The 144,179-nt window shown below is 38.9% G+C and overlaps 1 protein-coding gene and 2 long non-coding RNA genes across 7 annotated transcripts; 1 reads left to right on the top strand and 2 right to left on the bottom strand.

The window, feature by feature from the left end:
* Positions 1-18,084: 18,084 nt before the first annotated feature.
* On the bottom strand, positions 18,085-23,430 carry LOC138843373 (uncharacterized). 2 transcript variants are annotated; one of them, XR_011378013.1, is made up of 3 exons: positions 23,327-23,430; positions 20,243-20,357; positions 18,085-18,221 (listed from the first exon to the last, which is right to left on the bottom strand). It is a non-coding gene; the product is annotated as an uncharacterized lncRNA (long non-coding RNA). The 2 variants fall into 2 exon arrangements; XR_011378014.1 differs by lacking the exon at positions 18,085-18,221 and having other exon boundaries at positions 18,357-20,357.
* A 14,272-nt stretch (positions 23,431-37,702) lies between these two features.
* Positions 37,703-93,909, bottom strand: GASK1B (golgi associated kinase 1B). 4 transcript variants are annotated; one of them, XM_008267275.4, is made up of 5 exons: positions 93,593-93,909; positions 91,328-92,461; positions 70,071-70,285; positions 45,424-45,650; positions 37,703-40,363 (listed from the first exon to the last, which is right to left on the bottom strand). In XM_008267275.4, exons 2-5 carry the CDS (start codon positions 92,226-92,228, stop codon positions 40,156-40,158), a joined length of 1,551 nt encoding a protein of 516 aa, XP_008265497.2. In that variant the 5' UTR covers positions 92,229-92,461; positions 93,593-93,909; the 3' UTR covers positions 37,703-40,155. The 4 variants fall into 4 exon arrangements, with proteins under 4 accessions (XP_008265497.2, XP_069903276.1, XP_069903277.1 ...); XM_070047175.1 differs by having other exon boundaries at positions 91,328-92,517; positions 93,593-93,875; XM_070047176.1 differs by lacking the exon at positions 93,593-93,909 and adding an exon at positions 93,335-93,451.
* On the top strand, positions 91,072-96,633 carry LOC138843372 (uncharacterized). Its single transcript, XR_011378012.1, has 2 exons — positions 91,072-91,899; positions 95,734-96,633. It is a non-coding gene; the product is annotated as an uncharacterized lncRNA (long non-coding RNA).
* The last annotated feature ends 47,546 nt before the right edge of the window (positions 96,634-144,179 follow it).

Genomic DNA, 144,179 nt, shown 5'->3' with positions numbered 1-144,179 from the left:
TTTATCCTTAAATAATTTAAGCAGTCCCTGAATTGAGTAAATAAAATTTTAAGTATGCATATTTGTAATGATAGATATAAAAATAATTTTATAAAATAAATAATGTGAATTAGAGAAGTTAATACCTTTAAATACTTGGTTTAATACTTTGGTTATGTTTCATAAATAAGAATGTTCTGCCAATTTAGCCTCATCTAAACTGTACTATGAATAAAATGAAACAGACAAAATTTCAATGTGAGAAATTATTTTAGAAGTAAAGTAGTACTTCGACAGATGTCGTTGGAAAGCATATTTGTCTATTTGGAGTTTTGCATTGAATAAAATATCAGATCAAAGCCATTGACTTCAGAGACAGATGAGGACAACCATTCACCACTACCACACAACTGCTTCAGAGACGAAGCAGAGGAGTTGAAAAGATCAAGTGTAGTAGATGAAACAAAAATTAAAACCACATCAGGAACTAAATTAAAGAAACAAAACTAAGAAAACTAAAATGGACACTGAATCTTAGGAAAGTATTTACAAAATTTGCATATGCATTGAAATAGGTCATGATGGTACTTGTTTCATTCAAAGTTTTTTTCACTAATGACCAAAAATCATTCACAAACATTTAACACCTGGAAAGTTTCCACGGTGACACAGAAGTCCCAAAATGGAAAATTTGACATATGTTCTTAAACTGCATAATGAATGAAACTATCTAGAGTAGTGGCTACAGATCAGAATATTGCATTCAGACACAATTATATACAAAATTATTTTTATTCATGATAAATGATAAATCACAATATTCTAAAACAATAGACTGTAAGTACTGAAACATTAATGAGCTTTTATACAAGAAAGCAGTTTCATATCTCTTCAGGTGTAACTATATTAATAATAAAATTATTGATTATTTCTATTTCCTAATTTGGTTTAATAAGACCCACTGAGGTTGAATAAAACCAATGCAAGCTGTTGCTATGTTTCATTTATGTATATGGCACACATCGCCTACAAAATAGTTTATTAAACTGAAACCATTTTTTATTTCTATGCTTGACTATACACAAAAGCCATTGCTATATGGTACTGATAAAATGCTATTTGACTGTAGCTACTCTTAACCACTGTTAATTACCACTGTTATCGAGACCTTGTCCTCTTTCATTTAATATGAAGAAAATGGGGGGCTAGTTTGTGCCTGCACAGGGCTCCCTAACTGGAAGAATTACTACAATTACATTACTTTATCTTTGGATTTTCCTGGCCTGTGACCCCTACATTGGAAATCCAATGCAGCGCATTAAGAATGATTGTGTTCCCAGTGGAAAGAACGGGCCATCAAAGAAGGAGGTACCGTTCTTTGAAGGGAGGAGAGAACTTCCACTTTGACTATTACCTTGTCTAAATAAGATCGAAGTCGTTGAACTCAAAAGGCTTCATAGCCTTGGCAACTCATGACAAGAGCCTAGGGTGATTACTGATGCCATAAACAAGAGTGTCAATTTGTTAAGTCAACAACAGGAGTCACTGTGCACTTACTTCTCATGTAGGATATCTGTCCTTAATGTGTTGTACATTGTGAATTAATGCTATAACTAGTACTCAAACAGTATTTTACACTTCGTGTTTCTGTGTGGATACAAACTGTTGAAATCTTTGCTTAATATATGCTAAATTGATCTTCTATATATAAAGATAATTGAAAATGAATCTTGATGTGAATGGAAAGGGAGAGAGAGCAGGAGAGGGGAGGGTTGCAGGTGGAGGGAAGTTATGGGGGGGGGAGACATTGTAATCCATAAGCTGTACTTTGGAAATTTATGTTTATTAAATAAAAGTAAAAAAAAAAAAAGAATGGATTGTGTTGACACACTGGACAGTTCTCCACCATTCCCAATCCAGTTCCAGCATTCCTGTGTAAGTTAAGAGGATTATGATACGTTTTATCTTGCCTTATAGGAGTCCCAGTTATACTACCTGTAATCAGATAGGAATTAGTAGATTGTTTTATTTTTGTTTCATTAGCCATATCTAGTGATAAATGCAAGGACTGAAATTATGAAATGGCTTACTTTTCCCCTGGCATCAGTCCTAGTGATCAATATAATCAGGAGTGTCCCTATTCCTCATTTTTTTATACTAATGAAAAAGGACAGTAAGCTCAATGCTATAACTAATTGTGCTAAGTGTTAGGTTTTTAATATAAAAGCAGATCACATGAAACACATTTAATAGAGTGTGTTGAAAGGTGAAGTATTGTGTTCATCTGTTTTAAGATTTTTTTTCTAACAAAAAATATTTACTGGATTGATTTTAAAATCTGGAACCATTATACAACATTTTACCTTCACTGACAAAGAAATCTAGTGGTAGGTAAACTGTTTCCTAGGGCATTAGGGTAGCAGTATTAGAGTAAGAATAAAAAGAGATGTCAACAGAAGATTCATGAGAGGTAGAATAGGAAAAACAAAACCTCTGAACATGAGAACAAAAGTGCTAGTTGTGAGAGAGTGAGTTGAAAATTACAAAAAGCGCATGTGGAAAATAATGCAACTCAGATGTTTTATTAATACGTAGTAATTGCCAAGCATTTACTTTGTGGCACGTTTTTGGGATTTCCACAGATAAATTACTATTTGCTTATTTACCCATTTGTTTCTGCAAAAATCTTTATTTTTGGACTGACATCTGCCCTACCCCTAAGACATCGCTTTGGACACCAGCAGCCCATATCAGAGTACCTGGGCTCCAGTCCTGGCTCTGCTCCCAATTCTAGCTTCCCACTAATGTGTACCCTGGGAATCAGGAGGTAATGGCACAGGTACTTGGGAGATTGAGTTTTTTTTTTTATTATTATTATTATTTTTTTAAATTTTGTTTCCATTTGGAGGGAGAGGCTCAGGCAGAAGCTCTTCAAAGGCCTGAGCTCTGGAAGTTCCCAGGAGTGCCTGAGGATAAGCCTTTGGGAAAGACCCTCACCCAGCAGGTCTGGGGGCATGCTGCCCACCAGGGCTGGTCAAGTCCTCATCTGTCTTTTGGACCAATTTCACCTCCTCATCTAGGAAGTGGTTCTCCTGGAAGCCACAGAGGTAAAGTCTATGCAGGCAGCTCCCACCCTGATCTAAAAGGGACCTATTCCAGTTCTTCTGTAGGGTCCTGGCAGCTCCCTTGGAGTGCAGGGTTTACCTCCTCCGTCTTGGGTGCTTCTGCACATCGGAGAAGAGGGTTCTAGCTCCACATTGTTTTGCATTTTCAGGAAATGCTACCTAAAATGTCCTGTCTCAGAAGTAGGCCAGGCCTATAGATCCACATCTTCTTGGGTGCAGGATGCCTGGAGATGCAACTTGACCAAGTCTAGCAGCAATTCTGACAAATATGAGTGGCCCTGTTTGGTAGGCATTAAGGGGATAAACAGAAGTCGCCATGTTGGCTGGTCTGGTAGCAAGAGATGACCAAGATGGTGGCCCGGAGATTGCCATGGGAGAGGTGGCAGGCTAGAGGAAAGGATCCACATGAAGTTTCCGTGCATGACTGTTGAAGGAGAGACAGAGCCTCCGGAACACCAACAAAGATCAGCATTCAAACATTTTTATCCTCACAGATTATACTGACTGACATGTAGAAGCCTGTGAAGCCCACTACCAGGTGTCGCTGGTATGTCCATCACTGCCACCACCCTCACCAAAACAGCTTGGTACTGGTACAAAAACAGACAGGTAGACCAATGGAACAGAATAGAAATGCCAGAAATCAATCCAAACATCTACAATCAACTTATATTTGACCAAGGAGCTAAAACCAATCCCTGGAGTAAGGACAGTCTCTACAACAAGTGATACTGGGAAAACTGGATTTCCACATACAGAGTATGAAGCAAGACCTCTACCATACATCTTATACAAAAATCCATTCAAAATTGATTAAAGATATAAATCTATGACCTGATACCATCAAATTATTAGGGAATATTGGGAAAAAACCCTGACGATATTGGCACAAGCAAACAGTTCTTTGAAATAAACCCAGAGACACAGGCAATCAAAACCAAAATTAACAAATGGGATAACATCAAATTGAGAAGCTTCTGTACTGCAAAAGAAACACTCAGGAAAGTAAAGAGGCAACCTACAGAATGGGAGAAATTATTTTCAAACAATGTAACTGATAAAGGATTAATAACCAGAATATATAAAGAGATCAAGAAACTCCACAACAACAAAACAAACAACCCCATGAAGAAATGGGCAAAGGACTTACTAATAATTCTCAAGTAAATAAAAAAATCTTTTAAAAATTAATTAATTGATTAAAAAATGTTTGAGGAGTGAACTAGCAGATGGGAGTGCTCTCTCCTTTTCCAATAATATTAAAATAAATTTTTTTAATTCTCAAATGTACAGGCATAAAGTTTTTCTTAATAGCTCCTTTTAATCCTTCTAATAACTAGGATCTGCAGCGGAGTTCTGTGTCTTATTCCTGAGGCTGATAAAGTCTGTTTTGGTTTTCTTTTTTTGCCAAATCACTATGGCTTGAGTTTCATCAGTTTTATTGGTCTTCTAAGGAAATCTGGTTTGAGGTTTTTTGATTTTCTCTATTTTATTGTTTTCTCTTTCACTGAAATCCACTTGGGTCTTTATTATTTCTTTACTTTAGCTTCCTCTGACCTTAATTTTTTCCTTTATTTATTTCTTAAGGTAGCAGCTGAGGTCACTGCTTTGAAACTTTTCTTCTTTCGCACAGGTGTTCCTGCTGTGGATTTCCCACAAACACTGTTCTGATAGCATCACTCCAATTTCAATATTTGATGTTTTCATTTTCATTCAATTCAAAATATTTTCTAATTTCAACTTTGATTTCCTCTCTGGCCAATGTTTTATTTTCAAGTGTGTTCTTTTGTTTCTCAACTTTTGGGGACTTTGCTTACTTTTTTTCTTTTCTGATTTCTAATTTAATTCCATTGTAATCAAAGAAATACTGTGTTGACCTGAGTCATTTTAATCATCTTGAGACTTTTTTTTGACCAAGAGTATAATTTTTCTTGGTATTTGATGTACAATTAAGTAGAAATCAGATTCTTCTGTTGTTTAGTGGAGTATTTTATACATGTCAAGTGATTCAAATGTGTTGATAGCATTGTCAGGTCTGTTATATCCTGCTGACTTTATCTCTATTTTATCATTTGCTGAAAGAGAAGTACTGCAACTTCTGTGACTGTCATTAAGGATTTTTCCATTTGTCCTTGTGATTGTATTAGTTTGCACTTTATGTATTTTGAAGCTCTGTTATTAGGGGCATACATGGTTAACTTATATCCTTTAGATGATCTGACTCCTATCTGTGGAATTAAAGTTTTCATCAAGTTTCAGGAAATATTTAGCCATTACTTCTTCAGTTACTTGTCTTGCCCCTTCACTTCTCCCCTTTAGAAACTTAGATTACCAGTACATGACACTGCCTAAAGTTTTCTTCCAATCTCTAATTCTTTTAACATTTTTCTTTTTTGTCTCTGTTTTTCATTTTGGATAGTACTATTTTTGTATCTTCAACTTCTGGTTGTTTTCTTGTGCAATGTCTGATATGCTATTAACTCCATCAAATATATATGTCATGTCATACATTTAGTTTTTCACCTCTAAAAATTGGAGCAGAGTATTGTCTATGACCATGCTGATCACATTGAACATACTGTATATGGCTATAAGTATTTTGGGGGCCAGTACTTGGATACAGTGGGATATAAAGTATTCTGAGATCTTTTTTTTTTTTTTTGCTAATTATAATATCTGTAACACTTTGGGGTCAGTTTTGATTTTTTAAATATTTTCTTCATTATGTATCACATCTTCCTACTTTGTATGCCTTGTAATTTTTAGATTGACAGAAAACCTGGTGTTTTTTACCTGCTTTGGTGCTTTACTCCAGAAGAAAGTTACATTACATGGAAATAATGTCAGCCTTTTTTGGTCCTGCATTTATGATTTTTAGAGTATTACTCAGTCTAGAGCTAATAATATTTTATTTCTTAGGGAGTACTTTCCTTGAATTAATGAGTTTTTCCAGTCTGGCTGGTGAAACTAATCCCTAGCTCATAGGAGTGGCAGACAGTTTTCCCTTGAATCCTTTTAAATGGTAGTTTCCTCAGCCTTGGAAAGTGTTTTCATCAAACACATGCTCAGCACTCAAGGGGGCCATCTTCAAATCTCCAAAGATCTCAGTCTATACAGGTCTGTTGTCTTCAGACTCTGCTCTGAGGATTCTGGCCTCCTTGGTTGCCCATACCCTCAACCCCAACTCCTCAAAACAAGAGTCCCATTGGGCTTCCTCTCAGTTCTCCCACCCTGTACTACAAGCTGTGGCTGGAAACAGAACATGATAGAACTCACCTGCCCTGTTTCTTTCAGGGATCACTACCAGGGTTTATGATCACTAATGTCTAATGCCTAGTGTCTCAAAAACAATTTTTATAAATTGAGAAGGAGGGGCCAGCACTGCAGCTCACTAGGCTAATCCTCCTCCTGCAGTGCCAGCACCCCGGGTTGTAGTCCTGGTTGGGGCACCAGATTCTGTCCCGGTTGCTCCTCTTCCAGTCCAGCTCTCTGCTGTGTCCCAGGAAGGCAGTGGAGGATGGCCCAAGTCCTTGGGCCCTGTACCCAGGTGGGAGACCAGGAGGAAGTATCTGGCTCCTGGCTTCGGGTCGGCGCAGTGTGCCGGCCGCAACACGCCAGCTGTAGTGGCCACTTGGGGGGTGAACCAACAGAAAAAAGGAAGACCTTTCTCTCTGTCTCTCTCTCTCTCTCTCTCTCACTAACTCTGCCTGTCAGCAAAAAAAAAAAAAAAAAAAAAAAAAAAAAAAAAAAAAAAAAAAAAGAGAGAGAGAGGAGGGAGTTGTTTGGTTTTATCAGACATTGTAGTTTTTTCAGTGTTTGTTACTATAATATTGGACAGATGTTGTTTTCTCCCATAATTTAAAAACACATCTAAAGGAACAAAGATGAAAGTAAAAAAAGAGCAGAGAGGCCTGAAAATTTTCCTTTTATTACCTTTCTTTGATGATGTGAAATAACTAATAGATTAGCTTTCTGTTGCTGCTGTTACCAATTACCACAAACTTAGTGGCTTAAAATAACATAAACTTTTTTTTAACTTTTATTTAATGAATATAAATATCCAAAGTACAGCTTATGGATTACAATGCCCCCCCCATAACTTCCCTCCTACCCGCAACCCAAAATAACATAAACTTATTATTCATCGTTATCTAGGTCAGAAGTCTGACATAGGTCTCAGGGGGTTAAAATCAAGATGACAACAGGGATGCATTCTTTTCTGGAAGCTTTAGGAGAGTTTATTTCCCGCACTTTCCATCTTCCAAAGGTCACCCACATTTCTTGGCCCATGACCCCCTTGTTCCATCTTCCAAGCCAACAACTGTGCATCTCACCAGTCATTTCTCTTTTGTCACATACTTCGCTGACCATAACAAAGAAATGTTTTTAGCTTTTAAGCACATTTATGATTGCATTGTGTCTGCCTAAAAATTCCAGAATACTCTCCCCATCGGCAAAGTCCTTTTTGCCATGTAAGGTAACATAGTCACAGGATCTGGGGAGTAGGATGTGGATGTCTGTAGGGGTCATCATTCTGCCTACTACAGCTGATATCTGGTGGCTTAGATTTTACTTCTTTTTATTTTTAAGAAATGAGAATGACATTCACAAAAATTCCTTTTGAGAACACTCAAATACAAAGTTTTAAGAAAAGAAATTTGAGTTCTGGCTTTCTTTTCCACCCAGTTGATGGAGAAAATTAACTTAACTCTCTTTGCTCAAGCCACTAGTTTTTTTGTTGTTGGTGTTGTTTTCAGTTACAAGATTAAAATAACAAGTCTAGCATGGGCTGAGTTCTGGATTTTTCAGGGTGAACCCATGTGCTTTTTGATAATTTTACTCCTCAGGGTCTTCTCTAATTGTTTTGTGTCCTGATTGGTGTTGTTTCTCACACGATTTCATAAGCAGTATCAGTAATAGAATAATACTCAACATTTGTTAATCAGTGCCAGCCAAATTTTTCATGTAACACTGTATTTAATGTTTTGTGTCAGCGTGACTGGGCCACAGAGCATCTGGGTAGTCAGCCAAATATTATTCTGAGTGCATTTGAGGCTTGTTTTTGGATAAGATAACATTTATTTTTGTGGATTTCTTAGTAATGAGGATTGTCCTCCATCATGTCAGTGGACCTCATACAATCTGTTAAAGGCTTGAGTAGAACAAAACAACTGAATCTACCCCAAGTAAGAGAATTCTACAGCAAAATACCTTGGGACTTCATGAATTTTCCTGTTTCTGCAACAATTGCTTGATGACCTCATCTGAAACTTCCACCATCAGACCGGAGCAGCTGCAGCAGCTGTCCCTGGGTCTCCCACCTGCCTGCTCATCCTGTGGTGACCCAACCATGTGTAATAAATTTAAAATAATATTTTATATATCTAATAACTATATAAAAATCTTTGGTTTGCTTTGTGACATAGCAGATTAACACATAACTTGGGACTCCCATATATTATATTGGAGTGCCTCATTCAAGTCCCAGCCTCTTCACTTCTGACCTAGCTCACTGCTAATGCATCCTGAGAGGCAGCGAATGATGGCTCCAGTACGTGAGTCCCTGCCACCCAAGTGGAAGACTCAGAGGGAGTTCTGAGCTCCTGGCTTCAGCCTGGCCTAGCCCAGATACTAGGGTCATTTAGGGACTGAACCAGCAGATGGAAGATTTCTCTATCTTTATATCTGCCACCCCCTCTTTCTTTCTCTCTTACTCTCTGTGTATGTGTACATGTGGTCCACTCCATCTTTCAAATTATAAAAACAATCATTAAAAAGGAAAGATGCTGGGACTGGCACTGTGGCATAGTGGGTAAAGCTGCCACCTGTGGTGCTATCATCCCATATGGGTGCCAGTTTGAATCCCTGCTGCTCCACTTCTGATCCAGCTCTCTGCTATGGCCTGAGAAGGCAGTAGAGGATGGCCCAAGTCCTTGGGCCCCTGCACCCATGTCAGAGATCTGCAAGAAGCTCCTGGCTCCTGGCTTCAGATTGGCCCAGCTCTGGCCGTCGTGGCCATTTGGGGAATGAACCAGCAAATGGAAGACTTCTCTTCCTCTCTGTAACTCTGCCTTTCAAATAAATAAATAAATCTTTTTTAAAAATAGGAATGATGCAAGTCAGAGAAAACAGAGTAGCATCTTTTAAAAATAAAAATAAAACTGTATATATAATCTCTTTATATAAAAGAGTGCTCAGGAAGTTAATGGACATGTATATTGTTAGGAAAAAAGGATGGATTTCTACCTTGATTTTTGCACCAAAATAAACTTACCTCTTAATATTATTTTCCACAAACTTTTGGAAGTACTTTCATAAATCTGTGGTATAAGAATATACATATTCTATATTATCCTATATATACACACAATATTTGTCTCTGTCTATCTATGTTTCTCCATTGAACTCTAAAACTAACCTGAATAGTCACTTCCATTGGTATATTAAAGTTACTTTCACGATCTTCATTTTGCTTTAATTGCATTTTAAGTAACAAATTATTATTTTGTACATATATAGGATGGTATAAGACGATTTGATAAAATGTATACCACATAATATGATTAAATCAAGCTGATTAGCGTATTTGTTACCTCAGTTATTTGTTGTTCTGTGGTGAAAGAATTTAAATTTACTCCCTTATCTTACTTTTAAAGATTTATTTAATTTATTTATTTGGAAGTCAGAGTGACAGAGAGAGGGAGAGACAGAACGATTTTTCATCTCCTACTTCATTTTCCAGTGCCCACAATAGCCAGTACTGGGCCATGCTGAAGCCAGGAATCCAGAACTCTGGGTCTCCCACAGGAAAGTGAGATTCAAACTTCTGGGCCAATATCAGTTGCCTTCCCAGATGCATTAGCAGAAAGCTGCTTTGGAAGCAGAGTAGCAGGAGCTTGAATTGGCACTTGGATATAAGATACAGGCAGATAACCCAATGTGGTAGTTTTACCAAGTGCACTAAAATGCTCACCCCTGTTGTAGTGTTTTGTTTGTTTGTTTTTAATATGTGATGCACTGTCATTGTTGACTAGTCACCATTCTGTGCAATAGATCTCAAACTTATTCCTCATGCTATGGTTTGGATATGAAGTTGAATGTCCCACAGAGGCCCCTGTGTTAAAGTGTTAGTCCTCAAAATTTTATGTTAATGGTAGTAAGAGGGTATGACCTTAATCCAAATAGATGTTTAGAAATGGGACCTTTGAGATGTGATCAGACTGGATCAGATTGTAAGGGAGGAGTCCCCATGACCGAGTCATGGTGGCTTTATAAGGAGAAATATAGGCAAGCATGCTCCCTCTTGCCATGTACTGCTTTGGGCTACCTCAGTACACTCACAGAAAAAAACACCAGTGCCAGGGGTCACACCAATGGGTTCCCCTTGATGTTCAGCTGTGAACCTTCAGGACTATGAGCCATAATAAACGTCCTTCCTTCACAACTAGCTTGCCATAATTATTTCACTTTAGTAACAAAAGGCTGACTAATAACCCTCTTGTCTAACTGAATCCTTGTAACTTATCGTCAGTTTATAAACGAAGAAATAAGATATAGAGTAATTTGATCAGTGTTTTTGAGAGAGGATGAGTAAAAATAGGATTAAAGTGAGGGAAATCTGGCTTCAGGTAATACAGTCTTGGTCCCTACTTTATATTGCATGCTAAATTCCTGAAAGACAAGGGCTATGCCTTAATATCGTTTAATCCTTACCACCTTGCACAGTGCCGTTGCAGAGTTACTTCACACCTGGTTGATCAGTTAATATTTATTCCTCTAATGTCTTTATTAAGTTGTTTAGATACATTGCAATGTGCTTTTAATCCATGATGCAAAAATGGCAGCTTAGATTTTTTTTTTATCTGTTACTTTCCTAGCACTGCCATAATAAATGATCACAAACCGGATGGCTTAAAACAACAGGAATTCTCTTTCAGTCCAGAGGCTGAGAGTCTGAAATCAAGTGTCAGAGGGATATATTTCCCTTCCTTCTTGGGGCTCTGAGGGAAAATCTGCTCCATGCTCTCTCCTACTTTGTGGTGATGGCCATCAATCCTTGACATCTTCAGTTTCCAGATACAACACTCCAAGCTCTGATTCTATCTTCTCTTGTGTTTTCCTGTTTATCTGCCTCAGTGACCATATATCCCTCTTTTTATAAGGACATGAATCATACTCTAATGACCTGATTTTAACTTAGTTGAATCTGGGCAGACTTTTTTTTTTTCTAACTAGCACCATGTTTGTAGGTAATGGACATTGAGGTTTTAACATCTTTTTGAAGGGGACACAATTCATCCACCAAGTTACCTGAAAACTGTTGAAGAATTTCCGTTATGCTAAAAATCATTGAAGCCAAAATTACATTTAGGCTTGATTTTCTGGTTACTTTCTGTAATTGTGTGGTTTGGTTTCACTCTGAAAACCATCACCTTTAGTGTGAATACCTGATAGAAACCAAGGAGAATGTACAAGTCAAGAAATGGCCACTAAAATGTGGTATAGAATCCTTTCATCCTCAGTACCACTTCTGTGTTAATCTCCAACCCTGTGAAGCTATGCATGTTTTTCCCTTGTATTGTTTGGTTTTCCCCTAGGCTTCCCTATATCTAATTTATCAGTAACTTAGCAGCTATACTACATCCTCCTATATGCTCAACACTGTATTAGGAGATGTGAGGCTAATAAAAAAGCAATAAATATGGTATTACAAGAGATCAAACCAGTCCAATATTCTCATACTTAGAGGAGGAAACAAAAACCCAGAGAGATGAGTTTTATTTTTCCTCTGAGGAGCCATCTAGTTAGTGAAAGAGCTAGATGACATCAGGTATCAATTGTATCTAACATATTTTCATTTCTCAATCCACTACTGGAATTTTTTTTTTTTTTTTTTGCTCTCCCTCTCTAGGTATAGCCAGTATAGAGAAGGAGGCTCCGAATCTGGTGTCTACAAGTGGAATTCTACCACTTATTATGTCACTCTGAGGGTTCAGAATTACATTATAATATGTTGGGCTCCCAAATATTACCTATTATCACTTTGGAGACATGTTGGCCTGATGCTATCAAGTAAGTAAGCTTTTAAGTAAAAAAAGGAAAGAGGAAATAAAGAATTTTAAATGAAGAAATATGTAAAAATAAAGTGTTATTCTCAAATTAATCTAAGAGATTAATCTAACATAAATATAAATATTAGTGTTTTAGTCCTTTCTGAAAATTTTAAATGATTTAATGCATTTTGAGTAGAAAAAGTGAGAAATGAGACTGTCAGAGATTTTGTGCCCATCCAAGAAGCAAAACACAATTCCTGAACATCTTTCATATCCACAAATAGTGAACCTATTTTTCATGAATTTTTATCAACAAGATATTCTCATTTCCATGAATTTTTTTTTCTTGAGTCATTTGTTTGCAAGTGTTGAGAAACCTGTGTTCTGCTCTTGGCAAATAACCTTGGCATTAGCAACTGAAGGCCCAGGTGCTTGTCCACACTGTTTTCTAAAAGGAATAAAAAACAACACAAGGTCAAAGCTGTCTGAAAAAATACACTAAACCATGGATGAAGAAAATTACAGAAAATGAAGTATGAACAGGGATGGTGAAAACCAATGAATCTGTTGGTAAATTACATTGAATTTAGCAGTGAGCACTGAGCAGGGGAAGGAAGAAAGCAGGTAGCCTCTCTGCAGCATTCATTATGATGAACTTACTATGAGCTCTTCCCCTGGAATGTAAAATTTCATTAGACATCTTTGGAATTAGGTCAAAATCATCACACCACATTCCAGCTTTGTGAAATGTTATAGATGTTCTTCCTACTATTCATTGAGATACTTTTTAAAATATGCTTAAATCCAAACTTCAATCTAAAAAAACAGACTCTTGACCCTGGAGATTAAACAACAGAAGAAATCCATCCAATGTCAAAGAATTGGAAGTAAATGAAACATCCCTCCTATAGAAAGAAATCTTTGAAAGGAATGATAAAGTTTGTTTTGTCTTCACAGAAATATATCAAAGAAAATGCCACAAAAAGTGTACTTTCACATGTTTGTTTATGTATTTCTTCCTTGTACCTGGATTATGGAATGGGTTAAGCATTAGCAGAAGAAAAAAATGAATATAATATTATCAGAGTGTATCCAGAATCAGAGCTATAATCTGCTAAATGGCTAATTTGCTCTAATTTAAAGTAATTCTACAGAAACATTTGGAAATGTAATGGTCTGCAAAAATGATAAATAAATGATTCCTGATCACCTGTTGCATGTGATTGAACAAAATTTCTGTAATGACTAGTGCACATTACTTATGTCAGTTTGGTTATGAATACTCAGGTTAATTTCCATGTTTAAAACCAAAACTCTGTCTAGGAGATGGAGAAGAGTAAGGCATCCAAAGGAACCAATTGGAAAATGTCAATTAGCTTGGAAGGAAGCACACTGTTTATTTCCTGCTAAAAAGGCCAGGCAGATGTTCTGAGAGATTTAAGAGTTCTGGAGCATGGTGGTTCTCATGAGTCTCCCAAGTAAGAAGTTCTAGTTTGCACAGCTGGCCCAGATGTTCTGGAAATTGATGCTGGCGTGATACATTACACCTCCTGCAGCACAAAGGGAGTGAAGGGTGCTCCAGTACATTTGCCTAGGGACAGAGTCAGGAGATGGCTATTGCTTCACCTGTTCATATCCAGACTGAAGGGCAAGCTCATTGTTTTAGATGAATAAAAATCAATGACAATAAATCTTCAATAAGAAGGCATTATTTCATAAATTAAATTTTTAAAGGAAATTTAAGAAATGTTTTAGTTTATATGGATTACATAATTCAAGTAATATCTAGTCCCCAGTTACTTTTATTAGGGAGCCACTTGCTGATTATCACCTCCTGCAAACACTTAAGCAGAAAAGATAGTCTAAAGACCAGGGTGAGAAAGCAGCCAATGATCCTAAGAGTGGCATTAACCAAGAAATGAGAGGGTTTCATAAAGGAGAGGAAAAGAGGGGGGGGAGGGTCTTGACCCTTGTGAAGAAATTTACCTCTTCCCTTGGCCAAATCAACATATCCCTCAATGGAATAAAAATTGGAAAATTCACGTAATGGGGTTATTTGGAAAATTCATGAATCCTTGAGAATCAACCTGAGGTTAGGAAGGCTTATTAGGAAAATTATAAATCTATATTTTAATATCTATGTGGTTAAGTATAACTATCTGTAGTAATAAAAATCTACACCATGGTGATAGATATAATATCTGAAATGTATAATTTTACCTAATGGACCACTGCATAAAACAAGACAGGAAATATGTTCAGAATATTCTTGACTTCCCTACTGGTTTGGTCATACAATTTGCAAAGAAGCCTGCAGTGTGTTCACATTCCTTGTCATGTATAGATCTTTCCCTAGGGATAAGGTAAGGAGAAGTAGAGAGAAAAGTCACAGAGCACTGAAAGCTCTGAAGAATGCTATAAGAAAATTCAATTCCCTTGGTCATGTGAATTTCAAAATTAATTTCTCAATATTTTAAACACTATGTTTCACTGCATAGGAAGGGCCTCCAAAAAGTTCATAGTAAATAGAATAAAATGTGTTTATTTTAGTGCCAAAATTTTTTGAAATCCATGCATAGTTTTCATAATACCAAAAAATTCCGTTAAAATTCTTTTGGAAGTCCTTTCTTATTTGCCATCTCTAATTTCTCTCCCTCTTTTCTGAAACCACTCCAATTGGACTTCCACCTCCTCTACCCTCATGAAACTTTTAAGGTAGTCCATAGTCTGTTTTCAGTCCTCAGACAGTTTCTCACTACCTTCTCTTTCATATGTGAGATTTTTCTTTTCCTAAGATTCAAAAGATTTAAAATAACTTATCTTCCCGAAAATCTTGTTGATCAATCCCTTTCAGACTCCTCCATGCCCAATAAACTCAAACATAAAATGCCCGAAAGAACTTCTGCCCGAACCTACATCCCCACAAGTACCTGTCTAACCCATTGTACTTCCTATCTTGGTCATCATTGCCCCTCCTACTTCTCTCATACCAGCATGCCTGCTGTTTACTACACATCTGAAATGAATCCAGCTCCAAACCACTTTTCTCTGTGTCATAAGCCACTGCTTATATCTTGTTCAAATAGCTGGTCTCCGTCTCCTGAGTCACTAAACTCCTTCCTGATTTGCTTCCTTGCTGCAGCTCTTGTCCACCTAGAGAGTGTAACACATACATCATCAATCAGAATGATCCTGTAAAAAGAGAAGGTAAATCAAGTCACACCTTTGTTCAAAATCTTTCAATCAGAGGAATAGCCATGATTCTTACAATGTCATACAAGTCCCACATGGCACAGCCTAGTGTTATCTCTTGGTTACCATCCTTGGTGATACTCACCCTGAATTCCTTTGTTCCAATCATGCCAGCCACCTTGTTCTTGACCCAGAAATATCTGTCATGTTGGGGTCATTGCAATGAGTTGCTTCACTTTGCAATCCTCTTCTCCCAACTGTATGCCTGTCTCAGTCCCTCACTGCTTCCATGCATTTCCTAAATTTCACCTTCTCACTGAGGTCTCCCCAAACCAGCCAGTTTCAAATTATAATCTTCACCCTTCACACTCCTGACCTCCTCAACACCCCCCATTCCACTCAGGACTTATCAAGATCTTAAGGTCTTATTTGTTTTGTTTTTCATTTGTGATAACTTTCCCCCTGTTAAAAGGTAAGCAGGAGTTTGTAAGCTGTTATTTATAAATTAGGGACTTGATAAAAATTTTCACTAATGAATGGTAAAGGGGCAACAATAACACACTTTTTGACCATAAAAGGCTGGGAAATAGTACCCTAAAATAGCCCTGATCTCTCTCTATATTTGTTCTTTCATTGCCCCCTCCTCAATTTTCCCTTGCCTCAAATTTTCCCTTCTAATCAATGTTTGACATGGCTTGCACCTGCAAGGTTTAGAACTACTGATCTGAAACTTAGACTCGGGTCTGCATCACCCACCTCGAAAGACATTCACCAGTCTCTCCTCACACTTCCTCAGAAGCTGAGAATTTATGTCTAGCTCCTTGTGAGACTCTTCTTTAAATTGGACTGGAATCAGAATCCCTGTAACTTCCAACCGCAGGTTCTGTTTTTGTTTCTGAGGAAAGCTTTGCATAATTCCTTCCCTTAGTCTGTATGAAATCTCTTCAGGTATTTGAATAGAAAAACATTTTCCTTTTTCTTCCACAGTCTTCACTTTTTTTTTTTGCAAAACAGCATCCATTACTCATAATATTTAAATGTTTTAACTTTTTAGAATATAAAGTTTATTCCAGAGTAATTTATGAATAAGACAAAATTGCAAAATTAAATGAAGTGGAATTGAACCAACATGCCACATAAGTAAACCAAAGCCTGCACAAGTCAAAGGTTATGAAAAACTGCTCATGTTGCAATCAGATTCAAAGGAATTGGCTTTCCCTACCCCCACCCCAAAGTGTTCTCTCCATTGAACCATATTTTCTCTCACTTGAGTATTTTAATGAAAATTGTTCAGCTATCACCAATGTAGCTTTTGGATTATAAGAAAGACTTCTATTTTTCCAGAGATATCTAAACCATTCTCTGAGAAGGCCAAGGTAATCCATCCGAAGAAGCAGCATTGCCCTTCCCTTATTTTGAGACATTGCTGAAATTCTTTCCATAAGCAGAGAGCTCAGCTGATTAGAATTCTTTGAGATTTAAAATCCAAACCAAAGTTCTGAGTAAAAGTGTAATTTTTTCACAAAAAAGTGTAATAGTAAATTTCTGAGTTAAATAAATTTTAAGGTTCAGGTTTCAATATTAACACAGACAAAATCTATTTAGATTTTCAGGAAAATTATAAAAGATATTGATTATAAAATTATAAAGAGTCATAAATTATGTTACTGCCTTTAAATGTAAAATCTAAGGCTAGATTACTAATGAAGAAAAGCTTGAAGAATCCAGAGACAAAAAAAATGTATAAGGTAAATAAACAGTAAATAAATAGAAACATATCTAACTAAAGTGCTTACCAAGAGTTTATGCATTCTCAAGACCTTAATGTATCTGAGCAAGAACCAAAACATTTCCCAAATCAAAGAGATTCACCAGAGGGAAGCAATAAAAAGAGAAAATTTGAGACTACAGGAAATTCATGTCTGATGGGAGAAATGCTGTTCCTATTTGTTTTTCAAACGAAACATTGATAGCACGTATTCCATGCCAGGCACTGTGTACTGAGCAATTCAAACTCAGTTCCTCACTTAATCCTCACAGCAATCCAAGCATCCAGGTACTGATATTTTTTTTCCCAGTCCACAGATAAAGAATCTGAAGCTCAGTAGAGTTTAACAACTTGGCCATGGACACAGGACAAGAAAAGTAGCCTGTCTGAGACCCAAATTTAGACGTTGTCTAATCTCAATATTGGATTTTTAACCACCATACTTTGCTGTCAGTTGGTAAGATTACTAAATAAAGCATCTACCTTCCCAGTCATTTCCCTAGGAAACATCCAGCCAGCCCTCAGGAACCAGACCCCCAGGCTGCTCATTAGCAGCATTTGGTACAGAGAAATTGAAGATGAAGCAGAGAAACTGGATTATTTTCTCAAGTAGAAGATTTCCATGCAGACAAGGCAGTGAGAAAAGCGAAATGTAAGTCAGAAGGTTCCCGCTGTAGCAGCTGGGAGGGGGGATCCAAGAGAGAAAGACAAAAGAAACTGTGATGATCCTGTCTTTTAAACACAACTTTGGGGAAAACAAAACAAAACAAAACAAAAAAACAGGACAGCTAACAATCAATCAGAGGTTGGGACAAAACCTGTCAAAAAGCTGAAATCCTAATCCTGTCTAGCTTGATCAGGATAAAACAAAAATGCCATCAGAAGGATATTCTTATGTCTCATAAGCATTACTTATGCATAAGTGTCCAATTCCATTGTTTATTTTCTTAGGTCTTCCTTAATTAATGATAAAACTTGTTTTCAAGTACTTACTTTCTTCTAATTTATTAAGTGGAGGATACTCTTATGTCTCATAAATTATAGTTATGTCTAAGCACTCACAAAAGATGTATCATTCTTGGGTGCTTCTTTAAAGTTGATTTTCTAAAAAAAATAAAAGCAGTGAAATTAACTTTGAAATTCAATGACTTTGAAATTCAATGACTTTAAACAGTCCTTGTCTTTGTTAGGGTCGAGAAACGTCCACCGCCCCATGAACAACTCCAAGAGACCTCTCATGCAATTAGCAAGGGGTTTATTGAACCAGCATGCTGGGACTCTCTGAACACAAAGGAACAGAGCCACCCCAAGAAGTCAAAGGTCAGGGTTTTTATAGGGTTTTCAGAGACATTCCACATGGTACCATTTAGCAAATCACTTCACATTGCGGGGAAATCATTAGCAAATTAACTCACATCACAGGAAACTCAAAACACGTGCGGGGAATTCAAAGGATATCTCAGTAGCGGGAAGGACAGGTGAGGCAAGGGTTACACAGCTTTGGCCCCTCATCCTCACACAGGTGAAAGATAAGGTACCGAAACTATACAAACCCCGCCCCACGGGGTTTCAGCTTTGAAAGGAGGTTTAGGCCTGCAATTTTAATTCTTTCAGTCTTGACTGTTGAGGAACAGATTTTTTGTGTGTGTGTGTGTGTGCAAACTGTTGAGCTCTTTACTTAGTATACAGTTGGTCTTCTGTGTGTACAGTTAATTGAAAATAGATCTTAGTAGAGAATAGGACTGGGAATGGGAGAGGGAGGAGAAAGTAGAGTGAGAGTGTGGTGTGAGGGTGGGTATGGTGTGAAGAATCACTATATCCCTTAAGTTGTACTTATGAAATGCATGAAATTTGTATTCCTTATATAAAATGTTTCTTTGAAAAAAAAGAAGAAGGGTATAATTGGTACCTTCTTTCTATTCTCACGATAAACTAAAAACTCAGAAGAGTGGAATCACTACTTGCTTGTTAGTCTCGTGATGAAAATGGAAACACAGAGGAGCGGGATTGGCATTTTGTCTTACTAAAGTTAGCTTCTGGGGAGAAGAATGCATTTTGCACCTCCTCAAGACATCTCATTTCCTCATTCTGACCTGGACCTGACTTAATTGCCTGCTAGTCCGTCTACCTCCTCACAGTGTGACCTTGAGGAATACCAGTAACATCTCTGCATGCTACTTCCTTCATCTGTAAAATGTGGCAATAACGTCTTAAGCAGTTATTACCCAAAAAAACCCTTAATTGAGTTATTATTTGGGAAGGAAACATAGCCTAGAGGGTAAGAGCACCAGCTCTTGGGTCCAGTGATCTGAGTGTAAACCCTTTCTTCTTTGGTGACACTCAAGGAGTTGTCTATTTCCCTCAGGCTCAGTAACCTGACCTGTATCAGGATAATCATAGTATCTTTGTCACAAGTTCTCATGTAGCTTAAAAGAGAAACTCCTTTTGAAGTATCTGGCATATAGAAATTTCTCAATAAATCTAGCAATTCCTACACTACTTGTAATTAATGTATTACTGAAAATACAGGTTAGTGAACTGATGACAAAATAGGAACATGTAACCTGAAACAGAATGAAATTAACATTATTAGCAGTAAACCAAAAGCAATTATGTGACAATAAAATAAAAATGATTAAAGTTAACTTATTAAAAATAAAGGCTCTCAGACTTAACTACAAAACCAAATTTAGTGTTTACCACCTACAGTCAAATAATATTGAAATATCATAAATTAGAATAGAGCAAAATATGATAAGATCTGTATGCCATAAATAGAAGAGCATAGAAAAATGTTCATATATTTAATTATATTATTAAAGAAATGTGTAACTGAGTGCAATCAGCCACTGGTGAGAAACAAGACAAAACTTTTAAACTTATTGGAAATTTTTCAAATCATTTAAAATTGTATTAGCTGATTTGTACATAATTTTCTAATATTCAGAGAACACATCCATTTCAAATACTCATATAGTGTCAATGAAATATTTTAGCACAAAAGAAGCCATATTATATCATGTTTTCACAAAACTAGAAAATTACTTTTTCCTTTAACAAAATTGCTTATAACTTTAATTTAAAAGGACACTTTAAAATTAAAGACAATGTATGTTTTTGAATACCAAGTGAAAGTTGGAGGCTGAGATTGGGGATCTTTGATTTAATCTGTGGGGTCCCAACATCAAAGCAATAAAACAGGAAGCAGATTTAGCTTTCATTTTCATGTTTGACAGTGCCCTGGAAAAAAAAAAAGACTTAAATAAAGTTTTAAATAACTTTTCTTTTTCTGGTCTTTTTATTTTGGTACTGTAAGTAACAAAACTATGCAGGACCAGTCAGTTGGAGAACCTGTGCTGCTGTGGCTTGGATATGGATTGTCCCCATCTAAACTCATTTTGAAATTTGATTGCCACTGTGGTGGCACAAAGCAAGGTGGCCACTCTGGTCCTTTGTTTTCCCCAAGCACCTGCCAGATGAGTTGCTTTTCTACCATGTTATGACACAATCTCAGGCTTATAACTCCCAGAACTGTGAGCCAAATAAAACTCTTCCTTTTATAAATTATCCAGTCTCAGATATTCTCTTATAGCCATGGAAAACAGATTAAGACATTATAAAAGCCGGCACCGTGGCTCACTAAGCTAATCTTCCGCCTGTGGCACCAGCACCCTGGGGTTGGGGCACCAGGTACTAGTTGCTCCTCTTCCAGTCCAGCTCTCTGCTGTGGCTTGGAAGGGCAGTGGAGGATGGCCCAACTACTTGGGTCCCTGCACCCACATGGGAGACTGGGAGGAAGCAACGGGCTCCTGGCTTCAGATTGGTGCAGTACCGGCTGTGGCGGCCATTGGGGGAGTGAACTAATGGAAGGAGGACCTTTCTCTCTGTCTCTCTCTCACTGTCTATAAATTTACCTTTCAAAAAAAAGACATTATAAAGACAATTTTGGAAAATCAGTCGTTGTCTCTTCAATTGTTGCCATTTTGTCCTGGAACTCTTATAGATAAGTATTTGTCCTATCCCCACATTCTTCCATAAAGAAGTGATTTTTAAGCTGTCTTAAATAGTAGCTATCTATATTTTATCATCTTTATCTTCCAGGCCTTAATCTTCTGTTTAGCAATAGCCTACTGTTTATTTTACATTCTATTTATGATTTCATTTATTATAATTTCCATTTCAAGATATCCATTTTGCTTCTTTTTAATGATCTCTTGTCCATATGTTATAATAATTTCCTTTTATGTTTTTAATTATTTTTCATATCACCATTATAGTCAGCTGCAGGTTTCTTTTGGTTCAAAGATTAGAATAAACATTCTATTTGTTATGTCTTTTGAGTTTATAGCAAATAGTTCTTTACATTTCCATTTTTAATTCTGAACCTCTATTAGAGTGGTTTGCTTTTAGTTAATGTGACTGGTGGTGAGGATGACTCTCCAGAGAAAATTTTCTTTACCTCTTCTATGTATCCTAAGTATGCACAAGGATCAACTTTTATAATAATATTTCAGCAGGGGGGGTTCTGACCTTCTGAAAATTTGGACTCCAAACCAAAATGTGATGTGGTCAAGGCATTTTTCTTGGAGATTTTTTCCTAAGAAGTATAGAAATGGGAGATACCTTGTCAAGTGCTGAATCTGTACACAGATGTTTAATGCTCACGTTTCATGGACCCATCATATTTCTATGGAACGGACTTTATTAAAGGACTTTTTCATAAAAGAGTTATTAAACTCTGCCTTGTGCAGTCCATGCACTGCTGTTAAAATCCAAGCCCATTGTTATTTCCAGGGTATTAACATTTCCACCAGGGCTACGGCACCATTTGCTCCATGATTGTTGACTGAAGTTTCATTCCTTTAAAAAAGATGATTATTATAATAACTGTGGATTTGCTATCTTTCCTATGTTTATAGTATTAAATTTTTAATATGGTTATATGGCATCAAGCAACTCTGACATAGCGTGTGTGCTGGGGGTGTGAGGAGTTCTACATGTATTTGGTACACAATTCTGATGGAACTGAAATTCTTTGAGTGATTTCTTACATTTTCATGGGTTTCAGGTTTCATCTATATTCCAAAAAGCCTCAAATTATATTTCTAACACAGCAATTCTCCATTGGTGCTGGTTTTACCCACCCACTCTCAGGGCATTTTGCATTATTTTGAGATATTCTGGGTTGTTATTACAGGAAGCGAGAAGAGGTTCTGCTGGCTTCTAGGGGATGGAGACCAGAGATGGTGCTAAACATCCTAAAACAGCCAGGGCCACACAACCAATAAAAACTGACCTTTGTTCTACTTTAACAAAAACCAGGAGGAAAAGAAAGCTAGGCATCAGAAGCAATGTAAAGATAGGTGGCAGGCCTATTAAAGACTGCTCTGTACAGTGATCTGCCATCAAGGAGACCCAATAGGCCAGTCCACTGCAGTAGCTTTCAATGTGGTAAGCCCAGCTGGGCTTCAGCAGAGGTCAGCTTATGAAGGGCCCTGGCAGCTCTGCCAGCCAAGAGTTGGATCACTGGATGTGGAACTGCCCTGGAGTCGAAGGACACCCAGATCAGAGCCACAGATCTTGCTGGTTCCAAGCTGAAAAGCCCTTCACTCGGCCCGGCTTCCAAAGTGACCACTGCTGCTCGGGATGGCCAAGTAGGGTCAGTAACATCGCAGGCGGAACTGTAAATTTCCTGTTAGAGATGCCACCTGCCTTTCTGGCTAGCTCTCCTCCCAGGCCAGCGTGGTAATGGAAGTCAACAGGGTGCCTTCCCCAAGGAGGTTCACAGTTCCCTTAGGATGTACCCCATGTGAAGAGATCCATAGGTCTGGGCCTCATAACTGACAAGGCCTTAAAGCCCAACAGATTATTATCAGGCCCCTTCTGTCAGTTTCTATTTGCCTCAATTAGAAAACTTAGTCGTGGCTTAGATAGCACCTTTCTTATGTTCTCTAGTAATAACTCTATCCTTTGTTCTAAACCCTGTCTAGCCCACTTTGGGCCGCATTCCTTTGTAATCATAGCCTCTCTATTCTCACTCTGTCTTTTATACTACAGTGTCTGTTTAAGTGTTTACAGGAGTTTATAATGGAATGAACCAAGGCCTTCAGCAGCCCGGTCCATCAACCAAATGCTGCTACAGGGATATACTCGGCTCCCCATGCGGGAGACAGTGGTTTGAGATATCACCACATGTAGGTGAAGAGTACCTCGTTGCCCCATGCCAGCAGGAAGTAGCTCTGAAGACAGATCATCGTCCCTCTACTCCTCCTGGACTTTTGGGGCTAATGTAATCCCACACGATTCTTGCTTTAAAAAAAAAAAAAAAAGAGGGGGATGTTAGTAAAGTGGTGCAGTCTTATCTATGGTGTGATCTACACCCTGACACCATCCTATGCTCTAGCCCTGCTGCCATTGCCACCAGTGTCAGCTACACCCCCATCCTAATGGAATTCACTGCTCCTACTTCCCTCTCCACCCCCTGGCAAAGTTTTAAAAGGACTTGTTCCTGAACACATCCCTCTCCTCTCTCTCTCTCCCTCTCCCTCTCTCTCTCTCTCTCTCTCTCTCTCCATTTTCTGACCTCTGTCTCTGTCTTGCTCTTACACTCTCCTTTTCTCTTTTTTCCTTCTTCACCCCTTCGTTCCAATCTGTCAGGTTTCCCCTAATAAACTCTTCCCCTTAAAAAAAAAGACTGACCTATTTCATAATGCCAAAAGTACGAAGTTTGAGTGACCCTGTTAACCCCACAACTTCTCATCTGATTTTGAATGCATATTAAGAAGTGTTAAGCAGAATCATGTTTTCAATTTTGTTTACTGAACCCACTTCTGACCTGGTCTTTACCATCTTACTTAATCGTAACACAATGAAATTGATTGCTCTATCAAAATCCTGATCATTCTTCAAATTTTGATTGGCTGGCTTTTCTTGCTAAATATCACCCAATTTTTCATCTCCATTGCCTCCATCATAGTCTTGTATTTCTCACTAAGTTTTCTGAACCATCTTCTAACCCATTTTCCCTCCTTGCAATCTTATTCCCAGTTCATTTTCTACACTGATGCCAGACTGACCTTCTCATTACATATCTAATGAAATTCAAATCCCTTAGCAAGGCCTTGAGGGGAGGCATTCATGACCTAGGCCCTATCAATCTCTTTACCACCTTATTGCCACTGATTAATTCATTGTGTTTTAGAAAATTAAGCCTTCTTGTACTTCCTGGAAGACACTGAACATTTTTCACACCCAGGACCCCTTTGTATGCTATTTTCTCTGCCTCAAATGCTCTTCTTCTACTTCTTATGGCAATTGCTGATGAAACTGCACATTTTAGCATAAATATCCTATTCTGTGGAAGTCCTTATTGACCCCCCCATTCTATATCATATCCTCCCTATTATCTCTCAAAATGCCTTTTGTAATTTTCGGTTTGATTCGACAAGTTCTTCTTTAAATGTAAACTTTGAAAAAAAAAAAGAATTACTTCTTCATTTTTAAAGGGAAGGCAAACACATGTTGTTATGAAATAAAATGTGTCCCATAAAATACTACAATTATTATTAAAGATCATTCATTCATGTATTAATTTAGAGGAGAGAGAGAGAGAACTCCCATCCAATTGTTCCTTCCCCAAATGCCTGTAGTGACCAGTGCTGGGCCACACTAAAACCAGGAGCCAGGAACTCAATACGGATCTCCAGTGTGGATGCCAGGAACTTAGTCATTTGAGTTATCACTGCTGCTTCCTGGGGTTTTACAGGAAATGTGAGTCAGGTGCCAGAACACTTGAATATAAGGTGTGAGCATCTTATCCACTAGGCCAAACATCAACCCTGCTCACTAATTCTTATTGGGCCAAGAATATAACAAGTACCTGATAAATATTTGATGAAGGAATTAGTTAATACACACCTATTAATACCTATTAGTTAATACCATGAATTTAACAGGAGTGATCAGTAGACTAATATAAGCTGAAAAGAGTCTATTGATTTTAAATTTATAAGGTCTTTGAGTTTTAGGTATATATGACTGAATGTATACAACACAATAAGCTATATACAGTTAGTAAATATTATATAATGTGAGATATAGTTACTCACATGTCTATGTATAACACAGACAAGAGTACTTCAGAAAACTTGTAGAAAATGAAATTAAAAGATAATTTTGCAGCCAGCGCCACGGCTCAATAGGCTAATCCTCCGCCTGGGCACTGGCACACCAGGTTCTAGTCCCAGTTGGGGCGCCGGATTCTGTCCCAGTTTCTCCTCTTCCAGGCCAGCTCTCTGCTGTGGCCCGGGAGTGCAGTGGAGGATGGCCCAAGTTCTTGGACCCTGCACCCGCATAGGAGACCAGGAGAAGCACCTGGCTCCTGGCTTTGGATCAGCGCGGTGCGCCAGCTGCGGTGGCCATTGGAGGATGAACCAGACCTTTCTCTCTGTCTCTATCTCTCACTGTCCACTCTGCCTGTCAAAAAAAAAATAATTTTGATGCAAAAACTTTGAGATCTATGCATATGAGAGGTCTTCAAATAGTCCATGAAAAATGTGCATTATGAATATACTATGCGTAGATTCTTAAAAGTTTCTACACTAAAATTATTCTTTTATTCCATTTTCCCATGGAATTGTTGAAGTACCCTCAAATAAAAATGCATATGTATTTATTATATACATATAATATCACCATGTTTTTAACTACAACAAAATTCTTGACACAAACTACTTATGAAAGCAGGAAAGGTTTATTTTGCTCCAATTTTGGAGGCAGAAAGCCCCAATATCACAATGTAGGCCATGGAGAAACCCCCATGGAGGGTGGTAGACATATGCAGGGTAGGAATCACATAGGAGGAACCAGTATTGTGATGTAGTGGGTAAAGCTGCTGGGTACATCACTGGCATCCAATATAGGTGCTGGTTGGTATCCTGGCTGCTGCACTTCTGATCTAGCTCTCTGCAAATGGCCAGGGAAAAGCAGTGGAACATTGCCCAAGTGTTTCAGCCCCTATCAGTTATGTGGGAAACCTGTATAAAGCTCCTGGTTCCTAACTTTGGCCTGGCCCAGCTGTAGCTGTTGCAAACTTCTGGGGGAGTGAACCAGCAGATGAAAGATGCCTCTCTCTCTCTCTCTCTCTCTCTCTGTGACTCTGTGTATGTGTGTGTGTGTAACTCTAACGTTCAAGTAAAATAAACGAATCTTTAAAAAACTAAAAAGAATCACAGAAGAACTGGGCCTAAAGGCAGATTTCTATAATAACTCTTTGTAAGAAATACCTTGTGAGGGTTTAACCCAAAGACCTAAGGAATTCCCTACAGATCCACCCCCTAATGGTTCTACTATCTCTCAAATGCATCACTCTTGAAACCAAAATTTTAATATATAGGCCACTGTGAGACATCTAAACTAATATCCTAATGATAACCTATATAACCTATATAACTTATAGAATGTATTAAGTCCATGTATCAGATTATAAGTTGATTCGAATACTCAAAAGTTTGAGTGGAAATGCTGAAACCTGCATGCAGCTATGATATTGGAACCATCTCTTCTCCTGAGGTCACATGAGTTTTTCTGATTCTGATTGATTTGTTGAATTTTTTTTTGTTTACACTTCATTATGTCCTATATTCAATACTAAATTTCTTCAGAATAATTTTATTATTTCTTAATCTTTTTCTTGCTCACTCTCCAAATTTCAGATTTTAAATGTTAATCATTAGCATTTTTATAGCTTTAGTATTTTATTACTTCTAGATGGAAGCCATGTGCTTCAAGTCTTCTTTGGAATGAGATTGGGAAATACATTAATACAAATAAATCAAATGCTCTACAAGTACATGTCTAGAGAGACAATTTATGAAGCTTTGTTTTCCAACAGTATCCTTCTGTAAAATACCTTTTGTATTTACCAGTTTTTGGGAATGGCTTCTTCCTCTCACTTCTGTGTTGTCAGTGGAATGGATTTGATAGACTATGTTGGTTTTATATGAAGGCTTTCTGAAAAAAGAAATATTTCACTCTCCCAAAGGAAACTTGACTGAAGTAATGAATTTTCTATTGCTTTGTGTGTCACTCTAACACATACCGTTAGCTAACAGCTTTGGTGCTGTTTTGTGCTCATGATGAAACGGCCACATGGATAATCCTAGTATTCTTTAAAAATTGTGCTTTCTTTTAAATGGAAGTTTTACGTTTTTTGCTTCTCAGTGTTCCCCAGTGCTCAATATATAAGTTATAAAACTTTTGAGCCGGCGCCGTGGCTCAATAGGCTAATCCTCCACCTTGCGGCGCCGGCACACCGGGTTCTAGTCCCGGTTGGGGCGCCGGATTCTGTCCCGGTTGCCCCTCTTCCAGGCCAGCTCTCTGCTATGGCCAGGGAGTGCAGTGGAGGATGGCCCAGGTGCTTGGGCCCTGCACCCCATGGGAGACCAGGAAAAGCACCTGGCTCCTGGCTCCTGCCAGGATCAGCGCGGTGCGCCGGCTGCAGCGGCGGCCATTGGAGGGTGAACCAACGGCAAAGGAAGACCTTTCTCTCTCTGTCTCTCTCTCTCACTGTCCACTCTGCCTGTAAAAAAAAAAAAAAAAAAAAAAAAAAAAAAAAAAAAAAAAAAAAAAAAAAAAAAAACTTTATATAAGACAACCAAATAGATATTGGCTTGTTGAATACATTTGGGAGACACAGTGCTATTTTTAAGTATCTTGTCACTCCTACAACTGGCAACAAGAACTCCAAAATAATGTTCCAATCAAAGCAATACTATTAAATTTTATAAAGTATCACATTTTGGTCATTAAAATATATATTGTAATATGACTCTAAGTGACAGTAAGAATTCTTTCCTAGGTTGGAGCTGATTTTATATGAGTTTAAATCTGTTCTTTGTTTTTTCCAATCTCTTGCTTTAGAATCCATCAACTAATCAGTTAGCCAAAGCTCTAGTGGCCATTATACCTTCTTGCAAACTAGCAAATTCAATTTTCAACATAACAACACAAAGTAAAATGAAGTGGAATGCTGTGATTTTAAGGGGGCTTTGCCCTCCTTTGTTCTGTGAACTTTGCCAGCTTTCACACCACAGCAGTCTCATAGCCTTTTGTTCAAATTCACTGCATTGAATGTAAAGAATGGCTTTACATTGTGATTTTCTTACCGGAGGAATCCAAATGCATCAAGAAAAATGCTCATCCAGGCTTGGAACAGAAAGAGGTATTTATTTAACATACGCCCTAGTTTGGTTTACTCAGCATCATGTCTAATGGATTGGAATTGCAATTGAGAGTTAACATTATCTTCGTCTCCCATGAGTCATGAAGCCCAAACACACAGACTGACTTGACAACCCTTTTAATTATTAGATGCTTATCCTGGGGAACACTGAAGGTCATTATCTCATACACCTGAGCAGAGCCAGACATGCAAGAGATGTTGTAGACTCATGTTGTTCACTCTATCAGGCGTCTATTAGTTAATTTTTCCATTTAAACACCTGGTCATGGTTTCTGCATCTTACCTCACTTTTATAAGAAAGATGGATTCTTTCAAGAAAGTCACTATGACAGAATAAAGAGGACACTGGACAGACTTGAGAAGGTTGTGTGTCCTAATTGTTGTAAGTGCTGAAATCAAGCAGATTAAGATCTGGATCTGGATCTGGATCAATTTGGTCACTTCCTGGCAGTTTGACCTTGGGCAAATAGTCAACTTCTCCAAATTTTTATTATTTTTTTTCATTTATAAGATGCACTTAGTTTGAGGTGGATTGATGGGTTTATTGACTTGAGTTAGACGTCATATTATAGTCAAGAATCATAACATCAGTTTGTATCCATAAATATGGACAGTTTTAGTTTTTCAGTGTGTATATATATATATAAAGTAAAATGTATTTTTTCTAGATGAGGCACTCTAATGACATCATGGTATTTATTTTTTTAAAAAATATATTTAAGTTATACAAGTCTCATATTTCATATATACAGGTTTAGGAACATAGTGGGACTGCTCCCCCATCCTCCCTCCCTCCCACGCTTCAACTCTTCTTGAAGTCCATCATAACATGCCTTCCTTACAGTGAAAGACTGAAAAAGCAATTGTAATTATGAAGGTAGGATATCTGCTATATTATTTGATGTCACATATCTCTAGAACTCATACACAATCATTCTCAAAACATACAAGAAAGCTTTATTGAGTTCAAGTAACCAGACCAGGTTTCCAGTTCTGTTCAGGTTTCCAATTATGTCCAAATTTCTGTTATTTACTCCTTGCTTTTTCAGTTGGATAGATGGCGTCCAGATCCTACACAGGAAACTTTTAATGCATTTAAGGCAAGAGATTTGTGGAGGTATTCAGTGAGGGCCAGGGTACCCTTTGGCTGGTGGGAACAGAACTGCAGATCTGCAGGAGAGGGGCATACAGTTGGATAGATGGCATCCAGACCCTCCCACACAGGAGACTTCTAATGCTTTTAATGCATTTAAGTCAAGAGGTTTGTGGAGGTATTCGGTGAGGGCCAGGGTATCCTTTGGCTGGTGGAAACAGAACTGCAGATCTGCAGGAGAGGGGCATACAGTGGGGGAAAGGCACGGAGCAGAGGGAGAAAACAGGGAAGTGTGAGAATAAGAAGTGGAAAAGATGTATCTCTGTGTCCCAGACAGGAGGGCAGAAACCAGCATTAGTGAAAAAGAGAAAGAGGCACCAGAGACTTTAGAAAGATAAAATGGTTAGCCATTGAAGAAAAGTTACTTCAATAAATAATCAGAAACTACACAGAAGAGGTTTCTAGAAAAAAAAATAAAATGGATGTGGCAATTTTGCAAGGCACTTAGAAATGAAGTGTAAGGAAAGAAAAGAGGGCTTCTAGTAATGGAGAAAGAGATCTGGGATGTTCAAGGCCCTTGAAGGGGATTACATCGGAACATGGGAAGCAGGCTCATAGAGGTGACTTCTTGAACTTGGTTTTCTGGTTCCCATTACTCTTCCTCTTCAAAAAATATCATCAATTTCACTCAGGGCAGAACATTTTGCCAAATTTGCTATTTAAATATTGATTTTAGAATATCCCCTTGATTTGAAAGCATACTACCATGACTGGCAAAAACCCAAACGATTGTACTCTGTAGCCATTGTCATGATTTATAAGGCAGTTTTTTTTTCCTGCTAAAGATAAAATGAAAGAAGACAGGAGTGTAAAACTGCACAGAACATACAATTCCTGGCAATAAAATGCACTGGAGAGAGCTATCATGAATATTTGATATTATTGAAGAGATTCTGATCATGTACATAAAGACATCTAAAAGTTAATGCTTCTTTTTTAAATAAAAATGTTTGAAGAATGGAATGGGAAGATTAAAGGAACTACATATACATCAATTTTTCTTATGTAAGAGTAATTTTTGTCTATAACTGCTTTTTCACACTGCATATAGACATTGACTTTTACAGTATAGTGATTAAAGGTTTGAAGAAAGGAAACCACTGCAGATGTACATGCACACTCCTTATTCCTTACAATATCCTATCATGTATAGCAATGCCTGGGGCATCATTGACACTCAATAAATATTTGTTACGTGAATGAGTGAATAAAGCCATACAGAAAGAAAGCTAGCAACTTAAATCTTTAATCATCATCATCTGGGAAGTAGTCTAGCCAGAAAATCCTGAAGTATAAATTAAATTTCATGGCTTAGGGCACCCTGACCTGTGAAAATAAATCAGAATGTGCATAATGAAAAAAGGAAAAGAAAGCAAACTCATTATTTAGTTTGGTTGTTTCATGTGTGTGTGTGTGTTCTTCTGTCTTTTTCATGGGCACCTTCTCAGCTGACCTTCTCTGGTTTACATAAGGCCACTCTAGAGAAGACTACTGATGTGACTGAAAACAACTTATGTTTCACTGTGGAGAATACTTACTTTGTCAGAGACGCACACTCCCCTAGAATAGGACATGGCTGCAGTTCTGTCTCTGCCTATGCAGGCTGGGTGAGGGCACACTCTCCCAACAGAATGTCACAGCAGAAGGCAGCAGGGTGGGTAATCTGTATGGGGAATACAGGTTTCAGAAGCTCAAGATTGTAAATAAGATTCCAGATCCTGGTACTGCATGACAGGGATCAGCTTGCTGTTCCTCATGCCGGATATAGGGTTTAGTATTTCCTGTTCATATGGTGGCTTTGGTTAATGTATTGCTGTGCCTACATGCTTACTAGCTTGTAGCATTGCTTGTACACTCTAATAAAAAGTGCTGGCCAAGAGCTGTCCGTCAGGGTGCACTCTTCCGATGGAGGCTCCTATGTTCCATCTCTGCATTTGAAAAACCCCACATTTTACATGGTGTTTCTAGAATATATTTTATAGTTGTCTCTTTTAGTGGTATTTTTCTTGGAATGCAAATAAATTCTCTTTGAATCTTAAGATATGTAATGGCTAACAGTTATGTGTGAAAAGCACCTGAAAACTAGGCCCATCCTAACCATCCCTTGATTATCTCATGCATAAGTATCTTCCATAATTGCCTCAATTACTTCCCCCATCTCTTCCCTAACCCTTCATACAAGCAGCATTCCAATCATTTCTAACAAATACTTGGAGGGGCAATGCAGGATAGCTTCTGAATTGCTATCTGCAATGTTCAGTGCTAGGTGACAGCACTGACACTGTCTACAGATTTCCAAGGGGAGAAAATAGACTTCAAATTTCATGTCAGCCAGCCTGTTGTTTATGTACATAATCTTAACAACCTGAGCAACACTCAGTAAATGTGGAACACATGAGAATGTCTGTAAAAATGCTTCATGATTAGGCCAGTCAACATTGAGATGAATGAAGAAAATCAGAAACTCTGAAGAATAAAGAAAATTTCATGGATGTTAAGGAGGGAAACCATTTATTTATAGAACCATTCATTTATTTATATACATTTACATATAAATGTATAAATATATACATTTATATAAATTCTGTGACATAACATAATGGGAGCAGAAGGTAAATACTAAGAATATTAACAATGAAAGAATGCTGGTTAATTTGTGAGAGGAAAACATAAGAGGGCAATTTAAGAGAATAGATGTCTATGATATAACAAACTTTCTAAAATTAATCAATTATAAAAAGATGGTATTAGTTACTCCAAATATGAGACAATCAACCTAGATTAATCTAACCTAAAAGGTGAATTATAAAAGGATACTGAGACACTTCATGGAAACCAAGAATTGGGAGAGACCTCCAGAGCAATTCATACAAGGAAATAAAAAGCTGTTATATTTTGCTTTTCATCAGATCCTCTATGGTTAGCTAGGTATCTAACTATATCTATCTCTATCATTTATCTATCTACCTATCTATATCTATCACCAAATCAAAAGCTATAATATTTTTCTTTTCATTAGATCCCTGTGGTTAGCTAGCTTCAGAATCATTTTTTTCTGCCAGGGACAGACACAGAAGCATGCAGGCTACTCCATTAGGTTGGATTTCTAGGTGATTAAAAAGTACAAAACCCTCTTCTGAACCTGTGATTGATGTGTGCCATAAGAAATCCATCTTTGTTGTGTTAAGCCACTAGAATCGACAACAATCTGTTACAGCAGCATTGCTTAACCTACATTGACTGGTATTCCATCTTTCTCTTGCATTTACACTGTGATTCTCCACTGCTCATAGGTTGCTAACTCTATCATCATTGGACAATTCAACTCCAGTGCATTTTCCTCTCCTCTTCCTTTCCACTAGAGAATGACCCTCCACTTCTTTGACCTTTTTTTAAAGAAGGTTCCAACAGTTTTGTTTCGATCCTGATGAGAGTGTGATTTCTTTATATCCCAAACATCTTCTCAAAGAATACTAATAGTTGGCCTTGGGACAAAAGAGTAAAACACAAATTTGCAAACATTGGTACCTGCAACCATAATCACTGAAAGACTGAATTTTTATCTTTTAAATATTTATTAGTTTGTTTCTAAGGCAGAATGATATACAGAGAGGAAGAGACAGAGAGATCGTCCATCCACTGGTTCACTTCCCAAAAGCCCAGAATTGCAAGGGCTGATCAAAGCCAGGAACTCCATCTAGGTCTCCCACATGGCTATAAGGGTCCCAAGGACTTGGGCTATCATCTTCTGACTTCTAGATGCATCAGCAGGAAGCTGGATCAGAAGCAGAGTAGTTAGATCTCATAACCAGGCATTTCAATATGGAATTTGGGCACCCAAAATAGCTTAACCCACTGAACCACAATGCCCATCTGCATCCAGAAATTTTAGAATTGAAACCTAATGTATCATATGCTCCTAGATTTAATCTTCATCAAAATGTTTACTTCAGAGCCTAAAATGTTTCTATTTCATGACTCTTACATGGCTTCTTTCCATGATCCCTTTCTCCAAATCATCAGATCTTTCAGGTTCTTAGTGATATCATACCATGTGGCAGTAAATATAAATACAAGGAAGTAGGTAGAGAAAAATATCCACAAATTAAATGTGAAAGGACTAAAACACAGTAATAAAAGGAAAAGGTTTATCTTTGATAAAACACTCAATGGACTCTACTTGGGGAGGATTTTGCCTCCCAGGAAATAGTTTGCAATGCTTTGAGACTCTTGGTTATCGTATATGGAGAGAGTGTTAACTCTCTGCTTCTAGAGGATAGAGGCCAAGGACGCTGCTAAACACCCAGCAACACACAGAACAATTCCCCATGATAAAGAATTATCTGAACCAAAGTGTTCCTGGTGCTGAGGTTGAGAAAGCATGGGCTAAAGTCAGAGTTTAATTAGGAATCTGTCTCTTTAATTAGAAGTTGCTTCTCTAGATGCTACGGTGTTGTTCCTCTTGAAACACATCATGTTCCCTCTCCTTGAAATAATATTCTTGGCCTTGCAATCAACAAGGGAAATGACACAATAAGAGGGTAAGACAAAGGAAATGACACAGTGTGACTACTAGCAGCAAATCCCTTAGCCACAATAGCTACCACAACTCCTGGGAATGTCCTATATTTTAACTGTCATTTGTTGCCTAATTGAAAAAGAAGATTTACTTCCCTCTAGGAGATGCTATAAATTATTTCCTTGTTCTCTTTTAAAAGTCTTGGATCTTGCAAGCTTTGCCATAATGTATTCTCATAAAGTTAGAAAAAATATCTGGATCATAGTTTATTTGACCTCAAGTTTAATTCTCCTGAGAGCCTGAAGGGAGGAGACAGAATATGATTTCTTGTTGTTCCACATAGAAGTTGAGCCAATAACATAGGGTACTTTATAGACCAAATAATGTCTGCTCTCCTGGAACTGAAGAAACCATTAGCACAACTGGGAAAATCACAGATGTCTCAGTCTCATTTAGTGACTGGTCCCACTCTGTAGCCCAGTTGGCCTTTCTAGAAATAGTCCAGTTAGCTATTCTGCAGCATGTAACTAAAGTCACTGATGAGGGTTTTTTTTTTTTTTTTAATTTTTTTCAGCTGTTGGTCACAAAAGGTTTAGAAATCCTGACAAGTACTGTTAAGAAATACAGATCACTTTTTTTAGGAAAAAAGATGCATAGGTACTTCTTAGTGTGCACATAATTGTGCTCATTTTCATCAACAGAATAAATACTGAAGATAAAAGGGTACTCTTCCAAAATGAAATTTAAAAAGTCACATTAATTTATCCACATGCAGTGCCATTGGAAGAAAGGGTTTCTGTGACTTCATGTGCTTACCATGTGCATTTTTAGGTTGCAAACAGCTTGCCAGAAACTCTCTGAGTCAGACTTTTCTTACAGCAGAGCCTTGTCCCAGAGGACTAAAGAGCTTAAAAATAGGGAAGACGCCGTATTTTGACAGAAGACAGCTGTGTGTGAATAGGAAAAGGGGCAAAAGGTGAAAAGAGTGTAGACACTCTGAGCTCCTCTGTCAGGCCAGAGGAACAGTAAGAAAGGGTTATAGTTCCTTGCCTAAATGTCAAGGAAATAATTCTGTTGGGAAAAATTAACAATAAATTATTTTGTAAAAAGTGATAACATTATAGGAATGTACAGAATGGGACTAAATCAAATTCTTTACTTAATCATATGCATTAATTTAACTTCTCTTATGCTCTAAAACTACTTTAGAAGTTGACTACCTGGAGTTTTTTGTATACCCAAGCAAATAAATCCACGGACAATTTTTAATAAATTAAAAGATTAAATGGAAATCAATTCAAAGAATCTCATTCTAGAGTTACGTAAATGATAGTGAACTTGAGAGTGATGATATGGGCTGAAAATGTCTAAGTATCACTGAAGTACATGGCCCTTCAACTTTCACTGGTGAACAACATATCTAATTAAATAATTTTCTCTAGGAACCAAGTTTTCACCTTTGTATAAAAATAAAACTTACAAAACAGATTAAGTGAAGGTCTTTCAAAAGTACATAATATAATTTCTTGTAATGTTAAATACACTATAAAGTAAGCGCTCTTAACCAGGGGGACACCTGGACCATAGACTGAGTACCTTCTTAGTCCACATAAAGTATCATAAAATTATTACTCCACATGAATGTGCCTGTGTAAGCCCTTTGGCGTTTATAATATTAGAAAATCTTATTTGTCTTGATAATCAATGTAGTCTCTGAATTTCAGATTTCTAAATTTTTCAATCAATTCCTACATTGACAATTCTAGATCAACCATCTATAAAAATTGGGCAAGACACTGCTTCATGAATTCTCAGGATTTTTTTTTTCATCTAGAGCCTGAGCATGTTTGACAATTCCATGGTAATGCAATTATAAAATTATAAAACTCTGTATTTTGAAAGTTTGGTAAAGTAAAATTTTCAAAATTTTATTTTTTAAGTATTTATTCGTTTGTTTGTTTGAAAGGTGGAGTGGCAAAAAGAGAGGTAGAGACAGAGAGATATCTTTCATCTGCTGGTTCACTCCCCTAATGGCTGCAACAGCCAGAGTTAGGCCAGGCCAAAGCCAGGAACCTGGAATTCAGTCTTGGTCTCCCACGCGGGTGGCAGCGTCCCAATCACTTGGACCATCTTCCACTGCTTTCCCAGCTGGATCATAAATGGAGCAGCTAGAACTCAAGCTGGTGCTCATATGGGAAGACAATGTTGCAAGGGTGGCATGAATTCAAGTAACTGAGCCATTGTTTGCTGCTTCCCAGGCTCAATAGCAGGTATCTTTATTGGGATCAAAGGCAAAACTCAATGCCAGGCACTTGGATATATGCCAAGCAGAAGCATAACCTGCTGCACCATAGCACCTGCCCCAAAACTCTAAAATCATGATTCGTAAGTAAATAAAATTCTGTGACTGTATAGTGTGAAGTTTATTAAGGTCAAGTTTTCAAAAAGGTATGATAGATTCTTGTGCAAATATAAAATTAACATATATTGAAGACTGACTTTAAGAAAATAACTAGTGAGAGAAACAGTAAAATGATAAAACCATTTACAAGAATGTTTTTAAAGCTAATTATTTGTATGTAATATTTGAATAAAATTGCTGGACTAGACATAAAACTAGTAATGTCCAATAGGATAATTAGTTGCAACCAATAAGATTATTTTTCCACCAGAAAGAAAAATTTTATATCTTTATGGAACAATTTTACCTGTGGCCTACAACATTATTCCATATAATATAAATTCAGCCTTGCACTCTATAGGCTATTTCCAAGTTTTAGATAACTTCTGATGAGTCAAATTATCTTTCATGAATGAAAATTCTTGATTCTTGTTTATAGTAGTTTTTAGAAAAGGCTCTTTATCATTTGTATTTCAGCTATGTACAATTCCTGTATCAATTTCACACCAATGGGCTAACTGCATTATCTCCTGTTTTGCGGTGAGATAAACATTAGAATTTCAAAAGATGGTAGGTAAATGAATCCACATTTAGGTTTTTATTCACTAGACAAAATGTAAAGTATGTTTAGTGGTACAATTAAATGAACAGATTATTATATCAGTTCAGAGAGTATATGTATTTTGTACATCCAAGTATAAGAAGAAAACCTTAACCTATTAAGTCTCAAGATCCAATAAATAGAACACCTATAAATACTTAAATTGAGCAAAAATATATTTCAATAACTTTGAAATAAACACTACATCTTTAAGATATTCACTGACTTGAAAATTGGGATTTAATGTGTTAAATGTAATTAACATACTCACCCTAAGTTAAGAAAAAGAAACCAAAAATTAAATTTAATTTATATCCATTAACTAATTTGCATAACAACTAAAACAATGCTATAAGAAATTCTCCAAAAATTTCATGGAAAATGTGTATCATGAAAAAACTATGCAGGGATTTCAGAACTTCAGCAAAACAAAGTTATGTTTCAATTCCATATTTTCCATGATCTTCTGAACTACCTTTGTACACACCAAAAGAAAGCTAATGGTCACATGATGATTTCAAATATATCCACACACTCAAATACAATTCTTGACTATTCAGTTGTTTCTTTTCTCATGGATAAAGGTAGCAAATATTCGTCTAAGCTTCTGAGAAGTAACCTATCTACAAAAGAAAGTGAACTCCTTTCTTAAACAAAAAATCACACATATTTAATTTCCAATGTTTTATTATAGATTTTTTTAAGATACAGATTTATTTTCATACCATCAGATTAAAGAAAATAAGTCAAACAAAAATAAGTTTTTTATACATCTGCCAAGGTAAATTAGTCTATTTCATATTTGTTATAAAATTATAAATAAGTCACTTATATACTTATTTGAACCAAAGCATTATATAATCTGAGTGCATTTGAAATGCACAGAGTACTCTCATTATTTCCATAAGAGAAAAGAAGAGCATTAGTTATTAGAATTAGAAGCCTGGCCTTCAACTACCCATTACTGAAAAATAAGACATTATGAATTATTCACTAATTACAAAAAAATTACAAAAAAATTTTAAAAAGTGTTAAATAGTAAAGATGTCTAAAATAGACATGTATGCCTTGACCTTTTATTTAACGCTAATCATTTTATAATAATTGAAGGCAAAATAAGTCAGATACACTTGCAGAAAGACCAGGCTGCCTGAAAGCAGCTTAGCTTGAGGCACAAAATTAAAGTTAGCTTCTAGGGAGCTTGGAATTCCCACTATCAATATCACAAATTTGGATTAACATCACAAGTTCTGTGAAAGTATAAATATGCCACCTTGGTAAACTAAGAGTTATTTCAAATCAGTGGCTCGAAGTAGAATGTGGACCTCCAAACCCTTGTTAGCCCAGTTGTTCACTGATTCACAAAACCAACACAAACAGAACCTTACAAAGTGCAGGGACAGCAAGTGAAGGTAGAGACTCATGAGAACCCATGAGATCAGGAATATGCAGGGCCATTGATGGAAAATCGAAGAGAAGGGTGGTCCAAAGATCAACTTTTCAAGGGCAAGTGTGGCAAATAAAGATGCTAAATGTAATACCTGAATGTGAGTCTAGAGAAGTCAAATAATCCCTTTCTCCTTGGTCCATCCTCTCCTGTATTCATCATGCCATTTTGACACTTTGCTTCATACATTGCCTTAAATAAGAATCAATAGATACATTCTTTTTTATCCTAATTTCACATTTATTATAAAATCTTTCATAGTTCTAATTCACATGAATGCTGAGTTACCCTTGATCAAAGCACAGAAAATGTGCTACACTTCAGTAATAACAGACAGAGCTGAAAAAAGAGAGGCTAGGATGTATTCTAAAATTTCAGGGTAAGAAAAGTCAGTAAATCAGTTTTTCAATAGTCTAAGACTTTGAGGGTGGAAAGAATGATGATTTGAAACTTCTATCTGAGGATGGAAAGATAATGACTTGAAACTTCTATCTGAATTTCTATGATACATGTTGATCTTGAGTATCTTCCAGGGACATGAAGACCTAGAACATGGATATTAAGTGTCTAAATCCTGACAATCTAATTGAAAACTTGATAGAGGGAGTTCAGGTAGAATTGTTTAAGGCTCAATGTTGTAAAAAATCACTGTTTTTGTTCCAATTTGCTGTCATTGAGAATTGATCAGAGTCAGTCTTTAATATATTTTGTTAATATTTCTTATATTGGAAAAAGGCATATGACATATTTCAACAAACTCAATATGGGTAATATTAATTAAGTCAGGTTAAATATAATTATGCAGAACAAATTCTAAGAAATCCATGATTAGTAATAAAATATATACAAATTAGAGCATATCCTTTGTAAAATGCCAAAAAATTAAACATTCATTAAATTAAAGATACTCTGTAAGTATTTTCAAATAGGTAACTTCATACCTCAGAATTACTTAGTTTCTAAGACTCTAGACATAAATTAGATCAAAACTAGAAAAGCAAAAATAGTATAAAAATTGTCGGATGCAGATGATTATTATACTAAAGACAAGATAAATTTCAAAAATAGAATAAAAATGTGATTCTTGCTGATCAGAGGTGGCTGATTTGCTTATAGATGTAAGGAAAAATACAATGTGGGTTTGCTGATAATCTCCCATTTGTATTTAGAATGCATTGCAGGCCCTGATGCCTTTGCAGATTATGTGTCTCAATTATCCAATGCAGAATTGCCCCTGGGGAGTGCGGGGGTGCTGTTTCAATGATCAGTGACAGAACACCAAGTACCATCCCCATTAGTAGTTAGCAGATCCATCAGCATGGCATAAAATATGGTTTATCAGAGAGGTCAGTCCCTCTGATGTACACTGCTCTATTAAATGTTTCAAAAGCTAACTAGAACAATAAGTGCAACTACTCAGTATCAGAAGTTGAGACCCATTTGTCAAAATGACACAGAAAAAGATAAATACTTTCAAGCAGTATGTTTTGTAAAACATTTTTAAGTCCACATATAATTTTCAAGCCCGTCATAACTATGTGAGTAAATTCACTCATTTTATGTATTAATTGACATGGTTTCATTTCAACAACAACAAAAAAATAATGTGCTTTATTTAAAAACAAAACAAAACTGCCTAAGTACATCTAGCCCTCTAGCGAGCAGATAACTTTTATCATTCATTCATAGGTAAGACTTTGGCCCCATGTGCATTGATGTAGGTGATCAGAATTTTGGCTCTCTGTTCTATGACATCAATAAGCTTCTCAATTCCTTGTCTACCTCCTTGACTCTCCCAATAAACCTTATCCAAAAACAAAGACTGAAGGAGTTTCTGCCGTAAGTGCTGGCTCTTCAAAACAGAAACTGCAGATTCGGGAAACCTGAAGAGATAATACAACATTTCATCTTTAGTAATTGCTCAGAAATATTATCCCTTACCCAATTGTTCTTCCTCTCATAGATCTGGCATAAAGCACGCTATAAAATGAGGACCAAAACATTTTTGTCACTGCCAAACTGACACTTCTGTTAATATACAAAAATAATGTGTTTCAAGTGAACTGAATTTTTTTTTTTGACAGGCAGAGTTAGACAATGAGAGAGACAGAGAGAAATATCTTCCTTCCATTGTCAAGTGAACTGAATTTTGTGTACCACACAGAATTGACATACTAACATCTAACTGAAGGTCATTATATGCAGGCAAAGAGAGTCACATAATTAGAAAGGATACTATTAAACCAGAGAATACATTTTCCTCAGTTAAGCTCCATTTCGCCCACAGGAACCCCTTTAATTTGCCAAGTAGAATAGTATTCTTGTAATTATCAAGGTGGTGCAAGAAATATGAGATGCCAAATGCAATTTCATTAAAGTCTTCTTCCTGACTAGAAATTACACTACTGAGTTTAATGCGAAATAATCCACAATATATGTACTAAAATCAGGAAGTAATCATTCAAAAAATCTTTTTTAAAAAGAACTGCCTTTGATTCAAAGTGTACTGCAGGAACTCTGAGGACTTGGGAATATTTCCTAAATCTGGAGTGTTACATCATTTTCAAATAAATTTAGCAAAGCTCAAGTTTTGGAGCCAGGTCATTCCACAATAATTGTCTCTCTGGAAAGCCTAAAGCTGATTTAGGAGAGTCCTTGCTGAAATACCTTAAAACACTGAACTGTCTTCTCTTCATTGTAAATATAAAGCCAGGAGTCTAGCACATACATTATCTGAATTTAGCAAAATTTGTCACTCAAAATCATACTTAGCATTTTGCTAAATCCCCAATTTGGTCTTTCCAAGCCTTCATTTAAAATGAGAATGAGGGGGTGCCAGCACCGTGGCTCACTTGGTTAATCCTCAGGCTGTGGCGAAAGCATCCCATATGAGCGCCGGTTCTAGTCTGGTTGCTCCTCTTCCAGTCCAGCTCTCTGCTGTGGCCCAGGAAGGCAGTGGAGGATGGCCCAAGTACTTGGGCCCTGCACCGGCGTGGGAGACCAGGAGGAGGTACCTGACTCCTGGCTTTGGATTGGTGCAGTGCTGGCCGTGGTGGCCATTGGGGGTGGGGGGGGGTGAACCAGCGGAAGAAAGACCTTTCTCTCTATCCCTCTCTCTCACTATATATATATATATATACCTGTCAAATAAAAAATAAATGAGAATTAGGGGGTCACCATTTGATCTAGCAGTATATATTACAATGCCTAGGTGCAAGCTCCAGATCCTTTCCGGATTCCACCTTCCTGCTAATGCACACCATGTAATCACACGTGATGACTCAAGTAGCTGAGTTACTGCCACTCATAAGGGAGACATTGGTTGAGTTCTGGGCTCCCAGTTTTTCCCTTGCTCGGCCCCAGCTGTGGTGGATTTTGGAGGTGGGAACCAGTGGGTGGTAGTCCCTCTCCTTGCCTCCTTGCTTCTCAAATTAATTAATTAATTATAATGAATAAATAAATGCAATGAGCAAGTAAATATATTGGAATTTAATAGTAATTTTCAAATGAACTCAGTCATACCTTTAAAACTACAGCAAAAAAGTAGACTCTCAGAAACTTTAGAGATTCTAAGCACCTTCTACAAATTTCAGTGCACATAACGGAGACAGCACACAGGGTACATGGGGGCAAGGGATCTAGGTGTTCTCACAGTTATTTTTTAAGAGCTTAAATTTTCTCCATGGGATATTTTACTGATGACTCTAGTTTATTCCCTCTCAAAATACCAACTGAGAGACCAAATAAAGTGAATAATAACCTTGAGATTTTATCGCCTTCCTAATAAACAGAAGATGAAGCTTAGAACTGGATCACTTGGTCAATTTCCTCCTAGTTTGAACTGTTTGCATCTCTTATATTTTTAAATATTTATTTATTTGGGCCGGCGCCGCGGCTCACTAGGCTAATCCTCCGCCTAGCGGCGCCGGCACACCGGGTTCTAGTCCCGGTCGGGGCGCCAGATTCTGTCCCGGTTGCCCCTCTTCCAGGCCAGCCCTCTGCTGTGGCCCGGGAGTGCAGTGGAGGATGGCCCAGGTGCTTGGGCCCTGCACCCCATGGGAGACCAGGAAAAGCACCTGGCTCCTGCCATCGGATCAGCACGGTGCGCCGGCTGCAGCGCGCCGGCCACGGCGGCCATTGGAGGGTGAACCAACGGCAAAAGGAAGACCTTTCTCTCTGTCTCTCTCTCTCACTGTCCACTCTGCCTGTCAAAAAAAAAAATATTTATTTATTTGAGAGGTAGAGTTATAGACAGAGAGAGGGAGAAACAGAGAGAAAGGTCTTCCATCCACTGGTTGGATCACTCCCTACATGGCTGAAACCAAATGGCTGCAATGGCTAGAGCTGGGCTGATGCAAAGCCAGGAGCCAGGAGCTTCCTTCAGGTCTCCCTTGTGGGTGTAGGAGCCCAAGTACTTGGGCCATCTTCCACTTCTTTCTCAGGCGACTGGCTGAGAGCTGGACTGGAACTGCAGCAGCCAGGATTAGAACCAGTGTCCATATGGGATGCTGGCACTGCAGGTAGAGACTTAACCCACGACCCCACAGCGCTGGTCTCCATGTTTCCTCTCTTAATAGCCAACATTCTTACAGGTCTGCAGTTTGGCTCGACACACTCAAGCTTAAGCACAATCTTCTTTGTAGTTCCAGGATTTTCCTGTAAAGTTGGCTTAGTCTGCCCCCATAGCCACTTTACTTCCTATCATAATCTTTGCCCTTCTTGTATTGCATCACTTTGTGGGGCTGGTGCTCGCCACACTTCCTAGAGAAGGTCCAGCGGGTTATAGAAATGTCTGCTATGTTTTCCCAAATGCTGCCAGCACCAAAATCTCCCACAGTTTTGTGCTGCAGACAGACCAATAGCCACAGAGCAAATGCACTCAATGAGCCTGATTGTGGAATTAAATAATGCGTATGAGATGCACCACATTCCCTGAAGACAACACTATATAATTCAGTTGCTAAACTATTAAATAAGCAGTACTTTTGCTCTATAAAGTATTAATAATCCACGATTTGTAAATTTTAAAGCTTCCACTCACTTAACTGTGGCAGAGTGCATGTGATGAAACTTTTAAAACCCTTGATCTCTTCAGTGACTATTCCTTTCTATAAAGAAAACAAAAAAAAAAAATTCATCTGTCTTTACCTTTACAGGGATTAATAGGAACATTCAATGCATAAATCCAAGATTGGCAGTCTTTATTTTTGCCTCCAATGTGTGAATTATATATTCAAAGAAGACTTAACTTCAAGCCCATTACTCCTCATAATGCATTTAAGTGAAATCTTCTTTGAAAAGAATAACTGGATATACTGTATTCTCCAGATGCTCTTCATTCGAAGAGGGAATTCGGCTATTTAAGAAGTCCCTGTGAAATCAACCCAGGAAGTGTTGTATAGGAATGTAAACTCTCCTATACATAAAATCCTCTCATAGAGACTTCAAGGAAAGAATCCACCACATTATCTGCCTTTAATCCACAAGCATTCATGAGGGAGGAACAGTAACAGACATGGCCAAAAAAAATCTCAAGAAATTGGGACTCAAGATATTCTCACAGGATAGTTTTCCTTTTCACGTTAAAGCTACATAAAATCGATAGTACCTAAGTCACAGTGGTTACTAGGAATAATTGAAATATAAGGGACCTCTAAATGGTTTGTGGATAATCCACATCATAGAATAACAATGCATGGATTTCAATTTTGTTGGACCAAAATAAACACATCTTTTAGTTTCATTTTCCATGAACTTTTAGAAATCTCAACTTATACTCCAGAGTATTATTAACAAGAGTAATGGTATTAGAACATTAGACTATAAGTAATTACAGAAAAATATTAGGCTTGAATTTGGAAGACCTGAGTTCTAGCTTCAATTTCAGATTAGCTCATATGCTTTCCAGCAATCACCTTCATGCAGCATGTTCCCTGTTTTGTTAGTGTATACCTCTATTTGTAAGTCTCCAACTGACCCCAATTTCTTGGTCATTCTGATTTCTGACTAAGGTAGGAAGTATATGGAAGTGGCTCTGGCATTAGGTGGAGCTGGAAATCTAGTTTCAATTTCCATAACTGGGGTTGAAAAACTCAAGACTTTGTAGCTAGTTTCCTGCCATTATTACATGACTTAATTTCTTTTATTTCCAAGTAGAAGTACAATCAAGTGTGCCAGGAGTAGTCATGTGTTTTAGCTTCTGCCACGTTGATCTCATTCTGTAGTGGGTACCTCTCCACTCTGCATTCTTTCTAAGTCCTGGCAGGTTTCCTTCAATTTTTGAGGTCTCCCCTAAGGTCTTGATGAACCTTCAATATAAAAATAATTCTTCACTAACTAGATTCCATTGGCCCTCATTTTGAGTTGTCAGATGCCTTCCCCCATAATCTGGATCTACTGGAAGGATTTCCAAATGCTCCAAGAGTCTCCTATCTGATTTAAATACCCAGCTGTCCTCTGATGCTGTGCCTTACTTACCTATTGCCTCTCATTTTTCTCTGCATTCTAAAAGTCACTCTAATTTACTATTAATTTGGACATAGTGCCATGTAGGTAGTTCCCCCAATTCATTGTCCTATCTTATGGCCTAATTACAGAGCCTCTGCCACCAGCCTACCCCTGTTCTTACTCTGTAGCTCCCCACATTCTTCCAACCTAACTAAATGGATTTTCACAATGAGAGCCAACCAGCATTATAAATGTGAAATGTAGTGTGAACTTTGTATGGGGTATAGTTGGGTGATAGAAAAGTCATGACCACTCTCTAATTTCTCTTCTCCTTGAGTTTGTCCCCCTCTCTGGATCACCATTCCCAGATTTCACATTCACAATTGTTTTTAAGGATTAAATGGGTCAGACATAGAGTATGAATTTTCCCAGAATCTTACTATTTATTTAATATAAATGCAATGTCCTACAGATGTTATTACATCATAAAACTTACTCTTTGATGCCTTCTAACAATTTGAAGTTTAAATTATCTTCACTTCTGTCAAAGAAACCTTTATTGTCTATAAAGACCAAATGCCTTGGGTTCTGCTTTCTCTGGACAATGTGTGCCAGAGCTGCAGAATTTTGGTCATCACATCTTGGCTTCAATCCATTCTGTACACAGGCATCTTCCTTGCGAGGTCGGAATCCACAGCAATTTGTATCTAAACGATTATAAATCTGAAAAAAGAAAACAACATCTGAAGTGCTGAGTAGAAGCAAAACTTGGGAAAGTTAGAAATTTCCAAAGAACTAGTGCTTTCTGACTAGTTGACTTGTCAGAATTGAAGACAGCCAGGCTGATTTAATTAAAGGCAACTGTCAGAGTAAGTCCAAGGTTCATATCCTTCTGACTCACATATGGTTAAAAGCAGTTCCAACTTCTGCTAAAAGCTACAAAGTCAGATCATCCAAGTTAGGCGTCTCCACCCTTCATATTCAAAGTTCCCACTGACATCACATGTAGACACATGGCCAGCAGAATCTCTGACTCCTATTCATGAAAGAAACGACACCATTGTACTTTTACATACATGGAAGATTATATCTTCTTTTCTCTGTTAGGTTTGGTTAAATAAAATCTGAGCGGCAGGCATTCAGGCTAACAGTTAAGACACAGTTCACCATGCCTGCATCCTGTATCAGAGTAGGTGAGTTTAATAACCAGTCACAGCTCCTGATTCCAGTTTCCTGCTAAAACAAACCCTGAGAGGTAGCTCAAGTGGCTAGGTTCCGGTCATCTACATGGAATATCTAGATGTTTGTCCCAGCCCATTCCCAGCCATTGCACGCATCTGGGGGAGTGCACTAGTAGAGGAAATAGTAGATAAGAGTTTCTCTCTCTCTCTCTCTCTGTCTCTCTGTCTTTCTCTCTCTCTCAATATAGAATTCCTTTTTTTAAATATTAACAGTTATTTCATTGGCTCTAAAAGGATACTGCATCCCCTGTCTTCACAGGACTTCAATATCTAATATAAAATAACATGGAAGAAATATATTTCAAATCCAAAATTGAGATCCAAAAAATGAATGCAAAAGGCACTATGTACATGGAAACCACAGCTAAATTTTAAATAAATGAATAGAATGAACAGAATCCTTGAGACTTTTGGGATTTGAGAGAACAGGACTACCTCTTTATAGATGATGGTAAACAGATTAATAAAAAAGAGAAGAGGTATATAATTCTAACTCTGAGCAAATAAAGAAAGAGTATTTATTAATCAGGCAAAAATAAAGCCTGGTCTCAGGAATTAGATAAACTTGTAGTCAAATTTCTGTTCTCACACTTGTTGAACTACAACCTTGTGTAGATTCCTTTATATCACTGGCCCAATTTAATAACCTGGATAATGGCAATAACACTCTTTATCTTGTACAGTTGGTAGGAAGATTACTGAAAATGTATGTACACTCTACAAACCTGATTGAAACCTTCAAAAGATACTAAAAAAATAAAACTCTTACTTATTATTTTGGAAACACAGATACATAATATGCAGGGATTTCAGAGAGTTCATAGATATTAGAAATAAATGATAAATTTATTTCAGAAATTTTCAAATCCATGCATAGTTTTATCATAATACCCAATTTTGAAGACACTATATGAAGCAATATACCTCAAATCAAGTTTCTAAGGCAAAGAGTTTCATTTATTCATTTAAAATAGATGCACTTATTTTGGTACCAAAAGTTTTTAAATACATGTTTTTGCATAATATATAGTTTCTGTGAATTTCTGATAACCTCATGTATATGTGGATTTCAAAAATTTTTGCACCAAAATATTTACTTCTTAATTCCATTTCCATGAACTTTTTGAAGTATCCTCATATTGTTTCCACAACAAAACCATGAAAATTAAATACTAATGTTAAATAATAAGTTCTTTACATTTAGGTCCTAATTCCCAGTATTTCTATAAATATTGTACTTTTCTATTTTATAGTGTCTTCTCTATAGTACTTTTCTATTTTTAAACTATATGAAAGCACTAAAAATTAGATAGAAAATATTGGCATCTTTTTATTGCCTTGCTAACATGAGAGTCTTTCCTACAGTGTACTGAAATCCAGTGGTTTGTCTGACCTAACTTTTAATCACTCAACAGTCTGTGATGATTTCACAGCTTGCTTGACACACTACTGTACCATGGACATCTAAAAGCTCAATATTGAAAAACGGGTGTGTGTGTTCACTTCACCTTCTCTTTAGATAACGTGACCACTCATTGTGTTCAGATGAATGCATGGACCTTTTGAGTGTGTTAATAGTTTTCAGTGTGTGTGTGTGTGTGTGTGTGTGTGTCTATCTGTGTGTGTGTGGGTGTGCATATGTGCGTGCCAGCAGATTCAGAATTAGACTGCAAGGCCTCAAATAATCCGAGTTTCATTTTGTTTTCCTTATCATTCAACTACAGTAAATTATATCTTTGTATTATTGCTCTTGTCTAGCAAGGGCTTATGCACCTCTTAAATCACATTCTCTAGCTCCTCTCAGAGTTTGATTTATAGTCTTCCTTTTGAATTCACATTCAATATACCAAAAATAATTTGACCAAAAAAATCCCAGTCTACTCCCTTAACATTAATGCCATTGCATGTTTCTGCTTACTTTTAAGATAGCTCTCCAGTTTTTAAAGCCTAATGAAGCATATCCTAGATAACAATGAATCCATATAACAGTTTTAGTATATGCATTTAGTGCACAAGTTAAGAGACATTTTGAGATTTGATTACTGTTTACAGCCCTTGTCTCAACTGTTGAGGAACAGTGTTTTGGTTTTCTTCTTCATATTATTTGTTGAACTCTTTACTTAGCATAGGGTTAGTCTTATGAGTATAAAATAAACTGAAAATAAATCTTTGTAAAAATTAATAGCGGGAATAGCAGAAGGAGGAAGAAGGGTGGGAGCAGGGGTGAAAGGGAGGGTAGGGTGGAAAATATCATTATGTTCCTGAATCTGTATATATGGCATGAATGAAATTTGTATACCTTAAATAAAATTTTAAAAAATTTAAAATAAAATAAAAAACATGTCATTTAACTTATGCATGATTAAACACTGTATTTTACATGTATGTATCTATGTTCTTCAATAATTATCCTACAAAGAAGGTTATTTGGAAATAAACTTTGTCAGTTAAGCAGCTATGTAAATTATCATTCCTAACTCTTGTTCAAGTTCACTTCTTCTCATTCTTTAAAACAAAGAAGACCTTATATTAAACTGATCTTCTACATCTGAAGATTATTTCCAACTACCATTTTCCACAAAATCACTCTTTCCTTTTTTAGGAAAATACATCTTTTCAATGTTTACCTAACTAAAATTGTACTATGAAAAATCCAGGTGTTCTAGCCAAAACCAAATTTTTTTTGGTGGTGGTAGTGGAATATTTTCAGAGATAATTTCCTTCTTTTATTATTTTGTATTATATTTTCCTTTGGTAGCATTTGCTTTGCCTTTAGGAAAAAACTATCTCATGAATGACTCATGCTGTGGTTCCACCACCTAAACAAGGGTGCTTTTGTGGAATTTCCTGGCTCCCAAGACATACTAGAAATCTGAAGAAACCCAATGACTGTACACTCCTATGCATACCACCAACTCTAGCAATGGTGCTACTTTCTTCCTATCTTCTTTTTCCTGGATATAATCTCATCAAAGCACTAAAGTTATGCCAAAAGAAAGAAGATAAACATACTAAATGTGCCATTTCATTGATCGTGAATAAAATAATAGCAGTCATATATAGAATGTTTAGTATACAAATGTATACGTTTCACATGTATTATTTTCCTTCAATCTTCATAGTAACCTTAAGAGATGGTTGCTACCAACAGTCCCATTTGATAAACGAGGAAAATGAGGTCTCAAAACCCTAGTTGCCTTCCCCCCAAATCTCTCAGCTTGTAAACAACAGAACTTAGGATTCCAACCAGGATATCTCTGACGTTAAGGTCCATGGTCTTGTTCATCCTGATTGTATCCCCCAAGTGTGGTCTCTAGTGTGAGACCACTATATATATAGGTATATTTGGGCAGGTATTAAATGATACTACATTCAGTAAATATTGGCTGTAAGGGTTTAGCAGAAATACAATGAAATTCAGTGTAAGAATTCAAGGAAGAACCCATGAAGGAGAGGGGATTATAGCTGGACTGTAACAGCCAGGCAACATTAGCTGGAAAATATGTAATGACATGGAAATGGGAAATCTAAAAATGTCTCTGGAGAAACAGAGCACACTGGATTGGTGCCTCTCCAAGTAGACTCTTTCCTCATTTAAATAATAATAGTTATTATTATTTATTAGAGAAATGAAATTTTTACACATACAAACAAAATACCAGGCAAATATTCTGCTAGTTAAGAAGACAGAATTACTCTGTCAATTTGTAATTAAAGTTTCTAAAAGCTTTCTTATGCAGCTTGGGAATAAAAGTAGAGGACAAGGGAACAGAACATCAGATGACAAAAAGTACAGAAGCTGAAGGCAACAAGGTAGAGGGTATGTAGAAGCTGAGTAGTGAATAAAATGAGGACGTTCTTCCTAATGTAGATAGGAAGGATCAATTATCTAAGGTATTTTTCATTCAGTTCTTTTAAAATAGATCAGCCTGCATATTTTTCAACCTCTGTTTTCCTATATCTTTGGATGGTCTGAGTTAGTTTATATACACAAGGGTGTATGTAGGGGTGTGTACTTCCAGTTTGGTGAGTGAGTAGCTTCAAAATCTCATCATCTCTTTTCAAATGTTTTTATTTTTATCACTTAAAAACTGCACCTTTAAAAAGAGAACTGCACTGACAAAATACTTAATAAAACATGCAATGAGTCAGATCTAATAATTCAACCAACCTCTAGCATAACAGGTGCTCAATAAATACTTATTAGTGAATGAACTCTGCTGCAGATTGGTAATAACTTTGTATTTGGCTATATATAAAGTTCTTCTAAAGCAATGTCTTATGTTAGGAAAAGTCAACCAAACAAAACATAGTAACATGCTAAGATGTGAATTTTCTGAAGTAGTGTCCAGTGAACGAAGTAAAAGAGAAAGAAAGAAAAATGAGATGAAGAAACAATGGAACTGACTTTTGGTTTTGTACTTGTCATTTACTTTTGGTTAGCTTCCTTTTTTTAAGATTTATTTATTTTATTTGAAAGATAGAGTTACAGAGAGGCAGAGGCAGAGAGAGAGAGAGAGAGAGAGAGAGAGAGAGAGGTCTTCCATCTGCTGGTTCACTCCCCAAATGGCTGCAACAGTCAGAGCTGTGTTGATCTGAGGCCAGGACCCAGGAGGTCCTTCCATGTTTCCCACGTGGGTGCAGAGGCCCAAGGAATTAGGCCATCTTCCACTGCTTTCCTAGGCCATAGCAAAGAGTTGGGTCGGAAGTGGAGCAGCCAGAACTAGAATCAGTGCCCACATGGGATGCTGGCACTGCAGGTGGCAGTGGCTTTATCTGCTGTGCCACAGTGCAGGCCCCTTGGTTAGTTTCTTTATGTGGGTTGCATATCACAAACCATGAAGTCTCCTATCACTTAAAAGAGTCTTCCAGAGTGTGTTGCATGTACTTAAGAACAGGCAGGTGTGCTGAGATCAATAACCAAAGCAAGTTCCTTTCTATAATCAGCTTTTTTTCTGGAAGATTCATTTGAATTCAAACTACCTCATTCACATCTCAATTGATGTTAGAAAATGCATGCAGAGGGACAAGTGTTTGGCTCAGTGGTGAGGATGCCACTTGGGACACTGGCAATGGTATTGGAGTGCCTGATTTAAGTCCCAGGTTCATATTCTATCCAGCTTCCTGCTAATGCACAACATGGGAGGCAGCAGGTAGTGACTGGAGTAGTTGAGTCCCTACTACGAAACAGGCAGACCCAGATTGGCTTCAGCCTGGCCTAGCCGCAGCTGCTGTGGGCATTTGAGGAGTAAACCAGAAGATGGAAATTGCACTCTCTCTCTCTTTCTCTGCCTTTCAAATTAAATTCAAAAACAAAATGCAACAATATATTATTTTTAAAAGACAAGACAATGAGAATGAATATCATTACCAGCACCACCCCATTCAGAGAGCTATGAAAACATGTGGACCAGGGACCAATTGCAGTGCAGCTGATTAAGCCATTGCTTGCCACACTGGCAACTCACAAGAGTGTTAGTTTGAGTCCCTGTTATGCTCCTGTCCATCCACCTTCCTGCCAATCAACCTAGAAGGCGGTGGGTGATGGCCCAGATACCTGGGCCCCTGCCACTTGTGCAGGAGCCCAGGACGGAGGTCCAGGCTCCTGGCTTCAGCCTGGCCCAGACCTGACTATTGTGGGCATCTGGAGAGTGAGCCAACAGATAGAAGAGATTCATTTTCTCTCTCTCTCTTTGTCTCTCTGTCTCATTCATTCTGTCTTTCAAATAAATAAATAAATATTGTTTTTAGAAAACGTGGGTTTATTTATCATCTAATAACTCACACTAGAAATTCCTTCTATGTGAATTTGTGTTGATGTAAACCAGTGTACTGTCTGCCAGGTTACTAATGGAACAAGAGCCGAATCCCTGCAGTCTAACAAGTTTGTAAAAGTTCACCAGGTCACAAGGAGGAGCAACCCCTGACAAATTCCCTGGTCCCCATGGAGCTTGTTAATACAGACAGAGCCTCTTGCTTTGGAAGCTCTGCAGAGCAAAAATCCACAGGGTTCTCCCTCGCTTGCACCTCTATCACCTGGGAACCCTCACCTCCTAAAATAATGGATTTCATTTTTGTTCTGGGTTTCCATGACAACGGGTGCCTGTTAAATTAGGAAGCATGCAAATGTGACTATCAGAGCAGTTGATGAACAATGGGGATAAAAAACAGTCTGCAATATACACAATGTAACAATGGCACGGGCTCCCCTGTGCCTCTGCCTTTGAAAACAGCAATAATTGATCTAGAGTTCCAGGTTTAAAAATAAATATCAGTGTATTCCAATTCAAGGAAAAATCTCCTGTTTCTTTCACATTACTAAATCACATAGTATAATTACCTTACATATAAGTCAATATATTTTTAATGCTATGATACATTTGGGTGAATTTATTTCTATAGATGTAATGTTTAAAATCCACATACTGAGCCGGCGCCGTGGCTCAATAGGCTAATCCACCTTGCGGCGCCGGCACACCGGGTTCTAGTCCCGGTCGGGGCGCCGGATTCTGTCCCGGTTGCCCCTCTTCCAGGCCAGCCCTCTGCTATGGCCAGGGAGTGCAGTGGAGGATGGCCCAGGTGCTTGGGCCCTGCACCCCATGGGAGACCAGGAAAAAGCACCTGGATCCTGGCTCCTGCCATCGGATCAGCGCGGTGCGCCGGCTGCAGCGGCGGCCATTGGAGGGTGAACCAACGGCAAAGGAAGACCTTTCTCTCTCTGTCTCTCTCTCTGTCCACTCTGCCTATCAAAAATGAAAAAATAAAAAAAAATAAAAAAAAAAAAATCCACATACTGCTCCTCTGGATAAGTATTAACATCAAGCACCAATGTGCCACAGAAAGACTGTAGAATCACCAGGCAAGCGACAATCTAATTTGAGAGAACAAAAATTCATGTTCTATAATTTACACAAGCAGAGCTGTGAGTAACTAGCTCCTACCAAAGGCAGACCCAGCTTCCTATAAAGATTTCCTCAGACTCAGAAAAATAATTTTTCATTTTATGAAATTCTGATTTATAGGATGAATGATATTATGCAAATAAATTCCAGATGGGAATGAAACATTCTCACTATGATAAAATTTGCTTAAAATGCTTTCCTTCAATGAAATGTAATGTCATTGTAAACTTATATCATTAAATAAGATTATAAATAGCTAAAATTCATGTTCATTTATATCTGAAGCAATACTATCCTGAAAATACTTGCTTAACTTGGCATGTACTAGTCTTTAGTATTTACATAGAATTTCTATCAATTTGATATAAGTACCCTTATAATTATACATTATATTTAAATAAGATTTATCAAAATAAGCAAAGATAAAAGATTATATTAAAACACAGTTTATGTTATAGTAAATAAAATCTAATATAATAAATCCAATGCTATTGAAAATCTTATTTTCTATAGAAACAATCTCCTTAAAAAATAAATTTCAATTGATTATCTTTTCCAATCATTAAATATAAACTGGGAGGGGGGGATATTGCATAGGGGTTAGTTTGTCCCTTGGAATGCTCACCTTCCATAATGGAATGTCTGAGTTTGAGTTAGCTATAGTTATAATTCCAGTTTCCTACTGATATGCCCTCTGAGAGGCAGCAGGTAATGGCTCATGTACTTGGGTCACTGCCACACACATAGAGGCCCAGACTGAGTTCCTAGTTTCTGGCTTTGATCCGGCCCAGGCCCTTTCATTATGGGCATATGAGGATGGGAGATCTCTCTCTCTCTATTGGCCTCAGTCTCTGTCTCTCTCTCCGTTTCTCTGTAGTTCTGCATTTCAAATGGACAGAAAAATTAAAAAAAATAAAAATACATACATAAATTTTACCTTCCTGAATTAATCTTTCAAAATTATTTTTACATGTACATAGAGAATGTGTTATTCTAAGGTGTATTTGTTTCTGTGTTCCTTGGTTTAGTAAGTAAGTATAAAATAAAATCCTTTATGCAACACAGCTAAAAAATTCAAAATACTAAAAATAAATAAATAAATTAATTCCAAATACTAAAGCAGTAATTCTTTTTACATTGTAAGAATTCTAATCATTAAAACAATCTAAAGTAGCATATTGCATTTCCCCCTCTTATTATAAATGGATAGAGAAATCAGAGAGAGAAAATAACCTGCCCAAGAATATAAAACAAGTGACTGATGCGGAATTCAACATGTCTGCTGACTCACTGCACTGCCTCTGATGGCACAGAAAACAAGGTTTTTGCTTTCATGAAGATTACAACCTAATACCCTTAAGTACAATTCACTGTGCATCTTCCACAAAAACCAGCAACATATTTTGTACTGTGCATATATTAAATAAATATGTTGAAAAAAATGAAAGAATGAATACTGGCTCCCACCTGCTCACCTGTTCTGAATTCATTCACATACCACAGAGAGTCAGGCCTATTGCTTACCCATTGTCTTAACCAAGGCTCAAAATCTTAAAAATGCACAATTTTGAATCACAGAAACGTAATATCATTGAAGTCAGTAGGCACCACATAGAAACAGGAGAGTTTATTTCTGAAAAGTTAAAATGAACAGTTTTCAAACGTTTTGATTTCATGATCCTTTAACACTTTTAAAATTATTGAGGACCCTTACAGAGCACTCATTTATGAAGGATATTTACCATGTGTGCATCTGGCATAGCAGTTATGATTCTACTTGGGATGTCTTCATCGCACATTGGAATTCTGGTGTTCAAGTCCCAGCCCTCCTAAATTCCAGCTTTCTACTCATGAACACCCTGATAAGGCATCGGGTGATGGTGGAAGTACTTGGGTCTCTGTCATCCACATGGATGGAGTTCCTGGCTCCTCGCTTCAGCTTGGCCTCTCCCTAGCTATTAATGCAGGCATTTAGGGAATGAATCAGTAGATAGCAAATATTCTCTCTATTTCTCAAATTAAATGAATAAATAAATATTTTAAAATAAAGAAATGAAAGATGTTTTTAAATAATTGTGTTTAATTCATTTAAAAACAACTTGTTACATGTTAACATAAAATATATTTTGAAGGAAAATATCATGTTTTTCAAAAAAAGTAGAATTCATATTTGAGTTAAAATAACACTTAATGTAAAAATCAGTTAATTCAACTCATAATTCAACAATTTGATAATGGTTTTTCCTTAAGAGAACCACTGCACTGTGGGGTATATTAGTTTTTCTTTATTTCACTTTGTCATGCCAGATATTAAAATGACATGGACTTATAGGTAGAGTAAATGCAATTAGTAGCTCTTATTACTTCATCAAGCACCTTCCTAGGTTAATCTGGTATTTATTCCATGTGTTTTTCCCTGTAAATGCAGTGCAATGAAGAGTTCAACAGCTCCTGGAAGTGGCTGCCTGTCTTGACTCTTGCTAAGGCATCAATGCCTATCTTGACTCATGCTAAGGCATCAACAAATTTGCCCACTACTGTACATATCAACACAGTGAAAAAAGCAAAACATGTCTCAGTGTTATCACAATAGTTTCAACCTCGTGTACTCCCTGAAAGGCTTCACAAAAAACCATTGCTCTACACAATTCCCATTCAATGTGATCACACACCAGCGATAATTCTTTGAAGTTCAATATATCTTACATTCATCTGTGTGCATAACCAACAACATGAATATGACAGGGAAAAGCATGAAATGAACAGAATCCTCATCCTATTGTTGCACTGACTGAACCAGTTCTCATGCACCCTTATTCTTCACTGAGTCTACTTCTTCATTAGCTAGTAAAAGACTATAAATATTGTTAAATGAGTATATACAAAAAATATATATTGAGATTTGTGAATACATGTTTGCCCTCTCAGATGTTCCATAGAAACACTATCATGTTAATTTTTCCAATGTTTTTATATTTGTTTCCTAGTAGACCTGCCCAGAGCGCCAATGCTTATACCTCTAATTTTCCTGGAACATACCAATCAGGTTGGTTTCAGACTATACATGGTTCAATAGTTAAGGACTAGTGAAGAAGCCAATCCCAAAAGATAGTTCAAGCAACATGTTAAATAATCCTTGAATCCCAAATAGTTGCTTATGGAATCACATAGACTCCCTCTAATCCCTTATCTCTCTATTCCAGCTATGTGTGTAACCAGACTTATAACTGAAGCATAGAAACTGTGCACCGATCAGTTGTAGCAGTCAAAAAAAATTCACAGCAAAGGTGTAAACAGGCAAAAAGGACATACAATTTGAAAATATCCACTGAGCTTTTGAATAATAAAATTAGAATTGACCCAGACATTCTAAATTGGCCAGCAATATGAGTTTATGAATATAACATATTTGACATGATTTTCCTCTTTTGGTTCACACTGATACGAGAGCAAAGAATTATGTCAACCAACCTCCTAGTGTATATGTTATGCAGATGTGGCTTAAGAATAATAAATACCAGTAATCTCTGAAAATGAATGCTAGACAATGGATAGGAAGAATATATGAAATTCTAAGATTTTCAAGTTGGAAGCAGACATCTGAGGAATTTGTATGACCCAAAACAGGAAAACCAGGCTTTGAGATAGCAATCAGTCTTAAAAGGAAGTGGGTAGAATACACAGAGGAATCTTCTAGTTGTGGAGGCCAGGTAGGTAAGAAGCTATTCCTCTGGGACAAGTGTTGGGTGAGAGTGGCTAAACTACTCTGTCTTTAATGTGGCCTTCATAAAATATCAAATGAATAGCTTTGTTTCTCTGAACTGAAAGAATGTGGTATCTAAAAGTGAAGCCTCTACCAGAGAAATGATGCAAAACCCCAAAGGGGAGATTCATTAGTCAGAGCCTGTTCATGATCCTGCCATGTCCTTGAAGAGAATTTTAGCACCGGAAATATGTTCTATTTAAGGCCCATAAAAAGAGAAACTGTTTGCCATTGAAGTATAGGCTCATATAATTCTACTGATGGCTACCTAACCTCAAAGAGGTTTTGAGAAGACAGTTTCTCAGGAGGAAGATAGACTGTATCAGATCAATTTCTATGGAACGAGACTTACAGACGTCCTAGATCTTATTCTCTGTGGAAGGGCAGAAACCAACAGAATCACATGAGTGAAAGTGATGTGTTCTACAAATGGTCAAAACAATACTGGATGCATAGATCAATTGTGAGAGCATGTTGGAAGAAACTAGAGAATAATCATCCCCAGTCGTAAGAATGATATTTTGTCAGATAAAAGAGGCAAGGTACAAAATCTCAAATGATGACTGAAGCCTATAGATTTTGATGTGGAATTATATAAATAGGACATAGAAATTCCTCAATTCAAATTTGTTGAATGTAATCAAATCTTAAGCAATTTCCAGCATGTATATACTTCTTGGTTTTGTTTATAAAGTAAAACAAAAAATACTAATTTATGCTAATAGGAAAGATAGAACAAATCATTTTAAAGCCAACTACTTAAATAAAACTCTGGCAAAGCCAAGAAAAGCCTTTTATATGATGTAAAATTGGCCAAAAGCAATAAATAAATGCACTGTGGTATCTCATTAAGACTCTGGTTCTAATCTGGGAAAAATTTCTTGGCTTCTGCACTGGACATATGTTCTTAGGAATAGACCCTCCCTCATATCCACCTCCTACCACACCCTATTTCTGGCATTATAAATCTATAGCCAACTACATCCTGCCCCTCCCCAAATGCTAAAAAAGGCAGAAGTATCAAATTATAGGAAAATACAGATAGTCAACTGCATTAACAGTAGAAATGTTTTAGTGAACATACAGATATCCATGTATATTCATGGATCCATGTATACTCTTATATGTACTGGAATGATCTTTAAATTGACTGGAAAGATGCACACTGATTTCATGAGAGTTATCACCTCTGGGGAGAAAGTGAAGCAAGGAGACATAAGGAAATTTTCAAACAGGATTTCTACTTATTTTTATATTCTGAACTGAAGACTGAAGACAAATATGCACAAAAATACTGACAAGATAATTCTGAAAGAAAAGAATGTGATATTTGCTTTATAAGTCTTTGTGCTTTGGATTTAAATGACACAATTAAGGAAATAGATCTGAAAGAACAGAACCTAAGAAAAAAATCTCAGCCAAATTGTGAAGGCCAACAGCCTTGCAGATAATAACATATCAGGAGGTATTCCCTGTAGTTCCTCTTTCTACACAAAAATGACAGCACCTGTCCTAACCTGACCTGAATGGCAGGTTCATGGAAACTGCCTTTTCCTGACCTTGTGGAGTCTTACAGAACCAGTGCTATAAAGAGCAGATCTCTACTGTAGAAATTCAAAGAAGACTTACATAATTCCTACCACTAAGGCCTTTATTTTCAGTATTTGGAGATTCAGAAAATCATAGCTAAGTGTACATTTAAATACTTATCGTGAATTCAAGTTCCTATATATGAGTGGTTCTGGATGATGATTGTGCTGATCTGTTGAGTACTTTATATACATCACGTACTATGATTAGTACTTCAGGTGCATTATTTTAATTTTCACAATTGTGCAAGGGAGATAAAATCATTTTCCCATTAACATATAGTAAACTAAAACTCAGACACAGGCTTTTGTTCTAGTGGTTAAGCTGCTTTGAGATATGCATATCCTATATCAGAATGCCTCAGTTTGTATTCCAGCTCCTCCCAGGCATGAAGCTTCCTGCTAATATGTATTCCTTTTTTTTTTTTTTTTTTTTTTTTTTTGACAGGCAGAGTGGACAGTGAGAGAGAGAGAGAGAGAGAGAGAGAGAGAAAGGTCTTCCTTTGCCGTTGGTTCATCCCCCAAATGGCCGCCACAGTCGGCGCACTGCGCTGATCCGAAGCCAGGAGCCAGGTGCTTCTCCTGGTCTCCTATGCAGGTGCAGGGTCCAAGAACTTGGGCCATCCTCCACTGCACTCCTGGGCCACTGCAGAGAGCTGGCCTGGAAAAGGAGAAACTGGGACAGAATCCGGCGCCCAGACCGGACTAGAACCCGGTGTGCCGCTGCCCCAGGCGGAGGATTAGCCTGTTGAGCCACAGCACCGGCCAACTAATATATATTCTTATGGGCAACAGATAATGAAGTGGTTGGGTCCTTGATGGAAGACCTGGATTGAGTTCCTGGTTTTCAGCTTACCCTGGCCCAGTCCTAGCCATTGCCGGTGTTTGGGTAGTAAATCAGCAGATAAAAGCTCCTTCTGCCTGCCTCTCTCTCTCTCTCTCTCTCACTGTCTTTGTCTCTGTCTCATTCTTTCAGATAAGTAAATAAAACTTTTAAAAAAATAAATTATAATCAGGAATTTTATGAATTCTCTACTCTTAAATGAACTACAATTTGAACTCAAATCTATTTTACATAAACATTATTATGCCATTTCTCTACTAGCTTAATGTACTAAAAACTTGTAAAATTAATAAGGACTATATTAGCTATTCAGAGCAGAGAGGGAGCTAAATCTAACTTTCAGTCCCAGAAATTTTGCAGAAAGGGGATTTGAGCTTATTTCAAGCTTGAGCAAGCTGCATGTTAGATGAGGAAGTGTAAAACCCATGGAACAATGTGAATGAACCATGAATAAGAGTGTGGGGGCATTTTGATTGACACTGGTGACAGTTCACAGATGAAAATACCACACACACACACACTATATGAGGGAATAAGGGCAGGTGAGAATGAAAGAAAATTAAGTCAACATATCCTGATGTTCCTTAAAAGTAATGTCAATTTTTATAATCTGTACCATTATATAATCAAATAGAAGATGAGGCAAAAATTATCTTTTACAAAGTATTCCAGCTACTAAATGAAGAAGTTATGATACAATTGCATCATCAATATTCAATGCTCCATGAATTGATCAATCAGTATAATCATCAATAGCTGTTAACACTACAAAAAGTATTAACCAGATAGTATAGGCTTCCCGATAAAAGAACACACTGCTATCTCTAAAGAAGTCTTGACAAAATAAACTACATTGAAATGTGATCAGGACTCTAAACTCAACACCAACTCTCATGGAATGTAGACAGCAGAAGACAATCAAAGACAACACAGAAATTTCAACAGCAAAATGCAGAATCAACTCTGTAGAACACATATTCTGGTGTCTTCAACAAGTAGATTGAAAGGGATAAAATGAGGACACAGAGGTGGAGCCTATAAATTAAAAGACATGCCAACCAAACATAAGACGTAGACATTATTTGAATCCAGAGCCAAATAAACTGAAATATATATAACTATATATAGTTTTTACATATTATATTTACATATTATATATAAATTATAAATATATATTATATTTATGCATATATCATATATATAAAATTATCATCGAACAATTAAAAATTTGACTGCAAGATGGATATTTGACTGAAGTCATTGCCGAATTTTATTTCAAGTATGACCATAGTGATGTGCTTATGTGGTTTACCTTCAAGCAATATTTATGCAAAATATTTATAGGTGAAATAATGTGATGTCAGTGACTTGCCTCATATTAAGGCGAACATGGAGAGTGCGAAGGGATAGAAATGAAAAAGGACTGCTAATGAGCTGATCATGGTTGAAGTTGAATGTCATGTACATGGGGATTCATTATAATACACTGTCTATTTTATGTAACTTTAATCCTTCACATTAAGGTATTCAAATTTATCTTCCAATAAAATGGACCTCTTTGAAGATTTTTTTGCAAGAAACAAAAGAAAAGATAAAATCAGTAATGATTTGCACATTCATTAAGTGGCAGTTAAGAAAGACTAAAGACAGGGGCCAGTGCTGCGGCATGGTGGGTAAAGCCGCCACCTGCAATGCCAGCATCCCATATAGGTACCGCTTTGAAAACCGGCTGCTCTACTTCTGACCCAACTTTCTGCTATGACCTAGGAAAGCAGAGGAAGATGGCACAAATGCTTGGGCCCCTGCATCCATGTGGGAAACCTGGAAAAAGCTCCTGGTTCCTGGCTTAGGATCCACCCAGCTCTGGCTGTTGTGGCCATTTGGGGAGTGAACCAGCCGATGGAAGACCTCTCTCTCTCTCTCTCTCTCTCTCTCCCCCTTTGTCTCTCTGTAACTCTGCCTTTCAAATAAGTAAATCAATCATTAAAAAAATGAAAGAAAGACTAAAGATAAGGAAATCATTTGAGTCTCAACATTTTGATCAACATTGATAAAAGATTAATGTAGCATTAATAGGAATGCGAAGCAAAAAGTGACAGCAATGATTTTGAACAGCTATCAAAGTTTTTTTTTTTTTTTTAACTACTTGAATGTGAGTACTAACCAAAAGACTAAAATATCTCAAACCTGGCAGATTTTAAAAATAGTAACTTCATAAATAGAAATAGGTAAATCAAGAGGGTAAATTGGTAGGTGATAAGGTGGCAAATTTGCTTCCAAACATCAAATTTGAGAGGCTGAAGTGACCACTTGCTATTTAATGCAAATTATTATGTAGCTACCCATACATAAAAAATGATATCCTTTGTGCTCTCCACTAAAATGTGATGACTTATTTACAAATAGTCATACATTATACTTAATATAAGAACATAATTGAATAGTTGACAATTTTAAGTTGAATCTCCTCAGAATTAATATTAAAGCAGTCCAAATATTCTTTAATAAAACTATATTCTTGGTATGGTTTCAGCATTTCACTTTTTATCCTTTTCTCAGTGAAAGCCTCCAAGTTCCTTGAAACCATAACTAGATCTGTATAGTTCTTTTATATGATTTTCCCTGTCTCCTGTCACACCTAAAAATATAAAGCATAAATATATTATAAGTAGCTAATAAATAAAGTATTTTGGCCAATTGCTCACCAATTGCAAGTAAAACTCTTTAAATATGATAACATCATTATCTTATGAAGTAGCATTATTTATTATTTTAAGTAGCATCATAAATACTGAAATAATTTCTTCTAGTGACAAACTATGTATAGTAGGAACTGTGTCAAAGTCAGACTTTTGAATTTCATTTACTACAAAGGGTGTACTGGTCAGGTTTACTTTCACTAAAATACCCAAGAGTAGTGACTTAGGAAGGAAGATGTTTTCTTCCATCTTACAGTTTGGAAGCTCACTGGCCAAGATCTGGTGACACAATTAGTCTGGCATCTGGTGGAGGCTGGCAGTGGTGGAACATATGTGGAGGGAAGATAACACGGACAATCAGGAGGCAGAGAGAGAAACAGAAAGCAAGTTCAGCTGGTTAACAACCTCCTCTCAAGAGCTACTTTCCTAGAGAAGCTCCCAGTGACCTTAAGACCTCCCAGTAAAGACTACCTCCCAGATGTCATAATTAAATGAAGTCTTCTTCACTCTGATGCTTTCAATGATTGACGTTAATCCATTAATTGATAAAATGTGACTTTGGTGCTTAAACAAATGCATGAGTTTGGGAAGCCAGATTCTACTCAGATCATAACAAGGGGCGAACTTGATTTTATACAATTAAAATTCTATAATAACCACAATGCATTTCAGTGCTTGGCATGTCCACAGTTGCAAAGTTTGGTATGTGTCACTTTAATGCCTAGGATCACATGCTTCCTATAGCCTTTATTCCTTGTAGTCAAGAGCACTACTCTAATTCTCCTCATAAAAAGAAACTAGGAAGGTGTCTCAACAATGAAAGGCAGAGATATATTGTCCCCTAAACCAAATGACCCTAGGAATCTTTGTTCCTGTGATCCCCATCAATTTCATTATGCTAACCAATATTGCCAAAGCTAATCCTAACTCTATTTGCTTCTTACAGCCAAGACAGTATCAGACTACATGAGCCTGCATTGATTACTACCAAATAAGTAATAAACTATATCATTTACCTGTTTTGTCACCAAAAATCATATGAGTAGAGGTCATTTAGTTTGACAGTGCTATAATTCTGCAAAACAACAAAGCTTACCGAAACTATCTGCAATTTGGGGACCTGAAACAGTACATGTTTCAGTGTTCAGAGCAGCTGCCTGCAAGTATTTTCCTCACTGGCCTCTGAAAGCTGGAAGGGAGAATCCAATTGCTGAACAGTGAGGTAGGAAGAAGGGATGAAAAACATGAGAGAGTCTTATAACATAGTAAAGGGACCATGATTGAATTGTTAATGTGCCTAGCACATAGAATATTCCTGCAGAAACAAGTATGCTTTTAGAGAAAAGTGGTAAGTTCTCACTTGCTTAGATGATGGTTGGAATTTTTAACTTTTATTTTGATACATTATTTACTAGGGAAAAAATAGCCCGCAGAATCAACAGCAGGAGAGATTAATTCAAAGATGAAAACCATATAGTGGTCAGGCGCCGCGGCTCACTAGGCTAATCCTCCGCCTGCAGCACTGGCACCCCGGGTTCTAGTCCCAGTCGGGGTGCCGGATTCTGTCCTGGTCGCTCCTCTTCCTGTCCAGCTCTCTGCTGTGGCCCGGGAGTGCAGTGGAGGATGGCCCAAGTCCTTGAGCCCTGCACCCACATGGGAGACCAGGAGAAGCACCTGGCTCCTGGTTTCAGATCAGCGCAGTGTGCTGGCCGCAGCGCTCCAGCAGCAGCGGCCATTAGGGGGTGAACCAACGGAAAAGAAAGACCCTTCTCTCTGTCTCTCTCTCTCACTGTTCACTCTGCCTGTCAAAACAAACAAACAAACAAACAAACAAAAAACATATAGTGTAATTTATTAGATTCAGGAAATAATTCTTTAGAAGCCAGTAAGAGTTGTGAGGGAAGAATTAACAAAAAAGAGATAATTCTAGGGGTCAAGGCAGATCAATTCATGTTGTTGTTGCTTTTTTAATTTATGAATGTAAATCAATTACTCATAACCATCTGAGGGAAAATTACCAAAAAGGAACAGGAAGCTTCTGTAAGCATTATTGCTCCCACTCAGTAAACTTTTCCATACGTACATCCCTTTGCTATTAAACTCTCTTCCTGTCTCTTATCCTGACCTGCAGACTTGTATATTTTACCAATTAATGCCACATATTCTCTGTCTACAACCTGTAACCTCCAGTTGCACAAAAATTAATAGCACCTTCTTTCTTTCTCTTGGATGTTAAACTTCATACTCTGTGATGATGATCTGTCTCTTCTTCAAAATTGTACAGCTCTTGAGGGCAGAAAGACACTCTCTTTCATTTTTTATCTCAGCAGTAAATCTGCTCAGTGTCTAGAACAGTAAGAGGTCAGTCTGTTAAATTCAAGTGGAAAGAATTACGTGTAATTTTCTTGTTGATGATGGAAGCAAATATTTCCCAGGACACATCTTTGTTCATTCTTCTCTATGTACAACACTCATTAATCCTCATTAAGTAAGCAGGTATTCTTAGAAAAATGTAATTGTATGAAGGACTCAAACTCATGAAGTAAACATATTAAATATTTTCAGTACATTTAATTTTGTTATCTTCTAAACTACTATTTCTTTTCCATTAACAGAATTGATTGTTTGTAGATTACAAGAACACTGTTATTTCTTTTGCTTTTGACATTTTTAATTTGACATGTTAGGTTTAATATAACTGTGTAGTTTTCTTTGATCAAAAAACAATGTCCCGAATAACTGTGACATTCCAAGACACACTGCTACTAATAGAAAGTTTATAAAGTTGAATGAGACAGGGACTTGCCCTAGAGAAATTCATGGTTTATTGAATACAGATTATCAAAATAATTAAAACAATATGCTAAGATCATATAAATTTGAACATGCATAAGAGTATAAAGGAATGAAATTATTTTAAAATAACTAGAAAATTAAAATCCTGTGAAAAAATAATTAAAATGTAAACTTATTTTTGTACAAAAATAGTTTTTTCATAAGGTAAATTTTCTTGAATTTTTGAAGATTCCCCCAAATGTACCAGGCATCACTGTAAATGGTTTATGAGTATAAAATATTTACAGTCAGGCTTTTGGACTGTAGGTTAAGATGCCAGTTAAAATGTCACATCCCACATCATACTACCTAGGTGTGACTCCCAGATTCAGCTCCTGATTTCAGCTTCCTGCTAATACAGACCTTGGGAAGCAGTGGTAATGGTGTAAGTAGTTGAATCCTTGCCACCCACAAAGGAGACTCCGGTTGAGCTCCTGCTCTCAGCTTTGGTAAACCAGCCATTGCATGCATTTGGGGAGTGAACCAGTGAACCAACAGATGGGAGCTTACTTTTTCTGTCTCCCCCTATCTCTTTCTCTTCCTCTCTCAAATACATAAACAAAAATTAATATATTTTTATTTTCATTTTCTATTTATGTTATTCCTATTGCTAACTTGTGAAGTTACTGATAAAGTGCTAGATAGAAAATGTAAATTCGTGAAGAGAAAAATGTCACTGTGTTCTAGAGAAGGCTGAATTTGGGGGGAAATTAATTCTTATATAGAATTATTATAAACTCAATGGTGCAAAAAAAGTATCAATAATATTAGCCTTCTATGCATGCTTCATTGTTATTCTCACTTTGCAGCTGAGGTAACAAAGCCAGAGAGAGGTTTAAGACACTTCTCAAGGTTGAGGAACTACCAGTAACAGAGCTGAGATTCAAATTTAGTAATCTAACTCCTGAGAATCGTGTCCTAACCATAATACTTAAGACTTCTTAAGTCAAAAAGCAATCTTTCTACATTCTCAATTTGTTTCTGTTGTTTTACATAATCTTTTGAGAGAAATTGACCAAATCTTGGAAACTCACATGTTCCTTAGAATACATCTCCTTGTCATCCTGATAGGAGTGAATTTTTCTCTGGGCAGTTTATAACCCAACCTTCAAGAATAATAGACTCCTTGTGCCTCAGTCACATTTTACAGTCCCAGTAATATAGCATAGCCTTTGTGAATGTAGATTTGTTAATCGGGTGAAACAAAAAGAATGCTGTGTACTGAAAATTAACAAGTGGGTTCTGTATTCCCCTGCACTTGCTCTAGTATCATAGAGCAAGTGATTTGGGTATGTTTCAGGAAAAAGTTTTCTAAGATTGTTCACATAATCCACCCAATTCTTGTACATCCCCAAACACCATCTAAAGAAGGCATATATTCTGACTTTAAAATAATACTTTCAGTGTAACTCACAAGAAAGCTTATTGTATGAAAGATAACTATTTATTATGATACTCATGTTAAATGGCCCATTTGCTCAATTATTTATTTATTAATAAAATTCGTCAATAAGCATCTTTGAATAAACAGTGTATGATGCTGAATACAGGAAGTAAAGATCCAATTGAGATATGATCTTATAAAAATATAAAAATTATTATACACAAATTCAAAAGATAAATAATAAGTTAAGAAAAAATTAGGACAAATTTAGAACTGATAAAGTCTAATTTCTATGACATACATAAAATTTTTATCACTCAATAGGATAAGGCAATGACTTGAGAAAGCCATTAGCAGAAAACATAATATAAATAACCAATAAATATACCTCATACATAATTTAACTGAAAACTATACATACAACTTTACCACCCTTTGTAAGACTGGCAAAATTATTACTTTATTTTCCACTTTAGCGGAAAATGACTCATGACACTGTACAATGTTACAACATTTAGAAAAAATGGCTTCTTGTTTGTTGCACAGTGGGAAAAATAAACCATAAACACCAAATGAACAAAACACAAGAGTCCCTTCTTACAGATGACATCTTTGTATATAAAATTCGATATACATTTATAAACATTACTCAAATTAAAAGTTAACAATTGGATTACCTCTGACTTGCAGATTTAGTGCTTTAGTCATAGCCAAATTTAGGAGCTACAGTGTTGGTGTTATAATCCAAGCAAGTCTCAATAAAGTTTTGGAAAGCTATGATCTACACGATTATCAACAAGAAGGAAGACCCTCCCACCCCAGGCTACAAACCTGTAGCTATTAATAGAACCAGTCCCCAGTCCCTGCAGAAGTTGTAGCAGCCTAATTTTCAATGTCTCAAGCCAAAGGATCATACAGTTTCAGTGGACTGAAGGGAATCCTCCAAGTAAGAAATGGCAAGGCTTAAACAAAGACATGAGCACATGCTATGCTTGAAAGAAGATAGAATTGGAGGCCAGCCAGTATTGTGGCATAGCAGGTAAAGCTGCTGCCTGTGAAATTAACATCCAATATGGGCTGTTCTACATCTGATCCAGCTCCCTGCTGGGAAAGCAGTAGAGGATGGACCAAGTGTTGGGTTCTGTACCACCCATTTAGGAGATCTGGAAGAAGCTCCTGACCCCTGGATATTAGCCCAGCCCACCTCTGGCCATTATAGCCACCTTGAGAGTGAACTAGCAGATGGAATCAATCAATCTCTCTCTCTCTTTCTCTCTCTTTCCTGTCCCCAACCCCGTAACTCAATTTTCAAATAAATAAATAAATCTTAAAAAAAAAAAACAAAACAAGGAAGATAGAATTAAGAGACTCAAGGCTTTAGATACCATAGGGATTTGGGGTACCACAGAAGTACCTAGATGATTCTCAACATTCTGAGTTGGAAAACTGGATGGTACTATACAATGAACTCTTGGCAACATTGCTTTGAAGTTTTACTCTTAAGCTAGAACACCTGAGTTTGACTCTAGACTCTATTGCATATTAGTTGTGTGACTCAAAATAATTAACTTCTTGTTGCCTCAATTTCCTCATCTCTAATACAGGAATAATAAAAGTGCCAACTTCATAGGGTGGAGAGAAAGAATAACTTAGTATCTTAGTGGTTGGAATCATAGTGCTCAGAACAGTGTTTGATACGCTTGTTCATTCTCTCTCAGTCATCATTCTCAAAAACATCAACATCAATACTAACCAGTCCTTAAACTTACCCTCAGAGTGAGTAATTGGCTTACTTAACCTGTGGTTCCTTCATTAATTCTCTATTTAATTGCTATTACATTTTACCATATCAACTTGCTTCACAAATTAAATGACAAGTTGGTAGTTATTATACAATAAGGGTTAAAAAATATGGATCCTGGGATGGATGATCTCACTTCCCTACTAATGTGGCACCTGAAAGGCAGCAGGGGATGTCTTAATTAGTTGTATCTCTGTCATCCCTGTGGGAGACCCAGTTTGAATTCCCAACTCACAGACATTTGGGGAGTGAACCAACAGATGGGAGCTCTCTCTGTGATTTCATTCTCTCTTCCTCCTTTTTGGCTAATCAGATAAATAAATAATTTTTCAAAATAGAATCTAGAGTTAGGCAGACTTTCTGATACATCTTTCTGATACAATCTACTAGTTATGAAACACATAAATAAGTGATGTATCTGTTTGACACTTCTGCATATCTTATATCCAGTTTTGTTCTACAGTTATTTTTAAGGAAGTTAGTATAGCAAACAGTTTTGCAAATTGTAGACAGTATCTCCATTTGGTATATTTTTTCCTTGACCATTTTTTCCTTGACCAACTCAAATCAAACGTTGGGCAGGTTGCTAGTAGCCTCTTATAAGACTGGGGTTTTTCTAAGCTTAGGGTTCCTCAGTACTGACACAAATGCAGTATTTGAAGCATTCACTAGTCCAACTCTTTATTGACCTCAAGCAACTTGAGGGGCAAGGAAGCATGAGCCCCATGCTGCCTGATATGGCATTAGTAATAAAGTCATTTGCCTCTGACCCGGGAATCTTATGTCTTCTGCTGGCATCTATTAATCTGTAGCAAACTAACTTGTTATGTTGCAAATAAAGTAAAATCTCAGAGTCTTAATAGTTCCTAGTAATAACCTCTCTAGAACTATCCAACATGGGAAGTGACATACACAGCAGACTCATAGAATGGCAAATGTCCTAAACAGCACTCTGGCCCCAGAATCAGCCCTTAAGGCATTCGGATCTGGCTAAAAAGCCAATAAGAGTTTCTTAGGCATGGAAAGCCAAGACACTATGGCAAAAAAATGACCTAAATGAAAGATCTCTGTGAGTGAGATCCCAGTAGAAAGAACAGGCCATCAAAGAAGGAGGTAACTTTCTCTGAAGGGAGGAGAGAACTTCCACTTTGATTACACCCTTGTCTAAGTAAGGTCAGAGTTTGTGAACTCAAGAGGCTTCTATAACCTTGGCAGCTCATGACAAGAGACTCCAGTGATTACTGACGTCATAAATAAGAGTGTCAATTGTTAAATCAACAACAGGAGTCATTGTGCGCTTAGTCCCCATGTAAGATCTCTATCCTTAATGTGTTGTACTATGAGAATTAATGGTAAAACTAGTCTTCAAACAGTACATTATACTTTATGAGTCTGTGTAGGTGTAAAGTGTTGAAATCTTTACTTAGTATATACTAACTTGATCTTTCATATATAAAGATAATTAAAAATGAATCTTAATGAAGAATGGGATGGGAGAGGGAGTAGGAGATGAGATGAGAAATCTGCAATATGTCCAGAGTCACACAGTTACATAGATGGTCAATATTTATTATTCTCCAATATTAATTTTCAGTGAAAAGTTTACAAAAAAGTATTGGACAGAAAATAGGATAAATGATGGCTCTAAGATCTGGCAAATGATGACTGAAATACAGTGTGCACTAATGAAAACAAACTTCTACCACCAATATGTGCCAGGGAATCTCAGCTCCAACTTGTCCTCATTGCTACAACTTGGCTGAAATATTTAATCTCACCAAATCTCAATCTATTCACTTCCCTAATGGGGTTCAGACCATCCCCCTTTCTTTAATGAATTGCAGCTGTGATGAGTATTATTATTACAGAATAACTAGTAAATTCCTCCTTCAGAAACTAATAAAAAACACTGAGGGATATTTATGATTAATTCCCAAAAGAATATAAAACATTATAATGTTCATATTACATTTATCAAATATATCACTATAGAACTTAAACTCTGCCTTCACAAAAACTCTAGATGCTGAAATCTCCTTTGAGTAGGCTTTTACAACTCAGTGTCAGTCTTCAATAACCACTTACCTGTAACAAAAAGTCAAAAAGTGCCATCTTGGACCACTCGTGGTGATGGATTTCAGTACAGCCCCATTCAGGTTTCGGTACTCGGCCATTCTGCCAGCACTTCTGCTTCAGTAACTGCTGGTAAGATCCCCAGGTGAGCTTAACAGAAGAATGGGTGTCATTACTTGCTGGAGATAAAGAAGAGTCCCAGAGAATGATGGGACATGGGCGGCCATCTAAAGAATCAGAAGAACAAATACACTTTCAGCATGACATGGACTCCAAGGGTTACACTTCAGCAGGCACTTGAATCTTTCAGTCTTACTCTGTCACCTGTCCATGCAAGAGTTTGATTAGAAGATATTTTATGGACCATTTGTCTACTGAGATTTCAATGCATTCATACTTCAATTATGCTTCCAGTCTTATAAAGTGAAAAGTTATTGTTAGGCAATGAAAAAAAAATTAAATGAAATACTTTATAGATGTGGCAGGAATAGGCTACTAACCACTAATAACAACCTCCTCTGGTTAATGTGGTTTTATTCCACATCTAAAAGCAGCCACCACAAAAAAGTAAAGAATCCAGACATTTATAATTGTCTATTGAATGTCTGAGTGGAGTTCTTCTCTATTTGTAATAACAACTGTCTGATTCCAGAGGCCATATTATGATGTCAGGAAGAAAAAGCATTTTTAGAAGGCACAGATTTTTTTTTTTTTTTTTTTTTTTTGTTTTTGTTTTTTTTTTTTTTTAACTTTTATTTAATGAATATACGTTTCCAAAGTACGAATAATGGATTACTATGGCTTCCCCCCCATACCGTCCCTCCCACCCACAACCCTCCCCTTTCCCACTCCCTCTCCCCTTCCATTCACATCAAGATTCATTTTCGATTATCTTAATATACAGAAGATCAGCTTAGTATACATTAAGTAAGGATTTCAACAGTTTGCTCCCACACAGAAACATAAAGTGAAAAATAATAGATGATTTTTTTTAATGATGATGAAATCAGATCAGACCTATTGTCATGTTTAATCCCAGTGAGAGTCAAGTTGGGAGTTGATAGTTTCTATTCTTTTCTTTTTTTTTTGTACCTTTCTCTGAAGGGAGGAGAGAACCTCCATTTTGACTATGACCTTGTCTAAACAAGATAAGAGTCGGAGAACTCAAGGGGCTTCCATAGCCTTGGAAACTCATGACTGGAGCATAGGGAGATTACTGATGCCATAGACAGGAGTGTCAATAGGTAAAGTCAACAACAGGAGTCACTGTGCACTTACTCCTCATGTAGGATCTCTGTCATTAATGTGCTGTGCATTGAGATTTAATGCTATAACGAGTACTCAAATAATATATTTCACTTTGTGTTTCTATGGGGGTGCAAACTGTCGAAATCTTTACTTAATGCATACTAAACTGATCCTCTGTAAAAAAAAAAAAAAAAAAAAAAGAAGGCACAGATTTTAAAGTGAAATTGTATGGTTTGCACAGATCACTGTAATCTCCAAAGAAGGGGAAACAGTAGCAAGTTTTTTTTGGCCTTTTTTGTTTCTTTTCAGATAAAAACCACGCAAGCACAATAGTGCTCTTAGTAATGGACCAGCGTTCTGTTCTTGGTAATGGACCACTCATTTGCACACATCCTCATAAAATAAGTCAACTGCATGTGTATAGTTGATTTCTAAAAAAAAAAATCTGTCACTCAAAATTGTTTCAGTCTCACTCTTGTTAGTTTAGAAATGCAATTTCTTTCATTGCTAAACTGGGTAAAGTATGATGAGCCCCAGTGAAGTCATTATAAACAAGGAAGACCATGATCCAAGCACATTAAACAACACTTCAAGCTGGAAGCCAATAATATGACTCCCAAGCCCCTCTTTCTGCCAAATAAAGTCACAGAGAGATGGTGTTCAACTGCTTTGCTTATGACTTAAAAATCAGAATAATGCTTTTAAAAAAAAAGAAATTGCAAAGATTTGAAAAATCTCACTTAACTCATTCTTAACAGGTCTGAGCAATGGAAGCCTCTAAGTAATGACTGGAATGTGCAGACATGCCACAAAAATTCTTCAAACACCTTTAAATGACTTCAGATGTTCTCAATCGATACCTTTATTCCCAGTTTGTTCACAACATTTATTTTGCCACCTGGCTTGCTGGCCTTTTTGTAGACTTATTTCCATTCTTTCCTACAGCAAACAGTCATCTTCCCTCACCATTCCTGAACTGGGTGTCACACAAGCCACAATAATTTTAATAGCATTCATTTAATCATTGTCATCACTTGTATTTTAGTTTTGTTTGAAAGGAAAATCTCCTCCTTGCAATTTAGACCTGGGCATGTAGAAAATCCTTTGGATTGTGGAAAATATGCCAGGGACATTGACATACAATTCAGAGAGAAGAAGAGAAAGAAACATGAGCCCTAAGTGAAAACCAAGCAAAAGACTTCATTCATAATATTATTTCTTTCCTTTCTATTGCTTTTTACTAAATGATTTGGGGCTGCTGAGAACCCATTATCTTTTAAGCATAAGCCCATTTCAAATGTTCCTAATGCAAATACTCTGCCAATTGAAAAAGGAAAAAAAAAAAACACAAAAGCAGAACCTTGTGAAGAGGCAGACATGTCTGGACCAATGTAACCGAATACAAAGACAAAACAAGCCTGCTTTCAAAGGCATGCACTTGAGCTGTCCAAAGAAAAACACCAAGAAGTTCCATCTATCAGTGCCTTTGGACCAAAGTTAGACACAAATAGCACTTTGCATTCTTAGGACTAGGAAGTATTCAGAGAGTTGAAACCTAATGCTGACCTTTAACAACACAAATCAATGCAGGACAGGGCAGTGAGTCCTCAACAATTCACACAAGGCCCTCCCAGGAGCAAGGGAATGAGCCACAGAAAGAACTGAAACTTTCTGGGCTGTTTTTCAGAAGAAATTTCTTTAGAAACACTTGCTTCTTATTGTGAAAGTAATTAAAAGTAAACCCACTAATTTTAGGAAATGTAGGTAAACATACAAATGTATAGGGAAAACAACAACATAACAAAAATCATATATAATCTCATATCCCAGTAATATGTTCTATTATTTATTTTCTTCCAGAAGTTTTCTATTGCTTTCTTTAAAAAAAAAAGATTTTTTTATTATTATTTTTTTTGACAGGCAGAGTGGACAGTGAGAGAGAGAGAGACAGAGAGAAAGGTCTTCCTTTTACCGTTGGTTCACCCTCCAATGGCTGCTGCGGCCGGCGTGCTGCGACTGTCGCACCACGCTGATCTGAAGCCAGGAGCCAGGTGCTTCTCCTGGTCTCCCATGTGGGTGCAGGGCCCAAGCACGTGGGCCATCCTCCACTGCACTCCTTGGCCACAGCAGAGAGCTGGACTGGAAGAGGGGCAACCGGGACAGAATCTGGCGCCCCGACCGGGACTAGAACCCGGGGTGCCAGTGCTGCAGGCGGAGGATTAGCCTAGTGAGCTGCGACGCTGGCCAAAAAAAAAGATTTATTTATTTATTTGAAAGATAGAGTTACAGAGAGAGGGAGAATGGGAGAGACAGAGAAATCTTCCATTCACTGGTTCATTCCTCAAATGGTCGCAACAGCCAGGGCTGGGCCAGGCTAAAGCCAGGAGCCAGGAGTTTCTTAAAGGTCTCCCATGTGGGTGCAGGGGCTCAAAGACTTGGGCCACCTGCCATTGCTTTCCCAAGCAAATTAACCAGAAGCTGGATAGAAGTGGAGCAGCTGGGACTCAAACTGGCGCAAATATGGGATGCTGGCGTCACAGACAGCAGCTTTACTCATCACTACACCACATGCCAGCCACTCCTTCACTTTCTCTCTCACCTGAATATGTTCACTGATTTTTAGAATTTTTTAATAAGTTGTTATACACTTTTTGAATTCTGGTTACACCACTGCTTAGCTTAGTGATATTAGACAAGTTATATAACCTCCGTTAACCTTGTTTTTCCTTTTTTGTAAAATGAGCGTGATAGTGTGCCTTTCTAAACTGACTGAGTTAGGTTTAAATGTGATTACATATTTAAAGTTCTCAACCTGGAGCAGATGTTAGCAGAGCAGGCAGGATAGCCACATCCCCCATCAGAGTACCTGGGTTCAATTCTCAGCTCCAACTCCTGACTCCAGCTTCTTACCAATGCAGACCTCTGGAGTTAGCAATGATGGCTCAAGTAGTTGGGTTCATGTCACCCATTTGGAAGACCTAGATTATATACATGGTTCTTGGCTCCAGTCTCAGCCCAGCCCCAGCCATTGGAGGCATTTGGGGAGTGAATCAGCAGAACAAAGTACTCGTTCCATCTCTCTAACTCCACCTTTTTTTTTTTTAAAGATTTATTTATTTATTTAAAAGTCAGAGTTATACAGAGAGAGAAGGAGATGCAGAGAGAGAAAGAGGTTTTCCATCCACTGGTTTACTCCCCAGATGGCCGCAAGAGCTGGTGCTACGCCAATCTGAAGCCAGGAGCCAGGAACTTCCTCAGGGTCTCCCACACGGGTGCAGGGGCCCAAGGACGGGCCATCTTCTACTGCCATTCCAGGCCACAGCAGAGAGCTGGATCAGAAGTGGAGCGGCTGGGTCTTGAACTAGCGTCCTCATGGGATGCCGGCACTGCTGCAGTGACCTAACCCGCTACACCACAGTGCCAGCCTCAGTCTAACTCTATCTCTATCCCTCAAATAAATAAATTAAAAAAAGAATGAAAATGAAAATGATTAAAATTATCAACTGGTACCTATTGTGAATGTGTACCCGAGAGATTTTGCTATACATTACTATCAGGGGTAAGGAGCTAAAATTAGGCAAAGAAAACAATAATTGGACATCATTCTCTATACAGTTTTTCATAATTAATTCACCAAATATTATACCATAAGCATTTCTCCTATAATTAAATATTTTAAGAGTGCAACTGTGTGATGCAATAATCTAGCCCAGTGCTCAGCAAATATTGTAAATGGCCAGAAGTACGTATTTTAAACTGGGGGCAGGGACATAGACCTATTCAACTATACAACTGTCAGTTTAGTCACAGCATGAAAGCCTCCACAGACCTATATACATAATTGGTAGTGACTATTCCAATCAAAATTTATTATGACCTGAATTGTGAATTTCACAAGGTTTTCAAGACCCATCATAACAGTATTATTGTTTCTATTTTTTCAGCCATTTGTAATTACAGAAACCATTTTAGTTTACAAAATAAAATCAAGAAGTGAGCCACCTTTGTCCCATGAGCTATAATTATGTCAATCTCTAATCCACACTTTTAGAATACTATATTGCATTTGCCATTTCTATATTTTAGATCATCAAGTATTTTTTGAAAGATAAATTTTCTATTCTGGTCATAAAAATTATTTTCAAACTGTCAAAGGCAGCACTCAATTGGTAGAAATGACAGGTTTTCCATTAATATCCTATGTTATTTTGTATCTCCACCCATGTTCCTGTACCAGAATATTTTGAATGCTAGCAGATGAAGATGTTCTTTCCTGCCCTGGCAGAATAAATTACCTCTGAGAAAGAGTTTTCCAAAGCAAGACAAGGCAGCAAGTGAGCCTTAAGGACCAGGCTGAGTGAGTGGTGGAGGCCGTAATTCCTTCCTGCTGCCTGTGAGTGCATGTGACCCTTGCAGATCTCAAAGCAATGCATTACTACTGTGAGAATTTCACTTTTTATAAAATATGGTTTGGATGGAATTAAATGAACATTGATAGATCTTGAGGGGTGACAGAAAAATAGCCTCTGAAAACAGGAAACTGGTTAAGGCAACTTACCCTGAAATGTTTCAGAGACGAGCAGCATTCATCTCCTTGCATTCAGGACTGTCAAAGTGATGCAGTGCCATGCTCTCTAGAGACATCTTAACAGTGAAGAGATAAAATTCTAACTGTCAGAACGGTGAGAAAGCAAGTTTTAAAAGATACGTGGGTGTTCGTGTGAAATAAAGGGTATATAGCTGTCTGTAAAAAAATGAGACTTGTCACTAAAACTTCTTTTTTCTGAAATCTGAATATCTCTCCTGAATTTTTATGTTTTCCCAAGTCCTTTTTAACTCAAAAAAAGCACAAAGAAGACATTCTTCTGAGAAAATAAACATGAAGTTTCATAAAAAATGAATGTCTTACCCAATCTGTTTTGTCTACATTTATTAAATGTCCTTCACTTTGAACCTTGCCTGACTCATTTTGTTGAACTATAGGTGAATACTAAGAAGGCTGGGTGGAGTATTGAATGTTTGCATGTATTTGTCATTGAGCAAAAATAAGTAAAAATGTCTAGAGATCTGAAATCAAAAGTCCTTTCTAGCCCATGGGCCAAGTTCCAAGACTTCTTGTGAACAAGACAAAAAGGAAGTGACAGTCCTTTTTAGAGCCCTTAATTAAAATGACTACAAAACCCACTGCAGAACACAAGAGCCAGCCAAAACTTGAGGAGCATCTTTGTCAGGAGAAACAACTTCTGTTGGGCTCTATTGCAAGTGACAGCAATACACTGAATGAAAATCTTTAGCTGCATCTTCAATTGAAAGAGGCAATAATTGATGTTGCTGCAACTCCAATAATATTGTAGCAGGTGTTTAGTAGACACAGATCCCTTAAGTACTGTCAGCTCTATTTTTCTACAGTGCTTGACACTAGGATTTTGGCAATGAAAAATATTAGACTAAAGTGAGAAAGCAGGTAAGATTTCCTGAATTGAAGTTAATGAATGTTGGTGACGTTGGTAAATATGAACAAGAACTGAACGGGAAAGTGGGACCTGGGACAGTCTTGCAGGAGGAGAGAGTTTGAAGGGCTAGATGAAATTTTACAATTGTTCAGGAATTCAGGGGCTGTTAATCCACTTGTTCATTAAACAAGTATTTACAAGTGCCTCTTTATTGTCAGGATCTATTTTGTTCCTGAGTTTCAGACAAAAGGAATTTGAACAGGGGTGTACTGAAAATGTAGGCAATCCCAGGCAAGAGCTTAGAGTTTAGCAGAAACAGACAAGCACACACCCTAGGTTTGCCAGTTGCACAAGTGTTTTAAAGGGAAGAAATGAAGAACCTCAATAAAGACTGAGATCCTGGCATAAAATCAAGCGATAACAACCACTGTTTCCCAGGGATAATATTGAAATGCTACAGTTAATATGTGGTGAGTTGCCATGGTTGACAACATAGGGAACTTTTGCTGAAAGGGGACTGAGAGTGCTGTCCTGGTAAAGAGGAGAGTCACCACAAGTTGTTGAGTGGAATTCCCATGTCATTGCTAGTCTCTGTAACACTCAAACTATGTCCTTGAGGCAGCAAAGAACACCTTCCAAATCTGTCCCACAGAGCTATAGGACGATCCAAGGAAAAATTGAAAATATAGCACTGCAAATAATAAAAAAGAAAGAAACCAGTGAAGTTCTTATGAGTTAAAAGCAAGGGTGGGGATGAAAAGACAGGATTCTCTAGGTTCTGTACATACAGATTCTGGTGGCTGACTGAATTCTAGGTATAGGGACAGCTCATAGAAACAGACGTCTGTGCAAATTAGAATCACACTGAGCTATCACTTCACATTTATTAGAATGACTATTATCAAAAAGACAAAAAGTAACAAGTTTTGGTGAAGATATAGAGAAAAGGGTATGCTTCTGCACCATTGGTAGGAATATAAACTAGTATAGCTATTGTGGAAAACAATATGGCACTTTCACAGAAAACTAAAAATGAAATATTTGATGATCCCATTCTTAAGTATGTACTCAAAAGAATTGAAATCAGTGTGCCAAAGTGTTAACTGTACTACCAAGTTCATTGCAGCATCATTCACAATCGCCACACCATGGAAATAACCTGGGTATCCACCATCAGAAGAATGCATAAAGAGAATATGATATAGAGACAAAATGGAGTACTATTCAGCCCTTTAAAAATTAGATATGCTGTAAGTTGTGACCACATAAATAAACCTATAGGATACCATAGTAAGTGAAATAAGTTAGCCACACACACCTACACACAAACAATATACTGCATGATCTCACTTATACATAGACTCTAAAAAGGCTGAACTCACAGAACCTGAAAGTAGAATAATGGTTACTAGAGCATGGAAGAAGGGTGTGGATGGGGACAAGGGAGATGATCAAAGGGTACCAAGATCCAGTTAAACACGAGGAATAAGCTTTAGTGATTCAATGCACAGAATGTTGTCTATAATTAATAAAAATGCATTACACATTTCAAAATTTCTAGAGCAGTGTGTATTTTTAACAAATTTATTTATTTATTTGAAAGGCAGAGTTATAGAGAGGCAGAGGCAGAGACAGTGAGTGATAGGTCTTCCATCCACTGCTTCACTCCCCAGATGGCTGCAACAGCCAGAGCTGGGCCAATCCAAAGTCAGGAACCAGGAGATTTCTCTGGTTCTCCCAAGCAGGTGCAGGGGCCCAAGGACCCAAGCCATCTTCCACTGATTTCCCAGGCCACAGCAGAGAGCCAGAATAGAAGTGGAGCAGCCAAGACTCGAACCAGCCCCAATATGGGATGCTGACACAGCAGTTGGCAGTTTTACCTTCTATGCCACAGCACCGACTCCATAGAACATTATATTTTAAATGTTTTTTCAAGAAAGCCAATAAGTATGTGAAGCAATGGCTCTAATCAGCCTGATCAACTGCTCCATATTAATATGAAGTGAAACATCATATTGTTCTCAATAGTAGTAATCATACAATTATTGCTTGTCATCTATTTTTTTACTGAAAAATAAAATTAAATGATAAAAAGGAATACATTCCTGGAATATTTATAATATATTTTTTCAAACAAAAAAATTGATGTACTTATTTCCACATATCACTGGTTTTCATTTCACAGTTCATTTTCTGTAGGTTGCAATGAGTTAAAATAATTCCCAATTTTTCCCAAGAGTTAGCTCTATGTGACACTCAGGAAGCAGGAGGGAAGAATGTTTTATGACATTCCTCCTCGGGGATTACTTGGATTACTTAATCTAAATCATCAGTTCTACTTTAAAAACGAAGTATGTTTCTTTGTTCTTTTTGAACCTTTGAGTAATGAGCAGAAATTCTACTCACAATCTTCCCTGGACTTCCACTATTCCACTGTATTAATGGAAACTCCTAACCCTTTCCTGTTTCTATATTCCATTAAAAAAAAAAAAAAAAGAATCAAATTTGACTCCATTGGGTGGTGATGATGTGGTTATTGTTCCAGCTTCCACAATCACATTTTGCAAATGAAGTCTTAGTAACATCAGGGTGACCCAGTCCTGGGTAATTTAATGTTTATTAATATAGCTAAAGGAGCCATGAATGTCTTACCTTGTTACAATGCAAAGTCCATTTTACACTCCCCTTTATCACACTCTACAGAGATTCCTCATCATCCACAAGATAGTCCACACTCCTTACATGACATAAAAAGCACATACTCTCCACTCCTCAGTTTTATCTCACTTTGCCCCCCCCCCATTATGATATCCCATTTTTCAGAGCTATTTGTAATTTCCTGAGACTGCTGGCTCCATGCATTTCTCCACCTTTGTACACACACTCATCTCTCTGCCCAAGGTGACATTTTAAAAGTCAATTCTGGCTTTATCTCTTCTTTATAATTTCCCCATCCATCCCCGCTACAGGTATATTCCAGGTTAAAATGTCTTTCTCTGTACCTGCGGATACTACTTAATATCTACATTGAGGTTTTTAACCTTCTTGTATGGTATGTTAATTTAGCTTCACTTCCAAATTATCAGCTTTCAAAGAATAGGGACTATTTTTCATTCATCTTTGGTTCTCCAGCTCCTGATACAATGTCTAGCCCAATGCAAACATTCCGAATCAGTTATTTGGCAAAAGAATAAATAAACTTTTCAGAATACCCCAAGCTCATGTTCAGGTATAGTTAGCTCTCAGGTTCTAAGGAAATGGCAAGCGGGCTAGAAAAAAACTTTAGTTGGTGTTACATCCTAGCAAATTGGGAATTCTGTGTCCTCACTCTAACTAACTTAAAAGGAATAGAAAGAAACTTCAGAAACAGAGCCAGGGATGGGCAGAGGTTTCCATTACCTCAAACTGTTCAGCTTGGGCTCAACCACCCACTCCCAAACATCCAAGATCTGAGACACTGGAACAATGAAACACAACTGCCTGCCTCTTCCTCACCTCAGATTAATGTCAACAGAAGGGGAACAATGAAGGCATCATGACTACATTCAGGAATTAGAGTACAAGGCAGATGGAGAAAGCAGGTTGTAATCTGGATGTATGATGAACTAGGAAAGCCCCAGGCTACAATCACTAGAGTTTAACATGTGATGTGAAAGGGTGGCAGGTGACAGCAAAGCACAGGGTGAAAAACAAAGCTGTGGAGTCCTCTGACACATGTCTGCATCACAGCCCTACTGAGGACAACCTGTGGGCTTTCAGGGGACATGCAATATTCTCTGAGCCTTGGTTTCCTCTCAGAAAATTTCTATAGAAATATCTGACATATAGGGATGTTCTGAAATTTAATGGGATAATGAATGTAAAGTGCCCAACACATCACAAAAAAAAAAAAAAAAAAAGATATTGCTATTACCCACTATAGACCCCAAGGACTTTCCATAGATAAAAATTTTAGATTCCCATTAATTTGGTTCAAGGAAACACCAATCTAGATAAATAAACTAATAAAATCAAAAGAAACATAGCACAGAGGAATAAATCAGCTCATAAATTGAATGACAATGAAAGTATCCTTTTTTAAAAAAAAGGGTTTTTTATTATTTGAAAAGCAGAAATACAGAGATGGAGAGAGAGAGAGAGAGGGAGAGAGAGAGAGAGAGATCTTCCATCTGCTAGTTTACTCCCCAAATGACTACAACAGCTAGAGCTGGGCAGGTCCAAAGCCAGCAACCAGAAGTTTCTTCTGGGTCTCCCATGTTGGTGCAGGGGCCCAAGTACTCGGGCCATCTTCTGCTGCTTTCCTAGGCTCATTAGCAGGGAATTGGATTGGAAGTGGAATAGCTGGGTCTCGAACTGGTGCCCATATGGAATGCCAGCATGGCAGGCAGAGGCTTAACCTTTTTTGCCACAGTGCCGGCCCTAAAAGTAGTATCTATGAGGGCTACTATGTGTTAGGCATTGTTATTTTTCATTCATATCAACTCAATTCTCAAGCCAACTCTAAGGTGAGTACTATTATCATTATTTTTATTTTCAGAAGCCCTATTATACTAATGAAAATAGAATAAGTAACTTATCCCCAGTTCACAGGACAGGTCTTCACACATAAAATTAAATAGCATTTAAATGAATTAATTACAACTGAATTAGACTGAAGTTATAGTGTTTACCCAACAATGGAGGTAGGAAGGGTCTGTCTAGCCCTACTGTACCTGTGTGTCTCTGAGAACAACCCAGAGGCAGCAGCATATTTGGTCCCAATGGAGAACGCAAGGCCTTGAATTCAGGAAGGTGCTGATTGAACCAAGAAACCTGGAACAGAAGGATTTTTTCCAGGCTATCAAACTTGTGCATGACCCCCTAGTGTCAACTCCTCTATGACATGGATTCTTGACTGTTCTCTTCATTGATGCAACTGGAATAACCAGGAGAGTAGATGGGGCATACTTTATGAATAGCCATTAAAGGAAACAGCTAAACCATGATCTTGTAGAAGAGATCTTGCATGGGGCTAAGGGACATGGGTCTTTTATGCAGTGAGTACTGAAGCAGCTATTCATCACCTCATCTATCCCAGCCATGTGTCGGATCAAGGGACAAATTCCAACAGCGCAGCAGGGAAGGTTGCCTGGTCCCCTCAGTTTGCCTGGGAAGGTATGTAGTGAGCAAACAAAAGGATGCTAAAGCACAGCGCTGCTTAGAGCCCAGCTCAGTAAACTTTTGTTCACTGGTGAATGAATGTATTAAGCTGACCAGTTCAATTTGATTGCTAAAGAAATAGCCTCAGGGCCTTTCTAATAAAGAACACAGTATGCTTCCAGTCTGGACTTTAAAAAATAAGACATAATTAGTTGCCCCCAAATAAAAATTTTAAGGAAGTTTGCAGGTACATCAAAGATTGTTTACGATTTAGAAGCAAGAAAGTTTCCAAATTGTAGGGGTATCAAGGTTATTCTCAAAACTCTCAGCACAGCCACTCTGTCACCTCAGAGCCTGACTCAATAGAAAATGCAAAGCTGCTGTCCCTGTGCCTAGGCTACTGTGCCATCCAACAGAACTCACAGCGCTACATGGACTTAAGAAATGGAAAATGCACATGCTATCTCTCCTATTCTATAATAAGAAGAGGCAATGCAAGTTGCAAAACAATGAGCAACTTGAGATCCACAATGAATTTAAATGGAAGTTTGTGGGGTGCCTGCAGTTCGTCATCTAAGCAGCCTTGACACACAGAATTCCTGGAACTAGGCTACCTTAATTCAGTATGACAGCTCTGTGGCAATAAAGCAGCATCCTAAAAAAAAAGCATGCATAATGCATCTTCCATGCTGGGCATGAAAAATAGTACAGTGCTTAAATGCTACCAAAATGGTGCCCCTAAGATCCATTCACAAGGGAAGCTCTGGCAAAACTCCTAAATCAAAGATCATGGAAAGGTACTGCATTTTCTTTTCTTATGCACTTGACTTCTTCATGGATGTAGTGATCTTTGTTTTCTCCTGGATACATACATTAAAATATATTTTTTAATTATTCAAGAGTATCAGTACCATCACACAAGTGTCTGGTGAACTTGGAAAAAAATAAACACCGTGTGCTGTCTATTTTCATATATAAAATGTTTTTAGTAAACAAGAAAATCTGGTTAATCTTGAAGCTTTGAGTTGCATTAAAAAAAAACTGATTGGGAGAACATTTAGCTTGGTGGTTAAAATGCCATTTTTGGATGCATAGGAGTACTGGTTTTAATTCCCAGATCCACTTACAATTCCAGCTTCCTCTTGATGTACACCCTGAGAGGCAGCAGGTAATGGCTCAAATGCATGCATTCCTGCATATGGGAGACCTGGATTGAATTCCTGGCTCCTGGCTTCAGTCCAGTTCAGGTCTGTCTGTTGCAGGCATTTGGAGAGTAAATCAGCAGAAAAGAGTTCCGTCTCCCTCTGCTTCTCTGTCTTTCAAAGAAATAAAATAAATATATTTTAAAAATATAAAACTTCTGTGAGAGGGGTATTTGGCGTAGAGATTAAAGTGTCAGTTAGGATGGTTCTGTCCTACATTCAAGTACCTGGGTTTGATTCCTGACTCAAGTACCAGCCTGCAGCTTCCTGCTAATGCAGACCCTGGGAGGCAGTGGTTATGGTTCAAGTAGCTGGATTCCTGCCACCTGTGTGGGAGGCTCTCAGAATCAGGCTTTAGCTTACCAACTGTTGTGGACTTCTGAGGAGTAAAGCAGTAGATAGACTTGCTATCTCTCTCTGTCTCTCTCTCTCTGTCCCTCTCTCTCTCCTATTTCTGTCTTTCTCTTCTTTCTCTCTCCACCCTTCTTTTTCTCTCTCTCCCTCCTCTCTCTTTGCCTCTCAAATAAATACTTTTATTTTAAAAAATTGCAGCAATACAATGGTTTATCAGTATTTTTCTTGAGTAAAAGTATTATCAAAGTTACATTGTTGAACTAAAAAAATGAAATAAAATGGAAACATTGGCACAATGGTAAAATCAGAAAAATATTATAAAATTTTCACATTTTTGTTACTATCCCATAATCATACCAAGTTATATTTGAGACAAGCAGTATAGATTAACAGAGTCGATATTAGAGGTCATTAGTCTCCAAAAAAATAACTGGCTACAAATTCCAGTTCTGCTAACTAGCTGGGTAACTTACAGCAAATCTCATAACCTCACCAAGCTTCAGGATTACCCTACATTTATAATAGAAAATATGAAACAGATTGTGTAGGGTACATGATACTAAATTCCTTATTGACTCACAGTTGAAGATTTCATTATTACAAAAATGATTTAAAAAATAAGGTCCTTGGGTATTTTATTTCAATTCACTTTTGCACTTCCTACAGATATACATTGGATGAAAATCGGTCCTGGGATCATTGCTGGATGTTGTATTGCACTCTACTATTATCTCCCTACCTATTTGCAACCTTGTCCTTCCTCAAGTACACCCTTCTTGTTTTCTAGGATATCTTTGGAGTAACACCTCTCAAAAAATATCTGGTATGCAGTACAATACCAGTGAGTCCACTTAGTTCACATATATCTTTTTTTAAAAATTTATTTGAAAGTCAGAGTTAAGAGAAGCAAAGGCAGAGAGAGAGAGAGAGAGAGAGAGAGAGAGAAAGAGAGAGAGAGAGAGAAAGAGAGAGAGAGAGAGAGAGAGAGAGAAAGAGAGAGAGAGAGAGAGAGAGATCTTCCATCTGCTGGTTCATTCTCCAGATGGCCATAATGGCCGGAGCTGAGCCGATCCAAAGCCAGGAGCCAGAATCTTCTTCCAGGTCTCTCATGCAGGTACAGGAGCCCAAGGACTTGGGCCATTTTCTACTGCTTTCCCAGGTGTATTAATAGGAATCTGGATTGTAAGTGGAACAGCCGTGACTCAAACCAGTGTCTATATGGGATGCCAGCGCCACAGGCAGCAGCCTTTCCTGTTATGCTACAACAACAGCCCCTTCACACATATCTGTTAGTACTCAAGTAGAATCATCTATATTTCATTAAGCTATACAATCAAGAACTTGTTCTAGACTAAACTGGACTAGTGACTATACTTATTGAATCACCTAAAACACTTTTATCAATTTTGGAAACCATAAAGATGAGCATTACAGACAGTCCCCTGACTTACAATGGTCTGACTTACAACTTTTCCATTTTATGATATTTTAAAATTGATATGCATTCAGGAGAAACCATACTTTGAACACTGAATTCTGAGCTTTTCCTGGGCTAGCAGTAAGCAGTAGGATAGTCTCTTGTCAAGCTGGGTAGCTCCCAGTTAGCCACACAGTCATGAGAGTAACACAATGTATTGTTTAATCAATGATTATTTGGATACAGTTATTCAATAAATTATATGAGGTATTCAAAAATTCAATAAAAAGTACTATAGGCTAACATAAGTGCTCTAAAAATGCTTAAGGTTGGATAGGCTGAATTGTAATGTTTAGTAGTTAAGTGCATTAAAAGCATTTTCAACTTAATGATATTTTCAACTTATGATGAGTTTATTAGGAACTCTTTCTTAGGACTGAATCCGAAGACAGCTTCACCTGAAAATCTGAGGGCAAACTAGTCATTGAAATCATAGCACTTGACTGTCTGTTACATCTCCCTTACTATCTCACACTTCCTTTTCATATCCAGGCAATTTGCATGCCCTTGAGCAAGATACACAGTTACTCTGAGCTTGAATTCTCTGTTAAATGTCTATCATAGCAGTTCCAGGTTCTATAACACCTGGTGTACCTCATGGAATTTTTATAAGGATTTAATGAGATAATGTAAGCACAGTATTTAGAAAAGCAGCTGGTATATACTTGAACTAACATTCAGTAACTCTTAGCTATGGCAAAGGTTATTGTCTCCTTGAGTGAAAAGAGGCTGCCACTGCCTGGTTCTATGTATCATTGTATAAGTCATCTGTTTAACTATATTACATAACTAGTTATAATAGCAGGCTATGGTGATGGATGAAGAGGACATGCCTAGAAGACACTTAAAGGATTTGTTGAGCAAAGTAGATAGATGAAAGGAGAAGAGGCTTGGAAATTAGAATACAAGAGTTTGAATTCTTGCTGGACAAATAGCTCATTATATGGCTGTTAGAATCTTCTTACTTTCCTTATTCTCTAAATTGAGGTAAACAAATTTTGTCTACTCCATAGGATTCTTGGAAAGATTCACTGAGATAACCCAAATAGCAACATTCAACTTGCAAGACAGACTAGATGCTTTATTTAGACTAGACATGAATTTATTCTCACAGACATTAACCAAAAGTCAGAGAATAGAAACAATGGTTAAGGCAAATTACTTGTAAGATTTGCTGACTGTCCTGACGGTTGATGTACAATGTAATACTTTATCCATTTTAGTATTTTTTTTGTTCTAGTACCATTGGTTGAACTCTGTAATTAACACACAATTATTCTTAGGTGTTTAAATTTTAACTGAAAATGATCCCTGTTAGGAATTTGGAAAACATTATGTTGAGTGAAATAAGCCAATCCCAAAGGGACAAATACCACTTGTTCTCCTTGATAGGTGACAACTAACTGAGCACCAAAAAGGAAACCTGTTAAAGTGAAATGAACACTATGAGAAACAGTGACTTGATCAGCCCTCACCCTGACTGTTGATGAGCAGCTTAATATGTTATCCCTCTTAGTATTTTTTTTGTTTGTTCTACTTAATACTTTTGGTTGAATACTGTAATCAATACACAATTCTTCTTAAGTGCTGAAACTTAACTGAAAAGTGATCACTGTTAAATATAAGAGTGGGAATAAGACAGGGAAGAGATGTGCAATTCGGGACATGCTCAAGCTGACTTACCTCAAACAGTAGAGTTAGAAAAATACCAGGGGATTCGAATTCAATCCCATCGAGGTGGCATGTACCAATGCCATCTCACTAGTCCCAGTGATCAATTTCTGTTCACAATTGATCGTAATGGTAGGACTAAGAACCAAAGGGATCATATAAACAAGAATAGTGTCTGAAAATAATAGCTGATAGAATAAAAAAGGGAAAGAACGATCCAACGTGGGAAGTGAGATACACAGCAGACCCATAGAATGGCAAATGTCCTAACAGCACTCTGGCCTCAGAATCAGCCCTTAAGGCATGCGGATCCGACTGAAATGCACATGAGAGTATTTCAGGCATGGAAAGCCAAGACACTCTGGGGGAAAAAAAAAACGAAATGAAAGATCTCCACGAGTGATATCCCAGTGGAAAGAATGGGTCATCAAAGAAGGAGGTACCTTTCTCTGAAGGGAGGAGAGAACTTCCACTTTGACCATGGCCTTGTCTAAAAATGATCAGAGTCAGTGAACCCAGGGGGCTTCCATAGCCTTGGCAGCTCATGACAAGAGCCTAGGGTGATTACTGATGCCATAAACAAGAGTATCAATTTGTTAAGTCAACAACAGGAGTCACTGAGCACTTACTCCTCATGTAGGATCTCTGTCCTTAGTGTGCTGTACATTGAGATTTAATGCTATAACGAGTACTCAAACAGTATTTTTCACTTTATGTTTCTGTGTGGGAGCAAACTGTTGAAATCTTTACTTAATGTATGCTAAACTGATCTTCTGTATATAAAGAGAATCGAAAATGAATCTTGATATGAATGGAAGGGGAGAGGGAGTGGATAAGGGGAGGGTTGTGGGTTGGAGGGACGTTATGGGGGGGAAGTCATTGTAATCAATATTCTGTACTTTGGAAATTTATATTCATTAAATAAAAGTTAAAAAAAAAGATTTGCTGACTACACATTCTCCTCAGTATTAAAGGATATTCTCCTGGATCAAGCCATGTCATCAGAGAAATATATACCTAATCTGAATTTTGTTCTTCCTGCAGAAAACCTAGTATCAAATTATATGGCAGTATAATGCCAAAAGACTATATTGATGGTTCTCATGAAAATAAGTCCTTATCAGTCTTCCTATTGGCATTATAAAGAGACTTCCATGGATAATTTAAACTATCTCCACAATGAACTCTTGATAAGGTCTTTGAGAAGATATTCCAGACTGGATTTAGGACTAAAGATCTTAGTACTTGTCCTGAGTATTGGAAACTGTAGGCAAATGTAGATTTACTATTCAAAGTCAATGGAATAAGACACAAATGCATTCCTGCAGTCATTCAAAGTATTTATTGAGTGCCTACGATGTGCCAGATTCTCCACTAAAACCCACAAGTACAACAATAAAGAAAAGAGGGAATATCTCAGTCTCCACAGACCTAGATACTAGTAGGAAGGAACAGATTATTAAGTAAGCAGTATGATACAAATGCATATTATGTAAAATGCATATTAGGTAGAATGAGCCAGAAATAGTTGCTGGTAACTGTTTAAGATCTAGTAGCACCTTGGGTATATCTAAGAAGCTCAAATAATTCCAAGTTGGACTCTGCAAGAACAAGAAGTCTCTTAGAAGGAATATACACACTTCCAAGGCAATCAGGTAAAGAAACACAGGTCAGAAAAACACTAGAAATACATGGATGGAGAGAGATACTGAGAACCTAAGACTATCTCCACCATGATCAGAACTGGTTTGTTTGTGTACTTTGCATCACTACAGTCCACATGCATAGAATTATGTTGTGCGAAGTGCTCATGACTATTTGTAAATAATTTTATAGGCTCCTGGGGAAACTGGCCTGATTTTTTGACTCTAAATAACCAAATAAGGGAAAGTATCAAAGAGAGAACAAAAATGATCTGGTATTGCTTAAAATATAATCTTCAGGACTTAATTCATCAAATTAAGTCAAATCAATATGACCTTCATTGCATTCTCTTATCACTTACATATGACTGGAGAGAACACCTGAGAAAATGAGTCCCTCTTTGATATCTTTATTCTCAAAGATGCTAGAACTCCAGAGCACAGAAATAAAGATCTAAAAGGAATCCTGATAACAAAAATCTTTTTTTAAGACTTTTTATTTATTTATTTATTTTATGCAGGCAGAGTTAGACAGTGAGATTCACTCCCTCAAATGGCTGCTACAGGGGGCGCGCTATGCCGATGCGAAGCCAGGAGCCAGGTGCTTCTCCTGGTCTCCCATGCGGGTGCAGGGCTCAAGGACTTGGGCCATCCTCCACTGCACTTCCGGGCCACAACTGAGAGGTGGACAGGAAGAGGAGCGACCAGGACAGAATCCGGTGCCCCGACTGGGACTAGAACCCAGGGTGCCGGCGCCGCAGGCAGAGGATTAGCCTAGTGAGCCGTGGTGCCAGCCCTGATAACAAAAATCTTAATTAAGAAGTCACTAGACTTGGATTTTAATTATAGTCCTGTCACATAAAGATATGATATAAGAAGGCTGGAGCCTCTATGAGTAACTTGCGAAAGGGAACATGGTAAAAAATATGCTTGGTGCAGTCACAACAATGGCCAACATTTATTGAATACTTACATTTGGCAAAACATCATTACCCATATATTCGCTAACAGCAACCTCATGAAAGTGGGCAGTATTGTCATTTGACAACTGAGGAAACTGAGGCATAGAGAGAGAATTCAGCATTCACCAGTCATATGAATAGTAAATATAAGTCCAGTCAGTCTAACTCTAGAGCAAAGGCTATAATCCACTATTTCATTCTCCCAAATTCCATCCAAGTGCATCCTAGGGAAGGTCAAAGGATGTATCATAGTACCCTGCCTTGGGATATAACCAAAAGTTCATCTTCTCTGGCACCTTTATGACATGATAATGCATGCCAATACAACATAATGAGGGTGATCTCATGCCCAAGGCAATCTTGGTGTACACTTGCCCAAGGAAAGCCCCCTAGGATCTCTTTCCACTCCGGAGTGCTGCAGTTTGGATAATTACCTAAGTCCAGCGGTGGAAAGGTTACGTTCCAAATTTCCCTGAGTTTAAATTTGAAACCCAGCTCATCCATCTATTAGGTATGAAGTTGAAACCAAGTTCTTTTTCCTAAATAAGTCTCAATTCTCTCATCTACTAAATGGAAATAATAATAGCACCTGACTCCCAGCAGTGTAGTAAGAACTGTAGGAATTAGTGAACAAATGAACTCTGTGGATATACTAGTGTACTGTTTAGCAAATAAGGAACACCCAAAAATATTAGCTTTTATTAACATTAGAAGAAATGTTAAAAGGATTTCCCATAATAGGCTTATAATGGTGAACTATCTTGTGAACTTGAGCCATCAAAACATGCCTGTGAACCTGAAGCACTTAGACATGAACCAGTATAAGCAAGGAATGACAAATATTTCTAAGCAAATTACCAATACTTTAAGAAGTATTCATTCTAGCTGTATTTCCTGGCTTGCTGATTGGCTCTTCCTACACACATGCTCTGCCATGCACCATGTGCCGTGGGAGACTTTTGCTGAGTCTGTATCCCACCATTTGGATTTTTAGCCTCTAAAACTGTGAGCTAGATAGACCTCGTTTTTTTCTTAAGTAAAAAAAAAAAGTCTCTATTGTTAAGCTAAATTACTAATAATCACAAAGTCATTGGGAATGCAGTTTAGTTCTTGGCCACTCCCAAGGACTTTATTCCATTCTAGGCTCCCTAGAATGCGGGTTGCAAAATTTATGGTTACAAGGCAAAACAGAGTATATTCTGAGTTTACAATCTCTTTGGGGTCCTTTTTAGTCTTGAATGTCAGCCTGGATTCATAGCTGTAACTGTTGGGATCATTCTGCACTCAAACACAAGCCCATGACTCACTGTACTTTGGATTCAAACCTTGGAATAGTAATATTCAGAGAATATTGATTATATGACATAAGCATGGCCACAGACCAATAGTTTCACCTGCAACAGCAGTTAGTAGTTACCTACTCTAGAAACTGCCAAGACCTTTGTAACATAGAAAAAGGAATCTCAGAGACCAGCCTCAAAAATCTACAGTCAACAACTGGAAGAATCTGCCTGGTGAGTTAGAGGAAACACTGCACACATCATATTTTTGGCTAATTTTTTAAAAATTTGCTAAATAGAAGAGTTAAATCTATTCTTTTTTTTTTAAAAAAAAAAGGAGTTGAATCTGACATGATCTGGCTCTGGGCCTCTTAAAAATATTCTGTCTGCTAAACAAAGATAACCTACTTCCTCCTTGCTTTTAAAAACTTCCCAAGAACAAAAGTTTACTTAGTCCCATAGTAACCTATCATAATATGCCTGACTGTCAGCAAGTTCTTTGCCTCCACCCCAGCTTCCTCTCCTCATCATGCAAATTACCCTTGGCTTCAATTAGATTTAATAAGCCACCGGGAAGTGCAGCAAGGGAAATGGAGAGCAAAGATTACACAGTGTGGGCTTACTCTTGCATGTCCAGCACAGCATTTCCCTGGAACTCTCACATCCCTCCAGGCTGGGAAAAGAAAGAATGCCAAGTGCACGGAAAGACAACACTGCTGCTGCTGGTACTGCTGCTGCTATCCAAATGTGAGACGTGGGTGGAGAAACATCATTTAGAAAAAGAGAAAATGAACCCGAATACCCAACAGCTGCAAATAACGAGGCATGCGAATCTGTTACCTTGGATGAACTCTGATTTCCTGCTCACAGAAGGCAGGGTCCTGTTGAGGCCCAAGATCCTGTCCAGGTGAAAGGCAAACACCTCACTCATGTCCAATGGCTGCTTGAGCAGCCCACAGGGGCTAGGGCCACAGCGGGGCACAGAGCCAGTGGCGACCCCCTCCAGAACCAGCAAGCGGGCACCGCCCCTAGAAGACACTGGCTGGAGCCCCACCACCGCACCATCCGCCAAGAGCCTCATTCTATGGATGTCATCTTTGCTCAGCCACGAGGGGGCGCTCTCGCTGTAGATCCTGATGTTGCTTTCACGGGCCTTCGGCAGCTGCCAGTCTGAGCCTCCAATTCGCACTGCGGGACCCCGCACCAACCTCCAGGGTCTCTTTGCTAGGTTATCTCCTTGAGCATACCCAGGCACTTGAGCTTCAACAGCCCTGGCAGGTTCCTGCAGCTGAAGCGATGGTCCAGCCAAAGCCTCCAGCGCCAGGGTCACAGACGCCACTGCGTACTTCTTCCTGTGCTTGGGTTTCACCGTGCCACGGATATTGGCAGGCTTGCTGCGCTTGGAGCGTAGGGTAATGTACACCACATTGGGCTGCAAGGTGGTCCCATTGCCCTGGGACTCCGGGGGGGCCAGAGTTCCATCCAAGGGTATCTCAGGGAAGGGGGCCTCTGCTGTGTCACGGCTGTGGTGTGGCTCCTTTTCGGCCGCCTGTCCGTGCTGGAGAGAGGCCCGTCCCACCTGGCTTACCAGGAAGCCCAGGTAGATGGCTAAGGCAGTGCCCAGCAGGAGGTTTCTCCTGGTCCTTGGCCGCCGGCTGCTCCAGAGCTTGCGCGCCCGCGCCAGGCACAGGGAACAGATGAACCAGTTTATGAGTTGTCCCGGCTTGTCTGGACAGGTCATTTCTCTGCCGCTTGCACATGTTGAGCAGAGTTTAAAGTCTGCTCCTGGCTCCTGCCGACATGATGCATGGTTTCCTGGATTCAGTGTCGTGTCCGCTTGTGTGTCTAAGTGGTCTCCAATGGGCAGAGGTGCATGAAAAGCCTCGGTGAGGGAGGTGGGAATGTTTTTGACACTCTCCACAGCAAATCTCTTAAAGTCCTATCAGCCTCCCCACGGAGAATTGTGGCTGGCTTCTGGGAATGAATGGAAACAGAGTTCACTGAGTCACAGTTTCAAACCATTTCAGTTCCTATACAAAAGAGAAGAGTAACCCTTTCCTTTCGTAACTGTCACCAGTAAAAGTTAAGGGAGAAAAAAAATCAGTTAAAAACGAAAACAGATTCAGTTTAAAGTAATGAAAACAAGCCACAAAAGTCCAAGACTATTTTTCTAACCTGTGTTAGAGTCAGACTCCTTTCACTTGATTCTGAAGCAAAGCATTAAAATTTGGCAAACCTGGGTGTTTCCTTTTGAAATTCAGAAATAAGGCAAATTATAGATGGTATTTCAGAATCTACAGCTATCTCATAGCTATTTTTAAGAGTCCTTCTCTAATTAATGGAGTGGAAGCACCAAGTATTAATATTCAAACTGCAGACACATATTCTCTTTATGTAATAGTAAAAAGAAGTTTCTTCACAATGAGTTCCATTATCTCATATAGTGTTATTACAATATAAAGCCATGAATGTCCATATATCTTAGAAGCAGTTACATATATTCAGCCACACACATGCACACACACACACAGAATACAAATCCAAATGCTTTTAATTCTTTGTCTTTCCACCCAAGTGGAAATTAAAAGAAATTAAAATAATCAATCGATAGTTACATTTTTCACATTATTAAAAAGAAGGAACTCGTAAGCAGCCCTACTTACACAGCTGGCCCCATGCTTGGCTCCAGGGAGAATGTAATCCCTGACTCTAATGCAAAGAACTTTTAAAGGCTGAGGCATGTAAGTAGAACATATTTCATGGTCAAGAGTGTTCCACATTTCAAACATTTCAGCTCAGCCTTAAAAGCTCCCTTGAAAACAACTGATTACAAAGCAAAATGGTTACCTGTAAACGGGCTACTGCACAGTTTTAACATGTATAAGTAACTTGAGAAAATAGTTTAAAATCAACTTTAATTTTTAAATTATGAAAAAACAAATGCCGTACAGTTTTCATTCAAGTTACTTCCCACTTATTTTTAACCCCTGGGTGCCCTCTAGTGTCCTGTTTTGCAAACAGACTCAGAAATATCAGGCTCATGAAGTTGAAAAGGATTGAGAGTGTTTACTTAGCTTAGAGGAGCAGCAGTAGCTGAATAAGTACCTTGCAGAATGAAGAATGCAGTCAGCCCTGTGTTCATTCCATGTAGCTTGAGATTTAAGCCCCAGAGGGCCCAGGAGCTGCCACTCACCATACCATCTTGACTGTTTAGAGTAGCACTTGTCTCTCACCAATTCTGAAAAGAATAGGCCTAGGATTTCAGAAAGGTTGGAAAGAGTTAATAATAATGAGGGAGAAAATAGAGCAGTGAGATAAGAGTGCACATAGATAGGAGAGGCATTTATAGTGTGCAGTTGCACAGTGCAGCACTTCACAAAAAGAAGTCGCAGATACTTTCTGATTGGAGGTTTTCTTTTAAAAACAGGTTAGTGATTGGCCTAAGTTGTTTGCATGTCCTGGCACAAAGGCAGGAGCTGATGACCTTGAAGTCTCACAAAGCTTATTCTATTTTCTTCTATAGCAAACAGAATCAGAAAGCAAGAAGGGAAGAGGCATTTTTATTTTCTGCTACAGAAAAGAAGGTTGTGATAGTAGATAGAAGAGTAAGGAGTATAATCCTAAAAATACTACATTTTACAATGCAGAAGAAAAGCAAGGAGTGATATATATATATATATATATATGAATGAGACTAAACTTCCAAGTGGTACAATGCCAAAAATTATAAGACTGTTATTTCAGCGCTCCTAAATTTGGGTCTCGCTCCCTCCCTGTTTAAAAGTTCTATGGCGCAGAGGAAAGAGAATATTGACAGTAGCCTAGAACTACCTGCAGGTTTTGGCTAAATTTTGTAAGAACTTGGGGATCAAATCCTTTTCTTTGTGCACCAAAACTCTGAAATCACACACTTCCACAAGCACAGAATTATTTTTTTAGACAACAAATGTGAATTTATTGATAGGAAAACTATACCTCTGCTTTTTAAAAACTATTTTAATATTTTCACTTATTTGAAAGAATAACTTCTCTGACCAGAAGTCTCCTCTGTTTGAAAAAGCAACTGTTTTAGTGGAGAAAGGCCTAGGGAGTAGATATGAGTTTCATGAGTTAGTAAATCTGGTGGACTCCTCTCCCACCCTAAAACGTCTCTTATTTAGGAAAAGAGAAGCACACTGTCTTTTCTTACAGCCATAGTTGGGATTAGTGCAAACTGAAGTATATGACCTGCAGAGAACCGGCTAGAGAGAGAGAGAGAGAGCCAGGTTTATGTTCTGCTCCCTCCCTTTAAACAGAATCTTAAAGCACTGAGCTTCTGTTGCCCTATCTCCACTTACAATGAAGAGTTCATTTCACTTTAGTGACTTAAAAATTACAGGACAATAACCTCACTGGAGATGTTTAAATTTATGACTGCCTAGGCCCTATCCACCATTCCAAGACTCTAGCTTAATCTGGGTGGAGCTCAGAAATCCATAGTGCAAAGAGTTGTAATTCACAGTTCTAAGAGTTAAATAGCTAGTTCCAGAAGCAAATTAGCACCTTTATACAGTTAAATGATCAGTCTCAGATTCCAAAGGCAGTGAAATAATTTGTAAATCCTTCAAGGCTTCCAACTGTAAGATCCAAGTGTGGTAAGAGCTGTTTCACCTTCGGTCTGGGACAGCTCTAGGACCAGATTAGACAATGAAGAGGGCCTTTGATTCCCCATCATCAGCACTCTCACTTCCCACTCCTGTCAGGTGTACCACTCACCCAGCTCCTGAGAGCACTCGGAAAGCAAAGGAGATGAAAGGACTCTGGTCCCTGAAAAGCTGAGTGTTAAGCTTTTCCTTGCTCTTGGTGACCTCTGTCTGCCACACAGACTAAGACCTACAGATAAACAATTTATTGCTGGTTCTGTGCTGACTCAACCCTTCCTCTGGGTTCCTAACCCTTGCTCACCCCATTTCTGACCTCTAGGGTCTCTCTCTTCCAGAGCCACAGCTCTAGCTTTTAGCTCAGGTTGTTGTGTGCAACACCTGTCCTTCTTGCCACATGGAATTTGTTGATACATTTTACTCTCTGTCCTAAATACCACTAGCTGCTCTGTCCCACCAATGGGGAAACAGCCTAACAATCTTTGAAATTTTATCATAAAGGTGTTTAATGGGACCAAGGAATTCTTAAAATGGTGCTCTATAGTGGAACTGTCTTTTAAGTTGTAATACAAAATTATATGTATTGTCTTTTTTTTTTTTTTACAGAAATAGGTGCACTTTTCTCTAACATTGGATTCTTCACCCCAAGAACATCTTTGCTGTTGGCCTGTATAGCTACATCTAGTTGCAGGAGAAGAACACTAGGGGAGAAAATCACCTGTCCCTAAGAGCCAGCCCCACAAATGGTAACATAAAAGATAACACTGAATGCCAGAACCTGATCTCTCATACATGACCAAAACAGCACCAAAATGGAGCAGATACCTGGAATTTCATTGTAGAGGGTGTTCTCTCTTATATCTGACACTTGGTTAGGGCTGACTGCCTTTTCCCAGTACAGAGATCTCCTACAATAATCTATTTAGACTCACTTCCTTAGAAATATTTGTTCTATTACCTCAAAGTTCTTTTTGTTTTAGGATGGTTCTGTCACATGACCAGAAGTTCAAAAATCTTTGTTTGAACATACCATAATATACTAGATGGATAAAAATGTATGAGACGCAATCTGACCTAAGCTTGAAAGGACAAATATATATGAGAATAATTACAATTTGTTTACTTTTAAAACCTAATAATTCATGGAGTCATCATGGGGTACAAGAAGAATTTGGAGGCTAGCCTGAGTTTCTTCTGGACAGCCAAGCTTCTCTATTTCAGAAGTGGACAATGAAGGCCTCAATACTCTGACGCCCAAACACCATCCAGGCCACACACATAGATGAGAAATCAGGTCAGACATGTGACCCTAGGTCATCCTTGGCTTAGATAGACTGACTTGAGATAAAGTAATTTTCTGTCTTGGTAGAAGAGTAACATTGAATAAAGCTATCTTAATCTTGAGGCTCCTTGCAGGAAATTGGCATAGTGCTGCAAACAATCTCTTTTCACCTAAGGGGTAGTTTGTGTAAAATAAAATAAAATAAAATAAAATAAAATAAAATACACAGAAAACATGGAAACGAAGGAAGGCTCCTGCTACACTAGATTGAATTTGGCACATTAGAAATGCATTGAGATCAGAAACAAACACCATTAAAGTGCAGAAGAAGGCAGTAGAGAGAAATTTGGAAACTGTCAATAATTTGTATCTGATAGTTTTGAGACTTTGTGTGTCAGCCACTGTGATTCTGATGTACCATAGGTAGAAGAAGTCATCAGGATGTGTAACTACATGCACATTTTACGAAGAGATGAACAAAATGTTTGAGAAAAGTCAGAAAATGCTACTATCTGATACCCTGCCTGCTTGCCTATTCCCACCTCCCCAGCCCTACAGACTTGAGTGCCAGGAAAGATCAGTGCCAGGAAGACCCTGATAGCTTCATGTACTGTTCTTTGAGATGTCAAAGCCTTAGTGCCGTACATCAGCTTCCAGGTAAGGAAATGTGATACCGAGATGGGGAGCACCTCATTCTCCTCGTCTCTGCTTAGGCACCTATAACTGTTGGCAATTTGGGGAGCACGGGTAGGCAGCATCCCCAGTATGGACATCCTGGCTCCCACAGAAGGCAGCAACAGAAAAGTTGTCCTTGGGTAGCGGCACAGGCAGAATCATCCAGGAGTGAGGCCCAAGTGTGATGACTAGTAATGACTAGGTTATAAGCATGTTATTGACAATCTCTGGCACCCCTGAGACATGACTAACTGTTTGGGGGGGGAGGTACTGAAAGTCATGTTTTATGCAGGAGAGGGTAAGCGCCAGTGTGATTTCAGTCACTCCTACTAAACGGTGCTTTGTGCCCACAGGTAATGAGGTTTGGGAAAATAGTTTGCAAGCCCTTTAACATTTATTAAAAAAGTGCTGAATGCCAGTCCCAAAAGCTGAGTTCTTTGCTATGTCTAAGGAACTGCCTAGCTCAGTAATGTTTATTTTTTAAAAAATTATTTATATATTTATTTATATACATATGTATGTATGTATGTATGTATGCATTTGAATAGTAGAGTAACAGAGAGAGGGAGAGACAGAAAGAGAAAGAAATCTTCCATCCACAGGTTCACTCCCAAAATACCTGCAGCAGTCAAACATGGGCTAGGAAAAAGGTGGAGCCTGAAACTCCATCCTGGTCTCCCACACGAGTGCAGGGAACCATGTATTTGGGCTATTGTCTGCTGTCTTTCTAGGCACAATAGCAAGGAACTGCTTTGGAAGCAGAGCAGCCAGGACTCAAAAACCAGCACTTGAATATGGGATGTTGGCATCATAAGCAATGACTTAATCCATGGTACCACAAAGCTGACCCAGTAATATTTAAATAAATACTAAATGGATGGATGAAAATATAATGGGAATAAAGCCCAAACCTCAGACCAGCGATCCTCAAAGTGTGGCCCTGGATAGGCGGCATCAGCTTCACTGGAGAATTTGTTGGAAACACAAACTGCTGTACAGTCTGGATTGGAACAAGCCCTGCTGGTGGTCAAAAGTATGAGAACCACTTCCCTAGATGAGAAATAGAAGAGGGCAGGCCAGGAAAAAGAGAGGGAGATGACAAAAGAAAAAGGATAGTGTAAAAATTGTGAGAAGATTCAATGCCATATCTGCAATTTGTTTGTATCTTTTCTCCCCCATTATGAGACTTTCACTCCTTCCTGACAATGCATCCACTGGATTGGAAGTAACAGGATATGTTGGTATCACACATAACAGCCCAGCCACCCACCCTCACCTACCCAATCCCCTTTGTCAAGCCAAGATCATGTTGTATGGATGCTAGAAAAAGAAGGAACTTGAGAGAGACCAAAGTTCAGAGCACATGGAATGAAAACCAGGAGCACTTATGACTGGGTGTGGAGGAATTGGCTAAGGAAAATTGCCAGGAGAAGTCAGTCCCCCACAGGCCATCACCAGTTATGCACCCATAAGGGCGCCTTTTATAGTAAAATCACACTGTTTTCCAAAGGCAGTCATCAGGCTCCCAGGGTCATATAACTGGCAGCGTAGCCAAAAACTATAAGCCTAAAAGCTTTTGGTTGGATGCCTGGAATGACACAAAGGAGTATAACACAGAAAAGAAAATTAAATATTTTTATGGGAATGAATATGTCATTTCTCTAAATATAAAATACCCCAATTATTTTTCCACAGGAAATGACCAGTGCTTTGGTTGAGAATGCACTGTCTATTACTGTTCTTTGGCAGAATGAAGCCATACTTGACTGAGGTAATCACAAGCTTAGCGGCAACTCCTTGCTTTATTTTCACACTGATTTCTTATAAGATGTCCATTAGAGGGGATAGCATAGTGAGGGAGCAGGAAAAGCCACTGCCTGAGAGGCCAACATCCCATATGGGTGCAGTTTGTGTCACCACTGTTCCACTTCTGATCTACCTCCCTGATAATGGCTTGGGAAAAATCAGCAGCAGATAGCTCAAGAGTTTGGTCCCTGAAACCCATGTGGGAGTTCCAGATGAAGCTCCTGGCCATTGCCGCTGTCTGGAATGAACCAGCAGATGGAAGATATCTCTCTGTGTCTCTCCTTCTCTGTCTGTAACTCTGACTTTCAAATAAATAAATAAATATTTGAAAAAGTAATATACACTAGAGTCTATAATAATAAATATGCATTTAATTCAGATGAAGTGAGAATTTTATAAGCAAAAACATTTTTATCTCAGTTGGGTCCTTTTGCAAGATAGTTTTCTCAGTTTCCTCATCTGAAACACTGGGCTGGTTCTAAAAATTAAAGTAGCCTGGTGGTTGACATATTGTAGAAAGTAATTGCTCGTTCACTTGTTCTTTCTTTCCAAGGATGATGCACACTCTAAAAAATCCAAAAGAAGACATTAACAGATAACACTTATTGATCAACACTTAATTTTCATGTTAAAGGAATAGCTGTCAGACTTACTGATGCAGCACATTATCCATAGTTTTCTTCAATATTTCCTTTGTATTTAACAAAAGACCTAAAAGATAGTCAGCAATGCATTCTGCCTGCTATTTTGTATTAAAATCTTTGGTCATTTTTGCTATTGAAATTTAGAACCAGTATATGTAAGGCAGACTCTTAGCAATGTAATTAAATGCTGGGTCATTAGTTGTAAAAGATAATAAGTTTTAGAACAGACATTGAAGAATTTCCTCTTGAAAGATTTGATACTTTAAGACTGGTTATGCACACTTCCCTTGAGCCTCTGGTAAGATTATCAGGACAATAATTATCAATAGCAATGATAGTATAATAGGTTTGCACCTGTTTCATAAGGTTAGTGTGAAGTTTGAATAATGAATACATAGAAGCTGTTACCACACCAAGGAAAACAGAAGAAGCTTTCTCATTGCCAGAACATTATGGTGGGAAAAAATAGACATTTAAAATATATATTTATTATAGCCAAAAAAAATTCAGAGCTGCTCATGCCCATTTACACTTGATCAGAGGAGAAGTCACATTATCATTGAGTCAATATAAAAACCCAATTTTCCTAGCAGGTATATCCCTATTATGGAGAAACTTGTAATGGCTTTTCAAACATTGGGTAGGGTCAGGCATTGTGTGTGAAAGTGAAGCCACTTCTGGGGACTCCCAAATCCCATATGGTAGTGCCGGTTGGAGTCCTGAGTCAGCTGTCTGCCTTCTTCCCTATCTTTTACCCTTAGAATAACCCAACCTACCAGATGTGTCTGGTTTCAGATCTCATTTCTTCTCCTTCCATCTTACCTCAATATCACTAAGTTGATCATGCCTATATACAAACTCAAATATGACTAACCCAATCAAGCCAGATTTGTCATGTGCCAAGTGACAGCACTGGACTTGTTTGGGGAGTTTTATACATAATTTATGTTAGTTAATAAATAATTCACCTGCCAATCTGTCATTAAGTTTCAAACTACATCAAAGCTTATTTACACGTGTTCCCTTACTGGATCCTAGAAAAAAAGGACGTTCTCATTCTCCTTGAGTAAGAGAAAAAATGCAACTAGTGAAATTTTCCCTAATAGAAGGATGTAAATTCCTGTAAAATATACAACTTTCTTTAAATAAAACAAGCTTAATATGCTGGATTTGGAATTTCTGCTGCTAAAGCTAGTAAGTGTCTGAGAAGCTTGGTGAATTAAGCTCATCACTAAACATATGTATCACTTTTCAAGTTTTCTACAGGGAGCAAAAGTCAACATCAAAACGTGTAACTTTCTACTTCAAACAATATAGCATGTCAAACCAGAAACTCTCAAAGTTCCCTAAAAGTAAAAGATTCTGAAATTCAAACCTTCCACAAATTATCAATTTATATGAAATGAAATTGAAAAATCACAAGCATGCAAAGAAAAACACAGAAAGACTGGGTGAGCAAGAGAGACACAGACAGAAAATGAGGGAGGGTACGAACATAATGATCAAAATTTAAACACAGACTGACAGGTATACTTCAAAACATTTGTGAAAAATGCATACTATTTTTAAATTCCATTTTCCACAAACTGTCTGAAGTACTCTCATATATACAAAATATTTAAAAGATGACAAAGTGAGAATTACAAGAAGAGATTAAAAATTATTAGGTACATATTGAAAATAAATTAAAAATCACATGTAGAAATTATTAAGTAATTGCTGAAACTAAAATTCAGTAGATAAAATGTTGACCCCTGGGTCCAACAATGTGATTTGTATTAAACTAAATCGTCTCCAAAAATGACTTTTACAAAACCTGTAAACAATCTTCTGAAAGCATGTGACAGCCATTGAAAGTGGTACCAAGAAGCTGTAGTTCTCAAGAAAGGTAAATGCATGGGATGTATCCCTTTTTTTTTTTTTTTTTTTTTTTTTTTTTTTTTTTTGACAGGCAGAGTGGACAGTGAGAGAGAGAGAGACAAAGAGAAAGGTCTTCCTTTGCCATTGGTTCACCCTCCAATGGCCGTCGCGGCCGGCACCGATCTGAAGCCAGAAGCTAGGTGCTTCTCCTGGTCTCCCATGCGGGTGCAGGCCCAAGGACTTGGGCCATCCTCCACTGCACTCCCTGGCCACAGCAGAGAGCTGGCCTGGAAGAGGGGCAACCGGGATAGAATCCGGCGCCCCTAGCGGGACTAGAACCCGGTGTGCCGGCGCTGCTAGGCGGAGGATTAGCCTATTGAGCCACAGCGCCGGCCATATCCCATTTTCACACCTGAATTTTCCTGAGTGAATCTTACAAACTTCCATGAAGGCAAAAAGAGCCCGAGAAGAAAACAGTCATCCCCAGGAAACAGAGATTAATGTTTAAGGACACAAAAGGAGCTGAGCTTTGAGGAACAAACTACAAAAGAGAAAGGATCCTGACAAAACACCCAAAAGTCTGCATCCAAATTTCCCTTAAATCATTATTCAACTTCTGAACTAGGTCCGTACAAGGCAAGTGTCAAGAAATGTAGTATAAAGCAGCAGACAGAGCTGCAAATGCTGATCAGAGATTATAGCAGTTGATGGCGCTTGGGAATTAAGAGACTGGAATTCACGGCAGAAAGAACTTGCCAAACCTAGGCCCAAGAATTGGGAAAGGGCACTCCCTAAGATTAATGGTCACACCCCATAAATAACAAAACTAAAATAGGTTAGGCACAGCAAAGCTTAAAACCATGTCTTGAATGGAATAGATTATTCACTGAACCTATTAATAATAAACAAAAATTAATGCTTCTTCTAAGAATATCATATAGAACCTCAAAAGTTTATCACCTATATCTAAAAATTATTGTAAATTGTGAAACCTGCCAAAAATAACAAGAGCAAATGACCAAAATAAGCAAACAAAAACTGGAAATACAGAAGACCCCAGGTGCTGGGCCAGGCCCTCCAGGAAATGGATGACATGCTGCACCAGCAGTAGCCAGAGCCCAATTCTGAAGAGCCAGTTTCTCTAGAAACTTGCATCACTTCCTGTGCCTGGGCTTGCTCCTGGACTACACAAAGTTCCACTTCCAGGTTTTGCACTCTTGGAGTTCCTGGCTCATATGGTTCACCCACCCTGAATGCTGCCTGTACTGGGCAGGAAACTCTCTGATAGTCATCTCGAAAAGGCAATTGAAAGTTTCATATTAGGAGATGTTTGTCCGGTACCACCACAGTTCTCTGAAATAAAGTCTGTGAAAAAGGAAACTTTGGCTCCTCTCTCTGATTTACACAAATTTTTTTGGATACTACTTTAGAAGGGTGAGAAAGATGGTGGCCATCCACATTTCAACTGATGGGCTGTTCCAATTTTTGCCAGGAAAAGAGCTGTACTTAAAAATTCATTTTCCACTATAAAATAAAAAAAAAAAAGAAGTGATCATGACAAGGTGAAAAATTTCACTGAATAGTGATGAATATCACTATCTTTTTAAAAATATTTTTAATTTTTTATTTGAGAAGCAGAGTTACGGCTGGCACCACAGCTCACTAGGCTAATCCTCCGTCTGTCAATAAAAAAAAGAAAAAGAAAAAAAAAAGAAAAAAAAAAGAAGCAGAGTTACAGATAGAGAGAGGGAGAGACAGAGAGAGAGGTCTTCCATCTACTGATTCACTCCCCAGACGGCTGCCAGGGCTGAAGCTGTGCTGATCCGAAGCCAGGACCCAGGAGCTTCTTCCAGGTCTCCTACACAGGTACAGGGGTCCAAGCACTTGGGCCATTTCTACTGCTTTCCCAGACCATAGCAGAGAGCTGGATTAGAAGTGGAGCAGCCATAGATGCCAGCATCGCAGTCAGAAGCTTAGCCCATTATGCCACAGTGCCAGCCACAATCGCTATCTTCAAAGTACCCACATACTATTCAAAGAATAAAATATTAATTCTAACAGATATGTAGGCAGTAAAAGTCGTTTGTAAAGTGCTGACCATTTGTATGGCTGACCTATATGAAACAGCACAAGTGAATAATGAGGGTTGACTAGTTTGTTTTGACCAGTTTGTTTTGTGCCTTTGAAACCTTTGAAAGTTATGGCACAGTCTTTTTTTTTTTTAATTTATTTTATTTTTTTACAGGCAGAGTTAGTGAGAGATTCTTATTTCAACTGTATTATGGTGCACTCTTGCTTCCTTTAATCTGAAAAACATGCCATAACTGTAAAGTATTGTTACCAGAACAAGAGAAAGTACTGCTTTATTATCTCAAACATTAAAATAAGATGTTATACTGCCATTATTCTAACTATCCTGTGTACTACCACTTTCCTGGTGTGCTTATAAGGTGAAATTTCTCAGACTTTCTGCTGGAATTAAGAATGACTGATTATTTCTGGCGCCGCAGCTCACTAGGCTAATCCTCTGCCTGCAGTACCAGCACCCCAGGTTCTAGTCCCGGTTGGGGCACTGGATTCTGTCCCGGTTGCTTCTCTTCCAGTCCAGCTCTCTGCTGCAGCCCGGGAAGGCAGTGGAGGATGGCCCAAGTCCTTGGGCCCTACACCCACGTGGGAGACCAGGAGAAGCACCTGGCTCCTGGCTTCGGATCTTCGGATCGGCACAGCGTGCAGGCTGTAGTGGCCATTTGGGGGTGAACCAATGGAAAGAAGACCTTTCTCTCTGTCTCTCTCACTGTCTAATTCTGCCTGCAAAAAGAAAAAAAAAAGAATGACTGATTAGATGATGAACAATAACTAGATGCAGGAAGTTTTCCAGTGATACTGTCACTTTCCTGCTACGTCTTTCATTTGATGATTACTTATATGTTCCCCAAATTAAAAATTTATTTCAGTTCATATTAAGTTCATATATGGAAAGCCAAGACACTCTGGGGGAAAAAACAAAACAAAACAAAACAAAACTAAATGCTACTGCCGTTGCAACCAATTGGGGAGTGAACCAGCAGATGGAAGACCTTTCTCTCTCTCTCTCTCTCTCTCTCTCTCTCTCTCTCTCTGTCTCTCTTCTCTGTGTAACTCTGACTTGAAAATAAATAAATTTTTAAATATATATGTATACACACACACACACACACACACACACACATATATATATATATATTAAGCCATATCCAAAGCCATAGTTATTTCTCTGGAGTGCTATCTAATGAATGTGAAGAAGTAAAAGAGATTTGGAGCTACTCAACTTTAATGGTGTTTCATCATGTTCATATTTAGCATATTTAATATGGGCATTTTTTTTTCACTTTCCCTAAAAAGGAATAATATTTATTGATTAAAAGTGGAAAATGATAGTTAAAATACTAGTCTCTTTTCGGAATATTTCACTATATTATGCAATGTCTAATGGATTTTATTTTTCATGTAATTTTTTTTCTTACCTATTAAATAGAGATAAATATTTAGAGAGCAAGAGTGAGAGAAATTCACAGGTGATTGAGCCAATAAAATACCATACCAGGGGATTCCAATTCAATCCCATCAAGGTGGCATGTACCAATGCCATCTCACTAGTCCCAGTGATCAATTTCTGTTCACAATTGATCATAATGATAGGACTAAGAACCAAAGGGATCACATAAACAAGACTAGTGTCTGCAAATACTAGCTGATAGAATAAAAAAGGGAGAGAACAATCCAACATGGGAAGTGAGATACACAGCAGACCCACAGAATGACAGATGTCCTAAACAGCACTCTGGCCTCAGAATCAGCCCTTAAGGCATTCAGATCCAGCTGAAGAGCCCATGAGAGTATTTCAGGCATGGAAAGCCAAGACACTCTGGGGGAAAAAACAAAACAAAACAAAACAAAACTAAATGAAAGATCTCCGCGACTGAGATCCCAGTGGAAAGAACAGGTCATCAAAGAAGGAGGTACCTTTCTCTGAAGGGAGGAGAGAACTTCCACTTTGACCATGGCCTTGTCTAAATATGATCAGAGTCGTTGAACTCAGGGGGCTTCCATAGCCTTGGCAGCTCATGACAAGAGCCTAGGGTGATTACTGATGCCATAAACAAGAGTGTCAATTTGTTAAGTCAACAACAGGAGTCACTGTGCACTTACTCCTCGTGTAGGATCTTTGTCCTTAGTGTGCTGTACATTGAGATTTAATGCTATAACGAGTACTCAAACAGTATTTTTCACTTTATGTTTCTGTGTGGGAGCAAAATGTTGAAATCATTACTTAATATATGCTAAACTGATCTTCTGTATATAAAGATAATCGAAAATGAATCTTGATGTGAATGGAAGGGGAGAGGGAGTGGGAAAGGGGAGGGTTGCGGGTGGGAGGGATGTTATGGGGGGGAAGCCATTGTAACCCATAAGCTGTACTTTGGAAATTTATATTCATTAAATAAAAATTAACAAAAATAAAAAAATAAAAAATAATAATACACAGAAGAAAATAAAGCAAAAGAAGCCCTAAAAAATTAGTGATAGATTTGTAACACAAAATTGGAATGCATAACATATAATCAAATAGATAATCCCTCTGAACAAAATTATGAAATTAAAAATTATTCAGTTGGATTTAAAGGAAGATTGGGCAAAGCAGAATACAGGGTTTGTAGAATCAAAGGACAGGTGGAAAACATAAAAACAGTATATCAGAACATAAAATGAATGGAAATAATTAGAACTGAGTGTTTAAGAGATGTGTAGGGCAGTTAAAGATCAAACGTATGTGTAATTGGATGTCTAGAAGAAAAGAGAAAGATAACGTGACAGAAACAATATCTGAAAAGATGAACACAGAGGATTTTGAAACTGATAAAAAACATCAATCTAAACATTCAAGAAAACTATTAAACTTAATAGAAGACATTTGCAAAGGCAGCTGTCACCAAATACTTTCTTAACTTATTAAAAGAAAAATATATGCAATCAGAAAGAGAAGTTCCAGACCAAGGTAGGTCCCAAGAAAATATACAAATTGGGGGCCAGCATTGTGGCACAGCAGGCTAAGCCACCACCTGCAATGCCAGTATCCCATATCAAAGCGCCACTTTGAGTCCCCAGTTCTCACTTCCAATCAGGCTCCTTGCAAAAGTGTTTGAGAAGGCAGCAGAAATGACCTAATTGCTTGGACCCTTGCCATCCACATACCAGACCTAGATGGAGTTTTCAGCTCCTGGCTTTGGCATGGCCCACTAACCGTTGTGGCCATGCAAAGATTTATTTAAGGTACAAAAAGAAATCAAACAAGAACAATATTTGAAGAGAAAACAGCCAAATTTTTCAGATTCTACAAATGGTACAAACAGAAAGATAAACATTTTTTTATAAGGTTTGGATAATTGGAGGCCAGTTGTTTTTTAATGGAATCTTAGAACTGGGAAAGAATCCGAGAGAAACTAAATATAACCCACTGATTGTACAGATGAAGCAGGCTGAAGGTTACACAAGTAAACGACCTAAAGAAAGTCAAATAAGGCACAGCAAGAATCTCAAGTCTTAACTTCAAATTAAGTGATCTTTTCACTGGAGGAGACATTCCCTCTATTACAGTTTTATTATGTCAATAGCACAATCAGATCACAGAGACTGTTCTCTCATTTTAAAGCTAAATTTCCTGAAGTATTTTTCAAATCTTTCCCACTGACCTCTACCTTGCCAACATATTGACAATCAGAAAGAATAATGTTTGATTAGTCACTTGTTCAAGATTATATAATGCGAGAGTTGAAGCAGTGACTAAAATTCAAATCTATGAACTTGCAAGTACTGAGTATTTTTTATATTCAGTGTTCCAAAAGTGGTGTTTGAGCACTGTAACTAAAATCCTGAAACTACTGTTCATCCACTGTTTGCCTTAGGAATTGCTTGTTTTTTGGTCCACCCAGTGGCCAATTCATTTCTTTGTACTTTATGAAAGAGGAGGGAGCACAGCAGAAAATGGAGAAAAGAACTATAATTTTTTTTGGTGGGTGTCTGATTTCTGTCTGCCTAAAACCCTCTTGATTCTAGAAAAAGACCCAATAACACCCCTGGATATGAGAATAAATACATGGGTCACTACAGCAAAAAGAGTAGAACTCAGTGATAGAAAAGCAGTTGATTCAGGGTTGAGAACTTTGCTCAAGCTTGGAATATTAAACTTTTCTTAGGGTTTTAAATTGATAACATTAATCTCTCATGATGAAATCATGAGTTTGTGAGTTGACAAATTGATAGTGGCCATCATTTCAGCCAGCTTGAGAAAATGAACCCAGTATTCAGAATGAAGCACAGGAGAAAAAAGGTAATGACACGATTTCCTTGACAATGTTTTTTTTTTTTTTAATACTTCCTCTATTGGGGATAGAAAATAATCTAATCATTCAATATAGCTTATTGTAAATTTATTTTTTATTATTTAAATTTTTGAAAATTTCTTTTCATTTTCACATCTAGTTGTTGAATTTTGTCATTCTCAAATTTCTCATTTCTTGGTCAGATGGCTTTTTGCCTGGGGTAAGCCCTCAGAAATCCAGTCGTTTGATATAGCTGAGTGTGCTTGCCTGCAGTTTACACATGTTGCATGTTTCTCTCTTTCTCTTTCTCTCTCTCTCTCTCTCTCTCTCTCTCTCGGCTTCTGCAGCAGCTGATCTAGTTAGCTCATCCATGTTCTACCTTTCTTCACCCCTTCAGACTTGGGATTTGTAATCCTAGATAGCTGTGAAGTCTAATTCTTAATTCCTAGGCAAAAAGAGGAAGGAGTCATTCATATTCTTCTCACTGGAGTTGAAGATAATACCCAGATACCTGATTGGGCCCACCAGAGGTTGCTACTGGAGGCCAGACAAAGTAATAGTACTGATAACCTACTCTCTCTGTCCCTGAAACCTGGAAATACCACCTGACCTTACAAGGTGACCTTTAAGCTGGAGTAGTCCAGTTGCTAATGTAAAACTGTGACTGCTACTTCCAAGCCAAAAAGAGCAATGTTAGTGAGACACATTTGAGCTTAAGCTACTTTAGGTTCATGATACATCAATCTCTGAATAGAACTTAAGTGAAAGAAGCTTATTTTGCCAGTAACCATGAATTCTAGAAAGTTGAGAAATCAGGAGCTGTGCTAATAGCAAAGCTGAATTCCCTACCTCTTGATTTAGGAAGCTTCTTAATCTTTTCTTTTGTCTTTGCACTAGGTTAGTATATACCTACTCCTTCACCTTATGATATTTTTATAAGTTGATTATCACACCATTCTTATTTTTTTTAAAAGATTTATTTATTTACTTGAAAGTCAGAGTTATACAGATAGAGAAGGAGAGACAGAGAGAGAGAGAGAGGTCTTCCATCTGCTGGTTCACTCCCTAGATGGCCACAACAACTAGAGCCTTGCCAATCCAAAGCCAGGAGTGAGGAGCTTATTCATGTCTTCCCATGTGGGTTCAGGGGCCCAGGGACTTGGGCCATCTTCTACTGCTTTCCCAGGCCACAGCAGAGAGGTGGATCTGAAGCTGGAGAAGCTGGGTCTTGAACTGGCGCCCATATGGAATGCCAGCACTGCAGGCAGCGACTTTACATGCTATGCCACAGCGCCGGCCCCAACACCTTATGATTTATTATTCCTCTCTACATCCAATAATTTCCCTTGTTTATTTGCAATATTTTACTTATTACACAACATTATTTTTATTATTAGTTGGGTGTCTTTTTGTTTCATTTTGTTTCAGGGAACAGAAAACATGAAAATCAGCGCAAGCTGCCACAGGCAGAAATGTTATTGGTTGGTCTTACAAGAACATACAGAGATAAAGTACGCTTTAGAGCAGTTAATCAAATCTGGATGCATTTCTCTGTGATTCTCTTGGCTTCACCCTTGTCCAAGGACTGGTCACATCCTTATGCTGACTTTCCTCCTGATCACAAGGTGGCTGTGAAGCAACAGACCTATATGCTCCCTTCTTCATGTCTATGTAGAAAAGATTATAAATATTCCACAACTACCAGATAAGATTTCTGAGCTTTGTACAGAAGCCAGTCACTATAGATAAGAGTATCATATAGTAGATATTTGGTTGCATGCTCATTGTTGAACCAGTAATTATTCATAAATAATTTTGAATGGTTTCTGGATCTTACTGTAGGATCAGCACAACACACATACTTATTTCAAAACACCGGGGAGGATTCAGCTCTGTGGCTCAGTGGATTAAAGTCCTGGCCTGAAGTTCCAGCATTCCATATGGGTGCCAGTTGGAGTCCGGCTGCTCCATTTCCAATCCAGCTCCCTGCTAAGATGCCTGAAAAAGCAGCAGAGGATGACCCAAGTTCTTGGTCTCCTGCACCTGCTTGGGAGACCCAGAGGAAGCCCTTGACTCCTGGCTTCAGGCTGGTTCAGTACTAGCCATTGTGGCCATTTGAGGAGTGAATGAGCAGATGGAAGACCTCTCTCTCTCATTCTTTCTCTCTGTGTGTGTCTCTCTCTCTACCTCTTGCTGTAACTCTGCCTTTCAAATAGATAAATATCTTTTAAAAAGCACTGGGGAATGATGAAACTGGATGTTAGGTAGGCAAACAAAATGTGTTATAGTCATGGTAAATTTTCTTGTCTATTGCCCTCAAAACCCTGAGATCCTAAAAGACAGAGAGAGTACTGACATATCTGTAGCTTCAGGCCCAACCACTTTGTTGACATGTAATCATACCCAACAGTCACCCAAATAAGTGAACAAATAAAAATTATTTTCCTCAAAAATATGTTTGTCACTAATCATTCTCATAATTCCTGAAGCATATTGCAATGGCAATAATATTTTCACAACACCTGGTTGTTCAATCCTTCCCTAAATGGTTATAATTTTTATCTATTGCTTCCTAGATCTTTCACTTGATTTCAACACAATGCTGATTATTTTTAGAGCTGCCATTAACAGAGACTTCAATTGTTGTCCTGTTTTCTCCTTGAGCAGTGAGGCAGTTGCCATGGAAACAGAATCCAATGCCTCCCTCTGGAGCCTCAGATCAATGCAATTTGATGAGAGGAACTAACATACTACCTCTTACCTGTATTTTATAAGACCAAGGAGCTATTTCCTGAAAAAGATGCAAGTCATTACCAGGGTAAAGTATACTTGATGAAGCTTGGGGCTTGACAGCTTGTCTGAGAAGATGGATCAGAGCTCTCATCTATAAATAATGCCCTAATCAGAAGTGGGAGAAAGGTTTTAATGCTTGAATTAACTAAAACTGTGAATCACAAGGTAAATTTTATTTAAAAGTGGATAGGGGTATCATTTTAGTTAACACTTCCTGACAACAGAAAGTCACAAACTCATAGCAGCCATTCTTAGAGAACAAGGTATGGTGATTATGTGGGAGGAAGTCTCCCTCCCCCAGTTCCACTTTAAACAAAAAACAGGAATTCAAAATATAATCCAAGTAGACTTTGGGTGGAGGAGGAAGTAAATCCCCAAACCTCTCTAGATGAGTCTTCTGTGGCACCAAGGAAGATTCTCTGGGGAAAATTGCAAGTCTTATACATTAACTTCTGCTCTCTCAGCAACTAAGGAAGAATACACTGGCTATGTGCAGAACTCTGAGGGACCAATAATATCATTTTCACATGAAGGAAAATGACTCATCACCAGTTTTTAATTCCCTAAAGTGGGCTATCTTAGAACTGAGGTGTTTGTGCAAAACACCTTGTATGTATCTCACAGGGCAACCTGGATTAATCCAAGGTCATGGTCTAGAACACTGGTGGAAAATCTCCAGGTTGAAGGCTTATGAAAAGCCCATGAAGTCATTTTACAACTACAGTCAGGACTTGAAATTCAATGAATCTATAGCAAGCTAATTTTTAGGTGGATGATTTTGTGTGGCCCATGAATGATGTTAGAAATATCCAAACAACCCTTGGCAGAAAAATGGTTCCCACACTTGGTCTAGAAGAAACCAAGATGTGACATATGTTAATGACAAAGGGCCCAGGAGAGGGGGAAGATTGCATTACTAGATTCAACTATATGCACATGTATGTAAAACATGGGAACCTAAGTAAATCAAATGCACCGAGTAGATGAGCCACAGCTGAGTAATCAAACAAGCAATGTTGAATAGTGAAAACAAGCTGAATATAACCCTACCATTCAACCCAGCCATACCACTTCTTGGAATTTACCCAAAGGAAATTAAATTGGCAAACAACCAAGCTGTCTGCACATTAATGTTTATTGCAACTCAATTCACAATAGTTAAGACCTGGAATCAACCCAAGTGCCCATCAACAGTAGACTGGATAAAAAAATTATGGGACATGTACTCTATAGAATACTATACAGCAGTCAAAAACAATGAAATTCAGTTATTTGCAACAAGATGGAGGAATCTGGAAAACATTATGCTGAGTGAATCAAGCCAGTCCCAAAGGGACAAATATCATATGTTCTCCCTGATCAGCGACAACTAACTGAGCAGCAAAGGGGAAACCTGTTGAAGTGAAATGGACACTATGAGAAACAGTGACTTGATCAGCTCTTGTCCTGACTGGTGAAGTACAATGTAATACTTTATCCATTTTAGTATTTTCTCTTTGTTTTTGTTCTACTACTATTGGTTGAACTCTGTGATTAACACACAATTATTCTTAGGTGTTTAAATTTTAACTGAAAAGTGATCCCTGTTAAATATAAGAGTGGGAATAAGAGAGGGAGGAGATGTACAATTTGGGACATGCTCAATCGGACTTGCCCCAAAAGGTGGAGTTAGAATCATGCCAGGGGATCCCAATGCAATCCCCTCAAGGTGGCATGTACCAATGCCATCTCACTAGTCCAAGTGATCAATTTCAGTTCACAATTGATCACACTGATAGGTCTAAGAGTCAAAGGGATCACACAAACAAGACTAGTGTCTGCTAATACTAGCTGATAGAATCAAAAAGGGAGAGAACGGTCCATCATGGGAAGTGGGATACACAGCAGACTCATAGAATGGCAGATGTCCTAAACAGCACTCTGGCCTCAGAATCAGCCCTTAAGGCATTCGGATATGGCTGAAGAGTCCATGAGAATATTTTAGGCATGGAAAGCCAAGACACCCTGGAAAAAAAAAAAAAAAAGAAGACCTAAATGGAAGATCTCTGTGAGTGAGATCCCAGTGGAAAGAATGGGGCCATCAAAGAAGGAGGTACCTTTCTCTGAAGGGAGGTGAGAACTTCCACTTTGACTATGACCCTGTTGGAATAAGATCGAAGTCAGTGAACTCAAAAGGCTTCCATAGCCTTGGCAACTCATGACTAGAGCCTAGGGACATTACTGACACCATAAACAAGAGTGTCAAATTGTTAAGTCAACAGCAGGAGTCACTGTGTACTTACTTCTAATGTGGGATCTGTCCTTAGTGTGTTGTCCAATGTGAAGTAATGCTATAACTAGTACTGAAACAGTATTTTACACTTTGTGTTTCTGTGTGGGTGCAAACTGATGAAATCTTTACTTAATATATACTAAATCGATCTTCTGTATATAAAGATAATTGAAAATGAATCTTGATGTGAATGGAATGGGAGAGGGAGCGGGAGATGGGAGGGGTGTGAGTGGGAGGGAAATTATGGGGGGGGGAAGCCATTGTAATCCATTAACTGTACTTTGGAAATTTATATTTACTAAATAAAAAATAAATAAAAAAAGAAAACAAGTAGGAAACGGTATTCTAACAGAGTAGAAAGGTATGTGTACACTCTGGAGCAGAGTCAATAAACTGAGATCAGCCCCAGAAAAATAGAAGAGGCAAAAGATGTGACTGGGTTGTAAATCAAAGGCCCAGTAGATTTTTTTGCAGGCTCTTTTTCCTAGTTTGGTAATTTATTGTTGTTATTTTCCTATTTTTATTTATTTTCATTTCATTTGAAAAGTAGAAAAACAATAATGAGCACAAAATGATCTTCAACCCACTGGTTCCTGCTCCCAGATTCCTACAACAGCTGTGGCTGGACCATTAGAAACCAGGAAGCCAGAACTCAATATAGGCCTTTCATATGACAGGGCCCCAGCTATTTGAATCATCACCTGTTGGTAACCAGTGTCTACACTAGAAGAAGATGGATGGGGCCAGCTATGTGATATAGCAGATATCACAGATAAAGCCACCACCTGTGGTGCCAGCATCCTATATGGGTGCAAGTTGGAGTCTTCGTGCTCCACTTCCAATGCTGCCCTCTGCCTGAGAGATCAACGGAAGATGGTCCAAGTACTTGATCTCCTACACCCACGTGGGAGACCCAGAAGAAGCTCCTGGCTCCTGGCTTATTGTTCCAGCTCTGGCAGTTGCTGGGGAATTTGGGAAGTGAACAAGAGTATGAGAGCTCTCTCTTGGTCTCTTCCTCTCTCTCTCTCTCTCTCTTTCTGTGTAACTCTGCCTTTCAAATAAACAAATAAGTCTTTACAAACAGCAGCAGAAATCTGGAAGCAGAGCCAGAACTCAAATCCAGGCCCTCTGGTATGGGATGAGTGAATCTCATATAGCATCTTAAACCACTATGACAAAAGCCCACCCTGTTTATTTTTCCTTATTCTTCAGTGTTTTAAACCTGGCTTGGTTTTGATTTTGGTTCATTTTAATTATCTGCTTGCTTTATCAATCAAGACTGTATTTTAAAGCTAACTTTCACTATTCCTGCTGCTAGTCTATGTCCTATCTCTGAACAAAAAGGAACACTATCCAAGATCAGGGTCAAGGCTGATTCTCCCAGTGTCCTAGCTACCACAGTTTGTTCATTGCTTACCTTCGTCCTAGCTATGCCCCCAAAATTCCCAAGGAACTTTCAGCTATCATAAACCATCCATCATTTTTCTAGGAAGAATCAAATCCACATTATGAGTCCAGGTAGGACCACATACCACTAGCTTTGGAAATTTTTTCCTTTGTCTAGGCATGCATAGGCTTCCTAACACTGAATGCCTCTACAACAAAGCCAGACCACATTTTACCCATTTGTAGGACTCAGGGATATTCAAGGTTTCCAGATTCTCTGCAAGACAGTTATTGAAGCTGCTTTGTAATCTTCTTCATACTAGACCTATTTCCATGTGGCTGGATTCAGATCTTGTTCTACTTTAGATAAAATTCCTGAACTGTTCCTACTCTACCTGAGTTTTACTTTTTTTTTTTTTTTTTGACAGGCAGAGTGGACAGTGAGAGAGAGAGAGACAGAGAGAAGGGTCTTCCTTTGCCGTTGGTTCACCCTCCAATGGCCACCGTGGCCGGTGCACTGCGGCCGGCGCACCACGCTGATCCGATGGCAGGAGCCAGGTACTCATCCTGGTCTCCCGTGGGGTGCAGGGGAGTTTTACTTTTTGATCTGTACTGCTTGCACAATTCCTTCCACCACTGCCCTCATTGTCTTCACTATGCCCATTCTTGCTCTCTGCCCCATTCTTATTTTAACAACGCTATTAAACTGCTCACTCATTCTGTTATAGAATGACTAAGAGGAAGGACTAAATTGCCCTAAATGAGGGAATATCATAGGAGACGATTTCAGAGAACTCAGAACTAAACCTCTCACTAGCCCTCACATTAGTCTTAGTACTAATCATACCTCTAGCCCCATCCCCAACACTAACCACTAACTCTAACCCTGACTCTTATTGTAGCATAGCTGTAATCCTAAACCTAACCCTAACCCTAAAACTAACCCAAGGCCACGGCCTAAACCTAACAGTAGCCATACCCTTAGCCCAAGCCCTTATCATACTGAAAGTCACAAGCCTCAATCTAACCTAACCCTAACACTTACCTTAGAATAATAATACCCCTAATCCTAACCCTAACCCTAACCATAGCCCTAAAACTAACCCTAGCCATGTTACTAATCCTCACACTAGTGCTTGCCTTAACCTTAGTGCTAAACCTAACTCTACTGTATACCTAACACTAACAAATAATTCTAACAGTAACCCTAACCATAACATAGCCCTAATCCTAATGCTACACCTGACCCTAACTCTGACCCTGACCCTAGGCCTCGACCTAACTTTAAGAGTAGCCCTTGCCTTACCCAAGCCCTAAACCTAATTTTACTCTAACCCTCACCCTAACCACTAATCCTAACTCTAACCATAACCATAAGCTTAACCCTAAATCTAACCATAGGCTTTGTCCTAATCCTAAAACTAGACTTTGCCTTAGAGCAGGCCCTAAACCTAACTCTAGCTGTAACCCTCATTCAAACCATAAATCCTAACACTAATGCTAAATGTAGCATAGTCTTTCCTCTAATCCTAATCCTAACCCTAACCCAAATAAGACCTCTCACCCTAACCTAACCCTAGACCTCAGCCTAACCTACTATACCTTCCCTTATTGCAGGCCCCAAACCTAATTCCAGCTTTAATCCTAACCCTAAATTCTAACTGTAACCCTAACATTAACAGAAGCAAAGACCTAGCTCTAATCCTTATCCTAACCCTAACCCTAGCCCTGGAGCTAACTCTTTCACTAGCCCCCACCTTAGGCCTATTCCGAAACATACCTCTAGCCCTATCCCCAATACTAAACACTAGTTCTAATCCTAATTCTAACCATAGCATAGCCATAGCCATAACCCTAATCCTAACCCTAACCATAAACCTAACCCTAGGCCTTGGCCTAACCCCCAAACTACCCCTAGCCTTAGCCCAATCTCTAAACCTAATTAAAGCACTTACCATTACCCTAACAACTAATCTTAACTGTAACCCTTACCATAGCCTACCAATAGCACTAACCCTAACCCAAAATCTAACCCTAAAACTAACCCTAGGCCTTGGCCTAATCCCCAAACTACCACTAGCCTTAGCCCAATCTCTAAACTTAATTAAAGACCTAACCATTACCCTAACAACTAATCTTAACTGTAACACTTACCGTAGCCTACCAATAGCATTAACCCTAACCCAAAATCTAATGCTAAAACTAACTCTTGCCCTAAACCTGGCCCTGGCCCTAAAACCCACACTAGCTCTCTCCACAGTCCCAGTGCTAAAACTATCTCTAGCCCTACAGCTAACATTAACCACTAATTATAACAATTACCCTAACCATAACATAGCCCTAACCCCAGCACTAAACCTTACTCTTACCCTAACAATAACCTTAGGACTCAGCCTAAAGCCAACTCTAGCCAGAGCCTTATTACAAGCCCTAAACTTAACTCTAACTCTCATAGTAATGACTAATCCTAACACTGATGCTGACCATAGTGTACCCCTACCCATAATCCTAACCCTAACCCTAACTTTAAAGTTAAACCTAAACTTGCCCTGGCCCTAAGCCTCACAGTACTCTTTGTGTTAGCCCTAGTGCTAAACCTAACTCTAGCTCAATCACTAACACTAATGACAAATACTAACTACAACACTAACCATAGCATAACTCTAATACTAATGCTAAATCTAACACTAACATTAGCACTAACCCTAACCCCAGACCTTGCTCTAACCATCACACTAGCCATAGTGTTGTCCCTAGTCCTAAGCATAACTCTAACCCCAACCATCATATTAACCACTAATCCTAACCCTAACACAAACCATAACATAGTTCTAGTCCTAACCCTAACCCTAACCCTAACTATACCCATAACCCTAATCCAAGCCATGGCACTAAACCTCACTGTAATCCTCAGCTTAGCCCTTAACTTAACCTAATTCTAGCCCAAATCCCAACACTAACCACTAATTCTAACCCTAACTCTATCTGTGGCATAGCTCTAATTCTATTCCTAAAACTAACTCTACCACTAACTCTAGGCCTCAACCTTAACCTAACACCAGCCCTCACCTTAAACCAAGTCATAAATCTAACTCTAGCCCAAAACTTCATCCTTACCACTAATACTAACCATAACTCTAACCATAGCATAACCCTGGCTCCAATTATAATCCTAAATATAACATTAACCTGAACTCTAAACCTAAACCTAACCTTGAAACTAAATCTCACACTAACACTAGATGTAGCACGAGCCTTAAACCTACCTCTAGATGTAACTCCCACCCTAACCACTAATCCTAACCCTAACCCTAACATTAACCATAGCATAGCCCTGGACCTAATCCTAACCCAAATACTAGTCCTAACACTATCCATAGCCCTGGCCCAAACCCTCACACTAGCTCTTGCTTTAGCCCTAGTCCTAAACCTAATTCTAGTCCTAAACCTAACTCTAGCCCTAACTCTAACACTAACAACTAATTCTCACCCTAACACTAACTGTAACATAGCACTAACCATAATCCTACACCTAACCCTAATTCTAACCCTAGGCCTTGGCTGAAACCTAATACTAGCACTAGACTTAGCCCAAACCCTAAACCTAACTAAAGCTCTAACCCTCACCCTAATAACTAATCCTATCCTTAACACTGTAGCATAGCAATAGCCATAATCCTAACTCAAACCCTAACCCTAACACTAACACTAACCCTAGCCCTGGACCTAAACCTCACATTGACCCTTGCCTTAGCCCTGGTACTAAATTTAACACTTGCACTATCCCTAACACTAACCATTAATTCTAACAATTGCCCTAACCATAGCATAGCCCCAACTCTAATCCTAAACTTACCCCTACCCCTAATCCTAACCCTAACCCTAACCCTAATTCTAACCATAGACCTCAGCCTAACTCTAACAGTAGCTCTCATCTTATCCCAAACCCTCAAGATAACTCTACCCTAACCTTCACCCTAACCCATTAATCCAAACCCTAATCCTAACTGTTGCATACCCTAGCAACAATCCTAACCCTAACCCTAACCCTAACCCTGACCCTGACCCTAACCCTACCCTACCCCTAACCCTAGGCCTTGGTCTAACCCTAACACTAGACCTTGCAAAAGCCCAAGCCCTAAATCTAATTCTAGCCCTAACACTCACCATAACCACTAATCCTAACTCTAACTCTAACCTTAATCCACATGCTAGCCCTAGCCTTAGACCTAGTACTATGGCTAACACTAGCCCTAACTACTAACACTATAACCACTAATTCTAACAATAACCCTAACTGTAGCATAGTCCTAACCCTAACTCTAATCCAAAACCTACCCTAACTCTAACCCTAGTCATGGCCTTAAACCTCAAAGTAGCCCTCTTCTTAGCCCTCATCCTAAACCTAATTCTAGTTGTTATCCTATCACTAACCACTAATTCTAACACTAACCCTAACTATAGAAATCCCTAATTCAAAAACTAACCATAACCCTTATTAAGTTTTGTTGTTAAGGCCAGGGCTACAGTTAGGTTTAGATATATGACTAAGGAGAGGGCTAGTGTGAGGATTAGGGTCAGGGCTAGGGTTAGAGTTAGCATTAGGTTTAGGATTAGGAATAGGATTCAAGCTATTGCTATGCTACGGTTAGTGTTAGGGTTAAGATTAGTGGTTAGGGTGAAGTTTAGGGCTAGAGTTATATTTAGGGCTTGGGCTAAGGCAAGGGCTAGTGTTAGGTTTGGGATGAGGACTAGGGTTAATGTTAAGGTTAGGTTTAGGATTAAGTTTAGGGCTATCCTATGATTAGGGCCATCGTTAGAATTAGTGGTTAGTGTTATGGATAGGGTTAGTGTTAGGTTTAGTACTGGGGCTAAGGTGAAAGCTAGTGCGAGGCTTAGGGCAGGGCTACAGTTAGGGTTAGAGTAACAGTTAGGTAAAGGGTTAAGGTAAAGATTAGGGCTATTGCTATGCTAAGTAAGTGTTAGGGCTAAGATTAGTCATTAGTGTGAAGGTTAGGGGCTAGAGGGTTAGGGCTAGGGTTAGATTTAGGGCTTGGGCTAATGTTAGGGCTAGTGTTGGTGTTAGGCCAAGGCCTAGGGTTACATTTAGGGTTAGAGTTATGACTATGCTACAGTTAGGGTTAGGGGTAGAATTAATAGTTAGTGTTGGGCATAGGGCTAGAGGTATGTTTAGGATTAGGGCTAGGGTGAGGATTTTGAGAGGGTTAGGGCCAAGGTTAGTGTTGAGGTTAGTATTAAGATTAGGATTAGGGCTAGGGCTAAGGTGAGGGCTACTGTTTGGGTTAGTCTGAGACCTAGGGTTAAGGTTAGGGTTGCAGTTAGCTTTAGGATTAGGATTAGGGCTATGCTACTATCAGGGTTAGGGGAAAAATAGTCATTAGAGTAAGGGTTAGAACTAGTTAGGTTTAGGACTTTGGCTAAATTGATACCTAGTGTGAGATTTGGGCCAGTGCTAGGATTAGTGTTTGTTAGGATTAGGGGTAGGTTTAGGGTTAGGAATAGGATTAGAGGTAGGGTTATGCTATGGTTAAGGTTAGGGTTAGGATTAGTGGTAGGGTGAAGGTAAGGGCTAGAGTTAGGTGTAGGACTTTGGCTAAGGTGAGGGCTAGTGTGACTATTAGGTTAGAGTTAACATTAGAGTTAGAGTTAGGAATAGGATTAGAGCTACTTAGAATTAGGTCTAGGGCTATGCTATGGTTAATGTTAGGATTAGGATTAATCATTTAGGTGAGTATTAGGGATAGAATTATCTTTAGGACTAGGGATAAAACAATGTCCCGTGTTAAGGTTAGTCCTAACTAAGGTTAGGGATTGAGATTGGATTAGGGTTAGGGTTGGGATTAAGATTAAAGCTATTGTTCTGCTACTGTTTTGGTTTGTGTTAAGATTCCTGGTTGATGTGAAGGTTAGTGCTAGAGTTAGGTTTATGACTAGAGCTAAGGCAATGGGTAGTGAGAGAGCTAGAGCCAGGTCTAGGATTTGGGTTAGGGTTAGGATTAGTATTAGGATTAGAACTAGGGTATTCTGCTATGATTATGGTTAGGATGAGTGGTTAGGGTGAGGGTTAAGGTGAGAGTTAAACTGATGGCCTGGGATAATGTTATCCCTACTCCTAGAGTTAGGTCAAGGCCTAGGGTTATAGTTAGGGTTCTGGGTATGGTTAGGGTTAAGGTTAGAATTAGGCTGAGAGCTGGGGTTTTGCTACAGTTATAGTTAGGATTTGTATTAGTGGTGAGGGTGAGGCTTATGGTTGAGTTAGGTTGAGGGCATGGGATAACATGAGGGCTACTTTTAAATTTATGCTGAGGCCTTGCATTAGGGGTGGGGTTAGGTTTAGGATTATGGTTAGGGATATACTATAGTTAGGAATAATTTTATAATTAGTGCTTAGTGTTAAGGATAGATCTAGAGTTAATTTTACGTCTAGGGCTAACACGACGGTTAGTGTGATGGTTAAGGTGAGGGGTATATTTACAGTTAGGGTTATTACTAGGTTAGGGGTAGGGCTAAGGCTAGGGCCACTGTTTGGGTTGGGCTGAGACCTCAGGTTAAGTTTAGGTTTATGGTTAGGTTTAGTATTAGGATTAGAGAAATGTGACAGTTATGGTTATGATGAGAACTATTCTTTAGTGTTAAGGTTAGGGATAGAGTTAGATTTAGGACTATGGCTAAAGGACAGGGCTTGTGTGAGGGTTAGGGCCAGGGCTAGGTTTAGTGCTAGGGTTAGGGTTAGGAATAGGATTAGAGTAAAGGCTATGTTACAGTTATTGTTTGGGTTGGGTTTAGTGGTTAGGGTGAGGATTAGGGCTAGGTCTAGAGTTAGGCTTAGAGTTTGTTGTAAGGTAATATCTTGTGTTAGAGTTAAGCCAAAGCCTAGAGTTGGGGTTATGCTTAACATTAGGTTTAGGATTAGGATCAGGGCTATGCTATGATTAAGGTTAGGACGAGAATTAGTGTTAGGGTTAGGGCTAGAGTGAGGTTTAGGATTTGGACTTAAGTGTGGACTATTGTGAGGGTGTAGGCCAGGGCAATGGATAGGGTTAGGGTTAAGATTAGAGTTAGGATTAGGGCTAGGGCCGTGCTACTTTTAGTGTTGGAATTAGGATTAGTGGTTAGGGTGAGGATTGGGACTAGAGTTAAATTTAAGGCTGCTGCTAAGTTCAGAGCTAGTGGAAGTTTAGGGCCAGTGTTACAGTTAGGTTTAGGGTTACTTATTGTACTAGGGTTAGTGCTATGCTATGGATAGATTAGGGTTAGAATAATTTTTAGAGTTGGAGTTAGGGCTAGAATTAGGATGAACGCTAAGGCAATGTCTACAGTGAGGTTCAGTGCCATGGCAAGGGTTAAGGTTAACGTTAGAGTTAGGATTAGGGATCGAGGTGAGGGTTAGGGCATAGTTAAGTTTAGGGTTTGGGCTAAGGCAAGGACTTGTGTCAGGTTTAGGCTGAGGCCTAGAGTTAGGGTTAGTTTTAGGCTTTGTGTTAGTGTTAGGTTTAGGATTAGAATTAGAGCTATGCTATGGTTATGGTTTTTGTTAGAATTAGTGGTTAGTGTTTTGGATAGGACTGGAGTTAGGTTTAGAACCAGTGCTAAGGGGAGGGATACTGTGAGGCTTAGGGACCAGGGATAGGGTTAGGGTTAGGGTTAGGGTTACATTTATGGTTAGGGTTAGCATTAGGATTAGGGCTAGAGTCATGCTACCTGTTAATGTTAGTGCTTGGATTATTCATAAGGGTGAAGGTTAGGGCTAAAGTAATCTTTATGACTAGGACTAAGGTGAGGGCTAGTGTCCGGGTTAGTCTGGGTTTATGGTTAGTGTTATTGTTAGTGTTTGAGTTATAGTTAGTTTTAGGATTAGGATTAGAGCTACTGCTAAAATACAGTTAGGGTTAGTGTTAAGATTAGTGGTTAGGGTGAAGGTTAGGGATAGAGTTAGGTTTAATACTAGGGCTAAGGTGAGGGCTAGTGTGAGGGTTAGGGCCAGGACTAGGGTTAGATTTAGGGTTATGGTTAGGGTTAGGGTTAGGGTTAGTTTTAGGGTTAGGATTAGAGCTAGGGCTATTCTATTGTTAGTATTACATTTAGGATTAATGGTTAGGGGAAGAGTTAAGGTTAGAGTTACGTTTAGGGTCTGAGTTATGGTGAGTGTTAGGGCTAGAGTTAAATTTAAGGCTAGTGCTAAGTCTAGGGCTATTGGGAGGTTAGGGATAAAGTTAGGAATAGGGTTAGGGATAATTTTTGGATTAGGATTAGGACTATGCTATGTATAGATTTTAGATTAGAATTAGTGGTTAATGTTAAAGTTAGGGCTAAAATTAGTTTAGGTTGAGGGCTAAGGTGAAGGCTACAGTGAGGATTATTGCCTTGGATAAGGTTAGGTTTAAGGTTATGGTTTACGTTAAGATTAGGGCTATGCTATGTTAGTGTTAGGGTTAGGATTAGTGATTACACTGAGTTCAGGTCAACTGTTATTTTTAACTAAGGCTAAGGCAAGGCCTAGGGTGAGGATTAAATCCAGGCCTAGGTTTAGTGTTAGGGTTATTGGTAGGGTTAGGGTTAAGATTAGAATTAGAACTAGGGTTATGCTACAGTTAGGGTTAGAGTCAGGGTTAGTCTTTAGTGTGAGGTTTAGAGCTAGAATTCAGTTTAGGCTTTAGGCTAAGAGATGAATCAGTGTTAGGATTAGGTAAATGCCTAGGGTTATATTAAGGATTAGGATTAGTTTTAAGATTAGGTTTGGGGCTATGCTATGATTAGGGCTATTGGTAGAATTATTATGGTTAATATTAAGTCTGGCTGCTCCATCTCTGATCCATCTCCTTACTAATGCTTATGGAATAGCAGCTATGATTAGGAGTAGTATTAGAGTTAGGGCTAGTATTAGAGCTATTTCTATGCTACAGTGTTGGGGTGAGGATTAGGTGTTAGACTGAAGGTTAGGCCTTTAGTTAGGTTTAGGGCTTGTCATAAAACTAGGGCTATTTTTGGGGTTAGGCCAAGGTCTATGGTTAATGTTAGGGTTAGGGTTAGGGTTAGGGTTAGGGTTAGGATTAGGGTTACAGCTATGTTATGTTTAGGGTTAGAATTAGTGGTTAGTGTTAGGGATAGAGGTAGGTTTACCACTAGGGCTAAGGTGAGCACTAGTGAGATGGTTAGCTCCAGAGCTAGGGTTAGGGTTAGGGTTAGGGTTAGGGTTAGGTCTAAAGTGAGGGCTACTGTTTGTGTTAGACTGAGGCCTAAGGTTAAGGTTATAGTTAGAGTTCAGTTTAGGATTAGGATTAGGGCTATGCTATGGTAAGGGTTAGGGTGAGAATTAGTCATTAGTGTTAGGATAGGACTAGAGTCATGTTTAGGACCATGGCTAAGGTAGAGGCTAGTTAAGGGTTAGGGCCAGGGCTAGGGTTTAGTGCTAATGTTAGGGTTAGGTTTAGGAAAAAGGTTAGAGCTAGGGCAATGCTATGGTTAATATTAGGGAAGGATTAGTAGTTATGGTAAATATTAGGCCTAGAGTAATTTTAAAGCTTGGTGTAAGGTTAGGTTTAGTGTTGGGGTTAGGATGAGGCGTAGGGTTAGGGTTAGGATTAGGATTATGGCTATGGCTATGCTATGGTTAGGATGAGGGTGAGAATTAGTGGTTAGTCTTAGGTTTAGGGCTACAGTTAGGTTTAGGACTTGGACTAAGGTGAGGGCTAGTGTGAGAATTTAGGCCAGGGCTAGGGTGAGGGTTAGGGTTAGGATTAGGGGTAGGGCTATGTTACCATTAGTAATAGTATTAGAATAAGTGGTTTGGGTGAAGTTTAAGGCTAGAGTTAAATTTAAGGCTAGTGCTAAATCGAGGGCTAGTAGGTGGTTAGGATTAGTTATTGAATTAGGTTTAGGGCTATGGCTATTTATAGGGTTAGGGTTAGAATTACTGGTTAGGGTTGTGGTTAAGGCTGGAATTAGGTATAGGATAAGGCCAAGGCAAGGGCTACAGTGAGCAATAGTGTCAAGGGTAGGGAGGGTTAAGGTTATGATTTGGGTTAGGGTTAGCATTAATGTTAGGATTAGGATTAGGTCTATGCTATCATTAGTGTTAAAGTTAAGATTAGTGGATAGGGTGAGTGTTAGGGCTAATTTTGGGTTTAGGACTAGGGCTCGCTGGATTCTGTCCTGGTTGCCCCTCTTCCAGGCCAGCTCTCTGCTATGGCCTGGGAGTGCAGTGGAGGATGGCCCCAGTGCTTGGGCCCTGCACCCCATGGGAGACCAGGAGAAGCACCTGGCTCCTGCCTTCGGATCAGCATGGTGCGCCAGCCGCAGCGCGCCAGCCGTGGTCGCCATTGGAGGGTGAACCAATGGCAAAGGAAGACCTTTCTCTCTGTCTCTCTCTCACTGTCTGCTCTGCCTGTAAAAAAAAAAAAAAAAAACAAAACAAAACAAAAAACAAAAAACAAAAAACAAAACAACCTAGGGCTAAGGTGACGGCTACTGTAAGAGTTAGGGTCAGAGCTAAGGTTGGTGTTAGGTTTAGTATTAGTTTTAGTGTTAGGGTTAAGGTTAAGGTCAGGATTAGGATTAGAACTAGGGCTATGCTGCAGTTAGGGTTAGAGTTAGTTATTATGGTAAGGGTTAATCCAGATGTAAATTTAGGGATTGGGCTAAGGCAAGAGCTGGTATTAGGTTTAGGCCAATATTTAGGGTTAGGCTAGGGTTTGCTTTATGTTTAGGATTAGGGTTACAGTAAAGATTAAGGCTAGTACTGTGCTAAAGTGAATGTCATGGTTAGGATTAGTCGTAAGGGTGAGAATTAGGGCTAGAGTTATCTTTAGGACTAGGGCCAAAGCAAGGGCTAGTGTTAGAGTGAGTCTGATGACTAGGATTATGGGTTGAGTTAGTATTGGGATTGGGATTAGGATTAGAGCTACTGCTATGCTATGGTTAGGGTTAGGTTTATGTTTAGTGGTTGGGTTGAGGATTAGGGCTAGAGTTAGGTTTAGGAATTGAGCTTATGCGAGGGCTAGATTGAGGTTTCAGTCAAGAGCTAGGGTTAGGGTTAGAGGTGTTGCTATTCAACTCTTAGGGTTATTGTTAACATTAGTGGTTAGAGTGAGGGCTAAGGCTAGAGTAAAGTTTAAGGCCTGGGCTAAGGAGAAGTATAGTATTAGGGTTAGGCCAAGTACTAGGGTTAGGGTTAACATTTGGGTATTTTTAGATCTAGGGTTAGGATTAGGATTAGGATTAGAGGTGGGGCTATGGGGCCGGCGCCGCGGCTCACTAGGCTAATCCTCCGCCTAGCGGCGCCGGCACACCGGGTTCTAGTCCCGGTTGGGGCACCGGATTCTGTCCCGGTTGCCCCTCTTCCAGGCCAGCTCTCTGCTTTGGCCAGGGAGTGCAGTGGAGGATGGCCCAGGTGCTTGGGCCCTGCACCCCATGGGAGACCAGGAAAAGCACCTGGCTCCTGGCTCCTGCCATCGGATCAGCGTGGTGCGCCGGCCGCAGCGTGCCGGCCGCAGCGGCCATTGGAGGGTGAACCAACGGCAAAGGAAGACCTTTCTCTCTGTCTCTCTCTCACTGTCCACTCTTCCTGTCAAAAAATAAATAAATAAATAAATAAATAAATAAATAAATAAATAAATAAAAGAGGTGGGGCTGTGATATGGTTAAGGTTAAGATTAGGACTAGTGTTTTGGGTGAGTGTTAGGATAGAGTTGTTTTGAGGGCTTGGGATAAGGTGGGAGGGCTATTAGATTTAGGCTGAAGCCTAGGGTTAGGATTAGGATTAGGGTCCAATTTAGAATTAGGTTTGGCATTATGCTATGGTTGGTTAGATTTCTTCTTAAAATTAGGGATTAGTGTTAGGGATAGGGTTAAAGCTAGGCTTAGCCTTAGGGCTAAAGCAAAGTCTAGCATGAGAGTTACTGCTAGGGGTACAGTTAGTGTTAGGGTTTGGGTTAGGGTTAAAGTTCAGTTTAAGTATAGGATTAGAGTTTGGGCCATGGTTAGTGGTTAGGGTGAAGTTTAGGGTTTGTTGTAAGACAAGGGCTAGCTTTTGGGATAGCTCAAGGCCAACAGTTAGGGTAGAATTAGGTTTAGGATGAGTGTTATGACTATACAGTGGTTTAGGTTGGTGTGAGAATTAGCAGTTAGGGTTAGGGTTAGAGTTAGTTTTAGGACTCAGGTTAAGGCTATGGCTAGTGTGAAGACGTGGACCAGGGCTAGGGTTAGTATTAGCTTTGAGGTCAGGTTAGGATTAGGGCTAGTGCTATGTTACCATTAGTGTTGGGGTTAGGATAGGTGGTTAGGGTGAGAGAAACGGCTAGAGTTACCTTTAGGACTAGGGCCAAGGGGAGTGCTACTTTGAGGTTTAGGGCCAGGTATAGAGTTAGCGTTAAGGATAGGATTAGTATTAGAACTAGGGTTATAATTTATGTCTTGGGCTCATGTGAGGGTTAGTGTTAGGGTTTGGCTGATTTGTAGAGTTAGGGTTAGGTTTAAGTTTAATTAAGATTATGGCTATGCTACAGTTAGGGTTATTGTTAGAATTAGTGGTAAGTATTAGGGATAGAGCTAACATTAAGTTTTCACTAGGATTAAGGTGAGGGCCAGTATGAGGCTTAGGGACAGGGCTTGGTTTAGGGTTAAGTTAAGGATTTAGGTTAGGAATGGGGCTAGGGTTATGCTATGGTTAGTGTTATGATTAGGATTAGTGGTTAGGATGAGGGTTACGGCTAGAATTATGTTTAGGACTAGGGTTAAGTCAAGGGCTACTGTGAGGGATAGAGTTAGGATTAATGTAAGGGTTATATTTTGATTTAAGTTTAAGGTTAGCATTAGAATTAGAACTAGTGGGGCTGGCGCTGTGGTGAAGTGGATAAAGCCACAGCCTTTAGTGTCATTTGGCATCCCATATGCACACTAGTTCAGGTTCCAGTGGCTCCACTTCTGATCCAATTCTCTGCTATGGCCTGGGAAAGCATTAGAATATGGCCCAAGTCCTTGGGCTGCACCCGTATGGGAGATCCAGATGAAGCTCCTGGCTCCTGGCTTCAGATTGGCCCAGCTCCAGCCATCACAGCCAACTGAGATGTGTTAGTGTTAGGGCCAGGGCTAGGATTACAGATAGGATTAAAGTTAATGTTAGGATTATTGCTATGCTATGGTAAGTGATGGGGTTAAGATTAGTAGTTAGGGTAAGGGTTTGGGCTTTAGTTATGTTTAGGGCTTGGGCTAAGGCTAGGGCTAGTGTTGGAGTTAGGACAATTCTTAGTGTTAGGATTATTGTTAGTGTTAACATTAGCATTACAGCTATGCTACAGTTAGGGTTAGGTGAGGATGAGGACTATACAGTGAAGATTCATGCCCTGGTTAGGGTGAGGTAGGTTTATGTTAGATTTAGGTTTAGAGTTATGGTTATCACTAGGGTTACATTATGGTTAATGTTACAGTCTGGATTAATTGTTAAGGGATGTTTAGGGTTTGAGTTATGCTTGAGAAGAAGGTGAGGAGGGTTAGTGTGAGGTTTAGGGCCAGGGCCAGTGTTAGGGTGAGGGTTAGAGTTAGGGTTAGGGTTAGGGTTTGTGTTAGGATTAGAGCTAGGGCTATTCTACTGTTAGAGTTAGGGTTAGGATTGGTGGTTTGGGTGAGTGTTCATGTAGAGTTAGGTTGAGGGCTTGGGGTAAGGTGAATGTTACTGTTAGAGTTACACTGAGGCCTAGCACTAGGTTTAGGTATAGGGTTAGGCTTAATGCTATGGTTAGGATTATGGTTAGATTTAGTGGTTATTGTTAAGGACAAGGCAACTCTTAGGTTTAGCACTAGGGCTAAGGCGAGGGCTAGTGTGAGGTTTACAGCAAGGTCTAGGGTTAAGGTTAGGGTTAAGATTTATAATTTGTCTAGGGCTATGCTGCTTTTAGTGTTAAGCATTAGGATTAGTGATTTGGATGAGAGTTAGGTCTAGAGTTATGTTTCAGACTAGTGCTAAGATGAGAGGGTTAGGGTTGTGAGGGTTAGGGTCATGGTTAGGATAAGTGCTAGGGTTGGGGTTAAGATTAGGGTTAGAACTAGGACTATGCTACAATAAGGGTTAGGTTTAGGATTAGTTGTTAGGGTAAAGGTTAGGGTTAGAGTTATGTTTCAGCCATGGGATAAGTTGAGGACTACTGTTAGAGTTAGGCTAAAGCCTAAGGTTAGGGTTAGGGTTGAGATTTGGTTTAGGTTTAGAGTTAGGGCTATTCTGTTTAGGGTTATTGTTAGAATCAGTAGTTAGCATTAGGGATAGAGCAAGAGTTAGGTTTAGCACTAGGGCTAAGACAAGGGCTAGAGTGAGTTTTAGGGCCAGGGCTAGAGTTAAGGTTAGGTTTAGGATTAGGGCTTGAGCTATGCTATGGGTAGTGTTAGGGTTGGAGTAGTTGTTAAGGTGAGGATTAGGGCTACAGTCAGGTTCAGGGCTTGGGATAAGGCTAGGGTTAGTGCTAGATATAGGCTGAGACCTAGGGTTAGTGTTAGTATTAGAGTAGGGTTAGTGTTAGGGCTATGCTGTGGTAAGCTTAGAGTTAGAATTATTGGTTATTGTTGGGTTAAGGTCTAGAATTAAGTTTAAGCCAAGATGTGTGGTGAGGGCTACTGAGAGAGTTCGGGCCAGGGCTAGGGTCAGGGTGAGGTTTAAGGTTAAGTTTAGGCTATGCTACTTTTATTGTTACGATTAGATTTAGTGGTTTAAGGTGAGGGTTAGTGCTAGAGCCAGGTTTTGGGCTTGGTCTAAGGCTAGAGTTAGTGTTGGAGTTAGGCCAAGGCCTAGGATATGGTAAAGTTTAGGGATGGGATTACTGGTTAGTGTTCGTAATAGGGCTAGAGATAGGTTTAAGACTAGGCTTAAGGAAAGGGTTAACATTAGGGTTAGGGCCACAGCTAAAGTTAAGTTTAGAATTAGAGTTAGGGTCTGGGTTAGGGCTAGGGTTAAAGTGAGCGCTACTGTTTGGCTTAGACTGAGGCCTAGGGTTAAAGTTAGAGTTAGGGTTAGGTTTAGGATTAGGATTAGGGCTATGCTACTGTTATGGTTAGGTTGAGAATTAATCTTTAGAGCTAGAATTAGTGCTAGAGTTAGGTTTAGGACTTCAGCTGAGTTTAGGGCTTGTATGAGATTTGAGCCAGGACTATGGTTAGTATTAGGGTTATGGTTAGGGTTAGGCTTCAGGTTAGCAATAGGTTAGAGATTGAACTATGCTATGGTTAGAGTTAGGGTTAAGATTTGTGGTTGGGTTGAGGGTTAGGGCTAAAGTTAGGTTTAGGACTATGTCTAAGGTGAGGACTAGTATGAGTGTTAGGGCCAGAGAAAAGGTTAGTGTTAAGGTTAGGGTTAGGGTAGGTATTAGGTTAGGTTTAGGAATAAGATTGTAGCTATAGTTTTGCTACATTTGGGTTATGTTTACAATTGGTGATCAGGTGAGGGTTTAGGCTATATTTAGGTTTAGGGTTTGTTGTAAGGCCAAAGCTAGTGTTAAGGTGTCTGAGGCCTAGGCTTAGTGTTAGGGTAATGTTAGGTTTAGTATTAGGGTTAGGGATATTCTATGGTTAAGGTTATGATGAGAAAGAGTGATTAGTTTTAAGGTTAGAGATAGAGTTAGGTTTAGTATTCATGCTAAGGGATTGTGTGAAGGTTTGGGCCATGGCTAGGGCTAGGGTTAAGGTTTGGGTTAAGAGTAGGGTTAAGATTAGGTATAGGGCTATGCTATGGTTAGTGTTAATATTAGCATTAGTTATTGGTATGATGGTTAGGGCTGAAGTTATATTTAAGGTTAGTGCTAAGTCAATGGCTAGTTGTAGGTTTAAGGACAGGGTTAAGGTTATTTTTAGGGTCAGTTTTATGGATGAGGTTAGAGCTATGCCATGGATAGCATTAGGGTTAGGATTAGTTGTTAGTGCTGGAGTTAGGGCTAGAAATAGGTTTAGGATGAGGGTAAAGACAAGCCCTATAGTAAGATTAGGGCCATGGCTAGGCTTAGGGTTAGTACGAGGTTTAGTGTTATGGTGAGGGCCCGTGCTATGTTACTTTTAGTGTTAGGGTTAGGATTAGTGATTAAGAAGATGGTTAGGGCTAGAGCTATGTTTAGGACTAGGGATAATGTGAAGGCTAGTGTGAAGGTTGGACCAGGTTAGTGTTAGGGTTTGGGTTCAGGTTAGGATTTGGGTTAGAGTGAGGTCCAGGATAAGGATTAGGGCTATGCTACAGTTAGAGTTATTGTTAAAATTAATTGTTAGTGTTATTGATAGAGCTAGAGTTAAGTTTAGCCCTAGAGCTAAGTGAGAAGTAGTTTGAGTCTTAAGGTCAGGTCTTGGGTTAGAGTTAGGGTTTGAGTTAAGATTAGGACAAAGGTTAGGATTAAGATTAGAACTTGGGATATGCTAATGTTAGGGTTAGGGTTAGCATTAGTTTTTAAGGTGAGGGTTAGTTTACAGTTAGGCTTATGGCTTAGAATGAAGCAATGGATACTGTTAACATTAGGCTGAAGCCTAGGGTTAGGATCAAGATTTTGGGTTAGGGTTAGGGTTAGGATTAGATTTAGGGCTCTCCTTTGGTTAGTGTTATTGTTAGAACCAGTGATTAGTTTAATGGATAGGGCTAAAGTTAGGTTTAGCACTAGGGCTAAGGCAAGTGTTAGTGTGAGTCTTAGGGTAGGGCTAGGGTTAGGGTTAGGGTTAGGATTAGGGCTGTGGCTATACTACTTTTAGTGTTAGCATTAGATTAATGATTCATGTAAGGGTTAAGGCTAGAGTAAGGTTTAGTACTAGAGCTAAGGCAAGAGCTAGTGTGGGGATTAGAGCCAGGGGTAGGTTAAGAATTAGGGTTAGTGTTGGGTTTAGGATTTAGGATAGGATTAGGATTAGAGTTAAGGTTATGCTATTAGCTTTAGCCCAAACCCTAAATGTAACTAAAGCCAAAACCCTCACCCTTACCATAACAACTAATTCTAACCCTAACATTTATCATGGCATACAATTGCCCTAATCCCTAGTTCTAATCCTAACCCTAACCCTAACCCTAACCCTAACCCTAATCCTAGCACTGGTACTAAGTCTCATGTTAGCATTCACCTTAGCTTTAGTGCTAAACCAGGAGCTATCCTTAACACTATCAACTAATTCTAAAAATAACTCTAACTGTAGCAAAGCCCTAGCCATAATTCTAAACCTAACTTTAACGCTATCCCTGACACTAGCTCTTGACCTGATCCTAACTAGCTATTATCTTAGTCCAAGCCAAAATTAACTCTAGCCCTAACCCTGACCCTAATCACTAATCCTAATACTAACCATAACATAGCCCTAACCCTAACCCTAACCATGACCATAACCCTAGCCAAGGCACTACCCTTCTCTGTATCCTCACCTTAGCCCTCATCCCATACTTAATTCTAGCTGTAACCCCAACACTAAGTATTCATTCTAACCCTAACTCTATCCATACCATATCCCTACTCTTTTTTTTTTTTTTGACAGGCAGAGTTAGACAGTGTGAGAGAGAGACAGAGAGAAATGTCTTCCTTCCATTGGTTCACCCCCTAAATGGCCACTATGGCCAGCACGCTGCGCCAATCCGAAGCCAGGAGGCAGGTGCTTCCTCCTGGTCTCCCATGTGCATGTAGGGCCCAAGGACTTGGGCCATCCTCCACTGCCCTCCTGGGTCACAGCAGAGAGCTGGACTGGAAGAGGAGCAGCCGGGACAGAATCCAGTGCCCTGACTGGGACTAGAACCCCAGGTGCCAGTGCCACAGGTCGAGGATTAGCCTATTGAGCCACAGCGCTGGCCAAGTATATCTCTACTCTTAATCCAAAAACTAATCCTAAACCTAACTCGAACCTTGGCAAAACGTCACACTAGCCTTCAACTTAGCACTAGCTTTAAACTTAACTCTAGCTCTAACCCTCACCCATTCCACTAATTCTAACACTAACACCAACCATAGCATAGTGCTAGCCCTAATCCTAACCCTAATCTGAACCTTAACTCTAACCATATCACTTGTCCTGACCCAAACCCTCAAACCAGCCCTTGACTTAGCCTGAGTCCTAAACCTATCCTAGCCCTAACTTTAGATACTAATCCTAACTTTAACATTAACAACTAATTCTCACCCTAACCCTAACCATAGCATAGCCCAACCTTAATCCTAAACCTAACCCCAACCCCAACCCTAACCTAGGCTTTGACCTAAAACTAATACTAGCCCTTACCTTACAACAAGTGTAAATCTAGCTCTAGTCCTAACCCTCACCCTAGCCACTAATCCTAACCCTAACCTAACCATAAAATAGCCCTATCTCTAATCCTAACCCTAACCCTAACCCTAAACCTAACCCTAATCCTAACCCTAACCCCTAACTCAAACTAACCTAAGCCTTTCCCTAACCCTTACACTAGCCCTTGGCTTAGCTGTACTCTTAAACCTAACACTGGCAATGAAACTAGCACAAATGACTAATTCTCACCCTACCTTGATCTTATCATAGCCCTAATCCTAATCCTAAACCTAACCCTAACCTTAAACCTAGGTCTCAGCCTAACCCTAACAGTAGCCATCACTTTAGCCCTATACCTAACCCTAACCCTGGCTCTATTCTTTCACTCACCTCTGCCTTAGCCCTAATTCTAAACCTTCCTTTAGCCTTATTCTCATATTAACCACTAATTCTAACCTTAACCCTAACTGTAGCATAGCCATAAGCCTAATATTAACCCTAACCCTAATACTAACCTTAGGCCTTAACCTAATCTCAACACTTGCCCTAGCCTTAACCCAAGTCCCAAATGTGACTAAAACCCTAACCCTAATCCTAATGACTAATCTTAACCCTAACACTTGCCGTAGCACAGAAATAGCCCTAATCCTAACACTGACCCTAACCATATCCTGGCACTGGCTTAAAACATTAAAGTAGCCCTTGCAGTAGCCCTAGTGCTAAAATTAGCCTTATCTTTGACACTAACCACTAATTATTTTTTTTTCTTTTTTCTTTTTTTTTTTTTTTTTTTTTTTTTTGACAGGCAGAGTGGACAGTGAGAGAGAGAGAGACAGAGAGAAAGGTCTTCCTTTGCTGTTGGTTCATCCTCCAATGGCCGCCATGGCCGGCGCACAGCGCTGATCCGATGGCAGGAGCCAGGTGCTTCTCCTGGTCTCCCATGGGGTACAGGGCCCAAGCACATAGGCCATCCTCCACTGCACTCCCGGGCTACAGCAGAGAGCTGGCCTGGAAGAGGGACAACCAGGACAGAATCTGGCGCCCTGACCAGGACTAGAACCTGGTGTGCCGGCGCCACAAGGCAGAGGATTAGTCTGTTGAGCTATGGCGCCGGCCACTAACCACTAATTCTAAAAGTAACCCTAACCATAGCACAGCCCTAACCTTAATTCTAAATCAAACCTTAACTCTAAACTTAATGCTAGGCCTTGGCCTAACTCTAGGATTAGCTCTGCAATATCCCAAACCTTCAACCTAACTCTATCCTAACCCTCACCCTAGCCACCAATTCTAACCTTACCCATAACCATAGCATAGGCCTACTTCTCATCCTAATCCTAACCCTAACCCTAAACATAATCCTTACCCTCACTCTTACCTTAGGCCTTGGCCTACCCCTAACATTAGATCTTGCCTTAACCAAGGCCCTAAATTTAACTCTAACCTTAACCCTCACTCTAATCACTAATCCCAACTCTAACCCTAATATTGTAATAGCCCTAGCTTTCATCCTAATCTAAATCCTTGCTCTAACCATAATCCTAACCCTAACCCAAGCTCTGGCCCTAACCGTCACACTAGCCCATGCCTTAAACCTAGCCCTATAAGTAACTCTAGCCCTAACCCTCACCCTAACCACTAATCCTAATTCTAACCCTAACTGTAGCATAACCTTACCTCTAATACTAATCCTAATGTTAACACTAACCCTGACCCTAATCTCCTGCTAGTCATTGCCTTAGCCCTAGTGCTAAACGTAACTCTAATACTAACCCTCACCCTAATCACTAATCCTAACCCTAACACTGACACTATCCTTAGCCTTAGCACAGACCCTCACATTATCATTTGCCTTAGCCTAAGTCCTAAACCTATCTCTAGCCCTAACCTTAACATTAAGCAATAATTTTCATCCTAATCCTAACAATGGCATAGCCCTAGCCCTAATCCTAATCCTAATCCTAAACCTAGCCATGGTCCTAAATCTCAATGTAGCCTTCTTAGCCTTCTGCCTAAACTTAATTCTAGCCTTAACCCCAACATTAACCACTAATTCTAATCCTAACACTACTTGTAGCAAAGTCCTAACCCTAATCAAAACCCTTACCCTAACCCTAACCCTAACCCTAGGCATCAGACTAATCGTAACACTAGCCCTAGCCTTAGCCCAAAACCTAATGTAACTCTAGCTCCAACCATAACTTTAAACACTAATCCTATCTCTAACTGTAGCATAGCCCTAGTGTAATCCTAATCTTAAACTCTTACCCAAACCCTGGTGCTAAGACTCACACCAGTCTTTGACTTAGCCCTACTTCTAAACCTAACTTTAACCCTATTCCTAACACTAATCACTAATTCTAACAATAAACCTAACCATTATTATAGTGCCCTATTATTAACCATAAACCTAGGCCTTGACATAATCCTAACAGTAGCCCTCACCTTAGCCCATGCCCTAAAACTAACTCTAGCCCTAACCCTCACCTTAACCACTAATCTTAACCCTAACCCTAACTGTAACATAGCCTTAGTGATGGTCCTAATCCTAACCCTAGCCCTAACCTGAACTCTAACCCTAACCCTAACACAAACTCTAACCTTAACCCTATCCCTGGTCTGCAATCTCACAGTAGCCCTCACTTTAACCATAGTCATAAATATAACTCCAGCCCTCACCCTCACCCTAATGACTAACTTTAACCCTAACACTAACTGTAGCACATCCTTAACCCTAACCCTAAACTTAACCCTATCCCTATCCCTGGTTCAAACCCTCACTCTAGCCCTTGCCTTATCCCTAGTCCTAACCTTAACTCTAGCCCTAAGTCTCACCCTAACCATGAATCCTAAAGCTAACACTAACCATAGCATAGTCTTAGCCCTAATCCTAGTGAGCCACGGCTTTTGTACTTTTTTTTTTTTTTTTGACAGGCAGAGTGGACAGTGAGAGAGAGAGAGACAGAGAGAAATGTCTTCCTTTTGCCATTGGTTCACCCTCCAATGGCCGCCGCGGTTGGCACGCTGCAGCCAGCGCACTGCGCTGATCCGATGGCAGGAGCCAGGTGCTTCTCCTGGTCTCCCATGGGGTGCAGGGCCCAAGCACTTGGGCCATCCTCCACTGCACTCCCTGGCCACAGCAGAGAGCTGGCCTGGAAGAAGGGCAACCGGGACAGAATCTGGTGCCCCGACCACGACTAGAACCCGGTGTGCCGGCACTGCAAGGCTGAGGATTAGCCTAGAGCCCTAATCCTAACCTAGTCTAACCCTAACCCTATCCCCCAGCCCAAGCCATGGCCTAGACCCTCACACTAGCCCAAATACTTGCCCTAATCCTAAGACTAACTCTAGCACTAACCCTAATATTCATTACTAATTCTCACCCTGACCCTAACCATAGCATAGACCTAATTCTACTCCTACACCTAACCCTAACCATGACTCTAACCCTAGACCTGGCTGTAAGTCTCATACTAGTCATCATCTTAGCCCTAATGCTAAACCAACTCTAGCCCTATCCCTAACATTAACCACTAATTCTAGCAATAACCTTAACCCTGGCATATCCCTGACTCTAATCCTAAGCCTAACCTTGAACTTAAAACTAAACTAACACCCTAAGAAAAGAGTAGCCCTTAAACTAGCCCAAGTCCTAAAACTAACTCTAGCCTATCCATCATCCTAAACACTAGTCTCAAACCTCATCTTAACCATAGCATTGTTCTAGCTCTAATTCTAATCCTAACCCTAAACCTAACACTTATTGTACCCTATTGCTCAGTCCTAAACATAACTCACTCTAGCTCTAGTCCTACACATAACTCACCTTAGCCACTAGTTCTAACCCTAAAACTAACAATAACATAGCCCTAGCCTTATTCCTAATCCTAATCCTAACCCTAACCATAGGCCTCAGGCTAAAACTAACATTAGCCCTCTATTTAGACCTAGCCCTAAACCTAATTCTATCCATAACCCTCAACAGAAGCACTATATGCTACACTTACCCTAACTGTAGTGTAGCCTTGACTCCAATATCAACCCTAACCCTAATCCTAACCCTTAACAGTAGCCAAGGCCCAACCCTCACACTAACCTCTGCCTTAGACTTAGTTCCAACCTAAGTCATAATCCTAACACTAACCACTAATTCTCACCCTAACCCTAACTGTAGCATAGCCCTAAATCTAACCCTAATACTAATCCTAACTGTAACCATAGCTCTGGCTCATAGCCTCAAACTTGCTCTTGCTATAGCCCTAGTATTAAACCTAAGTCTAGCCTATCCCTAAAAATAAGCACTAATTCTAACAATAACCTTAACTGTAGTATAACCCTAACCCAAATCCTAAACTTAATCTTAACCCTAATACTAACCCTAGGTCTTGGCCTAATAAAACAGTAGCCCTTGCCTTAGCCCAAGCTAAAACTCTAGCCCTACCCCTCACTCTAAGCACTAATCCTAAACCTAACAGTAATACCAACCCTAACCCAAATCATACTGCTAGCCTAAGCCCTAGTCCTCACACTAGTCCTCACCTTAGCCCTGCTAGTATGAAGGATTGGGTCAGGGTTAGGGATAGGGATATTCTTAGGCTTAGGGTTTGTATTAGTATTAGGGTTATGGCTATGCTATGAATAGTGGCAGGGTTAGATTAGTGGTTAGGTTCAGGGTTAGGGTTATTGTTAGGATTGAGTCTAGTGCCAAGTCAAAGGCTAGTAGAAGTAAAGGGCACGGGTTAGGGTTAGGGTTAGTGTTAGTTTTTGGACTAGGTTTAGGGATATGCTGTGGATACATTTAGGGTTAGAATTAGTGATTAGTATGGAGCTTATGGCTAGAATTAGTTTAGGATGATTGCTAAGGGTGGGGCTACAGTGAGAATTAGTGCCATGGCTATAGTTACAGTTAGGGTTAGGGTTAGGATTAGTGCTAGGGCTATGATACAATTAGAGTTGGAGTTAGATTAGTGGTTAGGATTAGTGTTCATTACAGAGTTAAGTTTGGGGCTTGAGCTAAGATGAGGGCTAAAGTTAGGAGTAGGCTGATGCTCAGGGTTAGGGTTTGGTTCAGGGTTAGGTTTAGGATTAGGTTTAGAGCTATGCTTTCTTTATGGTTATTGTTAGAATTAGTGGTCAGTGGTGGTGATAGAGCTGGAGTTAGATTTAGCACTAAGGCTAAGGTAATGGCTACTCTGAGGTTTAGGACCAGGGCTAGGGTTAGGGTTAGGTTTAGGTTTAGGATTAGGATTAGGGCTAGGACTATGACTATGGTATGGTTATGTTAGGGTTAGGGTTAGTAGTAGCTGTGAGGGTTAAGGCTACAATTATCTTTAAGACTAGTAGGACTAGGGTTAGGGTTTGTGTTAGGTTTAGTTTTTGGTTTAGGGTGAAGGATATGCCACCTACAAGGTTAGGGTTAGAATTAGTGATTATTGTTGGGGATAGAGCTAAAATTAGGCTTAAGAGGAAGACTAAGGTGAGGGCATTTGAAATGGTAAGGGCAAGGGCCTGGGTTAGGGTTAGGGTTAGGCCTATGGCTAAGAGGCAAGGGCTACTGTTTGAGTTAGTCTGAGGACTAGAGTTATTTTAAGGTTAGGGTTAGTGTTATATTAAGGATTAGGATTAGGTTTTGCTATGTTTAGTGTTATGGTGAGAATTTGTCATTAGTGTTAGAGTATTTTAGGACTATGGCTAATGGCATGGCTAGTATGAGGTTTAGGGCCAGAGCAAAAGTTAATGTGAGGGTTAGGGTTAGATTTAGGTTTAGGGTTGGGTTAGGAATCAAATTAGGATTAGAACTATACTATGGTTAGGGTTAGGGTTAAGATTAGTGGTTTAGGTCAGGATTAGGGCTAGAGTTAGATTTAGGGCTTTGTGCTGAGGCTAGTATTAGAATTAGGCCAAAACCTAGGATTAGTATTAGGGTTAATGTTAGGTTTAGGATTAAGTTAGGGCTATGCTATGGTTAGGGTTAATATGAGAATTAGTGGTTAATTCTAGAGTTAGGCCTAGAGTAAGGTTTAGGACTAGGGATAATATGAGGGTTAGTGTGAGGTTTTGGGCCAGTGCTAGCACTAGAGTTTGGATTCAGGTTAGGATTAGGGCTAGGGCTATACTATGGTTTTAGTGTTAGAGTTAGGATAAGTGTTAGGGATAGAGTTGGTTTAAGGCTAAGGCTAAGTTGACAGTTACTGTGAGGTTTAGGTCCAAGGTTAGGGGTTGGGTTAGGGTTAGTTTTTGGATTGGGTTATGGCTATGCTATGTACAGGGTTAGGGTTAGAATTAGTAGTTAGTGTTGGGGTTAGGACTATAATTAGGTTTAGGACAAGGGCTAAGTTTAGCATTACAGTGAGGGTTATTGCCATGGCTAGGGTTTGTGTTAGGATTGGGGTTTTGATTATTACTATGGTTAGGTCTAGGGGTATGTTATGTTATGTTATTGTTATTGTAAGCATTATTGTTTAGGGTGAGGCTTAGGGCAAGAGTTAGGTTTAGGACTAGGGATAAGGTGAGGGCTATGTGGTATTTGGGACCTGGGCTAAAGCTAGGGTTAGGGAAAGGCAAAGGTTAGAGTTAGAGTTAGGTTTAGTATTAGGGTTAGGGCTATGCTATGGTTAGGGTTATTGTTAGTATTAGGGATTGAGCTAGAGGTAGGTTTAGCACTAGGGCTAAGGTTAAGAGTAATGTGAGGCTATGGTCCAGGGTAGGCTTGAGTTTACAGTTAGAGTTAAGGGTAGGATTATATTATGATAGGTCTATGCTATGGTTAATATTAGTTTAGGATTAGTTGTTATCAAGAAATTTAGGGTTAGAGTTGATTTAGGGCTTGTGCTAAGTCTAGGGCTATTGTTAGGGTTAGACCTAGGCCTGGGGTTAGTATTGGTTTTAGGGATATGTTAAGGTTAGGATTAGGGTTAAAATAAGGGGTTATTGTTGGGGTGAGGGCTAGAATTACATTTAAGACTAGGACTAAGGCAAGGGATAGTGTGAAAATTAGGTTCAGGGCTAGGTTTAGGGTTAAGTTTAGCATTAGGGTTATAGAGTTTGGCTAAGGATTTTAGCTAGGTCTAAACTATAGCTATGGTTAGGGTTATGACTATTGGTTAGTCATTAGTGCTAGAGTTATTTTTAGGTTTTAGGGTAGGGTGATGACTACTGTTAGGATTATGCTGAGGCCTTGGGCTAGGATTAGGGTAGTTCTATGCTACAGTTAGGGTTATTTTTAGAAGTATGGCTACTGTTATGGTTACAGCTAGAGTTAAGTTTAGCACTAGTTTGGCTAGGGAGAGGGCTAGTGTGAGGCTTATGGCAGGGCTAATTTTAGAGTTAGGGTTGCATTAGGGCTAGGGCTATGCTACTTTTTGTGTTAGCATTAGGATTAGTGATTAGGTCAGGGTTAGATCTACAGTTATGTTTAGGACTAGGGCTAAGGCTAGTGCTAGTGTAAGGGTTAGAGCCAGGGTAGTTTTAGGATTGGGGTTAGGATTAGGATTAAAGATAGGGCTATGATATGGTTGGAATTAGGGTTAGGATTAGTGATTAAGAGGAGGGTTAGGTCCAAGAGCCTTGTTGCTCTTGTGAGTTCAGCGCATGTGTTCCATATTTCAGGTAGGACATGTAGCTATGCTGAGTTCACTCATATGCTCAGTTTACATTCATGAAAATACACAAAAAGGCTATGAAAATGAATACACAGGGAAGTGACTTTTCCCCAAACCAAATGTACTCCTGAAACTTTGCACTCCTTGCTACTCTTGTAGCACCTCTATTAAGTAAAGTCACATCGTGACCGGCACTGTGGCTCACTTGGTTAATCCTCCGCCTGCGGTGCTGGCATCCCATATGGGCACCGGGTTCTGGTCCCAGTTGCTCCTCTTCCAGTCCAGCTCTCTGCTGTGGCCCAGGAAGTTAGTGAAGAATGGCCAAGGTGCTTGGGCCCCTACACCCGCATGGGAGACCAGGAATAAGCACCTGCCTCCTAGCTTCGGATTGGCACAGTGCCAACCATAGCGGCCATTTGGGAGTGAACCAATGGAAGGAAAACCATCCTCTCTGTCTCTGATAACTCCATTCAGTTTCCTGAGTGTTTACTTGCTGATACGAGTATATGGGCTTAAATGAGTATGCTGTAACACACAAGGTGAGGATTTATGGGTTCCTGGAAATGAGTGATATCCCTAAGTTCTGTCATGAAATGGAGTTCCTACTGGATTTTTACCCTCCTGACAGCAGTTATCAGTTGGAATAGATGACAAAACTTCAGCTGAATGCTACTACAGCATTTATGATATGCTTCCAGAGCTTGAAACATACTGTATGGAAATGCTCCGAGAGCGACATTGCTTCCCTGATTTCACAGAATGTGTCCATATCTCAAGTAGAACGTTGCAGCAGCACTTAGCTTTACCACATGCTTGGTAATGTGCAAAAAGTATACCAAAATGAGTATGCATGGACGTGGGTATTCCCCCAAAATACTGTACACCTGAAAATTCTCAGTCGCTGCTTCACTGTAGTACCTAACTATTCGGTGAAGTGGCTTCATGCTCATGCTAAACACCAGTTTCTGTAATGTCAAAATATTGGGTGTTTACAATAATGTACTGATTTCGCTGGAGGAACGTTTCTAGTCCTCATAGTATATGCACTTTGGAAGCAATGTTGTCCCATTGATTCCCACGTGGCCCACCTGAATCTTGCTCTAGAGACATGTTGTGCCAGACATGCCTGCCAGGAATAGAGGTAGTCTCTCTTCACAATGCAGCAACTCCTTTCAGTTTCCTGAGAGTTTGCCAAATACACTTACATGGTCCATAATCAGTATGCTAAAATACACAAGGTGAGGACTTGAGGCTTACTGGAAACAAGTGATTTCCTGAATTTCAGTCATGTAATGGAATTCCTACCAGCTTGGTTCCCATATGATGGCAGATTTCAAATGGAAAACAAAAACATATGTTGCAGCCACAGGCTACTGGCAAATGTATCCATAGCTTGAAGTAGCCATAGTATCCATAGCTTGAAACAGATGGGAGATGAAAGCTCTGAGAGCCACATTGATCCCAATTTTTTAAAAATTTTTAAAATTTATTTGTAATGAATATAAATTTCTTAAGTACAACTTTAGGAGTATAGTTATTCTTCCCACCATGCCCACCATTGCACTCACACAGAAGTTTTTATATGATAGAGTATGCATGGGCCATAATGAGGATGAGGAAACATGCTAGGCAGGGATTTGAGAGTAAATGGAAACAAGTAATTTCCTGAATTTCTGTCATGGAGTGGAAGTCCTACCAGCCTGGTATCTATCTGACATCAGATTTCAGTTGGAGTAGCAGCCATGGACTGCTGGCAATGTGGTCAATATGAATATAGAGCTTGAAATGTATGCTAGGCTTAAGCTCCAAAATTCATGAAGCTCCCATGATTTTAGAGAATGGGTTCTTTAGCTCAAGTAGGATATAGTTGCTATGTGAAGCTTCATTGATTTGCTCAGTTTGCATATATGTTCATACTCATAAAGCCCTGAAGTGAATACTTAGGGAAGTGGCTGTTCCTCAAAATGATTGCACCCCTGAAATCTGATTGTCACCACTGTTCACTGTAGTATCTACTCCATTTGGTAAAGTGACTTCAGGACAGCCTCAGTTTTTGGCATGACAAATTATTGAATAGTTAGAGTAACATAGTGATTCTGTGAAGGAACATTATTCACATCCCCACAGTGCATGCTCTTTGGAAGTCTTATAGTCCCACTGCTTCCAACGTGAACTTCCTGCATTGTGCTCGAAAGATATATTGTGCCTGAAGTGACTGCCAGGACTAAAGGTAGTTTTTCCTTGGCAATGTAGCTACTCCTTTCACTTTCCTGAAAGTATGCTGGTGAATACACAGACATGCGATGTAATGAATATGCCGGAACACACTAGGTGGGATTTGAGGGTTACAACAAACCAGTGGTTTCCTAAAGTTCTGTCATGAAATGGAGTTCCTACCAGCTTGGAGCACTACTGACAGCAGATTTCATTTGGAACAGGCCATGTATCCATGGTCCATATGAACACAAATTTTGAAATGCATTTTAGGTGAAAGCTCCCAGAGCCATGTTTCTTCCATAATTTCAAAGAATGTGCTCCCAACATCATGAGAACAGGGTAGCTTTGCTGAGCTTCCTCAGTATGTTCAGTTTTCATCCACAGTCATATGGATAAAGCCTTCTGAAAAGATGCATGTTGTAACTCTTCCCCAAAATGAGTGCACTCCTGAAAATTGACCATCACTGCTCTTTATTGTAGTATCCAACTCCATTTGGTGAGGTGATTTTGGTGGAATACCAGTTTTCTATATGTTAAGTATTGAGTAATTAGAGTAACATATTAAGTATTCTTCTCATCCTCACAGTGTATGTTCTTCAGAAGCCATGTGCCCCCACTGTTTTCAACACGCCCTACCTGCATCATGCTTGAGAGACATGTTGTGTCCTAGGTGTCTGCCAGTAATGGAGATAGTCTCTCCACAGCAATGCAGCAACTCCTTTCAGTTTCTTGAGAGTTTACCAACCAACACACATACATGAGTTATGAGCATGCTGAAACACATAAGGGGAGGATGTGAAGGTTACAGGAAACAAATGTTTATCTGACATGCTGTCATGGAATGGAGTTCCTACCAGCTTGGTATATCCACCTAACAGCAGATTTCAGTTGGAACAGATGACATAACTTGCAACCAAAGACTACTGGCAGAGTGGTCCATAGGGATACAAAGCTTGAAAATTATGATAGGCAAAAGCTCTGGAAGCCATGTTGTTCCCATAATTTCGGAGAATGGGTTGTGTATCTCAAGTAGAACACAATTGTTAGGCTGTGCTTCAGCATTATGCTCAGTTTGCATCCTTGGTCAGACACAGAAAGTCTACCAAAATGAATATGCACAAGGTGATTGTTCCCTAAAATGAGTGCACTCCTGAAAGGTCACAGTCAAAACTGTTCACTGGAACACCTGACTCCAAATGATGAAGTGATGTCAAGCCAAACACCAGTTTTTGGTATGACAAAAAAAAGTAGTTGCAGTAATGTAGTGATTTTATGGGAAGAATGTTCTTCTTGTCCTTACTGTGTACGCAGTTCGGAAGCAGTGTGGTCCCACTGTTTCCAGTGTGGCCTGCTTGAATCATGCTGGAGGGATATGTTGTAACTGAGGTGCAATTAAAGAGATAGTCTTTCCTTGGCAATGTAGCAACTCCATTCAGTTTCCTGCGTGTTCACTCAATGATACATGTACATGGACCTTAATGGATATGTTGTCCATGCAAGGTGAGCATTGAAGGTTGCTGGCAACAAGTGATTTCCTAATGTTCTGTCATGCATTGGAGTTCCTATTAGCATGATATCCACCTGACAGTAGTTTTCAGTAGGAATGGATAGATGACGTATCTTACAGCCACAGGCTATTGACAGAGTGGTTGATATTCATCTAGAGATTGAATTGTATAGCAGGGGGATGATTTCACAGCTGTATTGCTCCCATGATTTCAGAGAATGGGTTCCAGATCTCAAGCAGACCATATTAGCTATGCTGAGCTTCATCAATATGCTCAGTTAACATGTACAGTCATAGCCAGAAAATCTGCCAAAATTAATATGCAGTGAATTGGCTGTTCCCCACAAGTTCCCTCCTAAAATCTGGTAGTCAACAGTGTTCACTGGAGCAGCTGACTTCATTTGGTGAAGTTA

The sequence above is a fragment of the Oryctolagus cuniculus genome, chromosome 8 (assembly GCF_964237555.1).
Source record: "Oryctolagus cuniculus chromosome 8, mOryCun1.1, whole genome shotgun sequence".
Taxonomy (NCBI): domain Eukaryota; kingdom Metazoa; phylum Chordata; class Mammalia; order Lagomorpha; family Leporidae; genus Oryctolagus; species Oryctolagus cuniculus.
This window is presented reverse-complemented; position numbering and strand designations above follow the sequence as displayed.

Coding starts and splice junctions, on each gene's coding strand:
- GASK1B (XM_008267275.4), bottom strand. CDS start 92,228: ATGACCTGTCCAGACAAGCCGGGACAACTCATAAACTGGTTCATCTGT. Junction 45,651..70,070: donor TTTTTGACTTTTTGTTACAG/GTAAGTGGTTAT, acceptor TTCTTTTTTCAG/ATTTATAATCGTTTAGATAC. Junction 40,364..45,423: donor TTGTTAGAAGGCATCAAAGA/GTAAGTTTTATG, acceptor TTATCTCTTCAG/GTTTCCCGAATCTGCAGTTT.